Source organism: Oreochromis niloticus, unplaced genomic scaffold (genome assembly GCF_001858045.2).
Source record: "Oreochromis niloticus isolate F11D_XX unplaced genomic scaffold, O_niloticus_UMD_NMBU tig00002015_pilon, whole genome shotgun sequence".
NCBI classification, from domain to species: Eukaryota; Metazoa; Chordata; class Actinopteri; order Cichliformes; family Cichlidae; genus Oreochromis; species Oreochromis niloticus.
The window spans coordinates 266,349-410,527 of record NW_020327533.1 but is presented as its reverse complement, the minus strand read 5'-3'; the positions used below and the strand labels follow the sequence as shown (position 1 = coordinate 410,527).

At 43.5% G+C, this 144,179-nt stretch overlaps 2 protein-coding genes, 2 long non-coding RNA genes and 1 pseudogene across 5 annotated transcripts; 1 reads left to right on the top strand and 4 right to left on the bottom strand.

The window, feature by feature from the left end:
• Nucleotides 1-11,098: 11,098 nt before the first annotated feature.
• On the bottom strand, nt 11,099-11,572 carry LOC112844898 (uncharacterized). Its single transcript, XR_003217654.1, has 2 exons — nt 11,445-11,572; nt 11,099-11,399 (listed from the first exon to the last, which is right to left on the bottom strand). It is a non-coding gene; the product is annotated as an uncharacterized LOC112844898 (long non-coding RNA).
• A 2,569-nt stretch (nt 11,573-14,141) lies between these two features.
• LOC109194577 (E3 ubiquitin-protein ligase TRIM21-like) lies at nt 14,142-17,797 on the bottom strand (annotated as a pseudogene).
• A 1,654-nt stretch (nt 17,798-19,451) lies between these two features.
• Nucleotides 19,452-35,914, bottom strand: LOC100698722 (junctional adhesion molecule-like). 2 transcript variants are annotated; one of them, XM_019354502.2, is made up of 5 exons: nt 35,819-35,914; nt 23,781-24,104; nt 23,010-23,351; nt 20,685-20,769; nt 19,452-20,359 (listed from the first exon to the last, which is right to left on the bottom strand). In XM_019354502.2, exons 2-5 carry the CDS (start codon nt 24,094-24,096, stop codon nt 20,311-20,313), a joined length of 792 nt encoding a protein of 263 aa, XP_019210047.1. In that variant the 5' UTR covers nt 24,097-24,104; nt 35,819-35,914; the 3' UTR covers nt 19,452-20,310. The 2 variants fall into 2 exon arrangements, with proteins under 2 accessions (XP_019210047.1, XP_025760287.1); XM_025904502.1 differs by lacking the exon at nt 35,819-35,914 and adding an exon at nt 35,057-35,548.
• A 32,475-nt stretch (nt 35,915-68,389) lies between these two features.
• Nucleotides 68,390-121,927, top strand: LOC109199175 (NACHT, LRR and PYD domains-containing protein 12-like). The gene is made up of 11 exons (XM_019354505.2): nt 68,390-68,511; nt 68,856-68,957; nt 70,851-70,952; nt 77,391-77,522; nt 81,591-81,832; nt 81,937-83,716; nt 85,898-86,072; nt 88,404-88,570; nt 90,072-90,245; nt 110,375-110,540; nt 121,412-121,927. Exons 1-11 carry the CDS (start codon nt 68,405-68,407, stop codon nt 121,925-121,927), a joined length of 3,663 nt encoding a protein of 1,220 aa, XP_019210050.2. The 5' UTR covers nt 68,390-68,404.
• LOC106097512 (uncharacterized) lies at nt 80,477-81,410 on the bottom strand. The gene is made up of 3 exons (XR_001223733.1): nt 81,254-81,410; nt 80,909-80,973; nt 80,477-80,514 (listed from the first exon to the last, which is right to left on the bottom strand). It is a non-coding gene; the product is annotated as an uncharacterized LOC106097512 (long non-coding RNA).
• Nucleotides 121,928-144,179: the final 22,252 nt, after the last annotated feature.

Sequence of the window (144,179 nt, the reverse complement as noted above, 5' to 3'; positions counted from 1 at the left end):
GCGTTGTTCACGGGCCGCCATCTTGATCCCAGAGGTATGGTAAAGCCATACCTCCCGGCTAACGTCTTTGAGCGTGTCATTCACCCCTTTCTTACTTGCAGATTAGACTACTGCAATTCATTGTATTATGGTCTAGATCAGGCCACCATCCATCGTCTTCAGATGGTTCAAAATGCAGCTGCTCGCCTGCTAACTGGTACCAAACTGAGAGAGCATATAACCCCAGTTTTAGCTTCTTTACACTGGCTTCCTGTCTCCTACAGGATCCAATTTAAAGTTTTACTTTTTGTTTTTAAGTCACTTAATGCCCGAGCCCCTCCTTACCTGTCTGAGGTCCTCTCTGCCTATGCTCCAGGAAAAACCATGAGGTCTAGCTCAAAATTAATGCTGTCCATCCCACAGACTTATCTCAAATCCCTATTAGATCTGCACAAACACTTGAGCAATTTAAATCATTACTAAAGACACATTTTTATGCCCTGGCTTTTAACACACTATGATCCAAGCATTTTGGTCTTATTTGAATTAATTTTAGTTATTGCTTTAACTCCTGTATTGTCCTATTATTGTTTTTTATTGTTATTATTGTATTACATTGTTGTTTTTAATGCCATTTTTATATTGTTAAGCACTTTGTGCAGCATCGGCTGTTTGAAATGTGCTATAAAAATAAATTTGACCTTGACCTTGACCTTGAAATATACCTCAGTGTGAAAATCAACATTTCTTTTCTTTTAATCGCTTTCATTCAAAGAGATCTATTTTTCTAAACTCTGAAGAACAGCCGTCAGTTTGGATGTTTCATTGTTTTTCCATAATGCAGCACACAGAGGGACTTTCTGCTCCAGTTTTCTATATGACATGATCAGGATTCAGAAAACTGTTGTGAGAAAAAGGTCTGAGAGCCGGCGTAAAAATTTTTACAGCTCACTGTGGAAAGACTCAAAGTGTTATTAATTACATGGACTCTACATGGAAAACTACAGGTGAAACTCCAAAAAATTAGAAAATCATGCAAAAGTCTATTTATTTTCAGTAAATTAACTCAAAAGGTGAAACTAAACTCATTACATGCACAGCGAGATATTTCAAGCCTGATTTTGTTATCATTTTGATTATTTTGGTTTACAGCTTAGTGTTAAGGAATATATATATATATATAAAACACCCATCTCGCCCCTGCGGGCGGTTTATCCTTCAAGCTCGGGTCCTCTACCAGAGGCCTGGGAGCTTGAGGGTCCTGCGCAGTATCTTAGCTGTTCCCAGGACTGGGCTCTTCTGGACAGAGATCTCAGATGTTGTTCCCGGGATCTGCTGGAGCCATTCGCCTAGCTTGGGAGTCACCGCACCTAGTGCTCCGATTACCACGGGGACCACCGTTACCTTCACCCTCCACATCCTCTCGAGCTCTTCTCTGAGCCCTTGATATTTCTCCAGCTTCTCGTGTTCCTTCTTCCTGATATTGCTGTCATTCGGAACCGCTACATCGATCACTACGGCCGTCTTCTTCTGTTTGTCTACCACCACTATGTCCGGTTGGTTAGCCACCACCATTTTGTCCGTCTGTATCTGGAAGTCCCACAGGATCTTAGCTCGGTCATTCTCCATCACCCTTGGGGGCATCTCCCATTTTGACCTCGGGACTTCCAGGTTATACTCGGCACAGATGTTCCTGTACACTATGCTGGCCACTTGGTTATGGCGTTCCATGTATGCCTTGCCTGCTAGCATCTTGCACCCTGCTGTTATGTGCTGGATTGTCTCTGGGGCATCTTTACACAGCCTGCACCTGGGGTCTTGCCTGGTGTGATAGACCCCAGCCTCTATGGATCTTGTACTCAGAGCTTGTTCTTGTGCTGCCATGATTAGTGCCTCTGTGCTGTCTTTCAGTCCAGCTTTGTCCAGCCACTGGTAGGATTTCTGGATATCAGCCACCTCCTCTATCTGCCGGTGGTACATACCGTGCAGGGGCCTGTCCTTCCATGATGGTTCCTCGCCTTCCTCCTCTTTCTTGGGTTTCTGCTGCGTACGCCACATCCCCATTGAGTTCCTGATGAAGGCTCTTAGGGTCCTGTTGATCTTGTACAATTCTAGGCATTCCAGTATCCAGCTGTGGGGCATTGAGTCATAGGCCTTCTTGTAATCAATCCAGGCTGTGCACAGGTTGGTCAGTCTGGTCTTGCAGTCTCGGCTGACTGTTCTGTCTACCAGTAGCTGGTGTTTTGCGCCTCTGGTATTCTTGCCAATCCCTTTCTGTGCCCCGCTCATGTATTGACCCATGTGCCTGTTCATCTTAGCCAATATGATGCCTGACAGGAGCTTCCATGTAGTACTGAGGCAGGTTATTGGTCGGTAGTTGGATGGGACCGGTCCCTTCTTGGGGTCCTTGGGGATCAGGACCGTCTGACCTTCGGTTAGCCATTCCGGGTGTCTCTCGTTAACTAGCAGCTGGTTCAGTTGTGCTGCCAGACACTTGTGGAGTGCAGTCAGCTTCTTCAGCCAGTAGGCGTGAACCATGTCGGGCCCTGGTGCTGTCTAACTCTTCATACTGGAGACCCTTTCTTGGATGTCTGCCACTGTGATGGTTACCGGACCCTGTTCAGGGAGGTCGCTATGGTCTGCCCTCAGATCCACTAGCCACTGAGCATTGCCGTTATGGGTTGCGTCCTTCTCCCATATGCTCTTCCAGCATTGCTCCGTCTGCAGCCTTGGTGGTGCTGTTCTCTTATTGTTCCCTTGCCACTGAGAGTACACCTTTGCTGGTTCTGTGGAGAACAGCTGGTTTATTCTCCTGCCTTCTATCTCTCTGGTGTACCTCCTCAAGCGGCTGGCCAAGGCTGTGAGTCTTTGCTTGGCAGTTTCCAAGGCCTCAGGTATGGACAGCTTGCTGTATTTCTTATGCACCTTCTTTGTCGCGCCTTTCTGCAACTCCGTTAGTTGGCTAACCTCCCTTCGTGCTACTTTGATCTTGCCCTCTAGCCTCCTTCTCCATGGAGGGTACTGCCCCTTGTGGCAGTTCAACTTGTAGCCAAGCATCTCACTGATCACTGCTGCCGTATTGTAGATCAGCTTGTTAGTGTCGGTAATCGTGGTTGTAGGTATCGTCCGTAGTGCTGCATTAACATCATCTAGCAGACCTTCTGAGGGTACTTCACGTAATCTTGGTAACCGGCTATGGGGGATCCAGGTTTCAAGCTTGGCCATGATCCTGTCTTTCAGGTCAGTTCCTCTCGCACTCAACGATCCTTCTCCTATCGCACTTGGGGCTATGTACCCAATCTCGGGTGGGGGTGATGATATCTCCCCCCTGACCTGGCGTCCTGACTCCTCCTTGCCGTAGCATTTATGTTGTACCTTGTCAATCTCTAGCTGTGAGAGTAGTCCCTTCTTTCGAATGTTGGAACACTGAGCTACTAGTTGTTTCGCCGTCATTGTGGATGTTGGGTATCGAAGAATCCATAGGTCCCTCATCCTATTCATGTAACCCCTTCCGCCAGGGTTACTTGCGTAGTAGCATTCCAACAAGCCCTGTTTTCGTCTCTTGCCCACCGATGCCTTCTTGTTCCAGTAGCCCACTTGTCGTCAGGGCGTCCTGGTTCCTCAACACCTGACGCGGACCTTGTTGATCCAGGCAACGTCCGAGCCGGCATGCCTTCATATTTATCTGTCTCGCTCATGTCTGCGGTAGGCTTGCTTAGCATAGGGGGTCTAGCCTTAGGACCCTTACTGGATACAGACGCCCCAGGGGGAATCGAACTATATATATATATATATATATATATATATATATATATATATATATATATATATATATATATATATATATATATATATACATGTATATATATTTTTTTCTTAGTGGTTATTTTCTGATTATTTTGTTTTTTCTGATTATTTTGTTTATGTATTTTGTATGTATGTTTATGTATTTTAATAACAGGCCAGCTTTGACTCACAAACCAGTTGCTCAGCCAGAACGGAACTGTGCAGAATCAGGAAGTCTTGTGTAGAGATGCAGAGGCAGTATGTTAAGAACATGAAACAGATGCATACAGAAAAGCGGAACTAAGCAACACACACACACACACACACACACACAGACACCAAGTAAGGGCAGTGGTAAAAAGGTTGTTTTAATCAAAACTGTGTGACGTGTCAGTGCCAAAATAATGGACTATATTATACACATCCGGTTTAATGTTTCAGATCTGCAAGTTGCTTAGCGCTGTGCACATCTCTCTTCCGGAAGATGATTGAATAAAATGATTATAAATACTTTGACCACTCTGAGTCTGCATTTTCTCTGTCCATTAAAGGATGAAAAGAATGGGATTTAATATTAGGAAAACCCCAAATTCAAAATCTCAGAACATTAGAATATTGTGAAAAGGTTCAATATTTTAGGCTCAAAGTGTGACATTATAATCAGCTAATTAATCTAAAACACCTGCAAACAGTTCCTGAGCCTTTATAAGGTCTCTCAGTCTAGTTCAATAGGAATCATAATCATGGGAAGGACTGCTGAGCAGACAGTTGTGCGAAAAACCATCATTGACACTCTCCAAAAGGAGGGAAATTCAGCCTGATTGCTGTGAGTTTAAGACTGCTGAAATAAATGTGTGTGTTCGTTTTCAGCTGGAATGCTGACTTTGGATTATTTCTCACAATGATACATGTACGGCCTGACTGCCAGCTAGTGCTTATTATGGTAACATTAGCAGCCTTAAAAGTCTGTACTCCTGAATGAAATTCAAGTTCATACAAACAAGTATGCAAGTGCAAACTTGCACTTGGTACTAAGAAACAGCTGAGCTGCTACCTGGAATGAGTCAGAACTCCACCTCTGATGTGAGGAGAGGCGAGCAGGGAGATTTAATAATAAGAGGACGTGTTCAAAAGTCTTGGACCCAAACACATAAAGATTAAAAGCATGAAGCAGCAGTTTTAACATCATGTGAACGATGAATGTGAGAAGCAGAGGGCATCTTTACTCCAGCTCGTGATTCAGAAACAACAAAAACACCATAAAACACTTTCAAAATAAAAGTGTCTGAAGCAGATAAAAATATCTCTTTAATGAAGACAAATCTCATGATAGAAGAGCTCCACTAACAACATCTAAATGCAGCTTTTTACTGCCTGTGTACAAAATCATCTTTGCGTCTCACTTCAGACTGGTTTTAACTGCAGCTTGTGTGTGGTGGGGCACACCTTCATGTGTTCACTCCAGAAATAGGCCACTTGACTCCTCAGACAGAGTGTAAGTCAGAGTAAAGTTCACATGTTCACGTGTTCACGTGTGAAGACATGGAACCTTGTTGTAGCTGCAGATGCGAACGCACTGACCACTATGAGCTGAGCTGTGTCACATTTACAGAATCTAGTTCTTGGAATCCTGAGTGAACTTACTCATAACAGCAAGTATACATGTCGTAACTTGCTGCTGGTATTTAGAAAAAACAAATTGAGCTGTTACCTGGAAAGAATCAGGGCTCTATATGAAGGAGGCAGATTTTCACAATAAGAAAAGTCATGCCGGAGGACTTTGATGAATTTTGACCCACATAAGAATGAGATGGACTGAATGCTCTGCTGCTCTTCTACATTAGAATATGGCAGGAAGCTGGAAAGAAGCTCTAATTATTCCAACTGTGAAACCAGGGAAAGACCACAGGTTATAGGGCTGTAGTTCTAACTGCTCATCTAGACAAAGTCATGGAGAGAATGTCAGTGGACAGACTGATGTACAGCAGATAAAATAAGTATTGAACATGTCACCAGTTTTCTAAGTAAATATATTTCTAAAGGTGCTGTATGTGAAATTCTCACCAGGCATCAGAAACAACCCATCTGATTCCCACATGGAAAGAAATTATACCACAGATGTCCATAAATTAAGCTGAATAATAGGAAATCACATAGTAAAAATTGTTGAACACATGAAGAAAGGGAGGCACAAAAAGGCACAGAGTCATGACACCTGCTGAAATCTATCAGTAACTAGAAAACAAGTATGTTTCAGTTCAAACTGATGGAAAATAAAAATGTCTCATTACTAATGTGTCACATCTCATGGTGGGTAGAACCAATGAACTCTCTCAAGGTCTTTACGACCTTATTGTTACAAATCATACTGATGCCATTGGTTAGAGAAGAACTTCTAAACCACTGAAGGTTCAAGTGAGCACTGTTGTGCCCAAATCCAGAAGAGTGAAAAAGATCATTTCAGCATAAACTGACAATGAGCAGGTACTCCCCACAGTATATGACTATGTGATTTTAATAGACAGGATTTAAGAGGAGGGAAAAAAGACACAGAGTCTGGTCTGTTTTTATGTGGGCAGAGTGACCAGCTCATAGTAAATGCAAGTCTAAAGGTGTGTACAGGTAAATGTTTTGATGAAAATACATTGAAAGAAATATTATATAAAAGACCAAACTCAGTCTGATTCCCACATTGTGATCACAAACAGACTAACAAACAGCAGGAGCAGTTGAGTTGATGAAACTGGACACTGGAATATTTCTCTCTTTTCTTCCTGTTTCATTTGTTTTACATTTGCATTTGATTTCCATGTATGTTTTGTGGTCGCCAATTTTGAAGCCATCCTGATAACCAGAGACGGATAGGAAGCAGCAGCAGGAGGAAAAGTGCTGGGGGTGTCCTCTGGTCCCCTAATATATAGGGACCAGTATCCTCGCCCCCTGCTGCTGGGTAACTTTCCCACGCACCCAAACACAGCTGCTGGGGTCAGGTAGCGGCCAAGGTCTTGGCCAAAGGCCAGTCAGGACTCTGACTACCCCGTGCTCTGGCTTATCACAATAGGTCATGACACGATCAAAGGTCACACATTAACCCTAATTATTACATTTATACAGCAAGTGGCACAATCTTATAACATATAATACATAGGTTACATGCTTTCTCATATATAAAAACACTTCAGTTTGGGTTCAAAGTGTGTGTGTGTGTGTGTGTGTGTGTGTGTGTTTGTTTGTTTCAGAGGTGAGGAGGTTCACTCGAGACAGAGATTTCCTGACCAGACTGGCTCCTCCCCTTCAGCTCAATTGTCTGCACCTCCACCCTGACTGAGCTCCACCTGCTTTGTTCTTACTTCATCTGTTCTACGTGTTCATACAAATGAAACTTTATTGTTCCTCCCCCGTCACACGGTATCTCACCTTCACTGACCCTAACGCTGGTGATCAGGGTCAGAGGTCACACGAAGCTCTCTGGGTTTAACCTCACAGGAAAGGGGCGGAGCTGTCATCATCACAAAGGGGCCTATAACAGACAGTAGAACGATGATGAGTGAAACTGGTTAATCTGGTGTTTGTGGCATAGAGCGGGACAATAAAGGTTTGACCTCCACTGTGTGACACGTGTACCTGAACAGGTGTGCTGTGTGACATGTGTGGCTCTGGGTCAGGTGTAACTCCCACAGCCGGCCTGTAGTTGAGGTTCCCTCTGTGTTTGAGTCAGTGAAGTAAAACTAAACACTGTGAATGTGTTTCAGTTTCTTTACAGACGTCAGACGGTGAAAGCTTCAGCCTGACGAGGAAAAAATCAGTCTGCTTTAAATCACACTTACTTTAAAATTCATTTCTCCTCACCTTCATGTGTTTTGTATTATTTAAGATATTATTTATTTAAGATTATGTAAGATGGCGCTGGAGTGACGGCAGCCTTTCCAAGTAGCTCTGCAACACCGCACTTTTTTCTTAACTTTAACTTTTTTTTAGACTAGGCTTTCAACCTTATTTCACTTTCCTCTAGTTACTCTACTTATACCTCTTAGATATAGCGATAGAAGATGGATAATGCACTTTTTAAAACTTCTGGAACCAGCTCCCTCATCTATTCGAGAGTGGAGCTGCTGGCACTAAGAACAAAGGGACAGACCGGCATGCGACACAACATCCCGGCTGAGATAAAGAGGAGCTACAGAGGCTGCAAGGCTGGAGCGAGGAAAGCGGATCACCGGAGGCGATTCAAACCATCAATCCCGACAGTGATAATGGGCAACGTGAACTCGTTACAGAATAAGATTGATGAACTGACTGCTCTGAACAGCCACCGACTATACCGTGAGTGCAGTCTGTTTATCTTCACGGAGACGTGGCTAACCAAGCTAACGCCACAGGCTAACGTAGACCTATGCGGTTTCACATCCGTGAGAGCCGATAGGGACACGCAGGCCAGCGGGAAAAGCAGAGGTGGGGGACTCATTGTCTACGTTAACAACAGATACTACAACCCTGGACACGTCTCCGTTAAAGCTTCGGTATGCCGTCCGGACCTGGAGCTGCTAGCTGTTAGCTTGCGGCCATATTATCTACCTCGGGAGTTCAGTCATGTGATCTGTGTGTGTGTTTACATCCCTCCAAGGGCCGACGCAGCAGCTGCCTGTGAGAAAATACACACAGTCACAGCAAGACTTCAGACACAAAACCCAGAGGCTTTCATTATTATATCTGGAGACTTTAATCATGCCACACTGGATTCTACTCTGGCTGCTTTTCACCAGTTTGTGAATTGTCCCACAAGGAGCAACAGGACAATTGACCTACTGTATGCTAATGTGAGAGATGCATACAGAGCCAACCCCCTCCCCCCACTAGGGAAGTCAGACCACAACCTGGTTTATCTACAGCCACAATACACACCCCTCGTCCAAAGGCAGCCTGTCACAACACGCTCCATCAGAAAATGGACCCCAGAAAAGGAGGATGCTCTGAGAGACTGCTATGACACCACAGACTGGGATGTGCTTCTGAGCCCACATGGTGAGGACATAGAGTGGGCGACACACTGTCTGACAGACTACCTCAACTTTTGTGTGGACACGGTCGCCCCTGCTAAGACGGTACGGTGTTATCCTAATAACAAACCGTGGGTAACACAGGAAGTCAAAGCTGTCCTCAACATGAAGAAGAAGGCTTTCAGGAGCAAAGTGAAGGAGGAGATGAAAGCAGCACAGCGGGAGGTGAAACGCTGCCTGAGAGAAGCAAAGGACACCTACAGGAGGAAGGTGGAGCAGAAGTTGGAGAGGAACAATATGAGGGAGGTCTGGAATGGTGTGAAAACCATCACAGGCCACAACACCAAGAACAGCACAGTGGGGGGGACTGTGGAGAAGGCAAACGAACTCAACAACTTCTTCAACAGGTTTGACCAGCCCACAACCCCCCCACCCTCACCCTCACCCTCACCTTTACTACAGAGCCCTCTCCCCACTCTCCTACCTCCCTCGCTTCCCCCCCTTCCCGACACTATGACATCCCCCTTTTCCAATCCCTCTCTCAGCAGCAAGACATCTTCTTCCCCCCCTTCCTCCCAATCATCTCCCTGTGTCACAGTGGATCAGTTCAGGAGACAACTGAGGAAGCTTCGCCCCAGAAAGGCAGCAGGCCCAGACAAGGTGCGTCCCAGGATGCTAAAGGCGTGTGCTGCTGAACTTGGGGAGCCGCTACAACGAGTCTTCAATCTCAGTCTGCGACTGGGGAGAGTGCCCGCCCTCTGGAAGACATCCTGCATCGCCCCGGTCCCCAAAAAAGAACCGGCCCAATGAGCTGAATGACTTCTGACCGGTGGCACTGACGTCACATCTTATGAAGACTTTAGAGCGGCTCTTCCTCAACCTCCTCCGACCACAGGTACAACATGCCCAGGACCCACTACAGTTCGCATACAAGGCGGGTGTCGGAGTGGAGGATGCCATCCTGTACCTCCTGCATAGAGCTCACTCACACCTGGATGGGGGAAAAGGCACGGTCAGGATCCTGTTTCTTGACTTTTCCAGTGCCTTTAATACCATCCGGCCCTGTCTGCTTCAGGAAAAACTGAACAGGATGGAGGTGGACCCCTGCCTGGTGGCTTGGATCTCCGACTACCTCACTGACAGACCACAGTACGTCAGGCTGAAGGACATCACGTCTGACACTGTGGTCAGCAGCACAGGAGCACCACAGGGAACTGTGCTGTCCCCTCTTCTCTTCACCCTGTACACCTCTGACTTCTGCTACAACTCTGAATTATGCCACATTCAGAAGTTTGCAGATAACACAGCCATCATCGGGTGTATCTGGGATGATCAGGAAGAGGAGTACAGAAGTCTGGTGAGGAACTTCGTCACATGGAGTCACACAAACCACCTGCAACTCAACACCTCAAAGACTAAGGAACTGGTTGTGGACTTCGGGAGGTCCAGAGAAGGTCCAGTGCCAGTTCAGATAGAGGGGGAGGAGGGGGAGGTGGTCAACAAGTACAAGTACCTCGGGCTGTGGGTGGACAATAAACTGGACTGGTCATGCAACACAGAGCACCTGTATAAAAAAGCCCAAAGCCGACTGTACTTCCTCAGGAGGCTGAGGTCTTTTAACATCTGCAGGAAGCTCCTGAGGATGTTTTACCAGTCGGTGGTTGCTGGAGTACTGTTCTATGCTGTGGTGTGCTGGGGGAGCAGCACAGCAAAGAAGGACTCATCCAGGCTGGAGAAACTGATCAGGAAGGCGGGCTCTGTGGTCGGCATGAAGCTGGACACTCTGGTGTCAGTGGCAGAGAAAAGGACACTAAAAAAGCTGCTGGACATTATGGACAATGCTGGGCATCCTCTGCAGACGGCCATAAACAAACAGAAGAGTCTGTTCAGTGACAGGTTGCTTCTCCCAAAGACAAGAACCAACAGACTTAAAAACTCCTTTGTCCCACACGCCATCAAACTGTTTAACTCCTCTCTGGAGGGGAGAGGGAGGGGAGACAGGAGGACAAAGGAGGGGGGAACAACGAAGCTGTAGTGCCTCTTCACTTCACTGTGCAATACCTTCTGTGCAATACTTTTGTTAAATAGTCAACGGTGCAATAGACTTTAATACTTGAAATGTGCAATTCACTTGTATTTTTATTTTTTATTCTTATTTATTCTATTTATCCCCTTCGTATTTTTTTATCTATATATGTCTCTGTATTTATATGTGTATATATAATATTCTCCTCACGCTCTGTAACTTCTGTCGGTGTTGTGCTTTTTTGGAAACTGAATTTCCCAGAGGAACCCACCCGAGCGATTAATAAAGTTCTATCTTATCTTATCTTATCTTATTTGATCTTACACTGAAAGAGTTCATCCATCGACACTTTTTAATCCTGCAACATTTCACCGTGTTAGTTTGTCATAAATTGGACTATTTTAGGTTAAATGATTTCAGTTCATCTTTCCAATAAAGCTGGCAGCTCTGAAACAACTGTTCTCTCTGAGGGTGTTTTGCATGTAAATAAAAGTGAAATAATTAAATGTAAGTTCTGTGAACAGAGCGGTCCAGTGGAGCTACTCAGGGCTCTGTGCTTTCACCACTTTGTTTTCTATGCTAATGAGTGTCAGAGCACGTCAGCATTAGTCCTTTAACACTAGAAGTCCCAGAGAGTAGCCATTTGGCTTTTCTACCTTTAACATGGTCACAGCCACTGATGAATGTGTTCAAATGTGGGTTTTTTAATCCAGGTTTACATCACACTTAAACAGTCTCCATGAAACGGGCCTCTGCCCTCATTCATCCTTCATCCTGGAGATCACTCATCGAAACCAACTAACATAAAGAATATGATGTTTTCAAAGCTAACACGTACAAATGATGGATACGATTACATTTATTGTTATGGATGCGATTAAATTTAGGAGCGATGATTTGTGAAATCCTACATGTTTGTTCTAACATGCTTTCATAATGGTATGAGCTGAAAATAAATAACATAAAGTTAATCGTTTATCTGCTACAAAACATTTTCACCGGTTCAGTTTTTGGTGTCGGGTTTTTTTTCCACATACGGTGGTTGTTGTCATTTGTAGAAATGTTTAGCTTATTTTAGAGTTTAGACATGCAGGAATGTTTAGTTTGTTTTAGAGTTTAGAAATGTGTTAAGATAGAATGTAGAATTATGGTAGAGACACTGACACTGCCCTGGATATAAATAAAGGCCTAACTGTGTCATGAACTTAGGAGTAGATTTTAGGAGACCCTCCCCAGTTGAACTGTGAAAGTAAGACAAAGAGGAGTTAATGCTGAGTGGAAATTCCCCAGAGGATACCTGTGTGGGGGTCTCAACATTTAACTTGATAACTGTGCTCTGGAGGGGAGATGGTATTTATGGCCCCAAGGAAGAGACACACACCCACAGTGTTTTAACTGTTACACCTACATGCACACTCACTCACGTGCACACACATACCAGGTATCCGCACACAGTCATTCACGTGCACTCACATAGGCACATGGGTATGCACACACACAGTCATTCACATGCTCGTGCACATAGACACAGACACAGAGTTTGCAGCATACCATGGGGGGATTTATGATAGGGCTGCTGCTATAAAGCTGGCTGTGACTAACAAAGGGGTGAAGATTTTGCAGAGGGACACCGGCCTCGTCTTCCCGTCTAGAAGTGCATGCTTAAATGAAGATGAATAAAGATGAATAAAGTTTTTGTAAAAATGACTACTGGGTCCGGTGCATTTCTGGAGGCCCGAGGAATAAAAAAGAACCGGGGTAAAACTGATTTCCCAACACATGGAAACAGTGTTTAAAGTGAAACAGGAGGAGAACGGAGGGATGAAACATTGACTTTGTCTTTATCTGTAAGACAATCGGGCCTTGGATGGACGTCGGGCACAGGAGTTCTTAACAGCAGCTCATTGTTCATTCTGATGTTGTTTTTTAAATTATATTTTATATAATATATTGGCCTTTTTCAGCTTTATTTGAAGGGCCACGGGTCAGACTCGAACCTGGGCCTGCCGCTCTCAGCCTCACTCTGAGGAAGCCTACAGTCTCTCACAGTGGAAACTACACCGGGGGACCCGATCCTTGGGGTGGACCAATTTTTGTTATAGCGTGTTTTGTGGTTTAAAAGCCACAGAGATCCGGTGCTTCGAAAAAATGCATTTCAGCTGTGCTGATGCTCCTGACATGTATAAGATTGGGGAAACCTGCATTCAGCTGAAACTGAAAAACACTATGTCCAGATAAACAGAATCAACTTTTGAAAGAAATTTCACATTTGATGAAGGAAGATCAAGTTTTATCAAGGCTAACAAGGAAATAGGTCAAAGGTCAAAATAAGGTAAGGTGATAAAATATAATAGATATATATATAATCAATAAATAAGGTAAAAATATAAGATAAAAGGGTTTTTTTGGTTATAAGGAATAAATAGGTCAAAGGTCAGATTAAACAGGTTAAACAGAAAGGATCGGCAAAAATTAAACAAGGACAAAGAAATAATACATTAAACAAGGAAAGAAATTAAAAGTCTGAGTTAATGAGAAATTAAACGTTTAAATCAGGTTAAGAGTAAAATTTTAAGCCTTTGCTAGTTGAACCAGATAAAATAATCAGAATAAACGATTGGAGGAAAAACAAAGATGTTGTGATCAAAGCTCTTTTAAAATAGTTTGTACAGCATAAAGAAAAACACGTTTCAGTAAATTGTTACCAAAACCACATTGCTGCCAAAACCACAGCAGCCACTGGTAGTGACCTCAAATCATTGTTACTGAAGAAGGAGGAATTCCACCTTAAACAGTAAAGTGTTCTTTAGTACGACATTGATAGAGTTCAGACTGAAAGGGATTGCACAATCGTGTGTGTGTGTGTGTGTGTGTGTGTGTGTGTGTGTGTGTAATGTTGTTGCTGGATCGTTGCCTCAGGGGGAAAGTTGTGTGTGTGTTGAACATGCAGACTAACAGAGACTGCAGCTGTCAGCAGCCACACACACTTTATATTCTTCAAATCAAATCACAGTGAAACATGTTCACTGACAGCTCAGCTTCAGCATCTTCTTCATGCTGTGACTGCAGCCGTTCAACTCTGTTTCTCTTTAACCCAAATCATCACAACATGGAAATATAATCATCAAAATGATGTGACTGGAAGGATGCAGCAGTCTGTGCTCCACCTTTCTCCTCCACACCTGCAGGTGGAGAACATGGATGCATGAATCTCTACAGAGTTCTTTGAATATTATCCGTCTTATCAGTTTTCAGTGAACAAAAATCCTCACAGAGCCAACATAAGCAGTTTGTATCCAACATAACTCAGCTGGACTCTGATGCTCCGTATAACAGCCACACATGAGTCTGGATTCACTCAAAGCATTGAACAAACTTTATTGTAAATGAAGCTTTTGGACATTTATTCTCTGATATTTGCTCTTCAGCTCGAGTCTCCATCAGTGGGAACATTTCCTGATTCAACTTTTCTTCTGTTCAAATCAAACTCCATGAGAATCAAAGTGTGAATCAGAGTCCTGATAATCAGATTCTATAGAAACATGGAGACTGTAGAGGATTTACACTCAATATGTTCAATGTGTTCATTTGTTCCCTTCAAGAAAAATCAATCATTCATCAAATAAAATCAGTCGTTGATCGACTCAGTTTGATTGACAGGACAGATGATCAGAGGTGCAGAGTTTTTACCACCCTGATTCATATAGGGACAGAAGTATGGGTGGAGTTTGTGAGTGAAGGAGCAGCCAGTAAAGGAGTACATCAGAGCTGCAGCACCTACATCATAAAAGGAGACCAGACCCTCCTCATAATCCACAAACACCCCCACCTTCTCAGGACCAGGATGAAGACAGAGGGGGAGTGAGGGGGGAAGCAGCAGCTTTGTACTTATTTCCATTTCTCAGCACTACAGTCCAGAAACCATTCTGAGGACTTGTTCTGATTTCTCCCTTCCTGTTGATCGACTCTGTGGCCACTCCTAAATCCCACTCAGTCTTTCCTTTAACCTGAACCTCAAAGTAAAATCTGCCTGAAGAGAAACTCTGCTCTCCTAAAACACAAACACACGGAGAAAATCTCTCTGGGTTGTCTGGAAGTTTCTTCCTCACATCACTATCATAAACTTGTTTTCCATCATCAGACAGGATGAGAGCAGGATAAGCTGTATCAGGATCCAGAGTCACATCCACCTCATACTGCTGCACCCTCTGCAGCTCAGCCTCAAACAGCTTCTTCTTCATGGGTTTCCAGACTGTCTCCTCCAGCTGAGCCACAGCTCTCACCACAGTCCCCTCATATGATGATGGATGAACTCTGACCTCTGTCCAGTCCTTGGTGGGTGGAGCAGCTTTCAGGGAGGAGAAGCTTTGGAGGAGGTGGAGGTGGTCTTCAGAGCATGAGAGCTGCTCCACCTCAGAGCTTCTCTCCATCAGCTCAGAGATTTCCTGTTCCAGATCTTTGATGAGACCTTCAGCCTGTTTCTCTGTAGCTTCCTGTTTGTCTTCGATCTCCTTCATGAGCTCCTTCAGGCGTCTCTCAACAGACTCCATCAGAGCCATGAAGACCTTGAACACCTTCTGCTTTCTGTCTGTCTGCAGCATCTTTACTCATCTTCACCGACTCTTTGACCTCCTGAATCTTCAGTTGTCCCTTCTGGATCATCTGCTGAATCTCAGCCTCTGTCTTCTCCAGCTCTGCCTTCTTTCCTTCATATTCTTCTCTCAGAGGAACAAACTCGTGGTTCTTGTGGTCTAAAACAGGGCAGAGCATGCAGACACATGTGTGGTCTGTCTTACAGAATAGCTCCAGAAGTTTATCGTGCTTCGTGCACATCCTGCCTTCCAGGTTCTCCACAGCATCAATCAGCTGATGTCTTTTCAGACCTTTCACTGTCAGATGAGGCTCCAGGTGAGTCTGACAGTAGGAGGTCTGACACACCAGGCAGGACTTCAGGGCCTTCAGTCTGATTCCAGTGCAGACGTCACAGGGAACTTCTCCTGGTTTGGCAGCTTGTTGATCTGAGCTGCTGCTGCTGGCTTTCTGCTGAGCTTCACGTCTGAACTGAGCAACCACCTCAGAGATGAAGGTGTTGACCCTCAGCTGAGGTCTGGTGTAGAAAGTCTCTTTACACATGGGACACTGACAGCTCTGATTCAGGTCCCAGTGCTGACTGATGCAGGTTTTGCAGAAGTTGTGTCCACATGATGTAGTGACTGGATCAGTGAACACATCCAGACAGATGGGGCACAGAAACTGATCTTCAGATCGCAGATTGCTGGCAGCAGACATGTCTGCACTCTGAGGGAGAAAGAAAAGAAACACATTTGATTCAAAATTCACTTTAAATTTCATTTTTAAAAAGAGAGAAACAAGCGTCAGTAGTCTGAGGAGCTTGGAAAGAAAAGCGTCTGGACTTCTTTGAGTTTCTTGAAGACGTTTCATCAGAGAAGCTTCTTCAGTTCTCAGAGTAACTGGTGGAGACCCAGCAACACACTCAGACACAAACTGGTTCATCCCAAACACAAACTTAACATCGTAGTGTCTGCTGTACAGTGCAGCGTCCAGATGAACAGAATAACTTTGGGGATGAAGATAAATACAGTCGTTAAAAAGATGTGAAATTGTTTCTCTGTTTTACAGAAGGTCCAAGATTCATCCAGATCATTTGTATACTTGAATAAATCAGTTTGTTGGATATATTCCATCAATTACTGTGAAGTAAACTTCGACCTTGTTGGTGACTAAATCCTTCTTATTGTAAGTCCAGATCAACGAGCCATTAATATTAAACAGTGACTGTTCCAATAGAAGTGACAGTGAGGAGGACAATGAATCATAAACCTCAGAAATGTGTTATTAATTGTTGATCCAGTATATTAATGGCATTTATGAGAACATGTTTATTCAGTGGTGTCTGTATATTTGGTCCATTTGTGCGTCATTAAAAACTGTTTTCTCTCACAGATACTGGAACATCACAGCTCCTCACAAACTCAGGATATGGAAGAAGATGAACTTTTCCAGTCACTCGCTGGGATACATCATTCAGATTATTCTGGATCCTCAGAAAACATTGATTTATTTTGATATTTCATATATTTGTTTGTCCAGATCAAAGATTTATGTTAGTAGAGAAGAAGCCACCATGATAAAGTGTGTGAAAATGAGATCAGTGAATTTTGTTGATCAAAATCACATTTAAGGAGGAATTCTGTCCTCCAGTTTGTTTAAATAAGCTTTGGGATTAAACACCATCATCTATGTTTGTGTCTGATGACATGTTTGATCCAGTTCAGCTTGAATATCACAGCTGATGTGTGAACTCTGACATATTTAAAGCCTCGATTATCAGAATGATTTAAACACATCTGTTTAAATAATGAGATTTATGTTTCCACACAAAGTTATAAAGTGCAGCATCGACTGTTTTCTGAATGATTCAGGAACATCTGTGACTCTTACAGGATACACTAAGTCAGATAATCTCTCTTTGTAAAATGTCTGAATGACTTTTTGAAGTACTGACCAAAATCTGCTGGTTTACAGTATCAAAGGCTTTATATCAATAAAGAATAAACAGGTGTTTTCACGTGTGTAATCCTTATGATCAATCAGATCCAGAATCAGTCTAATAGGAACAGGAAGTGATGAATAACCAGGAAGTGTGGAGTCAGTCTGAAGTCCAGAGCACAGCCTGAGTCCACAGTCCTGAGCAGAGCCACAGTGAGACTGAAGCAGCAGCTCGATGTTCCTACAGTGGATCTGTGGTTACATGAGCAGATTTCTATGGATCCAGTGTGACTGTGATGAGTCAGCATGAAGTGAACAGAGTGAAGATTTGTGTAGAAACAGGAAGTGTGATCAGCTGCACTCACCACTGTTGCTGAGAGAAACCTGATGGACTCCAGTGAATCTTTTAGAGACAAACAGGACTCGACTGCAGCTCTGCTGCTGCTCTCTCACACTTTCACTTCTGCAAAATGATGTTGAACTAGTTGTTTTTCAGGTGTTGCTCCGCCTCTTCCTGCCTCTCCCTTTACAGGAATCAGCCGGTCTGTACTCAGTGACTGTGTGCAGCGGGTGGGAGGAGTGAGGAGTGGTGTGTGGGTAAAGTTCACACAGCTTCAGGTGGACCCTGAAGGAGGTCTCAGACACAGGTGTTAAAAGTACACACAGTCTGTACTGAAGTAGAAGTACTACTGTTAAAATACTCCAAGTACTAATTCAACTTCTTTACTCAAGTAAAAGTAAAAAAGTACTGGCTGTGAAATGTAAGAGAGTAAAAAGAGCTGATTGAAGAACATTTCTAACACATATGTTTATACAAAGCTAACTGAACCATGTGCTACATCAATGTAATAATAAAATAATGTTATTGATTTTATTTCAGTCTAAATTTGAATTCTAATAAATATTCCCAGCTTGAATCAGACAAGTTGAACATGAGCAGAGAAAAAGAGGAAAATCCAAATATTCCTGTGTTCAGTTTTCTCCATTGTACAGACTGACTGTGCCTCTAAACAGGAACATGAGCAGGAAGAGGCTGAAGTGGATTCAGCAGGTGGAGGATGCCCAACATCAGCTGGAAAGATTTACTGTGACATTTGTTTGCTGTTTTTTTTCACCTCGTGCATGAGAACATCACCAAATAAACTCGAGACAGTTTTTAATATTTTATTGTTCAAAAGCAAAAAGACTGATGGACTGTGTTTAAGGTAACCTCACAAATGTTGCAGTGTAGCAATAATCATCATATTCAGTGTTTATTTGCTGGTTTGTTGGTAGCAGCTCCTTAAAGTCTGTCACACATCTGTTTGACCGTCTCCAGTTAATCTGAGCATCAGGCGGCTCAGCTGATCTCTGGTGTGTAGCTGCTGTGCTGCGGTCCCATTCCTCAGTGAAAGTAACAGCAGAACAAAAACTCTGTCGAGCCACATGTTTGAAAAGAAAGCTTTTAAACAGACGAACACACTCAGTAAAGGACAAAGAAATAAGTAAGAAAAAGTTAGAGTAAAGAGTAAAAACAGGAGCAACTGAAACATGCTGCATGCTAGCTGACGCATGAGCACTAGAACTGTTAAACTTAATTGTTATGATTTTAGCACCGAGTTACATGAAATACTGCATCAAAAAGAACACGGCGATCACAGACATGTTTATGCCAACAAACAAACATTAACCCAGAAAAGCCTTTAAAACAACCTGCTGTGGTTTGGAGTAGAGACTCCTGAATTTACCAGGTGCACCTAAAGGCAGCACAATTTAAACCGTAAATAATGATGTAGGCGCGCAAATCCTTTTCAAGCGTCACACCATCAAATGAGCCGGCTTACGTTTGTTGTGCTTCTACACTAAGTTTTACACCAGCGTTTCTTCATTGCTGATTTTTGTTCCACAAACCAAAAGAAAAAAGAATCAACCTTTAATATATTTTCATGTATGTTTCAAGCACTATGACATATCACACACACACATGCTGAGTGTGTCACTGATAAAGCTGTGACACAGCAGCTCACTCAGTCCAGTCCAGGTAACAGACTCACCTGTTAGCAGCAGCTCTGCCCTCAGAGAGCTCAGCTGCTTATTTTAGTCAGCAGGAAAAATGAATATTATGGCCTACAGCCATCTGTCAGGGCCGTTCAAGGACACAAAGTCACACACAGGTTTAAACTGTTAGACTTATGAATATCCACAAAGTTCGATGCACATTTATCTTTAACAGGAGCAAACGGCCTGATCAGATAATATAATAACTCATAAAAGCTCATTTATGTAAATCTCTGCTTGAACCAGTGAAACAGTCACACACTGATCAAACACCATCACTACTTCAGTAATGACAGAGGGCGTAGGCGTGCTCGTGGGACAGTCCTCCTTCCTCCAGCTGTGGAAACCAGATGTGGAAGCAGACTCCCTGAGGTCTGCAGTCCAACACCAGTGTGAGCAGAGAGGACTCAGCTGCTGGGCGGAGCTTATCTTCCTGTTCTCTTTAAATCCAGCATTAAACTCTTCTTATGTTCACTCTTCAGTCTGATCATGTCTAACAAACATCACTGTTCACCTCCTCCTCCCTCTGTGACTCATTCATGTCCACTTTACTCCTTAGTAAGTCTCCACAGCTCCAAACCAGCTCTGCACTCAGAGTCCACGTTTATCTAACGGGTCCTTCCTGCTCAGATTGGAGCAGGAAGGACCCGTGGGTCAGAGGGGGTGTGTCATGATGTTTGTCTGATCTTCTCTGAAGCTCTGATGCTTCCTGACAGTCAGCAGCTTTGACCTTTGACTCAAATGAAGCATTTTCACTCCATCAGAACAGCAGAAACACGCTCGGGGTCATCATCATTATAAACTTCTAATGTTAGACAAACAGCTGCAGAACATCTGGCTGAGGTTAGTTAGCTGTTAGCTGTTAGCAGAGGAAGGCCAAAGCAAAGCTGCACCTTCATCTTCCTCAGGGCTGAATACACAAGAGATACTGTATATACACACAGGCTGCTCTTCATCACCAGCTCCTCCTCCTCCTTAGACTGTTTCTTCAGCAGTCAGACGTTCCTGTTCTTGGTTCATGTTCCTGAGGACACAGAGGACAGTCAGACACTCACATGGGTCCGTGGGTTTGATGCTGGAGTCTATCCCAGCTGTGCCAGCTGATCAATATCCTACAAACAGATTGATCGGTTCTCTGATCTGTGATCGATCAGCTGGGACTAGGATGAGGATCAGAGCCAAGAATTAAACCAGGTTCATACATTCATACCTGCACGGGCAGGTGAGCTCCTGTGATCATGTGACCCTACACATCCTCACTCACTGAGCTCATTTAAAGTGGACCAGCTGCAGTTACCATGGTGACCTCACAGGTAAACACAGACACCACTGTGACCCTGAAAACATACCTCTTTTCCACTTTAATCTCAGATTTTGGTGCCCTCCTCCTCCTGAGACGTGCCAGCATGTCTGCCATGGCTCCCTTTAAGGTTGCTGCAGAGGAGAAAACAGGAGCGAGTCTCACAGCTCATCAACTTATTTCTACATCACACACACAAACCAGGTGACCATGTGCAAGACTCTTTCCTCTCAGCTGTGGTTTAGTTTGAATTTGAATGGTGGAAATACTAAAATCACTAGTGGAACATGAGTGACCGTCCAAGCCTGCATGAACCCAGCAGAGCTGAACACTGACTCTGGTCAGGTCTCCATATTCAGGCTGTTAGATTTATAAAACCGTACAACTCAATCTTAATGAGCAAGATTGAGTGAATCTGATTTCTGTGATTGAATATGTGGATGGAAATCTGGGTTCACAGCCTCTTATTTGTGCCCCTGCACGGTATGTACCACCAGCAGATAGAGGAGGTGGCTGACATCCAGAAATCCTTCCAGTGGCTGGACAAAGCTGGACTGAAAGACAGCACAGAGGCACTAATCATGGCAGCACAAGAACAAGCTCTGAGCACAAGATCCATAGAGGCTGGGGTCTATCACACAGGGCAAGACCCTTTATATTGTACAGTAGATCGTACAATAATAGATACAGAGAAAAACCCAACAATCATATGACCCCCTATGAGCAAGCTCTTTGGCGACAGTGGGAAGGAAAAACTCCCTTTTTACAGGAAGAAACCTCCAGCAGAACCAGGCTCAGGGAGGGGCCTTTCCTTTCCAGTCACCTTTCTCACTCACTATGTGTTAATAGACCTCTCTGCATTGAATCATATCTGTTATTAATCTCTGTCTCTCTTCCACAGCATGTCTTTATCCTGTTTTCCTTCTTTCACCCCAACCGGTCGCAGCAGATGGCCCCGCCCCTCCCTGAGCCTGGTTCTGCCGGAGGTTTCTTCCTGTAAAAAGGGAGTTTTTCCTTCCCATAGTATGATCTTCTGTACAATATGAAGCACCTTAAGCCGCCTGCTGTTGTGATTTCGTGCTATATAAATAAAATTTAATTGAACTGAACAGAAGAGTGCAGTCCTAGGAACAGCAAAGATACTGTGCAGGACCCTCAAGCTCTGAGGCCTCTGGTGGACAATGTCAGGTTTTTGTTTCACTCTCGGTTTATTAATGATTGCGTGTTTATTGAAGATGATTCTGGGTTATGTAGGTGCCTGAGATATTTCAGAGTTTCTCTGGTAAAGGAGCAGGAGAAGGATGGATGCTCATCATATCTCTTTATACATGACATGAGCCGTGTCCAAATTCATGGGCTGCATCCTCCTGAGGACCTGGCCTTCGCGGTCTACGTGGGCCGGGTCCTCAGATGGTCGGGTAGGCCGGAAGTAAACAGCTGTGAAATGGGACGGTCTAGCCTTCTGATTAGCGTCACCGCTGTCTCGGTGGAGTTTAATAAACTCGGGCTTCTGGTCCTTGCTATCTAAAATATAACAGGACACTGACGTAAATTCTCGACCATCTCACACTTCTGTTTAATCAGTTTTCTGTTTGACGTTTATTCAGCTGTGTGAAAACCAAGGAGGAACCCACCCGGGGGATTAATAAAGTTTTATTTTATCTAATCTAATAACTTTAATCTCAGCCAAACCGATTTAGCCATGAACAAATAAAATAAATAATAATAATAATAATAAAATAAAACACTGAAAAAGGCGAAAACAATAAAATTTTTAGGTTGTCTAAGTGACTTATGTATTACGTTTAACCTGAGTAGCGAAATGATCTGAAAATGATGTGCCGGGAGTTGTGCCGTTCTTGGCTCTAGTAACCCTCAAGCTCTCGGCGAGCTATTGAGCTTGTGAGTAACAGACGTCTCCGAAAATGTCGGAACACTTTTGCAAATATGTGATATCTTGATAAACCGAGCAGATATTTGAAGTTTACACAGCTACATTCTCGCCTGAAAATATGTTAAAAGTTTTTTTTGTGACCCAGAAAGAATAATAAGAGTAATTTTAAAATTTAGTAGCTGCCGCCATTGTTGGAAACTGGAATTGACTGAGCCGCGCTATGAATTCTGGGATATGGTGGGCCACGAAGGACACACCCGACCCATCCTTCAAATTCGGGGAAAAAGAGGACGCATTTGTCGGCTGCATTCGGAGGAGTCTACGAATTTGGACAGCCTTCATCACGTCGCTGTGACGTAATCGGTCTACAAATGCGTCCTCAGGAGGATGCAGCCCATGAATTTGAACACCCCCATGATTTATTAGTCTGATTGCATTGTTTAGCAAATACTCACTGAGACCTGTGACTTGTTCACTCACCTCTGACACTGAGAGTCACTACTCTCTGTAGCAGCATGTGTCCATCCTTGTTGTAGACGGTGCAGGTGTAGACCCCACTGTCAGTGAGGTGGAGGTCTTTCAGGGTCAGACTGAGGTCTCCAGTTCTCAGTGGATCTTCATCCATCTCTGCACGACCTCTATAACCCTGGTGCTGTTTGTCTGGCTGGCTTTGGCTTTTCTGAAACACGCAGACTTTGGTGTGTTTGGAGTCTGAGCGTGTCCACTCCACTGTGACGCCCTGACGAAGGTCAGCTGTGGTTTGAAAGGGCAGCAGCACAGACCTCTCCCCTTGTGTCACCTCCAACACGCCCACTTCATTATCTGAAAAGAGACCAGAGCAGAACATGTCAAGTACAGACAGACAGACATCAGTGAGGTTGATCCTCCATCATGTCCTCTGCTGTGTAACCAGCAGCTCTTCATCCTGTTTTCAGTGTTTCTCTGACTTGGAGCTGAACTGCTTTTGTGTTTATGTGTGAGGCTGCACAGCTTTCTGTTGCTTTCTTTACTCTTACACATTTATTCTCAAACAGCTGGAAACAGCTGGACTCACAGCTGAACAATGTCCTGAACACTGTGATATTTCTTCATCTGAACAGTTTTAAATGGATGGAAAAGTGTAACATGTCAGCAGAGTGTGACTTTTTTAATTCACTTTGTTTCTGTGATATCAGGTTATCACAGATCCATCAGCAGATCTTTGATTACACTGATTCATGTTCGATTCACATAAACAGCTGCTACACTCACCTCTGACACTGAGAGTCACCACTTTCTGTAGCAGGATGTCTCTGTATGTGTTGTTGACGGTGCAGGTGTAGACTCCACTGTCAGTGAGGTGGGGGTCTCTAAGGGTCAGACTGAAGTCTCCAGTTGTTAGTGGATATCCATCCATCTCTGCACGATCTCTGCGAGGCTGGTGCTGTGTGCCAAAATTTATAGCTATGCACTTGTAGACTTTCATACTGTTGTGTCTCCACTCCACTGTGGTGCCCTGAGGAAGGTCACGTGGTATTTTGAAGGGCAGCATTACAAACTTTAGCCCTTGTGTAACCACCATCTGCATCCCAACATCTAAAAGCAGAATATCAGAGTACAGACAGACAGACATCAGTGAGGTTGATCCTCCATCATGTCCTCTGCTGTGTAACAAGCAGCTCTTCATTCCTGTTTCTCTGACTTGGAGTTGAACTTCGTGTGTGTTGATGTGTGAGGCTGCACAAACAGCTGTGCAGCTTTTATCTACACACAGCTGGAAACAGCTGGAAACACAGGTTTTTTTCCACACCAACAACCTAGATAAGTATGAGTAAAGGTAAATAATAAATCTTGAATGTTACTGAGCAGCACACAAGACCAACAATGCAGGATAAGCTTTGAGGCAGCAGCCCAGGAAGATAGAGGGCATTTATCAATATGCGTACTTGTGCGTACTTGCGTTCTCGTGTACTCGTGATACGTCATCAGTCGGAGACCAAGTACTGTTCCAATTCGAAGTACGCATCAAGCCAAGAACGCGAAAAAGTCCCGGATGTGTTCTCGATCCGCCCGTTTTATCGAGCATGCATCGGTGTGGACTTGGTACAGCTATATATCCCAGAATGCATTTCGTCCAAAACTCAACAGCGGACTCCCGGCACATCATTTTCAACGCCCCCCCCCCGCTTGCGGTCTTCTCACTACTCAGGTTAAAGAAACCCCAGCAGCTGTCTATAGTATTGAGTGTCCACTAGAATAGAAATAAAAGCGTTCTAACATCTCACCTGCTTGTTTTTATTAAGGTATGTACACGTATGTACATGTACACTATTTTTATTAATAGAGGTTTCACTACTGAGGTTAAAAATGATATATAAGTCACGTAGATCACTTCTAAATGTTAATGTTTGGTTTATTTCAGTGTTTTATTTGTTCCTGAGTAAACCGGTTTGGCTGTGATTAAAGTTAAGCTTCATAACATGTTACTCACAGTTAAATTAGGAGGGGACGGCAGTAAAAACTCCGGACCTGTGACATCATCACGTACGCAGGTGTTCCAATTGTACATATCGCGAGTCCGTGCTTGCATTCTCGGCGGGTACGTACTCCCGTGCGTTCTCGGCGAGTACGTACTCGCGTACTTGGGCATTGATAAACGGCCAGAGTGTGTCTGTGAACACCTGTGTGTGTGAACACATTTGTATTCAAAGGTTTCTCCATGTAACTACCTGATAGTGGGTGTCAGGAGCCATGACAGGGGGTCACCCAGCAGCCATGGAAGCCACAGGAAGCACAGGGGACTGTAGTGATGAGCCCGCGGGCTCTGTTCCCCTGTTTCTTATCAAGTGCAACAGTGATATCATTTACCACTTCTGAACGTCTGTGGATTATTTAGGTTCTCAGTGGTCACAGACAAGTAATATCCGGATTTAGCTTGAACGCGGACATTGCAGACTCGGCTATCCAGCTAACCGGATTAGCATGCTACCGAGCCGACAGAGAAGCCTCCTTATCTGGTAAGAGCCTAGGCGGTGGTTTGTGTGTCAACGTCAACAAACTGTGGTGCACAAACTTGGCTGAAGTGAGTCGCCACTGCTCACCACAGGAGGGATTTTTAATAGTAAAGGTTACCCGTTCTAGTCAAGATGGCGCCTGTGTTTGGCTGTGTCGCTGCCTTCGTCCGTGTGTTTGTTTATTTTATATGCTATGCAAGTGTTTTTGTTACAGTTCTTTCTGGTGTCACCCCCCTTCAGATTTATGATCGTCATGCGTTACTAGCGATCAAATCTGCAATGAATAACTTTCAGAGTCAACGAAACGAGGCTGTTTTCCAGAGGTGTGGACTCGAGTCACATGACTTGGACTCGAGTCAGACTCGAGTCATTAATTTTATGACTTTAGACTTGACTTGAAAAAAGGTTGTAAGACTTGTGACTTGACTTGGACTTTTACACCAGTGACTTGGGACTTGAATTGGACTTGAACCTGTTTACTTGAAAAGACTTGATATTTTACCCAAATCTAAAATTTAACATACATATTATATAAAAAGTGCGGACCATTAATTCACTTTATTCATTCATTCATTCTTACCACACTCCGTATGTATGTGAGCGTGGGCTGTAGCACAGCCAATCAAATTAACCAGATTTGAAAAAAACAAGAACAAAAACGCTCGAGCCAAAAATGCTTCCAAGAGTAATTTCTTTCGGGTACATAAACTACGAAGTAGTCAACAAAAAACGAAATGCAATATTGAAAACATGCAAGAAGAGAATCACAGACGGAGATGGAACAACTTCCAACTTTGTCCGACATTTGAAGTTGCATAAAGAACGGTAGATGGTGCTTTTTTTTTTTTTTTTTTTTTTTTGTTGCTATGATGAGACAGCTGACTTAGCTAACTTCATCTTATTAGCAAATGTTCTTCGGGCTACGTTGATGATACTGTTTGGCTTTAACAGGTATGATATGTTTGTCATGCTATTTTAAATCCGGTCCTGCAAGCGCATCCAAGAATAACATGCAACTTGTTAGCTCAGAATTGTCGGTGAATGGTGAGCAGGGTCCGTTTCAGAAAGTGGGTTCTGTAGCTGTACTCAGTCTCTCTCCGTCTCCTCCCCATCATTAACCCCGTAGATTTAACCCAGTTTAGACTGACATATTTATTTTACCATCACATCACAATTCAAAATCACTGTGTTTAATTTGCAATTAGTGTATGGTCGTGTTTAACTTTTGCATGTCTGAGCCAGGGAAATTTTTTTTTTTGGTTAGAAAATCTGGCCCACCTTAGTGTGTAATTGAGTAGTCCTGCTATACATGGCCTTTTTCTTCTGTCATTTATGTCAATACATCAAATAAAATACTTTGATCTTATATTATTAGCTGTTGTTTATTTGCAAAGGTTATTCTCAACAGGGATGCTAGACAAAAACGGCGTTTTCTACAGACAGCCTAGCATACGCTCTCCACTTGCGAGTGAAAAAAGAAAAAGAAAAAACACCCCTTCCCTATTGGTGTTAGAGTTTACCATGTCAGCCAATCAAAAAAATGATAAGGCAACATGTGACATTTGGTTGTTTAGGGAGAAGGGGAAGTTTTTAGGAGTGACACCCGCGACGGAAAGCGGGCGAGCGAAAGAAAGAGAGAGAGAGTTTTCATATGTGAGACATTAGTGACGTTTAGCGTGTTTGGAGGCTATAGTTAGTTTGTTGTGTAGTTATTGTTTTGTATTGTGTGTCAGTTAGACTGCTGAATTTCATATTTGATCTAAAAAAGCTGTCAAAGGCAGATTCCAGTGTAAACGCTGTCTCCACATAGAAAACTGGACTGTTGCACCTCCTGTTGTCAGACCTGCAGGGTTTAGGCCTGTGGTGTTCTCCTCTGTCTTATACTGAACACAAACTACATTTTTTGGACTGGCACAAATAATTTGTGTGCCTTCTTATTTGATGCAGCACACCTGTAAATAGATTTAAATGGTTATATAAAAAACGCCTGAGGCCTTGGCTGCATTTTTAGGTAAATAGTACCATATAACTTTGTTGTTTGCAAAACTTGTGCATAATTTTTAGAAATGTACAATTTCTATTTGCATTTCAAGTTATGAAAATGATTCGTTAAACATGTAAAAAAATATAACTTTTTTCTACTCGGATTCTGAATTTTTTGTCTGAATTTAGATCAACTGTGCTAATATAGTATACCAAAATGAAAAAAATAACTCAAATTTCAGATATTTGAGGTTGTGCTGTAAATAATGATACCAAACAAGGCAAGAAAAACATATTTTAAAAGTGAAATATAGAAGTAAAATCAAAAGTAGTCAAGAACGGCCAATTATACCCGGGACCCCAGAGGGTTAAAAAAAAGACTTGAAAGGACTTGAAATTCAAAGTTTCGGACTTGGGACTTGACTTGAAAGTTGTCTGTCTTGACTTGCGACTTGACTCTGACTTGCTTGACTTTACTTGAGGCTTGACTTTACTTGAGACTTGACTTGTGACTTGAGGATAAAGACTTGGGACTTACTTGAGACTTGCAAAACAATGACTTGGTCCCACCTCTGCTGTTTTCCTACCGCCGTTAGAGCGCGACGCAGCACCCGGTCTACCTCCACTCTTGCCGGTTAGCTCACTTTTGCTTCAGAGGCCTCGTCGGAGAAAGCGGGGGAAGCGAGCCGGCCTTCACGTCCTGCTCCGTCGTCTCCGGAAAGAGATGGACCTTCGGGGGCTCTATTCCTGGGTTGCTACCGGTGAGATTCGGCTGAAACTTGTCGGAACCGGATCAATCCCCACAACCCACTATGTGTACCACCCAGGCTGTCAACTGAAAGCATGGAAACCCAAGCCTCATCGCGGCAGGAACCCTGTTTTGCTGCGCGGTTTAGCGCATAGCGCGGACTCTTTCCTTGGAAACTGTACCCCTGTCCTGGTGAGTCGCAGCCTTAAATGGATGTTAATTAATGCCCGCTCAATCGCCAACAAGTCTTATATTTTAAATGACTTGTTCTGCTCTGAGAAGCTTGACTTCATGTTTATCTCTGAGACGTGGCAACGTGAGAATGAAGTCTCACATCTTTTAGAGCTTTGTCCCGCTGACTGCTCATTTCTCTGTGCACCTCGGATATCTGGACGAGGAGGTGGAACAGCTGTAATTTTTAAAAAGACTTTTTTAAGCCAGATGATTTCTTCAAGCTGCTACAACTCTTTTGAGATGCTTATGATAAAAATTGGAAGAGAACAGCCCATATACGGCATTTTAATTTATCATCCACCTGGGTCTGCTGCATCTTTTTTGTCAGACCTACAAGACCTTTTAACTTCCACCATTAAAATGGGCAAGGTTATCATTGTTGGCAATTTCAACATTCATGTGGATGACTCAACAAACAGTACCACTAAGGAGTTCCTGAGCATTATGGACTCTTTCAACTTTGTTCAGCATGTAGCAGGGCCTACTCATAGGGCTGGGCACACTTTGGACTTGGTCTTCACCTGTGGTGTTTCCCTTGACCACATGAACTTAAATGAAGTTGTTTTTAGCGACCATAAGTCAGTCTCTTTTACTGTATCTGTTAATTCAGAGTCCCATCCTCAAGGTTCTATTAGGCGCAGGCGCTTTATTGACGACTCTACAATTTCTGAGTTTTCCTCTCTTTATAACTTTAAAAGTTCTTCTAATGAGGTTGAGCTTTTAACTAATTCTTTTAATGAACACTGTCTTGCCATTTTAAATCAGGTTGCTCCTTTCAAAAGCAGTTATTGCTCTCTTAATTCCCGCACACCGTGGTTAAATAATCAGACTCGTGGTCTTCGACGCTCCTATCGAAAAGCAGAGCGTCTGTGGAAGTCCACTGGTCTGACTGTCCATCGTGAGCACTTTAAAGAACTACTTTACCTATATAATGAGTCAGTCAAAGAGGCCAGATCCTCTTACTTCAATAATCTTATAAATCGTCATAAAAGTAATTCAAGAATTCTATTTGATACCATCAACAGTATTGTTTCTCCTCCAACCCAGCATGCTCTGCTGCTTTCTGATGAAAATTGTAATACTTTTCTTAATTACTTTGTAAACAAGGTGATGGACTTGAAATCCAAAATTTCCTCAAGTGCCTCCCCTTATGATGACACCCCTTGCTGTCTTGGATCATTTACCTCCTTTTCTCCAATCACACTAAATGACTTAATTACAGTTTTAGGTAAAATGAAATCCTCTTCATGCTCTGTGGATATATTACCTCACTCTGTCCTGTCTGGGTCTATCACCAGCATTGGTCCCACTTTACTATCCATCATCAACAGTTCACTGAGGCAAGGCTGTGTTCCATCTTATTTTAAACATGCTGTGGTAACTCCTCTGTTAAAAAAACAGAATCTTGATCCTAGCTCTGCTAGTAATTACCGACCTATTTCAAAATTGCCATTTTTTTTTTTTTTTTTTTTTTTTTTTTTATTAAACCTGTCCCGTTTGGTTCTTTTGCCATCAGAATTATTGTCTAAAGGCGAAGAAAGATGCCCAACGGATTTACTTTACCAAATGGACCATCCCAGCCTTGCCGTAATGGTCCATTTGATTCACCTTTTATTGTTTATTTTATTTTGACTTGCTGAATACGGGACAGACTTGACTGGTGGAAAGAAAGGGGAGAAAGAAAGAGGGAAAGAAAAACAGCTGAGAAGAGGGACGGGGGAGAAGGGCAAAAACCAAAAACCAACAGAATAAGCAGACAAAAAATACATATATCGATCACCTGGATCACCTGTTGAGAAAGAAAAAAAGAAAGCAAGCAGAAGAAAACGAGAGTAATAAACAACATCACAATGATATATGGGAATATGACAGTAAATACTAAATATTAAACATTATTGTGCAGCACGTAGGATCGACAGCGCACAGTGTGCTTTGAGGTAGGAGCCAAAAAGGGTGTAGTTTGTGTGTGTGATCACCCGTGTGTACACCTGTGAGCATGAACGCGCTTGTTTTTAAAAGGTTCCTTCATGTAATGATCTGCTAGAGGGTGTGGGGGGCCACTGCCCCATCCTCCAGGGCATGAAGCAGGTATGGAGGAGATCAAAACTCCAGACATCCAGAGGCCCCCAGAACACAAGAGACCAAGGAAGACCAACAGAGGGGCAGCCGCGCCACTATCCCAGAAAGAGCTGAGGAGAGTCCCAGATGAGGGGTCACTCAGCAGCCGCGGAGCAGAAGCCGGGGGGGTTGCAGTGACGTGCCCGTGAGCTCCGCCGGCAGCCAGCTGTGCCTGAGTGACCGAGCCCCGGGCTGAGAGGCCGAGGGCACCCCATCCCCGAAGTGGCCCGAGCGAGCCCCAGGCTCCAGGCCCCGATAAGCAGCCGCCAAGGAGTGAGCCGGTGGGTACCTGGGCGCCCACCCCCGGACACAAAGAACCACCAACGCACCGATGTCTGAGGGCGTCCGCCACCGGCAGGGGAAGTGGTGGGGGGAGATGGGCCTCCAAACCTTGGAGTGCCTGAGATGTCCCCAGAGAGGTGGCGTCTGATACCCAACCTGACATAAAGACACAGACAAACAGGCACACACAGATACAAACATCTATTCCCACCCTCATGCTCTCATATACAATTACTCAACACTCACCCAACGTGGAGACGGACATAAAGAGACGCTGTACACACAATCACACTCCCCAAGCGTACTCTAAGCCCCGGGTCTAGGTACCCTTGCCCCTGGAGGGGGAAACTGCGCCCAGACCCAGGTGATGTTACCCTTTTCCCTGCGGTGGGGAGAAGCAGACTGCCCCGACTCCGCAGCAGCAGGGAGGCCCCACATTCCAGACCCCAATCGGACGGCCAACTCCTCCTCCTAGCCCCCCCGCTCCAGCAGGCCGCAGAGAACGGGGGTGTAGGAAGACTCCAAACCTCCCTCCACCCGCTCTTATGTAGTGTTGATGTATGTGTGTTCTAAGGTGCATTTAAAACCCAGGAGGGCATGGAGCTACCTGCCAGAGCAGCAGGTAAGCGTATAGCCCCTCCTGCTAGCCCTCAATGTCTACGTGTATTTAAAATTGAGAGGTGGGCAACGACGCCAGGGGTGAGGTGTACACCCTGATGGTAATTTGGAATCCGTGTAGCGTGCCCACCCCCAAGATCCTATATGTATGTGTAATGAGAGTGTGAGTAATGTGAATGTCTAAGTTGTGGGATAAAATTGAGGCAGAGGCAGCCAGAAGGGGACAGAGGGGGGGGATGTCTCCTCTGCACCCTGGTGACACACCCCTACCCCAAGGCCCTGCATGTGTGGGTGATTGTGGTGGAGCGGGAAGAGGGAGGCAGCTGGAGATGGGGAGGGAAGGAAGGGAGGGGCAAGTGACCCTCCCTGGGGCCAGCTCCCCGCTGACCCCAGTAGGCACCCCCATACTCTGCAACCCGCCAGGGAAAGGGGGGCCCAGGCCCATCCGGACCGGGGCCCAGTGCAGCAACGCCGCCCAGCCCCACAGAGCCCGGGACAGTCCACCCGACCCCACCACAGAGAAAACTGCACCCACCCCATCATCCACTCATCTTCCAGACTACACAAGACAATAGACGCCCAGGCTGAGATCTTCCTCCACCTCTCCTGTATCTCCCCCTCCTGCAGAGAGAGTTCCTGAAGAGAGGAAATCTCCTGCAGGATTTGACAACCTCCCCCACCAGTTGAAGAGCCCCCCAGGTGGTTCGATGCACAGGCGGCACCCTGCGCCAGGACTGGGCCCCCATACACCCACCCGCCCACAACCCCGGCAACACACCAACCAGGACCCAAGCCCCTGAGGCTTGGCCAGGGCCCCAGCCCAGAGACGGAGCGCCCCCAGAACCTCACGCCCATCCCGGACCCACCCAGGGGCAGCCAGGCTACCAGGTCAGTAACCCACGTCCGTCAGCACAGACCCTCCCCTAGCCCTGCTGCACGCAGCCACGAGGAAACCGTCACCTAAGAGCCAACAGAGCCCCTAATTGGCCATGACCGTTATCCCGGGTTGAGCCCCCCAAGGAAGATGCTCCCGGGGAACCCCCTGATGCCCTAAGCCCGTCCCTACCCCCACACCAATCACAACAGTGAAGGTGGGACCAAACTAAGACCCCCCCACCCCCACTAGGTGATGGAGCTGATCAAAGGAGCCCAGAGCAATTGATCTGATGTGGTGGCAGAGGCTGTATCAAGACTAATGTAATCTAATAGATAATTTCTATATTGGTTAGAATTAAGATTATTTTTATTTTTCCAGTTCATGAGGACTGTTTTCTTGGCTATGCATAGGGCAGTGAAAACCATATGGGCTATATTCTTTTCCGGAGTGACATTATCTAAGCTGCCCAACAAACATACTAAAGGGGAAGTTGGAATGTTACATTTCAGACACTTTGATAAGTCTTCACATATCTCACGCCAAAACTTCTGAACTGGTGGACAGAACCAAAGAGCGTGGATATAATTGTCCGGTGAATTGGTTTGGCAGTGTGAGCAGTTGTTGGTAGACGTAAAGCCCATCTTGAACATCCGATGGCCTGTATAGTGCACTCTATGTAGTATTTTGTATTGAATTAATTGAAGACTGGGATTTCTAATTAGATGAAAGGTTTTTAAGCAAATCTGAGACCAGAAGTTTTGGTCAAAGTTAACTGATAAATCCGCTTCCCATTTTGCAATAGGAAGTGATATTGATTCATCTGTTTTAGAAAGCATTCTGTATATTTTGGATAGTAATTTGGGGGTTTTAAGAGTAAGAAATTGAACCACACTTGGTGGCGTTTGTAGTTCAACTTGACCCGGTTTAAATCTCTTTTTTATTATGGATTTAATTTGTTGATATTCTAAAAATCTTTTCTTGTTGATCCCATATTGTGTAACTAGTCTGTCAAATGAAACTAGTCTGTCAAATGAATTGCCATTTTTAAGTAAATTACTTGAAAAAATTGTTGAAAATCAGTTCAGGTCTCTATTATGTAAACTACACATCCTTGACCCTTTTCAGTCTGGCTTTCAAAAGCAGCACTCTACAGAGACCGCTCTCCTAAGAGTCTATAATGATCTATTAATGACATCTGATGCAGGGAATTGTTCTGTGATCATCTTGCTTGATCTTAGTGCAGCCTTTGACACCATCGATCACAAAATCCTACTTAACAGGCTCAAGGTTTTGGCTGGTATATCTGGCTCTGCCCTAGACTGGTTTTCTTCCTATTTATCAGACAGGACCTTTTCTGTTAGGACTGATAGGTTCACCTCTGACATTGCTGCCCTGACCTGTGGTGTCCCACAGGGTTCAGTTTTAGGTCCATTACTATTTTCTTTTTATATGCTTCCTTTAGCTGGTATCATTCAATCTTTTAGCGACCTGTCTTATCATTTTTATGCTGATGACATTCAGCTCCATATGTCCTTTAAGCCTCATCAGCTGGATAGGCTGTCCACCCTAGTCCAGTGCTTAACCCAGGTTTCTGATTGGCTTTCAAGCAACTACCTTGTTCTAAATACTAACAAAACCGAGACCATGATCATAGCTCCTCCTGAGCTACATTCTAAAATCAGTCAGGTTCTTGCCTCCTTCTGTCCATCTGTCAAGTCAAATATTCGAAATCTTGGAGTAATATTTGACTCTTCTCTGGGCCTCGACTCTCATGTAAAATCTTTGTCTCGTTCCTGTTTCTATCATTTAAGAAACATATCTAAACTGCGACATATGGTCTCTTCAGCTGAACTGCAAAAACTAATTCATGCATTTGTGTCATCACGCCTAGATTATTGTAACTCCCTGTTTACCAGCTTGGATAAATCATCTCTCTCTCGCCTTCAGGCAATACAAAACGCAGCAGCCAGACTATTAACTCGTTCTACCAAACGTGTTCACATCACTCCCATCTTATATTCTTTACATTGGCTCCCAATAGAGTTTAGAATTCGCTTTAAAATTCTTGTTTTAACATACAGAGCACTAAATGGCCCCAGATTATTTATCCAAGCTTCTTATAAAATACACTGCTGCTCGTCATCTTCGCTCACAGACTCAAAGTCTCTTAGTTGTTCCCCGTACACGACTGAAGACAAAAGGGGACAGAGCCTTTCAGTCTGTTGCACCAAGGCTGTGGAACAGTTTACCACTACAGTTACGTCTGCTTGACTCTGTGGATTGTTTTAAAAAACAGTTAAAAACCTTTCTGTTTAAACAAGCCTTTTGTTGATTTACATATTTTATATTTTTTACATTATTTACATTTGATCTTTTATATTGTGTACATTGTCTATCGATTTTATTGTTTATCTTAATATTTATGTACAGCGCTTTGTGATTGTCTATCTGCGAAAAGCGCTTAATAAATAAAGTTTACTTACTTACTTACTTACTTCTACCGAGAGTTTTCCTCGATACTTGTTATAGCAGCGTATCTCCGTACAAAAGCTAATGCTAACATAGCACTAGGAGAGCTATCTCAGGCTATCAACAAGCTCCAGACTGCGCATCCGGAAGCTTTCCTTGTCATAGCTGGCAACATTAACCATGTAAACCTCAAGACAGTCCTCACCAAATTCCACCAACATGTAAACTTTTTCAACAAGAGGGAAGAACTGCCTGAAGTTTCCTCGGTTCCAAAGCCAGACCCTCCTTTGATGGTCTGACAGAAGTGTGTGCATTGGAGCCCATCATCAAGGAGTGTGTTTTCTCTCCTCCAGGCCCCTCTGCTTATATAGCAAGTAAGGATATGCCAGAGGAGGCAAGACATTAAATAATGTATGAAAAGACTGTGTGTGAACTGGCAAGTGATCATGTTTTGCTTGCTGTTCCTATGTTCAAAAAACTGAAAATGCTGATCATGAACCCACCTTAAAACTCAAAAATGACAATATGGATTCAGGTCATGGTCACCCAAACTGTGAAACTTCTCAACTAGAATTCTGTTTACCTCAGAATATCAAGCAGGGTGTTTTTGAAATGTTTAGCACTGTCACCTCCAGTCAGGAGATTGAGGCTGAGCTCAGGGGATCCGATTCTACTGTTAGTGAATAAATGTTATCTCCTCTCAGAGTTACGCTGACATATTTCTGAGTCTGTGAACTCATTACTAGACAAGGTTTTGAGTTGGGATGATAATGTTACCACCAACACACAGCCTCAAATGTCACCTGTCTCAGCTAGAGATTCTAGCACTGTGTTATCTGTACCGTTTCTTCGCACAACCCAGTTAACACTCCTAAGTTACAGTTCACTTCAAGTGTGGTTTCAAGCAAATATGGCAATCCTACACACAACTGTCATGCTATTAAGTTGCCATCAACTAGATGCTTACCTGGATATTTAATGTTTGCCCTGGAACCCAGCCATGAAGGTCTAAGTCATGTTTTTGTGGGCAATGCTGTAGATCTTGTTTGTTGTTTGGCTGAACCAGCCTCTCTGGACTTTAAAGAACTATCACTGAATGGGAATGTCGAGCCTATGTTCAATTCTTCTGGGTTTGAGGAGACTGAACTCACTGCTTTAGAGCCAGTTAAGACTATTTGCATCACTTCTGGATCAAACTAGCTGGCTCCCCTGTCACCCATTTCCAGGTGCCCAGAGACTGTTTGTTTTTGGACGTTTTGCTGTGGGGTTACAGGTCGGGTGGTGTGGCAGTTACTTGTGCCAGCTGGGGGCTCAGGCGAGCTCGCCCAGCATCCTGCTCCAGTGGCCAGCCTTGTCTGGTCCAGCCTTGTCTCCTGCGGCTGCCATGCCACCGCCACGCAGTGCGCCCTGCACACCTGCGTGGCGGTGGTGTGGCAGTTACTTGTGCCAGCTGGGGGCTCAGGCGAGCTCGCCCAGCATCCTGCTCCAGTGGCCAGCCTTGTCTGGTCCAGCCTTGTCTCCTGCGGCTGCCATGCCACCGCCACGCAGTGCGCCCTGCACACCTGCGTCTGCCATCGGCCACTTTCCAGGCCATCAGCTGGACATCTCTGCCATCTTAGTCGGCCCCCTGAACTGCTTCGCCGCCACTCCCTTCCCCACGGTCACCCTCCTGAGCTGCTTCACATCAGAAAAAGCAACACGTCATGTGCATACAGACTGAGTTGATGTTCTACATTCTTAATTACTACAGCCTGTCTAAATGCTGGTTTGATAAAAACTGCAAACAGTAAAGGAGAGAGTGAGCATCCCTGCCTGGTGCCACTCAGGAGACAGAAGTTGGAGAATGTTTGGTCATTTGGCCTCAGACAAGCTGTTGCTTTCTCTCTTGCTGTGAGTTTTTTAGTGGCACCGGAACAGAGAGTGGACAGTGGACTGGTGATTTTTGCCTGAGCAAAGATAGAAAGACAGAGACTAAAACACAACCATTGTGTGTTGGGTCCTTGTTACAATAATCTACGTTTATTTATAAGTCATATCTTGGATTTGGTCTGCTGTTCTGGTGTTACCCCCACTCATTGTTTCCCCAATCTGATCATATGTTTATTTCTTTTAATGTAAATGCAACAGCTTCCAAAACCTGTGACATCACATTTAGAAAAATCAGTAATATTAATCTTCCTGATCTTTCATCTCCCATTTATGACCTTCCATTTATTCACAGCTCCTCATCCCCTGATGAACTCGTTTCTTATTATAATGTCAACGTTCATAACCTTCTTAACATATTTGCTCCACTTAAACACCGAACTTTCTCATTTTCCCATTCAGCACTGTGGTTTACACGTAACATGCACCATATCAAAGCTAAAGGATGCCAACTGGAACGTCTGTTCAAGAAAACTGGAATCATTCTTCTCTCATATGGACTCTGCTGACTTTTGCAACTCTCTTACATCTTTTTTCACTCTTATAATCTCTGACATCCACCAACAACTTACCTCTGTAGGAGCTTCTAACCTTGAAGTAGACTTTCTGTTTCCCTCACTGTCTTTCTGTCATTCATTTTCAAATTTACTCCTACCTGATGTATCAAATCTTATTCAAAAATCTAATTTATCCACTGGTCAGCTCAACCTTCTTCCCACTGTGTTAGTTAAAGCCTGTCTTCCCCCATTGGCTCCTCTCATAACTTGTTAGGGTGCCTGGGTCGTTGACCCAGGGTTTTGAGTTTATTATATTATTGAAATTGATTTTGATATTATTTATCATTTCTAGTCTTTAGTTTCTTTGTTAGATTTCTGTCTTATGGTTTATGTCTCTGTGTCCCCTGTCAGCTGTATCCCCTTGTCAAGTTCGCGTCTCTGTTATGTTTCCTGTTTTACTTTGAAAGTCTGTGTCTCATGTTAATGCGTCTGGTTTTGCTTCCTTTGTCTCGTCAGCCCTGCTTTGTCCCCGCTGTGTAACATAACTAGTATTATCCACTCTTCCATTCACACTGGAATTGTTCCTTCATCTTTGAAAACTCCTTTTGTCATTCCAATTCTCTCAAAGCCTGGGGCAGATCCCAATAACTTTTATAATCTTCGCCCAATATCAAACTTCCCCTTTATTTCAAAAATCCTTGAGAAAGTTGTTGCCTCCCAGCTTCACTCATAGCTCAGTGACCATAATCTCTACAAACAATTTCAGTCTGGTTTCCGCCCCAATCATAGCACAGAAACTGCTCTGTTAAGGATTACTAATGACCTTCTGGTGGCAGCTGATTCTGGTCTTTTAACCATTCTAATCCTTCTTGATTTTAGTGCGGCATTTGATTGCATTTCTCATAATATCCTCCTGAACATTAGCATCCATTTGCATTAGTCATACCCCCCTTGCCTGGTTCACCTCCTATCTCTCAGACCACACTTAGTTTATCCAATTTAAATTCTGCTCTTCAAGTTTCTTTACTGTTTCTGCTGGTGTGCCCCAGGGTTCAGTATTAGGGCCTCTTTTATTCATTATTTACATGCTCCCTCTTGGCCATATATTCCGAAAATATAATATCAGTTTTCATTGTTATGATGATGACATCCAGCTCTACATTTCCTCCAAACCTAGTTCATCACTTCCACTCTCGAACTGTCTTATGGAGATTAGATCATGGTTCTCCTCCAAACTTAACAGTAATAAAACAGAAATTTTACTTTCACAGCCTCCATCTTAACCAGATCTCACAGCCTTTGGCCAGTCCAGTGTTTCTGTTTCAGTCATTTAAACATTGTGATATCCAGATAAGTGAAATACCCTCCACAGAACAGCAGCATGACATGATCTCCCTAATCCGGCAATACAGGAACAGCGACTGTCTCCACTCTTACGGTGTGTTCACACCGAACGCGATAGGCGCGAGCGAAAACGCCCCAAACGCCCCTAATTTGACGCGTGCACATTCGCACCTCAACGCGTGTCCAAGAAAAATCCATCGCGCGTCAAAATTGCATATTTTGACGCGCGTGAACCGGAAATGTGGGAGGGATGTGGGAGGAAGTTGTGCCAGACGGTATCTTTGCTAGATGGCAGCTGTCAAGCTAGCGTTTGAAGAGAGAGTCTCCCTCCTCTATTTACTGTGGAGAGCAGAGCAGCGGCGTTAAGGACGTCCTTGCCGTACCTGGGTCCATCAGGTCCTCCAGAGGCGTGAGCAGTTTGGTGACTTTCACCACTTGCTCGAGGAGCTGCGCCTGGATGACTGCCGATTTCAGCGATATCACCGTCTTTCACTCGCCCAGTTTGAGGACCTGCTGTCCCGCGTCGGTCCCAGAATCGCCCGCCTAGACACCAACTACAGGCGCTCAATCCCACCTGCAGAGCGCCTGTCCATCTGCCTGAGGTTAGTAAAAGTGTTTAAACACTGGATTTTCTGATGCACAGACAACGGCAAAGGAGATGTGTGAAGAAATGAATGTGGAGGCTGAACTCAAACAAAAGCGATTGAGAACCACCAAAAGGCACTTCGGTTATGAGTCTCCAGATGAGCCCATACAAGATGCACTTAAAAAAATGGAAACCACATTTTTTAATGTGGTAGTGGATACAGCCATCTCTTCACTTGATGAGAGATTTCAGAACCTTGGAGAGGTGAATGACAAGTTTGGAGTACTCCTCAATTTCCACAACTTACAAAAAGAAGAGCTGCTACAGCAGTGCCAAACACTGAGTACTACTCTGACCCATGACAGCCAGCCGGACATTAATGGCACAGAACTTGCAATGGAAATGCAGAATTTCCCACCATTGCCATCAAAGAACATGACAAACATGGAACTCTTGACCTTCCTGCATGAGAAGAAGCTGGCAGAAATTTACCCCAACATGTGGGTTGCTCTGAGAATCTTTGCCACTCTTCCTGTTACAGTGGCTGCTGCTGAAAGAAGCTTCTCTAAGCTCAAACTCATTAAAACCTACCTGAGATCTACTATGATGCAAGAACGTCTCAGTGGACTTTCCATCATAAGCATAAATCATGTGGTCTCAAATCAGTTGTCATATGATGATGTTGTAGATGACTTTGCTGCAAGAAAGACTAGGAGAGTAAGGCTGTAGCAGGTGATGTGAGGTTGATGAGGGGGTGGTGTACAGTAATTTGTAAGTCATTCTAGTTAATGCAGTATTAAAAAGCACAACTAGAGAACTCTGTAGGATCCCCTTTTTTGTAATATAGTTGTTAAAGTCATACTGGTTTATTTAATATCTTGTTTTGTGCAGTGCCTTATTTATATTGTATTTTTAATTTATTTTATCCAACTTGTTGACACGTTTTATTGTGTTTATGTATGTAAAATTTATTGTATTTCATATATTCATTTTTTATTTTTTGTATTCATTTATTTATTCATATATTTTTTTATCTTGTTAATTATTCTGATTGTGAATTTGCTTTCTTTAAGTAAAAAAAAAAGGTCAAAGACAAAGCTATTCGGTTTCTTGCGAGTACATACACTACACTGCCGATGTAGGGGGGCGCCACCTAAAATCTTGCCTAGGGCGCCAGATTGGTTAGGGCCGGGCCTGGCTTATTTCATATTGTCTCTGTACTTGTAAATTTCTTTCAAGTTCACAGGCTGTTGTATTTTGGTGGAAGTTCATTTTGGCAATATTTCCAATAACTGGCTGGGTTCAAAAAGAACTTTTTGGCAGGACTCGGATGCTTGTTGTCATCTGTTTACCCCTATGTAATCACTTAAGTTGTTATTAACTGCTGCATGCTAAGCTGCAAGAGTGCACTGAGGACTGAGACAAAATATGGTCTACAAACCAGCATTATATTAGTTTTTATCAGATAGTCCTCCAGTGTGTTTATTTTTTGCTTTAATTCTATTGTGCAGTTATTTGTTACCCTGAAATGCTTTATGCTTAACAACAGCTCACTATTTTGACTTATTTTTGAACTCTTGTGATCAGTATGACTAGATTGTGTGAGTTTCCATACTAAAAGAGCTGTAGTGATAAAATAATTGGCATCAGAGACACTGATTTTTGGCATGTTTTTTTTTTTTTTTTGCCAATCCATATTGACTGTCAGAGAGTAATTTATATTTATCTAAGAATTTGTCTAATCGTTTATTAAACAGGTTTTCTAGGATTTTGGAGAATTGTGGTAGTAAAGAAACAGGCCTGTAATTTGTGAAGTGGCGTCTATCCCCAGTTTTATACAGCGGCACAACTTTAGCTATTTTCATTTTGTTTGGAACTTTTCCAGTCTGAAATGATAAGTTGCAAATATATGTTAGAGGTCCTACAATTCCTTCAATGACCTTCTTGATGATTATCATGTCAATATCATTACAATCAGTAGATGTTTTATATTTACACCTGTGTACAGTGTCAATTATTTCTTTTTCCTCCACTGCTGTGAGGAACATTGAGTTAGGGTTCCTATCAATCAGGTTTTCACTACAGTCTACTGATGGCAGTGACTCAGGAATTTGTTCTGCCAGATTTGGTCCAATATTTACAAAATAATGATTAAAGCTGTTGACCACATCAGCAGTGTTTTCCATAATATTGCCATTGTCAATAAAATATTGAGGATAACTTTGTTGTCCAGAATTATTTTTAATGATACCGTTTAAAACATCCCATATTCCCTTCATATTATGTTTATTGTTGTTCAATGTTTTACTATAATACTCCTTTCTACATACACGTATAATATTGGTCAACTTATTTTTGTATTTTTTATATTTATTTTCAGCATCTTTTGTTCTATGTTTTAGGAATTCCCTATAGAGTGTATTTTTCTTTTTACATGCATTTTGTAAACCCTTAGTGATCCATGGTCTATCTGAATATTTGTGCTTTCTATTGTATTTTATTGTTGGACAGTTTTTATCGTACAATTCCATGAATATTTTTAAAAATATGCCATATGCAATATCAATATCAGTTTCTTTGTACACATTGTCCCAGTCCTGATTTAATAGATCGTTCTTAAGTGCATTCATAGTTTCTTCTGTCCTTACTCGTCTGTATCTCAGTTGTTCTTCATGCTGATTTCTATTATAATTAGTGTTATAAACTGCAAAAACTGGTAGGTGATCACTGATGTCATTAATTAATAATCCGCTCACGATGTTGTTTTCCATATTGTTGGTGAAAATATTGTCAAGTAAGGTGGCACAATGTGGTGTAATTCTGCTAGGCCTGGTTATTTTAGGATGTAAACTCAAACTGTACATAGTGTTTAGGAATTCGTCGGTCATTTTATGCTTTTCGGATTCAACAGGTCAATATTAAAATCACCACAGATGAACATAACTTTTTGATTAGTTTTAGAGAATATTTCTTCTATGAAGTCATTAAATACTTGAATACTAGAGCCAGGTGTTCTATATATACAGCTAATTATTACATTTTTCTCTTTTTCCTTATAAATTTTAATTGTTATACATTCTAATAAATTATCAATCGCAGTTGTCATACTTTCCACCACCTTGTAATTTAGGTTTTTATCCACATACACAGCCACTCCCCCTCCACTTTTGTTCCTTCTATTTACAAAATTCACATCATATCCCTCCAGTCCAAAGTCCAGTCCTTTTTCCGCATTGATCCATGTTTCAGAAATGGCAATAATTCCAAATGGATTTGTCAACTCATTTAGATATTCCTTTATATTGTTGAAGTTGGCATACAGACTTCTTTTTTTTCTTTTTGTTTTTTTTTTCTTTTTGTTTTTTGCCTGTCCCGTTTGGCTCTTTTGCCATCAGAATTATTGTCTAAAGGCAAAGAAAGATGCCCAACGGATTTACTTTACCAAACTGACCATCCCAGCCTTGCCGTAATGGTCCATTTGATTCACCTTTTATTGTTTATTTTATTTTCATTTGCTGAATACGGGACAGACTTTACTGGGGGAAAGAAAGGGGAGAAAGAAAGAGGGAAAGAAAAACAGCTGAGAAGAGGGACGGGGAAAAAGGGCAAAAAACAAAAACCAACAGAGCAAGCAGACAAAAAAATACATATATCGATCACCTGGATCACCTGTTGAAAAAGAAAAAAGAAAACAAGCAGAAGAAAACGAGAGTAATAAACAACATCACAATGATCTATGGGAATATGACAGTAAATACTAAATATTAAACATTATTGTGCAGCACGTGAGATCGACGGCGCACAGTGTGCTTTGAGGTAGGAGCCAAAAAGGGTGTAGTTTGTGTGTGATCACCTGTGTGTACACCTGTGAGCATGGACGTGCTTGTTTTTTTTAAAAGGTTCCTTCATGTAATGATCTGCTAGAGGGTGTGGGGGGCCACTGCCCCGACCTCCAGGGCATGAAGCAGGTATGGAGGAGATCAAAACTCCAGACATCCAGAGGCCCCCAGAACACAAGAGACCAAGGAAGACCAACAGAGGGGCAGCCGCACCACTATCCCAGAAAAAGCTGAGGAGAGCCCCAGATGAGGGGTCACTCAGCAGCCACGGAGCAGAAGCCAGGGGGGTTGCAGTGACGCGCCCGTGGGCTCCGCCGGCAGCCAGCTGTGCCTGAGTGACCGAGCCCTAGGCCGAGAGGCCGAGGGCACTCCACCTCCGAAGTGGCCCGAGCGAGCCCCAGGCTCCAGGCCCCGATAAGCAGCCGCCAAGGAGTGAGCCGGTGTGTACCTGGGCGCCCATCCCTAGACACAAAGAACCACCAACGCACCGATGTCTGAGGGCGTCTGCCACCGGCAGGGGAAGTGGTGGGAGGAGATAGGCCTCCAAACCTTGGAGGGCCTGAGATGTCCCCAGAGAGGTGGCGTCTGATACCCAACCTGACATATAGACACAGACATACAGGCACACACAGATACAAACATCCATTCCCACCCTCATGCTCTCATAAGCAATTACTCCACACTCAACCAACGTGGAGACAGACATAGAGAGACACTGTACACACAATCACTCTCCCCAAGCGTACTCTAAGAACCGGATCTAGGTACCCTTGCCCCTGGAGGAGGAAACTGCACCCAGACCCAGGTGGTGTTACCTTTTTCCCTGAGGTGGGGAGAAGCAGACCGCCCCGACTCCCAACCCCAGTCGGACGGCCAACTCCTCCTCCTCCTGCCCCCCCCCCGCTCCAACAGGCCGCAGAGAACGGGGTGTGAGAAGACTCCAAACCTTCCTCCACCCGCTCATATGTAGTGTTGGTGTATGTTTGTTCTAAGGTGCATTTAAAACCCAGGAGGGCATGGAGCTACCTGCCAGAGAGCAGCAGGTAAGCGCATAGCCCCTCCTGCTAGCCCTCAATGTCTACGTGTAGTTAAAATTGAGAGGTGGGCAACGACGCCAGGGGTGAGGTGTACACCCTGATGGTGATTTGGATTCCATATAGCGTGCCCACCCCCAAGATCCTATATGTATGTGTAATGAGAGTGTGAGTAATGTGAATGTCTAAGTTGTGGGATAAAATTGAGGTAGAGGCAGCCAGAACGGGACAGAGGGGGGGGGATGCCTCCTCTGCACCCTGGTGACACACCCCCACCCCAAGGCCCTGCATGTGTGGGTGATTGTGGTGGAGCGGGAAGAGGGAGGCAGCTGGAGATGGGGAGGGAAGGAAGGGAGGGGCAAGTGACCCCTCCCTGGGGCCAGCTCCCCCACTGACCCAGTAGGCACCCCCATACTCCACAACCCGCCAGGGAAAGGGGGCCCAGGCACATCCGGACCGGGGCCCAGTGCAGCAGCGCAGCCCGGCCCCACAGAGCCCGGGACAGTCCACCTGACCCCACCACAGAGAAAACTGCACCCACCCCATCATCCACTCATCTTCCAGACTACACAAGACAATAGACGCCCAGGCTGAGATCTTCCTCCACCTCTCCTGTATCTCCCCCTCCTGCAGAGAGTTCCTGAAGAGAGGAAAGCTCCTGCGAGGTGTAACAACCTCCCCCACCAGTTGAAGAGCCCCCCAGGTGGCTCGATGCACAGGCGGCACCCTGCGCCAGAGCCGGGCCCCCATACAGACTTCTGCTATTAAAATGGATTATTGATCATTTATTTTCCATGTTGATGGTGTGTTTAAACTGTTCATCAGTGAAGTAGCAGCAGTTATTGATGATGTTGTAGAAGAAATTATTTTCCAGGTCTATATCCTTTTCTAAGTCTAGAACATTATGGTCTGTGTATCGAAATGTTCTCAGTTCCAGATTATCATAAACAGAATTCCAATGAGTTATATTGATATTGTTGCCGGATGCAGATGAAGTTCTTTTAGACTGTGCCATGTGTTGTGTTGTGTGTCACGTCACGTGTGTATTCATACCTCCAGTGTAAGTTGAACCTCAGTATTTGTCCAGCTCCTCCATATTTCTGATGACCAACACTTTGGCTTGTTCCGGTGTTCCATTTAGTTTAATGAATACTTTACAGTTGGTGGTCCATGTATTTTGAATTTTTCCCTGTTTCTTCAAGTAACGTGCTTTCCTGGCGATGTCCGCATTTCTTTTTGTCAGATGTTCATTCATGAAGACATCGGATCCTTTCAGTTTCTTTCCTTTAACAGTGCTGTTTTGTGTTTTCTGTTAGCAAATCTCACAATGATGGCTGGTTTGTCACTGTCATTTTTTCGGGGTAGAGGATGGCAAGCCTCAATGTTGTTATAATCCACTTCCACACCTTTGGACCGTAGAAAGGTAACCACTTGAAGCTCCGTGGAGTTGACATCTTCCTCTCCTGGCCCTCCTACATTGTCAGCGGCGACCGCCCGGGCGTATGACCGGGGTCTGATGCGAAGCCCCATGATGATGACATCGTTTATCCGGGTGTACTGCTCCAAATCCGCCACTCTTTTCTCTCTTTTCTCACCTTTCAAAGTTATGTTGGTATTAAATATACCTCATAGTTAAAGTTATAAATATGCACTTCTTTTCAGCACCTCTGCAGTCTCTTTGTTGACTTAAATGTTGCTTTTCACATTGTACTATTCAGTGCATTCATCAGCAAGAGAAAAAAAGTGTGTTTTCATTATATGTATTTTTTTTCCTGTTCACCACATTTCCTGACAGCTCTTGTGATCCACACCATTTTGCTGTCATTATTGAGGATGGCTTGGATATTTTTGTTAATATGTACAATCTGATTGTTAGATAAACTGATTGCATTCTATACAACTACATTTAAATTACATGTTGGTTTTTTCTTTTTTTTCTCTCTTCCAGACAAAATGATATGCCGGTGCACTTTCACTGCCCTGTCTGTAACATGACAATCATACAGCGTGGGGATATGGCAAGTCAATTATTGTCATGTCAGCGTTTAGGACTGCTCCCCACTGAACTCTCCGTGGAGCCTCGTCTCCCTCTCGATGTCTTGTCTCCACCATCTAAACCATTTTCTGAATCTTTGGTAGAACATTCATGTGCTCTACCCTCTGTGCTAAATGAAACTGTGGCTTGTGGAAAGTCCATGAAAATGAAACGCCCTCACTGTGGTCTTAGTCTTCTTACAAAAAAAACTTCAAGGCTCACACGATGAGGAGGCATTCAAACAGATCAATAGATGTTTGCCTGGCTTGTCATCTGCAGTGTTTTTGTGTAGAGGAAATTCTTCCTCTTTGTTTTTCAGTTTGCAGAGGACATGGAGCTCGTTTTAAATGTGATGACAAGCAGGACTACAGGTCAATGCGATGTTTGACATTTAATGGACAGATGAAGGCCCTGCTGTTTGTTTGTGTTTTTTATGTGTTGTTATTTTTTTTCAGTGTACAGAATTCCAGTTAAACTTATTATAAAATGTTGTTCACTTGTTTCCATACTAATAGTAAAAAATTTAAGTGTAAATGTAACAGCATTGTTTATACTTGTAACTTCAAAGTAAAAAGCTTATTGTTGATATTAACATTAATGTTTTACCCCGTAAATAATATTTTTTATACATTTTACGCATTAACCCTCTGGGCTCTATCCTGGCCATTTGTGGCCACTTCACTTCTTTTTTTTTTTTTTTGGACCACTACACTGCAGTGGATCAAAAGAATGACACAGGTTTGATCTTAAGGATCTAATAGTTGTGTGTTTGTGCATGACATTGCAACGCAAATATGTATTTGCAAGATAGACTGGAATAAATTATGACGCATCAAATATTACACAGGCTGCAGTGAATTCTTGTTGATACAGGTTATTGAGCTTTGAGGTTCCCAGTCAAACTTATCTTTGAAGCACATGCTAAAAACACTTTTACTCTTGTACATTTCATATATAGCCAAAGTATTAACTCTCAAAAAAAAATTCAAAGCTGCAGCTGCAGCACATACAGCAACAAACACTTAGTAAATGTGTCCTGGAGTTTATGCAGGTGCAAAAAGTGCTACTGCTGTAAGTAAGCCTAACAGCTTCCAGATCACTTATATTTCTGGAAAGATGGTAAGAAGGGCATCACTGCTCATCTCTACAATCTCCCAGATCTTGGAATACAATGCCTTTGTCCCATGAAAACCACTTCACAGTAGTAGCAGTCCACTAAAACCTACAAATGAAGAGTGATCCTGGAAGAAACAGGGCGCACACTAGTGACCTCAACAATTGCAAGACAGCCTTGTCCCCGATGCTTATATGAAAAAAAATACGAAGTTTTATGAAACCATTAGGACTTTATCACTGTTTTATCTGAAAAGTTACTGGTAATATATATTCTAACTGGCATCTAAAGTGTAGAAAACAGAATGTAGATAAAATTTTGGTTTTGCTGAAAAGGACTGGTGCTAATTTAAAGTGTCGGTTTAAAGTCGGTAAAAGTAGATAAACGTTTTAATAAATATACATTTTACAGCATTTTGTGAACATACACAAAAGCGGCCATTTTTGGCAACGGACAAGCTGAGAGAGTTTTATATTTTTTGCTTTCCTTGAACAAAAATAATAGTGCACAATAATCAATGTTGATGTTAATCAATTAGATGTCCCAGACTCTACTATTAATAATACAGTGGTCCCTCGTTTATCGCAGGAGTTACGTTCTAAAAATACCCCGCGGTAGGTGAAATCTGCGAAGTAGCCAACTTTAATTTTTACAGTTATTGTAGCTGTTTTAAGACTGTAAAACCCCTCACTATATGCTTTATACACTTTCCTCAGACAGGCATGAACATTTTCACACTTTTTTCTTTTGTTTAAACACTCTTAAAGTTCAAACCTTCGTAGAAACACAAGTCCATTATAAAATGAAACCGTGCAAAACGTTTCGTCGGCATTGTTGTGTTTGTCGGGGAGAAAACTTACAAACATACAGTAAAGCACTTCAGAGTCACACAGCTAGCGATCGAAGATTTATATAAATTCGACAAACTAAACTCATTCTGTACTGTACAGCAGCGGTCCCCAACCTTTTTTGCACCACGGACCATTTTAATGTCAGAAAATATTTTCACGGACCGGCCTTTAAGATGTCGCGGATAAATACAACAAAATAAATTGATACAGACAAAGAAAAAACTGTGGTATTTAGGTAAATATAATAATAAACGCGAATTCACTGTGTGATTGTGTAACTTTATTAGCAGCATACTCCTGAAACCAACAACACTGAGAGCAACGTCCTCCTCTCTGCTTCTTAATGCTCTGGTCGCTATGGTAACGCGTAAATAGTTCTTTCAAAATAAGACAGACGACTACAACATGGGAAAAGACCCAGGGAACCCGACTTAACGATTAAAAACCCTGAAAACCATACACTTCACACCCGAGCCTCAACTCTCGCGGCCCGATACCAAACGAGCCCGGGTGTTGGGGACCGCTGCTGTGCAGAAGACACGGCACTAGATTGATTGACAATGGTCTACAGCAATCAGAACGCACAAAACAATGTGCTGTTAAGAAAAAAAAAAATCAGCAAAACAGCGAGTCCGCGAAAGGTGCTGATAAATAAATTTGATTCTAAGTGGGTTTTTTTTTAACAATCTGGGTTAAAAACACTTAGAATCAAATTTATTTATCAGCAGCATCAATAGTAACAAAAATTCAATTTAGTTTTCGCTGTCAAAGTCGATTTAACTGAAGTTACGTGTTTCCAGTTAGTGTGGAGGTCACGTGTTTCCGGTTAGTGTGGAGGTCTCAATATGGCGCTCCCCAGTGGCTGCAGCCAGGTGCTCTTGTTTTTCACTGGTGAGGTACTACGGCAAGTCTGCTGGTACAAAAAACACACACCCAAATTATCATGCCTGCCTTAAAGGGGCAGCACACTGCAACTTATGGACACCTTCAGTCATTCTCTGTCCCACTTTTAACCCACGAGTTTGGCATATGTCATCTCTTTTAATGCGACATTTCCTGGTGATAAATAAAGGAACAGAAGCCTTTCATGTGTTTTTATTTAGGCTTAGATGTTTGACGGCTCGTAGCGATGTGAAATAAGAACGCCCCAAAAATATGTTAAACAGACATTAACTGTTATGGTCCTGGTCTCTCACCCAGTGTTTATGTGTTTTGTGGGTTAATTAATATTCTTTGATTTAGTGTTAATCATGGTTCTGTTTCCTTGCCTCCCCTTGTGTACAGTGGCGGTTTTTGATACGAGCGAAAATGAGCCGCTGCTCAGGGTGGCATCGTGGTGGGGGCGGTGCCATGGGCATTGGCAATAAAGTTGCTTGCACCCATGCTGCCCCAACATCATGCCAGTGCATTTTTGTGATTGCACTGCCACCGATCGGTTTTCTATTGCCTATTTACGGGGGGTAAAAGCACCCTCATTTGCACAGTGCATCCTGCTGCTTGCTGCACATGGATTGGGAGGGGGGTGTTCTCTGGCTGGCTGGAGCAGCATCTAATAACCAACTCGCAAAATAAGAATAAATAAAAATAAATCAACAAACACAAAAAAGACCGTGCCCCGACTGGTCGACCGGCCGGTGTGTGTATATATGTGTGCGTGTGTCTCTCCTCTCGCTCTGTCTTTCCCCTCCGGCTCCGCTGTTGTGTGTACGGAGGTAACCTAGCAACAGGGGACCTCCGACCCGGAAGTGCTGTCGCCTGGAGCTGCTGCACCTGCAATCAATTCACCAGCTGCTGCCAATCATCTACCATCTTGCGCAGGGCTATTTAATGGTGTGGCTGAGCGACAGACAGTGCTGGAGTATTGCACTAAGCCTGGTAGTGTTACGAGCCGCTTGGGTTCTCTCAGTGTTGGTTGCTCAACGTATTCATCTCTGCTGTCATTTGTGTGCACCTAGGAATTGGGACGGAGGATTCACTGGCACAAGGAAGCACTCGGAGGAGGAGAGTGCTTCCCTCACTACCACTCATGGGAAGAAGGACGCACTAACTATCATTATTGCACATTTTGAACTGTTGTCAACCTTGCTTCACTGTAAATAAACGCACTGTCTTTATTCTGAGCTCTGCGCCTGAGTCCACTCAGTAAACCACCTTGACAAAAACTGAAGACATCATGATATAGACTAGTAATTTACACTGATGTGTTTTCTAAATTCTATTACACACATATAAGTGAAAAGTGAGCGCGAGGGCCCTCGGTGCACCTGGAGTCCCAGAAAGAAAAAAAAAAAACCCTAAACAAACCGAATCTTTGCACTAAGGTGTAGGTCTGTTGGGTTATGTTGTGGTGATTCTCAGGTTGGGATGGGTGATGATACTGGAGTGTAAAATTAAAACCAATGGAAGATGGACAAGAAAAGGTCAAAGGTCATCGGCTCTCAGTTTAGAAAAAAGAGAAAAGAAGAGGAGAAACAAGTAAAAGATAAATGTAAGCAGATGTGACTTCGGATAATGGGAATTATTACATATCCTGAAACAGGATAACATTCATTAGTAGGGATTAAGAAAACTGCTGTTTACCTTTGTTAGCCACATGGCTGTGATAGTAAACATTAGATAGACACTGATGTGGCTTATTGAGTCTTTTGGACTGTTGTCAGCACAATATTAATTAGAAGAAAAGCTGTATTGTTGATTTGTCTCCTATTCTCAGTGTATGATGAATTATAATGGCTGTTTGTTAGCCAATGCTATCTATCTGTGTGTATGTGTATGTATGTGTGTACACACACACGCACACACACACACACACATACAGGTGAAACTGGAAAAATTAGAATATCGTGCAAAAGTTCATTTATTTCACTAATTCAAATTAAAAGGTCAAACTAATATGGTCAAACCAAGATGGCGGCGCGTGAACAACGCGAGGCTCAGTGTCTCTCCAGAATCTGCTATTTAGCGGTTTTTTATCTACTTTTAACCGGATTATTCATCCAGAATTGCTGTGCGTTGCTGACCTACAGCAGACAAGAGATTCTGGACATCTGGACTCATAACTCCAACAGTTTTATCGCCGATCTCCGACTCATCCCAGAGATCTCCAGAACACCGGAGGCTGCCCACTCTCCCCGGCCGGGCGGAAGTGCACGCAGACGGCGCCGAGAACGTAAACAAAGGCGAGGTAGGCGCGGAGGGCTACGGGCTAAGCTAAAGCTAACACCACATCGGCTGCCTTTACCCAGTATTTTCCTCGCCAATGTCCGATCTCTGGCAAACAAAATGGATGAGATACGGCTCTCCATCACTAACAACAGACGGATTATGGACTCAAATGTCATGTTTTTCACCGAAACACGGTTGAACAACAGCTGCCCGGACAATGCTATCGAGTTAGCAGGACGCCACACACACCGAGCCGACAGGCTAGCAGATGACTCCGGCAAGACCAGAGGTGGAGGTTTGTGCATTTATATTAACAATGCTTGGTGCATGAACTCCACTACTACTGAGAGTCACTGCTCACCTAATGCGGAGTTTTTAATGGTCAAATGCAGACCTTATTATCTCCCCAGAGAACTCACTTCAATCATACTCACTGCAGTATATATCCCCCCCAACGCTAATGCTAGGTTGGCCATGAAAGAACTTTCTGCAGCCATTAACAAACACCAGAATAAACACCCCGAGGCTGCTTTTATTGTTGCTGGCGACTTCAACCACACCAACTTAAAGACAGTCCTCCCCAGATTCCACCAGCATGTCTCCTGCCACACCAGAGGAGACAAGACTTTAGACCATGTTTATTCCAACTTGGCTGGAGCCTACAAAGCCACACCCCTCCCCCACATTGGACAATCGGACCATCTCTCCCTGTTCCTCACACCTAGGTATTCACCACTCATCCAACGTGTGAAACCTGCTGTGAGGACAATTAAAGTGTGGCCAGAGGGGACAGACGCAGTGCTCCAGGACAGATTTAAAAACACAGACTGGAATATGTTCACCCACACAGACCTGGACCAGTACGCCTCATCTGTACTGGATTACATCTCCGAAACCACAGACAGTGTCACCACCCAGAAACGGATCACCATGTACCCCAACCAGAAGCCTTGGATGAACTGGGATGTTCGTCTCCTCCTGAAGGCCCGCAACACTGCTTTTAGGTCAGGAGATGCACACGCCTACAGTACAGCCAGGGCTAATCTAAAGAAGGGCATCAAAAAAGCCAAACACCATTACAAAAAGAAGGTAGAAGAACACTTCTCCAACTCCAACCCCCGACGCATGTGGCAAGGACTCCAGACCATTACAGACTACAGGACCACCAAACCCTCCCCCACACCCTCTGATGCCTCCTTCCTCAACGAGCTCAACAACTTTTATGCTCGTTTTGAGCGAGGGAACCCCACAACCACAACCAAAACAGATATGACGCCAGACCACCAACCTCTGACTCTCTCCCCCACCGATGTAGGAGCGGTGCTGAGCAGGATCAATGTCCACAAGGCTGCAGGTCCTGATGGTATCCCCGGTCGTGTTCTCAGAGCGTGTTCTGGGGAGCTTGCAGGAGTGCTGACAGACATATTCAACCTGTCCTTGGCCCACGCTGTGGTACCGGTCTGCTTCAAATCCACCTCCATCGTCCCGATACCCAAAAACTCCAACCCATCTAGCCTCAATGACTACCGCCCAGTAGCCCTCACCCCCATCATCACTAAGTGCTTAGAGCAGCTGGTCTTAGCACACTTCAAATCCTGTCTCCCCCCCACCCTGGACCCCCACCAATTTGCATACCGCCAGAACAGGAGCACAGAGGATGCAGTCTCCATCGCACTGCACTCTGTCCTCTCACACCTGGACAACAACAACACCTACGCCAGAATGCTGTTTATAGACTTCAGTTCAGCATTCAACACAATCCACCCCTCACAACTCATCAGGAAACTGACAGACCTGGGCATCAGTTCCCTCATCTGCAAATGGTTACTGGACTTCCTGACCAACCGCCCCCAACATGTCCGACTGGATAACCGCTGCTCATCAACAATCACAATGAACACCGGTGTACCACAGGGCTGTGTGATGAGCCCTTTCCTCTACTCCCTCTTCACCCACGACTGCAAACCTGCTGATGGTTCCAACACCATCATTAAGTTTGCAGATGACACCACGGTGATTGGCCTCATCAGTGACAACGACGAGGCCGCCTACAGGGAGGAGGTGGATCGTCTGGCTGAGTGGTGCGACACAAACAACCTGCTGCTTAACACCGAGAAGACTAAGGAGCTCATCGTGGACTACAGGAGGAATGCTGACCCACATCCACCCATCCACATTAAGGGGATGGCTGTGGAGCGTGTGAGCAGCTTCAAGTTCCTGGGAGTCCACATCTCCGAGGATCTCACCTGGACGACCAACTGCTCCAAGCTGGTCAAGAAGGCTCACCAGCGCCTCTTCTTCTTGAGGACTCTGAGGAAGAACCACCTGTCCTCAGACATCCTGGGGAACTTCTATCGCTGCACCATCGAGAGCATCCTGACCAACTGTATAACAGTCTGGTACGGGAACTGCTCTGCCTCGGACCGGAAGGCGTTGCAGAGGGTCGTGAAAACTGCCCAGCGCATCGCCGGAGCACCACTTCCTGCCATAAAGGACATCTACAGGAAGCGGTGTCTGAAAAGGGCTGGGAAAATCATCAGAGACCCCAGTCACCCATCACATGGACTCTTCACCCTCCTGCCCTCTGGGAGGCGCTACAGGAGCCTCCGGACTAAGACCACCAGGCACCGGAACAGCTTCTTCCCCACAGCTGTCAGACTCCTGAACTCTGCCTCCTGACATCTGACCCACGTTAAACTCATGGACTGAACATACACACAACCACTAGCACTTTACCACTACTGTATAGTTCTGTGTAGATAATCATTCTGTACATACGATAATTTTTAATCCTACAACTGTTTATAACTTACATAGTTCACATTTCTGTATAACTGTATATCTCAGATTTCTGTATAGTTTTTATTTCATATTTATATCCTGTTCATAGCCTGTACATAGCTTGTACTCACTACAGCCTGTACATACTTAGTTATAGAATATTCATAACATACTTCACACTGTGTACATTATAACAAACCATAATAGACCCATTTCTGTAATATACTTACACATCTCTATTATTGCTAATTTATATTGTAATATATCTGTATCACGACTAAAGCACTTTCTGGATGGATGCAAACTGCATTTCGTTGCCCTGTACCTGTGACATGTGCAATGACAATAAAGTTGAATTCTATTCTATTCTATTCTATTCTATATGATATTGACTCATTAGATTTAAAGTAAGATATTTCAAGCCTTTATTTGTTATAATTTTGATGATTATGGCTTACAGCTTATGAAAACCGCAGTTTCAAAATTTCTGATGTAGCTAATGTATATATGGAGGGTTCACCCAGGGCATCAAACAGGCTAGGACCGCCCCTGCCTGTGTACATGTCCCATGTTTCGTCAGTCTGTGTCTTTGTGTGTGTTTCCTGTTTTATTCTGACAGTGTTGTGTCTCTAAAGGATTTTGTTAAGTTGTGCGTTCTCCCTGTCTTGTTGTACCTGATTAGTTCCAGCTGTTGTTTAACTGAATTTCCCGGAGGAACCAACTCGAGGGATTAATAAAGTTCTCTCTCTCTGTTTCCCCTCTTTAGCCTCGTTACAAACTCTACAACTAACAAGTGGATTTTCCTGTTTTAGCTTTTAAATAAACTCATTGCTGCAGCAAAGAGCAGCACAACAGTGAGACAGATTTTTAGCTTCAGTGTTCTTATTCTCCACTAAGTCATTGCTTCTGTCACTAATTAGCTAACATAAACTAATCTATGTCTATTAGCAACCAACCAACTCAAACAGTTCATGTTAGTAACAGCTCACCTCTCTGCAGCAGACACAGGCTGGGATTTAAAATGAATGGGTTCATATTTAGAACGATCGCTGTTTAAGGACACACAGCTGGGTTCAGGTTCAGGTCCAGCAGATCTCCCATGGATCCTATCAGAGAAGAAAATTTTGTTTTGAGAATGAGCAGAAGGAAACTCCAAACAGTTCACTCCAAATTAGATAAACTGACACCAAATAGTTCATCTTACTAACAGCTCACCTCTCTGCAGCAGACACTTTAAAATCAAAGATGGCATCTTTAGACGCGTCACTCTGTAAGGACACAGAGCTGGGTGGAGGTCCAGGTGGGTTCCTGTGAATAATGATGGAGCAGTGATGTGAGTGCTGAGCTGTGACATGGAGAAGAGTCATGGACAGTTAGAGATGGTCATCTCACCTCTGAGCTTTGGTCTGGCTCTCATGTTCCCCACACAGAGTGCTTTTAGAGGGAGGGACTCCCTCCTCTCTGTCCTCACACTGATCCATGCTGCTCAATTCAGCTCACACACACTTTCTACCTTCACCTGCAGAGGAAACACAAATCATTCATGTGCACATCAACTGAGAGCTGCAGAGGTCGTGTCTGATGTGTTGGACTAACATCCATCTGAGACACAGCTTTCATCAGTTCACTACAAAAAGTGTCACAGAGCCGAGTTCAGCCTCCAAATCCTCCATTACTGTAGTCCTACAAAGCAGCAGGTCAAACATGGCTGCAGAGAGCAGCTTTATGTCAGTAACAATGTCCAGGACAGTTAATACTCTGACTACTAGCAGCATTTAGTTCTCCAGCAGTTCTCTGGCAGGGATAGCTCAGTAGGTAGAGTGGTGGCTCCATAATCGGAAGGTTGGGGGGTTTGAATCCACTGAACAGCTACCCTGAGGTACCCCTGAGCAAGGTACCGGCCCTTATATACTGCTCCCCGGGCGCCCAAAGGCTGCCCACTGCTTCAATGAGTGAACGGGTTAAATGCAGAGAAGAATTTCGCCAACATGTAACATTCATGTTGATGCAGATTTCAGGTCCACATCAGCTCTGCTGAATAATCTCAAGCTTCTCTGACATCAGGAATCAAACGTTGTCATGGACACACCTCCATGTTTCTGTTTCTCTTCATGTTTTTCCCTTAATTCTCCTCTTCAGTAGGCTAGGTAGATGCTGAAGTACCATGACTGCAACTTATGGACACCTGCAGTCATTCACTGTCCCACTTTTAACCCGCAAGTTTGGCACATGTCATCTCTTTTAAGGGGATCAATAAAGTGTCCCACAGCGTGTGCCCAGCTTTACAGAGAGTTCATCCTCTAACTGCTAGCAGCATTTAGTTACTCAGCACATATTTAATCCTTATTATCTGCTCCTCTCACCTCTGTTTACCTCTGACAACAAGAAGATTTAACCAACAGTTTATTAGTTTTGGTGAAATTATGAACAGGCACCAGTGCGGTCACCTATACTGTCCTTTCAAGAGTCTTTACTTGTCACATGCACAGTTATACAAGTACAATACGCAGTGAAATGTATCCTGACGCGCTCCTCGACTGTGCACAAAGAGACAGAACATTATATACATGAAGTGAATATATACAGGAGGACATTATGAGCAGTTAGTAGCATTTAGCTTCAGTGCTGAAGCAGCAGGACCAGTTCATCTGGAAAAAACAGGCATTCATTGGCTCTTAAAACATTGGTGGCTTCACCAAGCACCAAAGTCTTTTGGACTGTCACTTGATATCAGTGCTGTTATTCAACTTATTGACTGTTTTACAGGAAAATTTATTTAAAATGTTAAAGAGCTAAAGCATGACGTCACAGATGAAGCAAACAATCAGTCCTGAGTTCTTCATTCCTTTGTTTTTAGGCAGCAGCAGTGAAACCTTAAGAAAACAAAGTGTAAATGTTGATGAAGTTTCAACTTTGCCAGCACGTCTCCTCTGCCTGCAAACGATGGAGAGAGATGTTAGTGAAGTTTAGACCTTTGACCCACAGGAAGCTTTTTGTGTTTGTGTTGGATTGAAACATTTGTGAGTCCTCAGAGGTTACACACAAACTAATGCACACATTATAAATCTTAGTTTACACTGATGGATCATGTTGTTCCCATTCGTAGCATTTTGGAGGCAAATTTCCCTCCATACATTTCACTGGTTACAGTTTGTTGTCCTATTAAACAATCTGCAGGTCTGAGCATTTAAAGAGTGTCAGAGTGAAAAACGTCACTGAGTGGAAACAGAATCCAACATGAATGAACAGCAGAGCTGACTGACTGATGAATGACTGCAGTAATGATGTGTTTGATTACGTTTGAGCTGATGTTTAAAATAAATTGATAAATAATCTGGTTTGATTGGTTTGTTTTTCTAACCAGGACAGGAGAGAGAGGAGGAGGAGAGACCAGAGGAGATGAAGAGTGCAGCAGGTGAGCGTCTGACAGTTTAAAGGAGCCATTATGGCTCAATAGAAGCTCTGAAGTCACACTGTCAACATGTCAGCACACAAGCTCACACATGACTGCTTCATCAACATGGAGCTCTGAGTGTTTATTAAAGGATCATTGTGTGAAAGAGGCTCTAACACAGCTGACTGCAGCCTTTAGCTGTGAGCACACAGTGTCTCACATTTACATTCACTTTACTGTCAAATACACTCAATAACTTTAAACAGCTGCTGTGGTTCCAGGGCTGAGCCCCCAGTGGTTCAGGGTCCAGTGTTTCCCCTGATCAGGTCTAAAATATCTGCCTGCAGGGCCCAGCTACAGGATCATGTTCAGCTATAAATAGACTACATGTTTTACAGGGACTGTCAGCACTAAAGGAGAAGAGGACAAACTAAACAGGACACAAACACACACACAGTTTGTTTATGAAGAATTCAGTCAGACTGTTTGATTCCAGCTGATCAATAATCTATAATCATGTGGATTTGTCTTCAAACACCAGAGTGATCAAAGTTTGTCCTGAAATAATAGCTGGTCCAAACATCACAAGAACAAACAGTCAAACTGTTAAAGGAGGAAACAAAGCACACTTACAGTTTCTTCACACAGGAACAACAAGCTCCACCGTCTCCACCTGTCAGCTGCTCCAGCTGCTGCTCTTCTCCTGGACCTCAGACAGCAGGTGGTGCAGTCTCAGTGAACAGATGTTCTCTTCAAACTGGTGAAATATGAACATCAGCGCGTCACAGCGGGACACTAAACATAGCTCTGAGCTGTTTAGGAGGACTCGGTGGTGTGGCGTTCAAAGACCGGTGACGCTAACATTGATGCGTTCAGGAACTTAGAGGTGTTCAGTAAATGTCGCTGTTGTTCTTCTTCACTTGTCTGTGATGTCAGCATTAAAACTGAAGCTCACACTTCCTGTTACCTGCTCTCAGAGTGAGGATAGTGCAAGTGTGTCACAGTGGGACAGTTCACCCACGTGAGCCTGTGTCACACTCATGAATATTATACATCTACACTCTGCTGCAGCCTACAGCTCACTGATGAGAGACAGCGGACTTTAAACACACATCCAGAAATAATATTAGCACTGAGAGCAGAGCTGAAAGCATCCGTCCAATCGTTGATGGCTGCCTGAAGGAGGCTACAAAGAGGAGAGCTCATTGGCTGTGAGCTGTTTGTGACACTTCAGCATCTGCACCAGTTTCCCTGCTCGTTTCAAACATCTCACTGGCATCAAATTTCAAACGTGTGTTTAAAAACAGGAAAGTTTCCAGTTTCAGAGTTTGTGAAAGTCCACACAGAGGTGGAGCCCACAGGTGGATCTGCCAGAGCCAGACTGACTGTGGAAACACATCCCTGTAAGTATGTGACAGGTTAGAGGAGAGTCTGTACCAGCGTGGAGTCACTGTGGGTGATGAAGAGCATGTGTGCACACACTGTTCAAACACAGCTACAGTGGGAAGGAGAAAACTACAAACATGGTGGTCCTGGATGTTCCCCACAGTGTGAGTAATTAGACTCTACCAACACGTCATGTGATCACTGTGATGATGTCATCTCCTCACAGCTCAAACGTGGCCTCCTGGTGAGTCGTGTTGAACCAAAGGAAGATCCTGTTCTGGTGTCCTTAGAGGAGGTCAGAGACGTCCACAGTGGGGACACCAGATGATGATCTTTGGTACAAACTGTGTCTGCGATTGTTTCTGTCTCGTCCAGTTATCAAAGGACACACCATCAACCACAGAGATCATCCAGGAGCTCCCAGTGGACGACCTGAAGCCAGCTGTGGTCCAGATCTATGACGACTACCAACCAGGTCCAAGTCTAACTAAGCTTTACTCCAACAGCTCACTGACACACTTCAGAGGATCCATCAGACTGAACAGTTCATACAAGCTGATGTTTCCATCAGTGGGACTCAGAGAAATGACACTTTCATAAATCTGGTTTTAGTCACTTTGAGTGCAAACAGGAAACAAACTGCATCATTTGTGCTTCTTGCACCAGGATCCTCCTCGTCTCTCCGACAGCAAGAAGTTCAGCTCTGCTCTCATGAAGCAGCAGGAAGATGTGAGGCTCAGAGTGAGGACTGAGTACAGACTGATGGCACACACCCAGCCTTTTGCCACTGCATGCACAGCTGTGAGTCATGTGACACTCGTGTTGATCACACAGCTGTGAGTCATGTGACACTCGTGCACTCGTGTTGATCACACCTCTCATTGCAGATAAGTGAACTCTCCCAGGGGCAACGATCACACACAGTGGTGTGAAAAAGTCTTTTCACTCAGTCATTTCTGACTGTTTTGATCACACAAATGTTCATGTTAGACAAAGATAACACAAGTAAATAAATGATGATGTCATTGATTAAGGCGCAAAGGTGATCCCAACCTACCTGAGCTGTGTGCAAAAATAACTGCCCCTCTGCTTCAATCATGAATGAACTGTGATGAAGCACATTTGTTTCTAAAGCTGAGTTCAGTTTGACAAACACACTCAGCCTGATTACTAGAAGACCTGTTGGATCAACAGACTCATCAACAAGGAGAAAACCACTGCAGACCAAGAAGAACACAAAGGATGGTCTCACACTGTCCAACAACATGTTGATGATCCCGTTTGGGAAAGACTCTGTGGACTGATGAGACAAAAGCTTTCTGACAGCTTTGAGTCCTGTTACATCTGAAACTAACACAGCATCAATGAAAAGGAGCCTCATAGCAACAGTCACATATGGTGGTGGTAGTGTGATGGTCCCATGTGATGCATCATGGCAGCAACAATACAACAACAAATACACACATGTGACAAATGTACAATAACAGATCATTAAGTGTCACGGCGCCGTGCACATTAGTATATTTGACTTAAGCTTAATAATCAGAATAATGCTCTGATCTCTTCAAATAAATGAAATCATACCTTTCTACTAAAACTGTTTCTGTTGGTCTCCACCTTTTCCTGAACCAGACCCTGCAGGATCCACCTGAGTGTCCCAGTCCTGGACCCTGTTTGTAACCAGGAGGATCCCAGGCCTGATTATTGTTGATGGATTATAAATATTCTTGTTTTATTCTCATTAAATAAATATGTGTATAAATATGTGAAGTCATGTTTCAGTCCTGGACGCTGATGCTTGTTTGAAAGGACACAGATGGACCTTGTTTCCTTCTTTCCTTCCTTTTTGTGTCCTCTGTGCTTCATCTGCTGCTCTTCACTCTGTTACTTTGGACTGATTTCACTCACACTTTGTTTCCATGGTTTCTTTGTGTCACGCTGACAGCACGTGAACAACACGACATGTTTGATCTCAAAGAAGGAGCAGCATCCTCTCTCCAACCTGTTTCTCCATCTTCTACAACACCTGATTCATTCCAGTTTCTCTGCTTTGATTCATGTCAACATGAAGCCTGAGCGTCTGTGATGAACACACTATCAGCATCACTGACATGTTTCATCATTTAAAAACACTTCCTGTCACTGTGGTGGTTACAGTGACATCATGCAGTTTGTGTTTTGACCTCCAGAGGGCGACAAATCAGCACAGACAGAGAGCTCCATTCAAACTTTGCTGCCATCAGTAATAATTCTTCAAATATAATCATCAGTGTTTGAGCAGTTATGATATCAGGGACAATCTAGACATGTGTGACAATACTGAACATGTCACATGACACACCTTAAACATCATGTGATCCACTCTCAGTGTTGTGACTTCCATCCACAAATAAAGCTGCTGCCGGCTGAGTTGGTTTGAGCTGTGACTCGTCTACAATAAGCAAAACTGAGCCCCACTTGTGTTTGTGTATTTATTTCAAAACAAAAACAAACTTTTCGCTTTCATGCAAAACAAATACCGCATCTATGAACTTTTATCATTTGAGAACGGGACTGAAAGGTGACGTCAAATGACGTGCAAAAAGCCACTCACCCAACGTCTCCTTTGAGAATGCCATCATGGGGTACATAACATGTGACCACACCCCCATGCAATCACCTGAGGTGCAGGAAAATCTAAAGACCTGCACCACCATAACAAACAAAACATAAACATTCACTTTGGCTCTTCCACTCAGTCTGCACTTTCATTCATGACTTCAACAGGTTGAAATGAGCTTTGAAGAAACATCAGTTTAGTGCTGAAATATTCAAACGCTGCAGGAAGAAGAAGAACAAAGTGATGACAGATGTTTGTGCTTCAAACTGGAAAACCAGCAGAAATAAATCACAGCCTGCCAGAGGTTTAGGAGTTTCTGAGGTGCACCTGAACGCAGCACAGTGTTTCAATGCCCCTGATTGTCCTCAAACGCCGCATTAGGCTGTAAGTTTCCTTTCACTTCGCTTGCTGTTGGTGTGTGACGAAACTGTAAGTTTGCTTTGTTTCCCCCTTTAACAGTTTGTAGGAACTTTACTGTTTGTTCAGCTCATGTTTGATTTCTTCACACAACAAACTGTGTGTTTGTATTAAAGTCAGTGTGTAATGTTTTCCTGGCTAACATCAGCTGTGTGCAGCTTAGTTCCAGCACAAATCTGCCGCTCCATAGTTCACGGTAACGGACTCACAGCTGGACCAACGAGGCCGAGTGTGTCCGCCACTTTGAGCTACGTTCCTGTTTGTGTACTTATAGTTTGTACTTTGTGAGTTCACTCAGAGTCCACAGAGGACGTTGCGTACGTAATGACGTCATAGCCCTTTACCTCCTTTACTGTCACTGTGATTGACACACGATTTACACACCAGACACCTGCAGAGCTCTGATGCTAAGCTACCCACACAGGATGCTAACGCTAAGAGCTCTTAAAGAGTTAAAAAGCTGCTTTTAGTTTGTGATCAGAGTCCAGGGCTGTGTCCCAATTCAGGGTCTGCACGCTTGAAGTACGCGCACTACGCGTACTACGTACGGTGCGTGCTATAAGTATGAGAAGTGCGGAAGTGAGAGGCTTGTGAAATGGGACGGTCTAGCCTTCGTCGTGCTGCTCAGGTTACCTAGCAACCATGATACTAACCGTGAGAAATGTTTCATACAGCTTTGTGTGACAGAAATGAAGGAGAAAAAATGTTTTGTTATTCATTCATTTTTGTCATGACATCACTTTGATTAGTTGAGACCACAGGACTGTAAAACATGATAGTTGGGCTTCATTTCTGTACTGAAGTCATTTTAAGATTACTTAGTAAATAACAATCAGCTTATGTTGTTCATGAGACTAAAATCATCTCACATAATATGGCCAATATTATAGTATTGTGACATGCAGAGGAATATTTACAAACAAGCTCACAGAGAGAGATTGAGCTTGTTATTCAACCCCAAGCTGGTAGGGGGAGCTTTTTAGTAAAACACTTGCTGGTGCTACAATGTGCCTCAAGATTCAACAACAGCACAACAGAAGTCACTCATGGTACAGCACTCTCTCTACAAAACAACAACTGTCAGTGACTCTGCACCACAGCGTAAACACAACATTCAAGATAACAGTTAAAAGTAACGTAACCATAAACAATAAAACAAGAACATCTAAACAGCAGCACATGTCCCAAGGCATGATGGGAGAGAACTAGCTGTTCCCCCAACACGCCACAGTATTGTCAGATCTTAAATCTTCACTCAAAGACAAGTATCTTTGACAGTGTATATATAGATGTATTATGCATAAGAGACAAATATTGTTCGTTCAGTATGTTGGCATTATTACATTTGGCTCAATGCTTACATATATGTGTAAAAAGCAAATGTACGAGCTGTGATAACTGTTTCTGATAGAATGAAGATCAGACTGATATATGAAATATTCCTTTATTGGGTGAGAAAATCAGACCATGTCATAACTGCTTTAAGTCATAAAGAATAGATATCAGAGCCTTAAACAGGCTGACTTCTGCTAAATGGGTCAAACTGGGCAGAAAGTCTACAAACACATAACATCCTTATAGAATATGATGTAACACTATAGATCAACTTAGCTCAGAATATATAAAGCATATAAACAATTACAGCAATATGATGCAACAAACACAGCAGTGCTACTAATCCAAAATACTCAAAGCTTCATAGAACTGAAACAAACATTTATTTTTAGCTCCATTCTGCTGCTGATACATACTTTAGGTTTCTGAATATTAAACTTGTTGCTGCCTTTCATAGTGTGTAACTTGAAGGCCCTGAGTACTTTCTCCCACACTGAAAACACTGGGATGATAACATTATTTGAACATTACCTAATAAGACTGATTCAGGACAGACAATTAGTTATGTTAAACTTTCCTAGCAGTCCTTCACAAACAGGGAACAGTCTGTCTATTCTCTCCATCTGTCAGCTGCTGCTGGCTCTTCCTCCTCCTCTTCCTCACACACTGCTGAGTTTGTCCTGGTGGATCATCAGGGGTGCAAAGCCTCACAGATGATGTGCAGCAGTGGGTCCCTCAGTCTGTCCTCACTCTGCACACTTGCAGTTGTCACACATGGAAATCAAATGTGTGATAAGCTGCAGGATTCAAACACAAGTGTAACTTATAAATACATGTTCATACTTTTATTCCACAATCAGAGAGAAAGAAACAGAGAGAGAGTGCAGGACAGACAGACAGGTGACAGTCTCAGGTGTACACACTGCTACAAAACAGCACAGAGAAGGAGGATTTAGTGTTTGTGTTATTACGAGTGCTAAACAAGAAGAGTTCCCAGATGGTCCAGTGGACACATGTGTGACTCCTGAGATTAAAGCATCTTTCTTTCAGCTTAACGAGTGAACCGTCAGCTCGTTCAAACACACGTTAAAGTCCGTTTGGCTCGACACCACCGAACAGAGGCAGCAATATAACATAGCTGACATTAACAGTGCAGTGAATCCTGCTTGTGCCGTCATATTCAGGACTGCAAACCGAGCAGCATCACTGACTTTCAGCTTGTTGTGTTTGTGGATATATGACTGACTTTAATTATCCACAAAATCATCACATTCTCTGTAAGATTAAGGTCGACTATATATATATTTAGAAGTAGAGGCTTTAAAACCAAGCTGATGCTGAAAGTACAAACATCACTAATGTCACATAACTGTGCCGACATGTGGCCAACAGTAATGTTTTAACCTTGGAGGGTCCTTAAAATGACATCCACCTTTTATCCTAAGGACAAAAAATGTCCTAAAGTGCTATAAAAATTTTATATATTAATATTTTTTTTCCACTTTAAATGAGTCAGTCTTTTAAAACTACTTCTGCCTAAAATATTCATATCAAGTATTAATTATGTTTTCGGTGTTTTGACCCTTTAAATCCCAGTTTCTTTACATGACCGCACTGTTTTTTGACCGAAAAAACCCCCAAAACGGAATAAGCCCCGTGGCTGCTGGGATGTAGCGCAGTGTCTCGGTACTTGTGGGGGACCATACTATCTTCCCGTTTTTCGTAGTCCATCCCGCTGCTTCGTCGTGCATCTCCCCTTCGCTCTCATCTCCAGAAGACTATTTCGAAGAGGACTCCAGCTGATCAGTGTGCACGGACGAATCCTTCGTGTCATCCCCGGAATCGTCGGCGGGTGACGAGGAGCCATCCCTGGCGGTGACGAGGAGCGATCATCGGCGGGTGACGAGGAGAGATCCTCGCTGTCAGAGCGCATTAGGATATCCACTTCCTCGGTGTTGTAATAGCGTGCCATCGGCTTATTCCTATAACCTATGCTGCAGTGCACCTGCATAAACAAGCTGAGCTTGAAGCAAAAATAAAGTGTAATTTGTTTTTTGTTCTTGCTTTTATATTAGATTTGTTTGTATTTCAGTGTGGACTTCACAGAGAAAAGACTTCATACGTTAGACAGACACATTTTTTCTTTTTTTTTAATGCAAAAAGACCTTCTTTTTTTTTTTTTAAAGCATACCTTCTATTATCCAGCATTGAAAGTCACTCATAAGCCATTGCAGAAAGGGCGGAAAAGTGCTGCACGATTTAAATGTGATCAAATGGCCCCACCTGCTGGCCAAATAAAAAAAATAAAAATTTAAGCCCCCTACTCCCCAGAAAAAAACACTTAAGTCCAGAATTACATTTGTTTATGTTATTATAAATTTGGGATGAAAAATAGCATTTATAATGGTTTTCAATGGGACACTTTTTGTCCATAGGCATAAAGGTGGATGCATTTCTGTAGCTTAGCCATTTTAGGCTAATTTAATGAACTTAGACTGCAATTTAAAAAAAACAAAAAACAAAAACAAAATTGTTTGAGAAATTTGGCTATATTCCACTCAACACAGTGAAGATGGTTTAAAATTAAACAATGCAAAGGACACAAAATGTCCCTAGGACCCTCCAAATTATTAAACATTCGCACATAAATAAGTGACATCATATTCAGTACTTACTTTTGACAGTTCACTCTTCGGCCGCTCCCTTCTGCCGTATTTTGCGGGAAAATTATCCACACCCACCACCGCGCTTTGAATTGTGGGATATATGGGACCACGAAGCGTGCACCGGACCACGCTTGATATTTGGGGAAATCGATGGCGCATTTGGAGTACACTTTGGATTGGGACAGCCGTCGTCACGTGGCGGTGACGTAATCGCACTCAAAATGCGTACTCGAAGCGTGCGGACGCTAAATTGGGACACAGCCTTAATATGCGTACTTGTGTGTACTTGCATTCTCGTGGACTCAAGTACACGTGTGATACGTCATCAGTCACAGACCAAATACTGCTCCGATTCAAAGTCCGCATCAGGCCACGCACGCTAAAAAGAGTCCGTCAGTGGAGTTCAGGCTCACTTTGTTAAACTCTGACGTTTGAGCCACTTCCTATTCTCAGTCCCGTTGTGACCGAGGTTTCTGTTGCTCTGATATTGATTATAAACAGGCTGTAGGCAGAAACATCAGGTGTGTTCTGAAAATCCCTTAATTAAAAAGAAAATAAACAAAATTGTGTCCGTTAAGGGCCGCACGTTTTTTGGATAACGACTTGCTAATGTCAAGTTTTGAGCCAATGAGCGTGTGGAGTCAAATTAAGCCCCGCCCCTATCATGACTTTTTTTTTAACTAAAATGGCGACAGAGGAAAACTGTAATCTGTCAATAATATTGAGCCAGGAAGTAGTTTACTGTCACAGAGTAGAGGCTGTACTCAGTTTTTATTAGTTTTATACATCATTTATTCAACAGTCTATAAATAAAAGTAGAAAAGTATAGAAGCGTAGAGCTGCCACCCAGGCAAAAGAAAAGTACAGTAGAGCTATATCACGTTATAACGTGAAAAGTTTATTGTTCTAACAATATACTTTTCATGTTTGAACAACATAAAATCACCTTATCACAATATACATAATTATCAAGTTATAACAAAAAAAACTTTCACGTTATTACAATATAAATATTATACTGTACAAACAAAGAAGGTAAAATAACACAGTCATAGATATAGTTGTAAATCAGGCCATTTCTGTATCAGGCCACACACACACATATCAGCAGTCACTTTCAATCTTGAAACTAGAAAATTTTCACTTGTTCCACTAACAGAGTTTTTCACTTATTTCAAGCAGACATATCTTGTATTAAGTAAAAGATCAGCCACTGTCTTAAAACAAGTTCATATATCTCACTGAAATGTTTCTCTTTAGCTGACTGTGTCTTATTTTAAGTGTAATGAGATAATTTTGAGTAGAAATAAGACAAATATGTGTGGAGGAAGAGTCACTCCTGCTTTGTTTGATTATTCCTCTAAATCTTCTCCTGGTTCTCTTTAGCTCCTCATCAGAGGCGGAAGAAAGCAGCTCGAGCTCAGGAAGGAGCTGGAGGTGAAGAAACCTGAGGCTGAGACAGCCAGTGAGTCACATCAGCTGAAACCACGAGGTTCTTCCACTGCTGGTGTTCAGGTTCTGTTGGTGCTCTCTTCTTTCTGCTGGAGACAGTTTTGACATAGAAAACATGTGGTCTTACAGGCTTAGCGTGACACAGTCTGTCAGAAGCCTACAGACCAAAGAGAGAGTCCTGTGCTGCTCACAAGCAGCAGTTTAGTTTAATGAGCTCACTTCCTGCTTTGATCCTTAGCTCCTCTCCAAAAGTTTGAGCCTCTAAAATAACTGGTCAGGGCCAAAGTGCCAACATTAGAAACCCGTCAGTGTGATGCTTCCAGTACAAGTTCATATATCTCAGTGAAACGTTACGAGGTTCTTCCACTGCTGGTGTTCAGGTTGTGTTCTTCTTGGTGCTGGAGACAGTGTAGGAAACATGTGGTCTTACAGGCTTAACGTGACACAGTCTGTCAGCAGCCTACAGACGGTGTGTCGGGGTCTCAGGATCAGAGTTTACCAGAGAGAGAGTCCTGTGCTGCTCACAAAAAGCACTTTGGTTTAATGAGGTCACTTCCTGCAGTGACCCTCAGCTTCTCTCCAAAGGAGCCGTAACATGTGGGCTCCTCACCGTGATGATGATGATCCCAGTCTGAGCTCCTTCATCGACCTGATCATGTAGCTATGACAACGTTTGTCTAAAGAGCACAAAGAGCTGATAAACACATGAAGTGTAGGAAACGTCAGTCGCACTCTGAGGATGATTGTCAGCACGCTGGCAGCTTACCAACCTGTGATTGGTCCTCCTGATGACCAGCAGGGTCATGTGACCGCTTTGCCTCAAGTTTCTCCCACTGTGTTTGGTGACCTGTCACCCAATGCCACACTGGTTAATGTGACCGTACGGGGTCACTGCTGTGTGTGTGTTTCTGTGTGTGTGTGTGTGTGTGTGTGTGTGTGTGTCTGTGTGTGTGTGTGTGTGTGGTTCAAACCCTGTGAATAATGTGATGTTTTGGTGTTTTTCTAAAGACTCTGAGCCTCTAAAATGACTGTTTAGAGCCAAAGCTCCAACATTCAGTCGGTGTGATGCTTCCAGTACAACAGCACTGTGTGTGTTTACCTCTCAGACTAACTCCACCCTGACATCCAGAAGATGGAGGAAGAGGACGGAGTAGCTGCAGCATCCAGCTGTGTGTCTGTGGGGAGTGACTGGTTTACACAAACACCTCCACGTTACAGTCATGGACCTGCAGCAGTAATGTAAGAACACGACTGACTTTATTAGTCATTTCAAACATAACCATGACAGAATCATTGATCTGTGATTGGTTCAAACTGTTTGATCTGAGTTTGATTTCTTGTTGTTTTCTTGCTGAGATCTCTGTAAGTTTAAGTGAAGTCAGTGCAGCAAAGAGAGAAGAGCTGAGAACAAACTGACTTCATTCACATCACAGACAGAAAAAGGACCAACGGATGTTAAACTGGATGATTACTGGCTGACATGTCAGTGTTATGAGGCAGCCACAATATAATATCACAAAGTGATCAGCTGATCATATGGCTGTCAGAGAGAACTGATCAGTTATTTATGTTTGTGTTTGCAGAGGTCAGAGGTCACGGTCTCCAGTATCCAGCTGTGTGTCTATGAGGAGTGACTGGTCCAGAGAAAGACCTCCAGACTTTAGTCATGAACCTGCACCAACAATGTAAGAGAGCTGCTGACTCACAGAGTTCAAAGGTTGTTTGCATTTGGGAGCCAGTTCAGCTCACCTGGTTGAGCAGGTGACCACATATCACAGGTTTGATTCCAACCATGGGCCTCTTGCTGTGTGTCCTCCCTCACTGTCTCTGTCCACTGTCCTGTGTGAAAGGTCCTCGCTGTCCTTTCAGACAAAGGCAAAAGAGGATGTTTAAAAGTCTGTTCTGAACTGAGATCAGAACATTTTGCTCAGTTTCTTGCTTTTATGTAAAAACTGTTTTTTTCCAAACAAATCTTAGATCAGTCCACAATCACAATTATGGTTCTTCTACAATAACGTTAGAGTGTCTTATGAAGCCACACTTTTGTGTCTAAATTTTTTACCTTTGTGCTGTGCAGCAGGGCAATATGGCACAAAATTCATATCTCACTATTTTTTTAAGCCATAAAGTAAGAACAAAAAGAGAGTTCTTAGTCCAAGCTGTGTCCCAGATGTCACACAGGCACTTTTATTAACATACAGCATACATGTACATGAAAAATTACTAATACTCCATGAATGAAATAAAACAATGTTGTTGCATAACAAAAAGCTCACAGTTGTACAGTCAAAATGTAAACAAAAAAAAAACCCCAAACAAGCTTCATTATTTGTCACATGCAGTATAATACACAGTACAATGTGTAGTGAAATGTTCTTGTGGCCACACCATTCCAGGGCTTTTTGGGTTAGCATGAGGGGTCTAGCCAGGACCCTTACTGGGTGGGAATCGAACTTGCGACTCCTCCTCCAAAGACGTGTAGTCTTACCACTTCACTATCCTGCTCTTCCTTTTTAAATTTTTTTTATTAAACTAAAAGATGTTGAGCATTAGAACAAAGACAGATTTCACAGCTGCTCTGTTCCCAAGTTCTACTGCATGACTGACAGCCTGGAGTTTGAAATCCTCTTTGCAATAGTGTCTCTTACAGGTGCCATTTGTGGTCCTTATACACACACAATATGGTAATATTGCGGTAGTATTACTCTGCGAGGCTCCTGACTATGGTAGCCGTAATGCTCCAACAATCCATCAAGCGGTGCGGCTTCGTAGCTTACCGAAGTCGTACTAAAATATTTGTGACAGATTGCTGTGACAGAGCGCCATGTACCACATAAAATCGGTTCGCGGTCAGTAAGCACAACCAGAATTCATACATACGGCGCGCTGTTGATTTTTGAGAAAATGAAAGGATTTTAAGAGCACCCTATAGTGCGGAAAATACAGTACACGAGTTTTGTAAGGTGGTATGTTTCAGGGCAGGAGGCTGGGAGACTTCACGGTCTGGGATACAGCATAGTTTCACACACTCTTCATTCTGCACTTTATGGCGCTGTTGTAAATGGTGATAATACTAGTAGTGCTCCAACCTTTAGTCGGGACACTTTCCCAACTTTCTCTGCAGAACACATTATTCTGCTGCTCAGCTGACACTTTGAATCTGAACCATCTCCAAACAATAGTAATAATAATAATAATAAACTCCAGATGTTTTCTTTTTTACTGACCAGCTCCTCTTTGATAGCTGCCGTGTCCATCTCGTGCTGCTTGCAGGTGAAGCGATGGGGGGAGGAGGGGGAGTTGTGTTCAGTGAAGCAGAGAGGCAGAGTGACGTTGCAAAGAGACAAAAGTGGACGAAAGAGAGGCAAACTAGCAGCTACACAAGTATAATTATAACATAACATAGACTATATCCATATAAACCACATTGTCACATCTTATATCTCGTATAAAAATATATCGATATATTTTAAAAAACTCGACATATTGCCCAGTTGTATTATGCAGCACCTGTGGCTTTCATGATAAAATTTGTCAGTAATTGATATGATATGAATGAAACATGTTTGTGTTTGCAGAGGTCAGAGGTCACAGTCTCCAGTATCCAGCTGTGTGTCTATGAGGAGTGACTGGTCCAGAGAAAGACCTCCAGACTTCAGTCATGAACCTGCAGCAGCAATGTAAGAGAGCTGCTGACTCATTTATGGTTGTGTTTTTAAATCTGAGACCACTTTACAATCTCTGTATTTATACAATAATATGATTTAAATCTTTATCATATGTTCACAGAAGTCCTAAAAGTAGAGAAAGAGAAGGAGAAAGCAAATGATAGAAGAATAGTAGACTTGTTCAATGTGTTTTTTTTTAAATAAATGATCCTGTATAAAACCTACTTTTACATTTATATTTGAGTTTTATCTTTATGAGAACATGTTTGTGGAAGTGTGTCTGTGTGTGATCAAAGGAGGATACTCAGGTGTTACGTCCTGGTCCAGGGTGACAGGACCACAACATAAGGGTTAAAAGGAAGTTGATTCTGGTGCGCCTGACTGTTTTTCTTAGGCACACCAGCACCAAAGTTAGGCGCACCCAAATTTTTCAACCGCATCACTTAACACCGTAGTTTAACTGTAGTACACATTTTTTAAAATTGCTGTCCATACAGACAATATTGATTTGTAAATGATTAACTAACAATCTTGTCAACACAAAGTTCTTTATTTGGAGCACCGTTCTACAAGAAAGATAAGTTACTGAAAAAGTGTTTGTGCTTAAAGTGCTTTGGCACTCTTTGGTAATATTGTAGCCAATGTTAAACTTAATTCTCATCTTGGCCTCCTCTGACGACCTGTTTGCTGCTGCCTGCCGCTGAAAGGCAGTGGGGAGAGGAGACAGTTGGGCAGTGCATTTATTGCAGCATATAATGTATCGATTCGATTAAATTTTGCCTCAGACAATCAGAAATATTATAATTCTGATCATTTATCAGTACTGACACTGTGAGACTTCATCAGAGGTGTGAGCATCACAGCAGATGTCTTTGGCTACGTCCACACGTACACGGGTATTTTTGAAAATGCAGATTTTTCTATGCGTTTGCACCTTTCGTCCAACCGTAAACGGCGTTTTCGGTCACTGAAAACTGAGATTTTTAAAAACGCCTGCCAGGGTGGATATTTTCGAAAACTCAGTTTTTGCATTTACGTGTGGACGAGGAAAATGGAGAAAACGCAGCGCCAAAGGTGTGCGCCTTTTTTCACGTCACACTGTCCGACACGTTATTGTTTTGGTGAAATGAATTTCTACAATGGCGGACTTAGACAAAATGCTGTTACTGTTAATTTTACTCTTGGCAGTGTTTAAATACTTACATATACACACAGTTACTGTCCCTACACACAGTTCTGCTTCTATGCACCATCTTTGTTTACTCTTTCCCACCCAGGCTTCTAGACTTCTGATTGGCCAACATTTCTCCACGGTTAGGAATATATCGCCACTTGTTGCTTTGGCATGTTGATAGCAGCGTTTTCCTTAGTTTTTGCATTTACATGTGGACAGTTTTCAAAAATACCCGTGTACATGTGGACGTAGCCTTTGTGTCAAAGTAACTGAGAATATAACACAGAAAGACATTCATGACGACATTTATCAAATGTGAAGCGTAGTTTGGATCTTCTTTTGCTGCTGGTTCAGTGAATTTTGGTTGGAGAGAGACAAAACCTGTTCGCTCGCTCTGCGGTAGAGTATCACTTCCTGTTCCTGCTCAAACACAGTGGTGTTTCTGAGTAGCTTATCTGCTTAGCAATTTAATTAAAAACTTTTAAATACATTCTTTTTTCATAGTATAATCTTCACGTGCTTCATCTGAATCACCCTTTCTGTGTGCTCACTACATAATTTATAGCCAAAGTATTCACTCACTGTCTCTTTACTGTTTCGCTAGCTTAGCTTAGCTCGTAGCCGACTCGTTAGCACCATGGCTACTTCACCTGTCCCTCCTGCACTTTCCTGCTCATTGTGTCAGATGTTTAGTTACTCCTCAGCCTCCTTTAGCAGTAATGATACCTGTAACAAATGTAGCATATTTGCAGCTCTGGAGGCCAGGATTACTGAATTGGAGACTCGGCTTCGCACCCTTCATTCACCCGTAGCTAGCCAGGCCCCTGTAGCTGGTGCAGCCGAAGATAGCGTAGGCCCCGCTAGCTGTTTCCCGGCAGATCCCAAGCAGCTGGGGAAAGAGGGCGGCTGGGTGACGGTGAGGAGGAAGCATAGTCTTAAACAGAAGCCCCAGGTACACCACCAACCTGTTCATGTGTCTAACCGTTTTTCCCCACTTGGCGACACACCCGCCGGGGGTCAAACTCTGGTAATTGGTGATTCTGTTCTGAGACATGTGAAGCTAGAGACACCGGCAACCATAGTCAATTGTCTTCCAGGGGCCAGAGCAGGCGACACTGAAGGAAATTTAAAACTGCTGGCTAAGGGTAAATGTAAATACAGTAAAATCATAATTCACGTCGGCAGTAATGACACCCGGTTACGCCAATCGGAGGTCACTAAAATCAATATTGAATCGGTGTGTAACTTTGCCAAAACAATGTCGGACTCTGTAGTTTTCTCTGGTCCCCTCCCCAAACAGACCAGGAGTGACATGTTTAGCCGCATGTTCTCCTTAAATTGCTGGCTGTCTGAGTGGTGTCCCAGAAACGATGTGGGCTTCATAATTGGCAAACCTTCTGGAGGAAACCTGGTCTTGTTAGGAGAGACGGCATCCATCCCACTTTGGATGGAGCAGCTCTCATTTCTAGAAATATGGACAAATTTATTAAACCCCCCAAAATATGACTATCCAGAGTTGGGACCAGGAAGCAGAGTTGCAGTCTTACACGCCTCTCTGCAGCTTCTCTCCTCCTGCTACCCCCCCAAAAACCCATCTCCGTAGAGACTGTGTCAGCTCCCAAACAGACAAAAAACAAACCAAAACCCAGCAATAAACAACTTAAACATAAAAAATCACAAAGAAAGAACAATACAGTATCCACATCTGAACCAAAGAGTAAAACAGTGAAATGTGGATTATTAAATATTAGGTCTCTCTCCTCCAAGTCTCTGTTAGTACATGACTTAATAATTGATCAACAAATCGATTTACTCTGCCTTACAGAAACCTGGTTGCAGCAGGATGAGTATGTTAGTTTAAATGAATCAACACCCCCGAGTCATTCTAACTACCAGAAACCTCGAAGCACAGGCCGAGGGGGCGGTGTGGCAGCAATTTTTCACACCAGCCTATTAATTAACGAAAGACCAAGACAGACTTTTAATTCATTTGAAAGCCTGATGCTTTCAAATGCTTGCCTGATGCTCGATATCAAGCCACTCACCTCTCTCTGCACTTTCAAATGTACACAAAGGACTACAGAAATATCTGGACCACAGCCAATCAGAGAGGTCCCGCCCGAGACTATCTCTGATTGGTCTAAACCACGATATGGGCATAATATGTCTCTGTTGTTGACCACACGGAGATTTTCAGAGTTGCCGAGACTTTTTTTGTTCTTTTTTTACTCAAACAGCTGGTTGCACTGATGCAACCAGGGATTTTTTTTAATCGCACCATTTGAAAAAATTATTTCGCATTTGCAACCAAATTGGTCGCACTCTAGAGCCCTGCAGGTGATTTCTAAAACCTGCAGGACACGGCCCTAGAGGCCTGGAGTTGCCCACCCCTGCTCTAAAGTGACACACAAAGGTTGTGAGGCCAAGGATGGGTCTGCTGCTCCTGTCAGTTGCTTCCTCGGTACAACTGTTGGAGAGGGTTTTTAAAACAGGCACTTGATGATGGACCTTAAAGACAGAGGACACACACAGAACAAACCCAGCCACCGTGATGTAAAATATGGCCAGGGCCGTGACATGAGGATGATGTTCATCAGGCTGCAACATGTTCTAGCCTCTGAGGTCAGAGCTTCACTGAACAGTGACAGGTTAGGGTTAAAAGGACGTAAGACAAGAATGTCTGAGTTTGTTCATCCTTAAATCAGGCAAACTGGGTTTTTCTGTTCCAAAAAGAGACTTCGATCCAACTCTGTTTACTGGTTTTCTTCAACAAACTCTGAGTTTGTGTGTGACTCCTCCCTCCTGCTGCACCTGAACCAGCTGACTGACGCTCCGAGTCATTTCCTCATTCATAAAGTCAAAGCTGTCAAAGCTCAGAGGAGAGACTTCATCTGCAGACGTTTGTTTATACAAAATTAAATCCAGTTAAACATTAGTGTGCATTTATTTTACATTTCATTCACTCGGTGTGTGAGGGCAGAGACAGCAATTACATCAGATATAATCAGCTCAGAATAAAATCTAGCTGTCAGACAGTTAGCATCTCTGAAAGATTAGCGGTGTTCAAATTCATGGGCTGCATCCTCCTGAGGCCGCATTTGTAGACCAATTACGTCACAGCGACGCGCCGAAGGCTGTCCCAATTCGTAGACTCCTCCGAATGCAGCCGACAAATGCGTCCTCCTTTTCCCCGAATTTGAAGGATGGGTTGGGTGTATCCTTTGTGGCCCACCATATCCCAGAATTCATAGCGTGGCCCAGCCAATTCCAGTTTCCAACAATGGCGGCAGCTAGTTAGTTTTAATATTACTCTCACTACTCTTTCTGGGTCACAAAATAAACTTTTAACATATTTTCAGGCGAGAATGTAGCTGTGTAAACTTCAGATATTTGCTCGGTTTATCAAGATATTGCATATTTGCAAAAGTGCTCTGACGTTTTCGGAGACGTCTGTTACCCACCAGCTCGAGAGCTAGCCGGGGGGTTCAATAGGGATTCGAGCCGGCGAGAACAGCGGACCCCTGGCTTCATCATTTTCAGATCACCGCGGTCTTTCGCTACTCAGGTTAAACATGATATATAAGACATTCAGATAACTTCAAAATGTTATTGTTTAGCTTTTTTCAGTGTTTCAGAAGGTTGGTAGTTTAGTCCGTCTGCTCCAGTCTGAATGCCAAATATCCTTGGGCAAGATACTAACCCTATGTTGGTCTCCCAAGCATTCATCGGTGTGTGAGTGTTAAATAGAAAAAGTGCTCGTGCGTCTGTTTAAAGTCCTCTGAGTAAGAACCAGTCTATTTACGCTAGACCAGTGGTTCTCAAACTGTTCACAGTGAGTACCGCTTCATAAAATATATGGCTCTGGAAGTACCACAGTACTATAGGCCTATTTAACACCACATACAGTTTACATGAGACAGTTTTATTTCTTATATGAATGTTAATTATTTTAACTGTTATAAACAGGATGTGAGCAGTGATAATAACATTAAAACATTCACAGCAGGTGGGATATCCAATCTTTATGTGTGTTTAAAAAAAAAAAAGAGAAAAAAATGGATCTCCATCTATTTAATCTGAACAAGACCCTAAAAACAGTCAGTGATCACTGTTGGCCCCTCTCGGTTTTTATTACTGCTGTTCATTTTAAAGCTCAGTTATTAAATCTTATGATGTAACTACAGCCCAGCGCATGCAGCAGTATATGAATGACTAACCTCGTATTGTGGATGGATTATCTCAGTTATTCTCCTGACTGAAGTTTGGTCCATATAGCATCCAGCCATGTGATTGCATTTGTCCCTAACCATCGGGAACCCTCACATTAACTTTTATAGAGTGGAAAAGCAGAGCGGGCCGAGAAACTCCCCTCTCTCTCGGGCCTGGGTGATGGTACCGCTCTCAAGCTCACAGAGAGCATGCTGTCCTTGCTAGGAACGGATGACTGCTTCGTCTTCACTCACCTCTTCCTCCGACAGTTGCCTTCTCCAGTGCGAGCTGGCCTCGCCAACTCCCGGCTGCTGGCCTTGGAGGATTACCACTCACTAACAGAAGAAGCAAATCGCATTATCCTGGCTACCAGGAGCTTCAGCATCCAGGCGAGAGTTCCCAACTCACCGCGCCTCTACCGATTCTTCCGGGGACCCGGCTCATCGATGGTGGCTGGGATTGCGGCACGGCGGCATCGTGGAAAAGGGCAGTGTTTTTACCATCAGTGTTTTGGCGCCACAGCACAGCGCTGTGTGCTGCCTTGCCGTTTTAAGGCCCAGGGAAACGAGGCCGCCAGCACTCTGTAGTGGCCGCGACTGCTGACAATAAGGAAAGGCTGCTCTTCATAGAGGACTCACGCTCGGGGAAAAGTTTTCTGGTTGACTCCGGCTCCCAGAAGAGTCTCGGGAACTCTCGTGTCGTCTTTGCATACCTCCACAATGGCATATTATTTAATAAAAAAAAAACCCCCACTAAAAACCCACTGCATACCACTAGAGAGAGCCAAAGTACCACCAGTGGTACGCATGCCACAGTTTGAGAAAGACTGCTGTAGAATATTTAAACAAAGCTCATCTGTTTGAAGCTTTACAGACAGAACACACTAAACAGTAATCAATTTATTGGTGTAATCAGACACACTGATGGAAAAGTGTGTGTCAGTTGGATCTTGGAGATGATGTGAATGTTTGAGTGAACATGAGGCTGAAATGAATGCAGGACTGAACTATTTGAGTTGTGTTTTAGTGAATGATGTGATATGAATAGAAACATGTTTGTGTTTGTAGAGGTCAGAGGTCACAGTCTCCAGTGTACAGCTGTGTTTCTGTGAGGAGTGACTGGTCCAAGCCCAGACCTCCAGACTTCAGTAATGAACCTGCACCAACAATGTTCTTCAGTCATGGACCTCAGCTGACCATGTAAGAGAGCTGCTGACTCACAGAGTTCAAAGGTTGTTTAAATGAATGCATTTGGGAGCCAGTTCAGCTCACCTGATTGAGCAGGTGACCATATATCACAAGGTTGGGGTTGATTCCAACCATGGGCCTTTTGCTGTGTGTCCTCCGTCACTGTCTCTGTCCTCTTTCCTGTCTGAAAAGTCCTCGCTGTCCTCTCAGAAAAAGGCAAAAGAGTATGTTTAAAAGTTTATTCTGCAACTAAGATCAGAACATTTTCCTCAGTTTCCTGCTTTTCAGGGCTGTTTTAACAGTGTTCAGAAAAGGGCTGTCATGATGGTAGACTTTGAAACTTGAGAAAGATACCCAGGAAAGGACTTGATAACCTTTCCGATACCCTCCATCCATTCTCTTCCTCTTATCAGGTTTGCTCGGGAGCTGGAGCCTATCCCAGAAAGGCTCAGGAGTCCACATAGGTGGTGTCCAAGTTCATGGGCTGCATCCTCCTGAGGCCGCATTTGTAGACCGATTAGGTCACACCGACGCGCCTGAGGCTTTCCAAATTCGTAGACTCCTCCGAATGCAGCCGACAAATGCGTCCTCCTTTTCCCCAAATTTGAAGGATGGGTTGTGTGTGTCCTTCGTGGCCCACCATATCCCAGAATTCATAGCGCGGCCCAGCCGCGCTATGAAACAATGGCGGCCGCTACTAAGTTTTAATATTACTCTTATTACTCTTTCTGGGTCACAAAATAAACTTTTAACTTATTTTCAGGTGAGAATGTAGCTGTGTAAATTTCAAATATGTGATTGGTTTATCAAGACATCGCATATTTGCAAAAGTGCTCTGATGTTTTCGGAGACGTATGTTATCCACCAGCTGGCTAGCTAGCCAGGAGCTCGAGGGTCACTAGAGCCGCCGAGAACGGCGGCACATCATTTTCAGATCACCGCGGACTTTCGCTACTCAGGTTAAATGTAATATATAAGTCACTTAGACAACCTAAAACTGTAATTGTTTGGCTTTTTTCAGTGTTTTATTTGTTCGTGAGTAAATCGATTTGGCTGAGATTAAAGTTATTAGATTAGATTCGATAAAATAAAACTATTAATCCCCCAGGTGGGTTCCTCCTTGGTTTTCATACAGCTGAATAAACATCAAGCAGAAAACTGATTAAACAGAAGTATGAGATGGTCGAGAATTTACTCCAGTGTCCTGTTATATTTTAGATAGCAAGGAACAGATGGCTGAGTTTATTAAACTCCACCGAGACAGCGGTCGCAAAACTGAAGGCTAGACCGTCCAATTTCACAGCAGTTTTCTTTCGGCCTACCCGACCTTCTGAGGACCCGGCCCACGTAGACCGCGAAGGCCGGGTCCTCAGGAGGATGCAGCCCATGAATTTGGACACCCCTATAGAGTAGAGATGGACCGATCTGATATTACGTATCGGTATCGGTCCGATACTGACCTAAATTACTGGATCGGATATCGGAGAGAAATAAAAAATATAATCCGATCCATTAAATATCAAAAAAGCACCTCACAAAACTTGCAACACGTCATAACTCGGCTCATAACCGTAGCACTTCGGAGCAGTGTGCTCACGTGATAGACCAGCTGTGTGTATTTGTAGCCTCGCTACCAAACCAGCATTTCATCTCCGAGGAAGTTATCCCAGAGAGAAGTAAAGCAAGTGTGTAAGTTCATCTCTGAATGTTTGTAAAGCGTTCCCATGTTAAGCTTAACAACCGATATATGGAGCGACTGCCTCTCTCTCTCCCTCTCCTGCTGCTACTTCAATCGTGAAACTGCTTAATGATCAGCTGATCGGCTTTTCTGTCGCGAGTCCGTCTCTCTTCTTTGTTTTTGGCCCACTTTGCACCAGAAAGAGGAAACCAGCTTCTGAACAACAGCAGCACGTTTAAGCTTGATAAGCTGTTGTTAGAATATATTTAATCTTACTTTCTACACCAGGATCCTTTTCTAAGTAGCTGACGGCTGGTAACTGTGCAGGGGCGGATCTAGCAAAGTGTAGCCAGGGGGGCCGATAGGGCATGAACAGGGAAAAGGGGCACAAAGACATACTTTTCTTTCTTATTCTCATTTAAAATATCTAGCTTTTAATAAATAATTATCTGAATCTTACACCCAAAGTTTTAATCTGATGTAAAATGTATAGAAGTCCATTACTGTATATAGTAACTGTTAAGTCTAATATACCCTAGTAAGCTATAGTACTTTGTCCTTTGGGAAGGTACCATCTGTGCAGTCTGCAATTCTGTTGAAGAAAGATGTTGAATCTATATAATTATTCTTGAAAAATAATTTATTTCTGTGCATGTTTTTTTTTCACCCTGCATCAAATTAAAGTTGATTACATCGATTAAGCATCATGAGGTGGAGGGTGGGGGGTGGTTCCCTATTTTCTTTTGCTGGGAGTTTTTGCTATTAGTTAGGTTGTTTAATATTTCTGCTAAGTACTCTTTAAAATACCAGAATAGGGAGGATGGAGCAGGTTTAAATTTATTAGATTGATCAGTGTTGCTGAACTATGAAATATTTTGGGCGCAGTGTATTTTTTACATAAAGGTATAACAGAATAGCTTTAGTGTTGTTGTTTATTTATTGATTAAAAAACACACTATATCGGATTCATATCGGTATCGGCAGATATCCCAATTTATGATATCGGTATCGGACATAAAAAAGTGGTATCGTGCCATCTCTCCTATAGAGTTGGTGATGCAGGTTACACAGTCTATATGTAATTGATGCCAGACTTTTCTCAGCTACAGTCAGAAACTTTAAAAGAAACATGACCGTTTTTGGACACAAATAACTGTTATCTATCAAAACAATATAGACAGTCAGGACTGAAGTTGTGTGTCGCTGAGTGTAGCTGTTGCTGTTCTGTGAGTCTATCGTGCAAGTGGTGTGATATCCCCATGTAGAAAGGACGGCACTGCAATGCTGGACTTGCCCTTACTCTGGGCTCCCTCTTTATTCTGGCAACTGGTACAAAGAAAACAGTACACAGTCGTCATTAACGGTGTGCAAAGCAACTGCAACATTCAGTTCACCAGCTTGGGAGTATTTTCCTTTTTTTTTTTCCAAACATAACACTTAACAAATGACTAAGATGTATTTATACAACACAACATCAACAAAGTCTTTCTTTTAAAAGTTCTAGCTGAAACCAAACCTGTGATCGTATAGTAGCAGTATTATTTATTTATTTTTCTCCTTGTGGTAAATGAGTGATAAGAGACATTATATCTCCTTTTCCCTAACCAATGACAACAATAACATATATAAACAGCTTTTCTATAGTAAAACAATCATCATTGTTCATCATTTTTTTCCTATACAACAGCATCAACTAAAACATATACTTAACAGCGCCTACCTGGTACAAAGAAAACAGCACACAGTCGTCATTAACAGTGTGCAAAGCAACTGCAACATTCAGTTCTGTTAAAAAGAATTAGAACAATTACAATCACACAGAGAAACATTAGAGCTGAGTGCAAGTCAAAAAGCACCCGACTAGCTAACGAGTATTAGCTTAGCATGCTAACTAAAAATGCTACTCGAGAATAAAGTTACTACCCATGCATCAAAATGCCTGTAACTTTCAGGATACATGCTAGTACTGCTTACAATCAAAATACATGTTGACAATTACCACTATAAGAATGTTTTCATTAATACACATACAAAATTGACAACAGTATCGCTCACAAACACCTACCACCAGCTTGGGAGTATTTTCCTTTGCTGAGGCATGCGCTGTGCAGCAATTTGGAACCTTAACAGTTGCAGTTGCGGTATTTGTCCACCAGGTGGCTCCAACTATTCACAAAGCACATCAATTTTGAGGAAATTCATTAAGCTATTTTCTAACTCTGTTACATGAGCTCATACATTATCATTTTATTATTAGTCATAGTTACAAGCTGCTACCTTATTGATAACATAACAGTAATGTGGCTATAAACTAAAGACCAGAATGTCTGCACAGTGTCATCAAATCTGGATGTTTGTCACTAACAGTAAATGATGTTAGTGATAAAGAAATGTGTTCACAGAGGGAGGAAGAGGAAGAGGAGTGGTGTTTGTGAGGAGGAGCAGCTCTCCTGCTGTGCTTTGTGTCAGGACGTCCTGAAGGATCCAGTCTCTACCAGCTGTGGACACTGGTTCTGCAGACAGTGCATCTCCTCATACTGGGACCAGTCTGCTTCATCAGGAGACTCGTCCTGTCCCCAGTGTGGAGAAAGATCCAGAAGCAGAGCTGGACTGCAGACAGCCAGTCAGAGCAGCTGTGTACAAAGTAAGACTGAACATCTGTCTGCTGATGGACTCATTTCTGAAAACTGGACTTCTTGTTGTTGTTCAGACATTGAAGAGTTTTCTTTCTGTTTTTCTTTCTTTCAGCAGATGTTGGTCTGCAGGAGGTTTTAGATGAACATAAGATCAGTCTGAGGAGGAGATGTGAACGTGTGACTGAAGGAAGTGATGAAACAGGAAGTAGAACCCTCCTCAACAGGATCTACACTGAGCTCTACATCACAGAGGGACAGAGTGAAGGGGTTCATACCCAACATGAGGTGAGGCAGCTGGAGACAGCTTCCAAGATGGACGCCCTCCATGACGCTCCAATCAGGTGCCAGGACATCTTTAAAGCCTTCCCTGACCAACAGAGACCCATCAGAGTGGTTCTGACCAACGGCGTGGCTGGTGTTGGAAAAACCTTCTCAGTGCAGAAGTTCACTCTGGACTGGGCAGAGGGCTTGGAGAACCAACATGTCAGTGTGGTGGTTCTGCTTTCATTCAGGGAGCTGAACCTGATCAGAGATGAGCAGTACAGTCTTCTGGAGCTGCTCCATGTTTTCCATCCAACATTACAGAAGGTCACAGCAGAGAAGCTGGCTGTCTCTCAGCTTTTGTTCATCTTTGACGGCCTGGATGAAAGCAGACTTTCATTGGATTTCACCAACAGGAAGCTGCTGTCTGATGTCACACAGAAGTCATCAGTCAGCCAGCTGCTGACAAACCTCATCCAGGGGAATCTGCTTCCCTCGGCTCTCGTCTGGATAACTTCCCGACCCGCAGCAGCCAATCAGATCCCTCCTACATGTGTTGACAGGATAACAGAAGTACGAGGCTTCACTGACGCCCAGAAGGAGGAGTACTTCAGGAGGAGATTCAGTGATGAAGAGCTGTCCAGCAGAATCATCTCCCACATGAAGACATCCAGGAGCCTCCACATCATGTGTAGTATCCCAGTCTTCTGCTGGATCACTGCTACAGTTCTGGAGCACATGTTGACTACAGAGCAGAGAGGAGAGCTGCCCAAGACCCTGACTGACATGTACTCACACTTCCTGCTGGTTCAGACAAAGAGGAAGAAGAACAAGTACCATGAGGGACATGAGACAAGTCCACAGGAGCTGATGGAGGCTGACAGGGAAGTTCTTCTGAAGCTGGGGAGGCTGGCGTTTAAACATCTGGAGAAAGGAAACATCATGTTCTACCAAGAAGACCTGGAGCAGTGTGGTCTGGATGTGACAGAGGCCTCGGTGTACTCAGGAGTTTGTACAGAGATCTTCAAAAGAGAGTGTGTGATCTTCCAGAAACCAGTCTACTGCTTTGTTCATCTGAGCATTCAGGAGTTTCTGGCTGCAGTCTACATGTTCCACTATCTCACCAACAGGAAGACAAAGGTGCTGAAGAAAAAATATAAAGAGTCCTCTTTGGATGTGTTTCTCAAGAGAGTCATGTCTAAATCCCTCCAGAGTGAAAATGGCCGCCTGGACCTGTTTGTTCGCTTCCTTCATGGCCTCTGTCTGGAGTCCAACCAGAGACTCTTAGTAGGTCTGCTGGGTCAGACAGAGAACGGTCCAGGAACCATCCAGAGGGTCATCAACAACCTGAAGGAGATGAACAGTGATGAAATCTCTCCTGACAGAAGCATCAACATCTTCCACTGTCTGATGGAGATGAACGACCTCTCATTATTTCAGGAGATCCAAGAGTTCCTGAAGTCAGAGAACAGATCAGAGAAGGAACTCTCTGAGATCCAGTGCTCAGCTCTGGCCTTCATGCTGCAGATGTCAGAGGAGGTTCTGGATGAGTTGGACCTGCAGAAGTACAACACATCAGAGCGGGGACGACAGAGACTGATTCCAGCTGTGAGGAACTGCAGAAAGGCTGGGTGAGTCCAGATGTGATCATTAACATCATTGATCAGTGTAGGTTAGTAGTTTAATTTTGAAAATCAAATCAGATTGTAACCACACAGTGTTTGTGTCCGTACGCTGCAACCTTCCACACCATCCTTTATTGTACAGACTCAGCAGCAGCTCCATGGATCCCAAATCCAAGCGTGGAGAACAGATTTGAAGTGTGTCACATCCATGCAGTCACAGCTGTTTCCACCATGTTTCCACTGATATTAATCCTGTTCAATGACACGTTTCATATCAGTGAATATGTTCTTTAGGACGTCCACTGACATGTTTAAGTGTCCTGCTGGAAATCACTCAAATCATCCATGAAATCCATGAAAAATCCTTTTAGTGTTTCTAACTTCACCCTCTGTCCTCTCTCTCTCTCCATCCTCCTCACTGCTTCTTTCACTGATAATCACACAAACATCGTATTCAGCTACAAAATAACACAATAATATCATCTGATGATCATTATTATAAGAGCAGGATCCATATTTGATATCAGAGTAACACACTGCTTGGTTATGTGCAGTCATCATCAGTGACTGTGGGTCAAACAGAAGCTCTCTGATTGTGTGACCTTGGTCACCTGTCCACTCTCACCTGTTTGTGTTTGCTCTCTCTTTGCTGTCTCCATCCTCTCTCTCCTTTCTCTCCCTCTCTGTCTTTGTACCGTCACTCAGGTCCAATGGAAACAGTGACATTTACAAACCAATCAAAGACAAACTGATCCATGTCAGGTTATAACAATATTCAAAGTGAACACAGGCTGCTGCTGGACACAGACAGGTAACATCATTTTGACTTGCTGTCACCTGGATCTGGACTCATAAACACTGAAGCCCTGAACAGGAATACAAATCATTTTCTGCCAACTAGCGACACACCAGCAGATAATGGCTCAGAAAGCTAAAATGAGCCAATCATTTCTGTGTTTAGTTCCCCTGAAATCAGATCTGATATCAGCAGCTCTGAGTTCATTCATCATTATTGTCCAGTGATGAGATTTCTGCTCCGTTTGGTAACAGCTGTTGCGAAAAGCAGTTTCACCCCGGTTCGTATATTCGTCAGGCCTCCAGAAAGAACACCGGGACTCAGTAGTCAATTAACAATACCTTTATTAATACACACTTATTGATTATACCTTCTAGAAGGGAGATGTACAGAACCCCGGACTTTCTCTGCAGATCTCAACCCCTTTGTCTGTTACATGCAGTTTTGTATAAGTGACCCCCCTTCTAATCCCTCTACGAGGTGCCATAAAACTAAGTGCTATGTTTACCTACTTTTACTTGTGTGTGTGCGAGCACGTGAATGCCTACATGTGCACGTTCCCGCGTGTCTATGTGAGTGCTCGTGAGTGACTGTGTGTGCATACCTGATATATGCGTGCACGTGAGTGAGTGTGCATATAGGTGTGGGAGTATATCAGTTAAACCACTGTGGGTATGTGTCTCTTCCTAGGGGCCATAAATACCATCTCCCCTCCAGACCACAGTTATCCAGTTACAAATCTACTTCTAAGCTCACGACACAATCAGGCCTTTATTATATTGAGGGCAGTGTCAGTGTCTCTACAATAATTCTACATTCTATCTTAACACATTTCTAAACTCTAAAGCAAACTAAACATTCCTACATGTCTAAACTCTAAAATAAGCTAAACATCCCTACACAGTCAGCAGGTTTTTCCTGCGTGTGGACGTGAACAGTCGTACCTGACAGCAGCAGGTAGCAAACAGAGATCATCTTTCCAGCTGGAACTCTTCACTGAGCTGAACTCATTCAAAATGTTCTGGAGTCAGATTCAAGACAGGAAACAGTCCAAATGTGTGTCTTCACTCTGACTCTGGATCAGATCTCAGTGACAGACTGTGGACATTATGGAAGCCTAAATGTGACACCATCTTCCTCCTTCATCTGCAGATTAAAGCCAAACAAAGATTCTCATTAAAAGTCTGCAGGTCTGAGAGAGACTCAATCGTTGTGTCAAACACAGTAAGAGGAGCTGAAGCACAGATGTGAAGAGCAGATGTTCATCAGATTATGACCTCACTCTGTTTTGTCTTCATATACATTCAGTCTGTGTTTATAATGCAGATTTTCTGCTTTTATAATTATAATAAAAAATGTGTATACACATTTTATATTTTCTATAATCACAGACTGACTCATTGTCGACTCTCAGAGTCTCACTGTGAAGTTGTGGCCTCAGCTTTGAAGTCCAACCCCTCCCATCTGACAGAGCTGGACATGAGTGAGAACAACCTGCAGAATTCAGCAGTGAAGCTTCTGTGTGCTGGACTGGAGAGTCCAAACTGTCGACTGGAGACTCTGAGGTGAGTTCACTGACTGCAGCTGTTGTTGTTTTTCTGTATTTCAGATCTTTAATGTTTGAAACTTTCTTTAGTTCCTAAATGTTCAGGATGTGTCTGAAGACAAATGTGAAGAAGTTTGAGTGCTTTCAGAAATGACTTGAGCAGGGTTCATTTAAAGGCTGACAGAAGTGGAGTGGTGACGGGGAGATGTTTGACAGGACAGTTTTTCAGCCTCCACAGGTTCATGTTGTGTTTAGAGTTTCTTATGTGAAATGAGAAATGACGCAGCCAGAGCTTTTTCATGAGTGGAAATCCACTGTGACTGTGAGTTGCTGCTTCAGCCTCCAGATTAGCCAGCAGCTCATCCTGCTCAACATTTTCTCACCAACTTTAATAGAAGTGTGATGTTTTCAGCTGGAGTGATGGTCAGGGTGGCCTCCCTCTCCTCTTCTTCTCCTCTTCCTCTTTCATTTGTAAAGTCAGTTCTGCTGCTTTCATTCATTTGGAAGTCCTGTAGCTGAGTTTGGGAGAGACTAACAGCCTGGGCAGCAGAGGGGAGAAAAAACGGCTGTAACACCACAACTTTACTCTATTCTACCTGTCACATCATTTTATCAGAAAACATATATATGCTCATGGTTTTACTATGTTTGGCTTGAAGAGCTAAAATGTAAGAAGATCAAATGTTGCTCTTTATTATTGTGTTGGTTTAGTTTCCTGTCTCTTGGATGGAGCCCAGCTGTGCGTGGCCCCTGGGCCTGTGGTCAGAGTGTGTGTTGGATAATCTGGCCCAGGATGAGGCCAAACTGACATGGGATTAAATGTCTGTCACATATTTGAGCCTAATTTAGAACATCATCCATAAATGTTATCCTGCTGATCAAAGTCCAACACTGAGTTTGTAAAAACATGTTTGTCAATCATTTTGTTTGGTTTGTGAGGAAAATGATTCAATAACTTGCTGCTAATACACAACATTTCATCATATTTCCTCATAACCCTCTTTTGTCTGACCATTTGAATCACATGTGAATTTTCAATAAAGGATCCACAGAGTTTGGTGAAAATAATGACAGTAGATGTTTGTGTGAAAGTGCTGGAAGCAAATTTGTGTGTGATGTTCTTTCAGTGTTGCACTTTGTAGACGCTCCCTGAGCACTGGTCTCACAGCCAGCTGCACATAGAGGCCGTTTCTCAATTCTCAAGTACGCGAGTACGTACTCTCGTTCTCGGCGAGTACGGACTCGCCGAGAACGCGAGCACGGACTCGTGATTTGTACAATCGGAACACCAGCGTACGTGATGATGTCACAGGTCCGGAGTTTTTACTGCCGTCCCCTCTTAATTTAACTGTGAGTAACATGTTATGAAGCTTAACTTTAATCACAGCCAAACCGGTTTACTCAGGAACAAATAAAACACTGAAATAAACCAAACATTAACATTTGGAAGTGATCTAAGTGACTTATATATCATTGTTAACCTCAGTAGTGAAACCTCTATTAATAAAAATAGTGTACATGTACATACGTGTACATACGTGTACATACCTTAATAAAAACAAGCAGGTGAGATGTTAGAACGCTTTTATTTTTATTTTAGTGGACACACAATATGATAGACAGCTGCTGGGGTTTCTTTAACCTGAGTAGTGAAAAGACCGCGAGCGGGGGGGGGTTGAAAATGATGTGCCGGGAGTCCGCTGTTCTGGACGAAATGCATTCTGGGATATTTAGCTTTACCAAGTCCACACCGATGCATGCTCGATGAAACGGGCGGAGCGAGAACACATCCGGGACTTTTTCGCGTTCTCGGCTTGATGCGTACTTCGAATTGGAACAGTACTTGGTCTCCGACTGATGACGTATCACGAGTACACGAGAACGCAAGTACGCACAAGTACGCATATTGAGAAACGCCCAGAGACCAGTGTTGTTAGTCCAGGTCAGAAGATGACTTGCTGGAATGAAAATGAGCTTGTAGTTTGTCTGCTTTAATAATGGGACTGGAAAAATGTGTTGGACTTCAAATATGTCCATTTCTTTCACACTTCACCTTTAAAGGTGAAGCCATGTGGTTCCTGGAATGAAAAACACAACTTTTTCAAGGTTTTTTTTTTTTCATGTTTTTATGATTAATGTACGACTTTAATGTGAAACATTCAGAGTTTTTTCTCTTGTTGTGTTTTTTTGAAGCTGCTTCCTGTTGGCTTCAGCTGTTTGGAGCTTCCATTTTCTAAACTTCTACATTCTGAACCTTCTTCAGCTCTGAACAGATTATGAAACACTGAATGATTTCAAGCTCACACTTTGTCTAATAAACTTACATCTTTCATTCTTTATACAGATTGAAGCGCTGTGATTTGTCAGAGATCAGCTGTGATTATCTGGCAGCAGCACTGAAGTCCAACCCCTCCCATCTGAGAGAGCTGGACCTGAGCTCCAACAAGCTGCAGGATTCAGGAGTGAAGCAGTTGTGTGGTTTCCTGGAGAGTCCAGGATGTGGACTTGAAACTCTGAGGTCAGTCAGCATGTTTTAGTTGTGCTGAGATGAATATGATGTGAAAGTTGTGCTGACACTAAACTGCAGACATCAGGCTGATATTATACTGATCCACACTGAGGATCTTCATGGTACAGTCTGTTTTCTTCTTCTCTGGTTTAGTCCATTGACTGTAGCAGAACAATGTTCACATTTCAAACCTTCAAAGAAGAAGAAAAATCCACCACTGGATAATTCAATGTGAAACTCTAAAACTCTTCATTCCACCTTAAAGTCTGTCTGACACTGAAATCCAAAACAAAATGGCCGTTTGCTTTACATACATCATCCAAAACACAGTCCAACATTCAAATCTCCTCCACTGCCAGCATGAATGATGGGAAAAGAGAAGGAGGAACACTCTGACATTCAGGGTTCGAATGAGTTTCATAAAGCAGACTGTGAAGATCAAAGCTGCATTAGAAGCTTACATGAATGAATGAGTGGACATAAGTGGTATAGGATCAACGGGGACTTCATGACACTCCCCTAGGACTTAAATCTGGGACTCTCCACCACCCTATAACTGAAGAAGCTTCTCGAATGAGAGGTGAAATGTCTTCAAACAACTTAAAGAAGTCCAGACGCTTCTCTTTCCAAGCTCCTTAGACTACAATGACCTGGATTACTGAGAACCTTCACAAACACCTCATCAGTGTGACTCTCAGAGCTACCAGCCCTTTCCTAAAATCACAAAGATCTTAATTGAAATCAATGATATCAAAGCTGGAATCAAATGAGTCCAAGTCTTCTGCTGATTCAGCATCACGTTCATCTTTGGTCCTTGTTCTGCATCCCCACCATGGACTTCATTGCTTTCCAAGCCAGCCTTGAGTGTCCTTTATTCAGCTCATCCTCTGCTTTACTTTTAGACGTGATTTTAGCTGCTTTATCTCTCTTTGAACAAGTTTATGTGCCTCAATCTTTTTCTTCTCTCCCTCATAACAAGACAGCTTCTTCTGACTGTGAACAACTAAAATAAAAAAAAACTGAACTAAACAAAACATTTGAAAAATCTATAAAACTATTACGTGATCATCAGTACTCACTTTGTTCAATACTGAATACGTTGCAGCAGAAATTGTCCACATTTCTGAAATGTTTCTGGGTGCAACTGTTACCAAAGTGCAATTTAGACCTGGCCTGTGGTTGTTATCTAAGTGATAATTATCTATTCTTCTAAACCGAATACAAAATAAAGAAATGACAAATTTTGTTGATACCAAAAGCACACTGAACAATTCATTGTTCTTTTAATGCTGTTCTCTCTTCACTTCCTCTCCTCTCAGAGGAGAGGAAGTGAACTGATGCAGAGCAACATATGGAGAGAATCAGAGTCCTCTGATTCTCTCCATATGTTGCTCTGCATCAGTGTTCAGTTTCCTGACAAAAACAAGATGAAACAATGCTAAATATAATAGTATCTCATTACACTTCAACATAAATGTCTTTTTTTAATGGTTTATCTGTTATTTTTCAGACTGAATCACTGTGACCTGTCAGAAAGAAGCTGTGAAGCTCTGTCCTCAGGTCTCAGCTCTCAGACCTTTAATCTGAGAGAGCTGGACCTGAGTAACATTAACCTGAAGGATTCAGGCGTGAAGCTTCTGTCTGACGGACTGAAGAATCCACACTGTAAACTGGAAACTCTCAGGTGAGATCAAGCATTTATTTTTTCATCAACTGACAGAATTAGCAAATTAATAATAAGGCAGTCGTCTAATGACAGGAGATGTGGAGATCTTCTAAAGTGCAATATACTCTTATGTTGAAAAGTTCTAAAAGAGGAAATAGTTCCTGGGGAGCTACTTCCTCTTTTGTTATTGTCTAAGTAGAAACTTGATGGTGAAAATAGTGATGAGTTTGCAGAAGTGAATCCACAGCACACAACACAATTGTCACTTGCCTAGCAGGTTATGTTCAGAGTTTGTGTTTAAAATCGACTGACGTGCCTCATGATTCTCACTGATTCTTTTATTTACAAAAAGTCACAAAAAAGTCACAGTAGTCACACTGTATGTGTCTCATTGTCACTGGAGTTTAGGCTCCATGCATCAGCTGGTGCTGCAGAAAAAGTAGAAATGTTTCTGTTTGGTTCTAATCTGCTGCCTTTATCTCTGACAAAGATGGAACTGCAGCTAATCGTGCTCATGTAGCCAGTTAGTATAAACCCAAGTCACCGTCAGACACAGCAGACATTTAGTGATAATCTCACTGTATGTGGTCTTTTAGCACCTCTTTTAGTGCCTCCTAGTGGTGAACTTGTGGAGTGGTGTTAGTCTGGGTGATGAGTGTAACTGTTGAGTGAGAGAGACAGAGGCTGTGTCCCAATCCAGGGACCGCACGCTTTGTAGTACCCGCCGTAAGTAGACTACGTACGGCGGGTACTACGAAGTACGAGAAGTGCGGAAGTGAGAGGCTTGTGAAATGGGACGGTCTGGCCTTCGTCGCGCTGCTCAGGTTGCCCAGCAACCATGATACTAACCGCGAGAAACGTTTCATACAGCTTTGTTTGACAGAAATGAAGGAGAAAAAATGTTTTGTTGGTCATTCATTTTTTTTTTTATGACATCACTTTGATTCGTTGAGTATCTGAGGCTGAGACCACAGGACTGTAAAATATGATTGTTGGGCTTCATTTCTGTACTGAAGTCATTTTAAGATTAGTTAGTAAATAACAATTAGTTAATGTTGTTCATGAGACTAAAATCATCTCACTGTGGTAATGTAAATATAATATGGCCAATATCATAGTTATTATATTAACCATTATTAGTTATTACAGCAGTGAACTTGAACTCTTTGTCAAATGAGCTTCGGTAAAGATTCAAGTTGCAGTTATTTATATGTCCTATCATATCCTATCTAAATCTTCACTCAAAGACAAGTATCTTTGACAGTGTATATACAGATGTATTATATATAAGAGACAAATATTGTTTGTTTAATATGTTGGCATTACTAAATTTGGCTCAATGCTTACATATATGTGTAAAAAGGAAAATGTACGAGCTGTGATAACTGTTTCTGATAGAATGAAGATCAGACTGATATATGAAATATTCCTTTATTGGGTGAGAAAATCAGACCATGTCATAACTGCTTTAAGTCATACAGAATAGATATCAGAGCCTTAAACAGGCTGACTTCTGCTAAATGGGTCAAACTGGGCAGAAAGTCTACAAACACATAACATCCTTATAGAATATGATGTAACACTATAGATCAACTTACCTCAGAATATATAAAGCATATAAACAATTACAGCAATATGATGCAACAAACACAGCAGTACTACTAATCCAAAATACTCAAAGCTTCATAGAACTGAAACAAACATTTATTTTTAGCTCCATTCTGCTGCTGATACATACTTTAGGTTTCTGAACATTAAACTTGTTGCTGCCTTTCATAGTGTGTAACTTGAAGGCCCTGAGTACTTTCTCCCACACTGAAAACACTGGGATGATAACATTATTTGAACATTACCTAATGAGACTGATTCAGGACAGACAATTAGTTATGTTAAACTTTCCTAGCAGTCCTTCACAAACAGGGAACAGTCTGTCTATTCTCTCCATCTGTCAGCTGCTGCTGGCTCTTCCTCCTCCTCTTCTTCACACACTGCTGAGTTTGTCCTGGTGGATCATCAGGGGTGCAGACAGGTGACAGTCTCAGGTGTACACACTGCTACAAAACAGCACAAGAGAAGGAGGATTTAGTGTTTGTGTTATTACGAGTGCTAAACAAGAAGAGTTCCCAGATGGTCCAGTGGACACATGTGTGACTGCTGTGATTAAAGCATCTTTCTTTCAGCTTAACGAGTGAACCGTCAGCTCGTTCAAACACACGTTAAAGTCCGTTTGGCTCGACACCACCGAACAGAGGCAGCAATATAACATAGCTAACATTAACAGTGCAGTGAATCCTGCTTGTGCCGTCATATTCAGGACTGCAAACCGAGCAGCATCACTGACTTTCAGCTTGTTGTGTTTGTGGATATACGACTGACTTTAATTATCTATAAAATCATCACATTCTCTGTAAGATTAAGGTCGACTATTGAACGCTATATATTTTAAAGTAAAGGCTCTAAAACCAAGTTAGTACAAACATCACTAATGTCACATAACTTTGCCGACATGTGGCTAACAGTAATGTTTTAATGTTCTTCATTATTAAACATTCGCACATAAATAAGTGACATAATATCCAGTACTTACTTTTGAAAGTTTACTCTTCGCCCGCCCGCTTCAGGCATCCGCCGTTTCTTTCCGAACAAAATATCCACACCCACCACCACGCTATGAATTGTGGGATATATGGAACCACAAAGTCTACACCGGACTGTCGCTATCGATCCGTACCCGATCGGTACCACGCATGCACAAATATTACGTCACTTTCTCTCTTTGCCAACATTGCGACAGTTAATGCATTTGAATGACATGGTTAGCGCCCAGTTAGCTCCTAGCATTTGTCGTAGCATTTGTTAATGCAAATGGAATGAAACTTCCCAAAGGTGTATATTTTTTTCAGATTTTTAATTTTTTTTTAATTTTCAACATCAGCTCCTTAATAATGTCAGTAATATACACTATACATCAAATTGTTACTCTTGACCATTTTCATGGCCATTTTGGGCCAATCGAAACCCATTATAACCACCTTTGTTGATTCCTTGTTATTCCTTCATGATTAGTAAAGTATTCTGATTCTGACTGACAGTACTAAATCATGCAATTTAGGTAAAATTATTTTCATTCTAAACTCAACACATGAAAATTATAGTTTTTAATGTTTTTTTTTTTTTTTTTTTTTTTACCAGATTACATCATTTACCCATTTTTGGCCAAACAAGCAATTTCATGTAAAATTCCTAGTTTCTAGTAGCGGCCTTTCTTGGCTTACCACACTCCAATGGACCAAAAGAATGACACAATTTTGATATAGGTTTGATCTTAAGGATCTAATAGTTTGTGTTTGTGAATGACATTGCAGCACAAACAATTATTTGCAAGAATAAATAATGGAATAAATAATGACACATCAAATATTATATAGGCTGCAGTGAGTTTCTGTCGATGCAGGCTATTGAGCTTTGAGGTTCCCAGTCAAGCTTAGCTTTGAAGCACATGTTAAAAGCACTTTTACTCTTGTATTTTTCATAAAAAGATACCATACCAAAATATTAACTCAACAAAAAAAACAGCAACAACAAAAAAAACCTAATCACAGGACATTTGGCAGAGTTCAAACCTGCAGCTGCAGCTGCAGCTGCAGCGCAAACAACAACAAACAATGTTTGTAAACGTGTCCTGGAGTTTATGCAGGTGCAGACAGTGCTACTGCTGAAAGCAAGCCTAACAGCTTCCAGATCATTTATTCTGGCAATATGGCAAGGTCATCACTCCTTCAAGCACTGTCTATATGATCTGGTCAAAGAACAAGGATAGCAAGCAGTCCTCTGCCCTTGAAGAAAAGACATTTCATCAAGGGATTGGGGTTGGGGGGCATGGAGGTGGAGGCCAAGCAGCTGATGGAAAAGAACGTAGTAACATTTTCTGAGACCGAGGAGCCGGTGACTGAGTGGATCCCTCATGAAAGGAAAACCATGTGGGTCCCACTACTGAAGAGAGACTGCTCTACAATCCAGTACCCACTGCTATCAAACCAGGGCTCACCCTGTATGCCGTTCCCTTCATGAGCAGCCTGAGATCTACTTTTGACTTTTTTAAAACAAAGGAGATCTTTTACCTGCTGTGCACCCTTACAAACCTGCACGAGAGGCAAAGGTGTGAGGATTGAAGGATTATAGATGAAGTGGAGATGTGAGCCTAAACCAGAACAAAGCAATACAATTCAACATTATGCACTCCATACTGTACATAAATACCACTGTCCTGCACATACCAACCTCTGTATATTTTACATATCTTATTTTATTGTTTACTTATTTCATTTGTAAAACATGTATATACACACTATATACACACTCACACACACACACATAGAAAAACATATTTAGTACACACGTTCAGTAATGTATACACCTTATATATTGTACATATATTTATTACTTTTTAGATTAGCCATTTTTATATTTTGCTTGTTTTACGTTATTGTATTTTTGCACAACTCTGTTGCTTGTGAAGCTCGCACACAAGAATTTCACTCACATGTACTGTACCAGTGTACCTGCACATGTGACGTGACAATAAAAGTGATTTGATTTGATTTGATTTGATTTACATAGCATGTTGGAATGTTGTTACATAACACTGGAAGTTCTCAGGAAGAAAAAGGGCAAGGGGTTCAGACTCCAACGGACAGAGGAGCTCCAAGGACAGCGTCTTTACTTCAGTCACCTTGGCAGAGGAACTCCTCAGATGAAAACTGGCACAGGGGAAACAACCCAGAGCTTCCTCCCCAGCTCCTCCAGTTGCAACAGAGGAAGATTTTGTTGTCTGTCTTTGGCTTCACCAAAACTACCTCGGCAATATCCCGCATGCCAAAGCAACGGATGAATGTGCTTCCTGAAGCACAGAACCAACACCTTTGATCAACAGCAAGTGAAGATTTATAAATGTGTTTTATTGTGTTCAGAATTTTTTTGGAAGGAATCTCAGGAGAAAGATCTGTCATTTCAAAAAAGGACTTAATTTGCTTTGGCTAATTTTGTTTTGTAATTTTGTTGAAATTACAAGTTTCCACAGCACTGTGGACCTCTATGTGAACCAGCAGCATGTTTCACAAAAAGGATGACCCTCAAGCGGGCTGTACAACATTATATAGTGAGACAAAAACATAGATTATAGCAGCTATCTTCCTCCCGCACGGACGTGGCAGTCTTGGTGCCTGCTCTGAAGCATCCTCGTATCTCCGTGCCCTTTTCTGGTGTCTGCTCGCTCGTCTGTAAGAGACAGAAAAGGAAAAAACTCCTCTGCCTAGCCTTGATAATGTAATGCTATTATCCATTGTTCTTCTAGTAATTCAAAGTTGGTTTAGAATATCATGTTCGGAACTCTCTGACCCAGAGATTTATTGTAAGCATAATCTGTGTGTAAGTGTGTTTGCAATTACCCCTCTGCGCTCTAAGTCATTTCCTACAATATATCAGTCCGGACAGTCATGCCGAACGAAGCTTCTGACCTTCAAAAGGCTGAGTGCCAACTCGAATGAGCACATTTGCAGTAAATGTTAACAGTTTTCAGAACAGGAACCAGCAGCACTATTTTTCTGTTATCAGTTAGCAGCACAAATGCTCATCAGCTCATTTACTGTGCAGGGACTTTGAGTGTGTGAAGTGTGTTTGCAATAGATTTCCCTTTGGAGAATCTCAGTCAGAAACAAGACAAAGAAAAACACTTTCAGTCGTTGCTGGACTGTGTTTAATGTGGCCCACAACCTTTCTGCATTTGGCCAGGACATTGTCAAACTCACTGTTCTGCGGAGTGAATCGATGTCTCATTCACTCTTGGCATACACCTTGATGTCATCCATGTACAGGAGGTGGCTGACAACTGCTCCATTCCGTCTAGACTTGTCCCACAAGCTGATCCAACGTAGTCTGCCCAAGCCTCCCACCACTGTTTGTTTGGGTGGTTTGTTTGCTGCCATCAACAGCCTGTAATGCATCGAAGTGATAATTCAGACTTGAAGTAATCCCATGATAAGAAAACTCAAATTTGCAGTGCTCCTAAATAACTTTAGTTGTATCAACACAGGTTAACTTGCCCTAATAATTAGACTTTGGTGACAAACTGATGTGATCTCCATGTTTCCTTTGTTGGACTGTGGGCGAGTGTCAGAACTGAATGTACTGAGTAACATGTAGAGTTTAAATATGTCTCAGTTCCAGTTCAGTTTTAGAGCTCTAAAGTGCAGCTATCATGTTAGGAATATGTTAGGAATAGACAGTAACACTGAGGTCAAATCTTTATTTTACCACTCGCTGCATTCTTGATGTTCATGAATTCAGCAGGTTCATGATTGTCTGCAGCATTAATCTCATATTTCCATCTAAAGTGTTGAATTTGACTGTTTGATGTTCTTTATGATCTCGAGCACCAGTCAGAATGTGACCCCATAAACGACTTCCCTAAACCTGCTGGTCTGGAAGTCCAGCAGTCCATCTAAACAAAAGGCACTTAGTCTAAAACAGACAGAGATAGACAGATGTTTATCCTACCACAAAACAATAGGAGAATGTACGACCTCTCCCATGCTCCCAGGATGTGGATGTGAATGCCAGAACACTCTGGAATGCACACAAAAGTCTTTGCAGACCCCTAAGGATCAAACCTCTACCAACACGACATTCATTATAAAACTCTAAGCACATATGAGTAGATATTTCTAAGCATAATATAAATCTAACTGTATCTTTGTGTTGAAGGGAGTTCTTCCTTCCCACCATCACCAAGTGCTGCTCACAGTGGATTGTCTGATGGTTGGGGCTTTCTCTCTAATATCGGAGGCTGTTACCTTACACTGTTAAACAGCTTGAGGTGACTGTTGTAGTCTGTTTGGAATTTTCACTTTTTTTTTTCCAATATTTTATTTTCATTTTTTCAGCATAGAAAACCCCATCAACCAACAAGTACAGCTCAAGCGCTGAGATAATAGGACAAGAAATAGCACAATAATAATAATCAATAGAGAAAGACAAAAAAAAAAGAAAGAAAACATTAAAATTAGAAACTACCAGCATCCATAATGAATCAAATGTCATGAATATGTAATAAACAGGGAAATTGCAGTGCCATGGTACATGTTTATACAACGTGAGCTTTCTCAAGGTGAGTACAAAATGGAGTCCAGGATTTTGAGAAAACATTTGCTGCAGGTGTTTGCAGGTATCAAACTTTTTCCAGTTGAATGACTGATAACATGTCATTGAGCCAGACACTGAAGGAGGGAGGAACAGCGGACTTCCATTCCTTTAGAATAAGTCATTTCGCAATCATCATTCCGAGATCGATTGGCCCCCGCACAGTCGCAGGGACAGTTCTGGAACGTACACAGCCAAAAACTGCAATTTCTGGATTGGGTGAGATGGAAATCCCATAAGCTTTAGAGTACCAATCAAATATTTTGGACCAGAAATTGGTCAATGAGGGGCAATGCCAGAAAGCGTGAGCCAATGTGCTCTCTGATGTTTTACATCTGTCACATATAGGGGGTGTTGAAGGATAAATTTTATGTAGCCGAACCTTAGAGTAATGTAGCCGATGGACATTTTTAAATTGTATTAATTGATGTCTGCTGTTAACAGAGCAGGAATGAATTTTTGATAGGCATTTGTCCCACATTGATTCTGATATATCCATGCCCAACTCCTCCCTCCAAGCGTCTCTTATTCTCGTAGTCTGCACTTCAATGCTGTCATCAAACAAATATACAATTGTAGAAATCAAATGTTTGGAGTAAGGAGGGCTCAGGAGCACCTTAAAAAGGTTATGTTCATGTGGAACATCTTGGTAATTCTTCATATTGGATTGCATAAAATGCCTGATTTGTAGGTAACGGTAAAAATGTGAATGCGGTAAATTGAACTTTTGCTTAACCTGATTAAATGATGCAAATTTTCCATCTATATAAAGATCTTTGAATTTGATTAAGCCCTTCTCCTTCCAAACATAGTAGGATTTATCATCCCAAGGAGGCAAAAAGGCATGGTTATCACATATTGGTGCCTGCACAGAGGAGTTTGGCAGTTCAAAAAAACCTCTAATTTGGTTTAAAATCTGCACAGATTGTTTCGGAACAAACCCCAGTTTCTTAAGACTCTCAGCCCTCCCTACTTTTGAGAAAAGCAGGGCCTCTAGAGAGGAGTCCCTTACAATGTCAACCTCCATTTTAACCCAAAGGGGGATGTTGGAATCACCAAGATCTGGGGATGTCTGGTGCCAGAAGGTCAAGGTTCTTAGATTTGCAGCCCAGTAATAATGTTTAAATATTGGTAAACCCAGACCCCCCTCCAATTTGGATTTTTGTAGATGTAGTTTTGAAATCCTGGGAGTCTTGTTGTTCCATATGTAAGAAGTAATAATTGAGTCCAACTCCTTAAAGAAAGAGGAAGTGAGATAAATAGGAAGATTTTGGCAAAGATACAGAAATCTAGGAAGAGAGACCATTTTTATGGAATTTATACGACCGACCATAGATAGGGGAAGAATTTTCCATGATTCGATGTTATGCTTTAATGTTGATAAGAATTCAGCCAAGTTCAAGCTAAAAATTAATTTGGGATCTTTAAGAACAGTTAATCCAAGGTATGTGAGATGGTCGTTAACTATTTTGAATGGAACAACAAAGAAAACTTGGCAAACAGGCTTTAGATAAAGGCACAAGTTCACTTTTAACCCAGTTAATTGTATATCCTGAAATTTTGCCAAATGAGGTGACCAAATTAAGCAGGGATGGTACAGATTCTTCTGCATTACGCAGGCATAATAGTACATCGTCTGCATACAAACTAATAACAGTTTCAACCCCTCCGACCAAGAGCCCTTGTATTTTTGGATGTGCTCTTATCTTAATCGCAAGGGGCTCTAATGCCAGAGCAAATAGAGCAGGGGACAGGGGTCAGCCCTGTTGAACAGAGCGCTGCAAAGGAAATGGCGCCGACCTCTCTCCATTTGTGAGAACTGAACAGATTGGATTTGCGTATTTGCGTAATGACTCAAACATATAAAACCACTCAACCTTATCAAAGGCTTTGTGTGCATCAAGAGCTAAACTTGCTGCTCCTCCCGAACTACCATGGTCAGAATAGATGGTGTTGAGAAGACGTCTAACATTGAAAAAAGAAAGTCTGCCAGGGATAAATCCCGTTTGATCGGGGTGAATAATGGAGGTCAAGTACTTGTTCAGTCTAGTTGCTAAAATTTTGGTTATCACCTTTCGATCAAAATTTTGATGAGCCATTGGCCTGAAGTTAGCAGGATCAGAGTCGTCTCTGCCTTTCTTCAAGATTAACGAAATATTTGCTTCGTACAGAGTTTGGGGTAGTACGCCCCTGTTTTTAGAATCACGCATCATCCTAAGCAAGAATGGAGCAAGACCATCACAAAATTTCTTATAAAATTCTATGCCAAAACCGTCAGGGCCTGAAGCCTTCCCAGACGCAAATGACTTAATAGCAGCTACCACTTCTTGCAATGTAAAGTCCGAGTCAAGTTGATCTCTGGCTGCTTCATTTAGCCTAGGCAGACTGAGAGAATCAAAAAAGTCATTTAAAGCAGACTGTGTTACATTCAACTGGGAAGAGTACAACTCCTGATAGAACTCTCTGAAGCGCGTATTAATTTCTATAGCATTTGTCAGAAAAGCACCTGATTTGGATCTTATTTTGTGAATTGCTCTCGAAGCTTGTGTTCCTTTCAGTTGTTGCGCTAGCAATTTACTGGGTTTGTCTCCTATCTCAAAATGTTTATGTTTCAGCTTCAGTAGTAGATTGGTAACCTGGTCACTCATAATTGCATTGTATTCGTATTTGAGTTTTAATATGTCTCTGTAATCCTCAGGTGATTTAGAATTTTGGTAAGCCCTTTCTAGACGAGGAATGGCACTATTAGTTTCAGAAAGTCGCTTCATCTTCTCCTTTTTGAGGCCTGAGCTCTAGGAAATAATTTCGCCACGCATTACAACTTTTAATGTTTCCCACAGTGTTGAATCAGAGACCTCTCCGTTGTCATTTGAGTCAAGAAAATCCTTGAGTTTGGGTGTAAAATATTTAATAAACTTTTCGTCACTGAGAAGGGTTGAATTGAAACGCCAGGAGTAGTTCTCTTTAGGCAGACTAAGACTCAATGATATAGACGTGGGACTGTGATCCGAAATCAAAATATTATGATATCTGGAATTTGAAATTCGTGAAATAAGGAATCAGAATCAGAAAGGGTTTTATTGCCAAATGTTGAGCAGGTTTACAACATTAGGAAATTGCTGCGGTACTTAGTGCAAACATACTGTCATATAACGCTTAAATAGACATAAAAATGAGAATTATAAGTGCTAAGTAGATAGATATATACATGAGTGCAGGTGGTGATCAGTGCCAAACATGGAATGATGCAGTGAACACAGCGTAGGGTCATGTGTTAGTGGTGGGAACAGTCATATGGTTATTGTTCATGAGTCCAACAGCAGAGGGGAAGAAACTGTTCTTATGGCGAGAGGTTCTGGTGCGAATGGACCGGAGCCTCCTGCCTGAGGGGAGCAGGTCAAACAGACTGTGTCCAGGGTGAGAAGGGTCAGCTGTGATCCGAGCTGCACGCCCCAGTGTCCTGGAGGTGTACATGTCCTGCAGAGATGGGAGTCTGCAGCCAATCACCTTCTCAGCAGAGCGCACAATACGCTGCAGTCTCTGCTTGCAGTGTAGAATTGCATCATCGTCCGTGTTGGCAGGTTGAATTTCTTCAGCTGCCTCAGGAAGTACATCCTCTGCTGGGCTTTCTTTATGACGGAGGTGATGGTGGGCTCCCACTTCAGGTCCTGGGTGATGGTGGTACCCAGGAAGCGGAATGAGTCCACAGAGGTGATGAGGGTGTCAGTCAGGATGATGGGGGGGAGTGGGGCTGTGTGCTTCCTGAAGTCCACAATAATCTCCACTGTCTTCTGGGCATTCAGCACCAGGTTGTTGTGGCTGCACCAGGACACCAGACGTTCAACCTCCCTCCTGTAGGCAGACTCATACCTGTCGGAGATGAGTCCAATAACGGTGGTGTCATCTACAAACTTGATTAGCTTGACAGACTGGTGGGTGGAGGTTCAGCAGTTGGTGTACAGGGAGAAGAGCAGAGGAGAAAGAACACAGCCCTGAGGGGAGCTGGTGCTGATGGTCCGGGAGTCCGAGACATTCTTTCCCAGCCTCACATGCTGCTTCCTGTCCATCAGGAAGTCAGTGATCCACTGGCAGATGGGATCAGGCACATTCACCTGGGAAAGCTTGCTTTGGAGATGGTCTGGAAGGATGGTGTTGAAGGCAGAGCTGAAGTCCACAAACAGGATCCTGGCGTAGGTTTCTGGGGAGTCCAGATGCTGCAGGATGAAGGGTAGCGCCATGTTGATAGCGTCGTCTACAGACCTGTTGGCTCTGTATGCAAACTGCAGGGGGTCCAGGAGGGGGGCCGTGAGGGTCTTAAGGTAGGAGAGAACCAGGCGCTCAAATGACTTCATGACCACAGATGTCAGAGCCACAGGTCTGTAGTCATTTAGTCCAGTGATCCTAGGTTTCTTGGGGACAGGGATTATGGTACACTGTAAAATCTAATTAGTTCCCAGAACTCAAAAAAATTATGGAAACTCGTTGCCTCAAAAAAATTGAGTAAAGCTTAGCTAAAAATGACTAAGTTAGGACAACTTATTTACTTTGAGTACTCTGTACAAGCTCATTTGTTAACAGAACTCAAAAAAATTGGATCAAGTTTACGTAAGATGACCAAGTTAGGGCAACTTACTCATTTTGAGTACACTGTACAGCCTTGTTAGTTCCCAGAACTCGTTGTCTCAAAAAAACTAAGTAAAGCTTACTTAAGATGACTGTTAGGACAACTTATACATTTGCAAGTCTGCAGTATTAACAATAACTTGATATTTCTGACTGTACAATACTAATTGTTTACCTACTGACAAACATGTTAAGTTCAACTAAATGAAAAAACAATTTGTGGTAACCTGAATATGATTAAAAATAATTAACAACACTTTTTGTAATGATGTTAAAATGAGCCCAACTTTTGTTTTCAAACACAACAAAGTATAACAGCCAACATACTGGACACTGTTCTGCTGAACAACAAACAATTATATTGCCATCACTGTTATAATCTTACAATGAAACAAAGTCTCAGATGTAATTATTCTGAAAATAAGTTTAGGTCTACCACAAGTTTGTTTTGTACTTACATTACTTATATAATCAAAATAAAATATTTGTTGTTCTGTCACAAGTGCAGTCTCTAATTTAAACAACACATTTGTTTTGCATTCCAACACATGAGCTGGAATGTTGTAATATTTAAAGGATGCTTGTTTCCAGTCCAGGCATTACTGCCTGAATGACTGTCATGGATCGAGGTGATCCAAATGTAGGTGCAGAAGAAAGTCTTTAACTTCCCTTAGGTACAGTGGCAGTGGATGTGGGTTGAAGATGCAATGAGCTTGAACCTGCAGGCGACCATCTTCACTGACCACACCATCTGTGATGGAGGACTCATCTCTCCTGTTGTCCTGCAAGCAAACAATAATATTTTTTGGAACATGAACTTAATTGGTTTCTTAAAACATTTTTTTTCTGCATTTGGTATAGAACAGACTCCAATTTAGACAATCTCAGGCTCCCTCCCCACCGGAGAGGTGACATTCAATGTCCCAATTGTCAGTCTGGATAGCCCTGACCACCACCCGACACACAATAATGTCATGAAAGCATCATTTTAAAAAGGGCTATGCAAACATGACCAATAACTTTCATTCTAATGATGTGCAAAATGATTTGGGCACAAAACAGATTTTGCTGTTAGAAAACTTGCAGACTTCACTATATACAGTGTAGACCCTCTAAACTAAGTTTGGGGGATGTGATCTTTCAAGAAATGCAGACCAAACTGTTGTTGTTTGTTTACTTACACAGCATGTCTTGTAGAATTAACTGTGGTCACCAGCAACAGCATAGTGCAGTCATATCTCAAGTCTAATAACAGAAGACAGGAAAAGATCAGTAAAGAAACAACTTCCCCAAACCAAAGCACAAACAAAACAATAAGTAAAACAGGCTGATCTAAAGTATGATTAAAGTTCAGCCTGATTAATATAAATGTCACTGACAGTTGCTAATATATTGGAAAACCAAAACACTTACTGATGTCTTTCTGTCAAACAGCAGGAGTGCTGGTCCCGAGCCTCAAAGACAGTAAGAAGCAAGGAGAGGGAGAAAAAACAGAACATTTTTCAGAAACTGATTTGATCCTTAATGGTTGTGCAATCATTGTAACATAGAGTTTGCTTATGTTGTTAAATAAAGGCTAGATTTGACATTAATAGATGCCACAGATGTTCTAAAGCTGCCACAAAGCATGAAAAAAAAAATAGACGTCTCCGAAAACGTCGGAGCATTTTTGCAAATATGTGATGTCTTGATAAATCAAGCAGATATTTGAAATTTACACAGCTACATTCTCGCCTGAAAATATTGTGGCGAGCTCAGGAAACGGAGGAGACAGAGGTTTCTTTTGGTCTTGCTACCCGCCGTGTTAGCCAGGGAGCACAGCCGTTTATTAAAACGTTTCAGAGGAACACTGGCGCGAGCCCACTGCTCAGCGCGGCAACAACACAACAACAACAAAAGGCGCTCTCTCACCGGAAACACCCCGTCGCAGAGAGAGCGTCACCTGTAACCATGACAACAGACAACAAACAGAACTGTGAAACATAACATAAATGTCCATAACATCCCCGAACAGCCCTGGGCCGCTACATAGCCCCCACCTAAGGGGTCAGTCGTCCCCGACAACCCCATTACCCCACACAAAGTCCTGCAACTGTCCATGTGTCTTCCTTCGGCGCGCAGGCCGATCTCGACCAGCAGGGGAAGAGTCACTTGGATGAGAACCTGGGGTGCCACCAGCATCCCCTGCCCCGGCGGCTGCTGGAGCGGGCGGCCAGTACGGTGAGAGCCTGTCCTGGTGCAACACCGCCACGCGTCCTGGACCTGGCATGCGGATCCGGTACACCACTTCTGTTAGCTGCCCCACGACCTCCGCCGGCCCTTGCCAGTGACCGCACAGCCTGGGGGACACCCCTCTCTTGCGAACCGGGCAGTACACCCAAACCTTGTCGCCAGGCACGAAAGCTCCCCCTCAGCACCTGGTGTCGCAGGCTCTTTTCTGTCGTACTCCGGCACTGACCTGGGCCTGGCGCTGCTCCCTCAGCCTCCTGTAGCCGTCTCTGGCCACCAACACGTGCCGGTTCTCTGCCTCGGGGACGGGGAAAGGCTCTAGGACGTCTCCTCCCACTCTCTCCATCGGGGCCCCCACCCGATGCTGCTGTAGGGGGACAGTGAAGCATTGAGTGGAGCCCTTCCGTGCCGTACAGGTGTCACAGCAGTGCACATGAAGTTCCACATCCCGTCGACAACCAGGCCAGTAGAACCGTCCCCTGAGACGGCGGAGAGTTTTAGCATTTCCATAGTGGCTGGCCCCCACCGAGCCGTGGACGAGCTCGAGCACCTGCGACCGCAGCGTCCGAGGCACCAACAGCTGCAGGAGATCTCTGCCCTGCCCGGTGGCCCGCCATCTCCGGTACAGGAGGCCGTCGTGGGTCTCCAGGGTGTTGTACTGGGAGTAGTAGGCCTTCACTTCGGGCCCCTGTCCTGACACCCCTGTCCAGCCTGGGCGTCGTGCTGCCTCCAGCCAGGCCCCCACCTGAACCAATGTCGCATCAGCCTCCTGCTCCTGCTTCAGCTGCTGCATGGTCAACGAGAGCCACCCCCCTCCGCCGGCTGTGGCCCGAGCAGTAGCCACGCCCCGTGCCTCCTGGGCCCGCTCTCCCTGCCATTTCGAGAGGGCAGCTGGCGTGGGCGCAGACAGATGGGTTGAGCAGAGTCTGTGTCGGTGGTGTGCTGAACCAGCCGAGTCTGCCTGCAGTCTCCGGTTCCCTGCTTTTGACCGCACTGGAGGGCCAGAGTCTCTGTACCAACAGTGATAGCCAGCTTCGCGGTGTCAACGCAGGCCCCCCAGCGGGTCAGCAGATCAAGGCCGATGATGCACTGTTCTTGGATGTCAGCAAGCCAGAAGTCGTGCACCAGCTCCAGATCCTTCACTCGGATCCGCAACGGTTTCTTCCCCCGCATGTCAGTTCTCTCCCCCGTCACTGTCATCAGCTGGGTGTCGGTGGGTGACCAACCCATCACAAGCGGCCCGGATGTTCCAGGAAACACACCAGGTCGTATTAGGGAAATGGTGGACCCCGTGTCCACCAGGGCTTGGCAGGGCTGGTCCTCAACACAGCAGCTTAGGTAGAGTCCCTTGAGGTGCCCAACTAGGCCCGCCACCGTGCATCGTTCTTGGAGGGGGGCAGGAAGCTGGAGCGGTTGTCCCCTCACTACACCGCTCCCACCCTGTTTCCCTGTGGCTTCGTGGTTCTGGCCGTCGGGGCAGGTGCTGGGCAGTCACGCGCCACATGGCCAGGCTCATCGCACCTGTAACAGCGGTCGGTGGGACGACGACGACGCCTCCGAGGCACCGAGGGCTGCAGCTGGCATATCTCCGCGACCGCCCCCTCCCGTCGCAGTCTGCGGCTCTGATTTGAGGGTAGCTTGGGGGGCGCACATGCTGGTTAGGTGGCGAGGTGAGCACCAGCTCGGCCCTCTCAGCCTCAAGGAGCGCCTCACGGAGAGTTTGAGGCATGGCTAGGCGGACGTGTTGGCGTAGTCGCTCTGGAAAAAGTCCACGCAGGAAAGCATGCAGGCTAAGCTCCTCACGGGCTGCTGCGGGGAACTCTGGGTAGCCACGACGAGCATACAGCAACACATCCGCTGCAAAGGTGCCCAGGCTCTCCCCCGGCCTACGGCTCCGGTTGGTCAGCTGCTCCCTGCTCTGCTCAGTGGAGTGCCGCTGCCCGAATCGCCTCTCGAGTGCTATGGTGAGGGCCTGGAGCTCATGCTGCTCTGACGCGGCTAGGTCATGGAGTACCTGCAGTGCATCTCCTTCCAATGCTAGCGCTAGCTGTGTAGCAGCCTCTTCGTCGCTCCAGCTATTATGTCTCGCGGCTAGCCGTACTTGTGAGAGGTAGGGCTCTAGCGGGGTTAGCCCGTTATATTTCGGTACCTTAGCTGGTGTTGCAGGCGTCACTGCTCGCTGTCGGGGGCCCGGTGTGTCGGCCGACGGAGGCAGCCCATGAAGCATCGCCCTAGCGTCGGTCGCGGCGGGCCGCCGCCGCTGTGCGCTCGCGCCATCGGGACCCGTCGGGGCACTTACATGGCCGCTAGCTTCCTCTCTCTTCAATCGCCGGCTTCCCAAGCAGCGAATACTCTCCTCGACGGCTTGCTCCAGCCTCTGAGTGTCTCTCTCCATTCCGGCGAGGGTGAGCTATCCCACTTCTGACACCAATGTGGCGAGCTCAGGAAACGGAGGAGACAGAGGTTTCTTTTGGTCTTGCTACCCGCCGTGTTAGCCAGGGAGCACAGCCGTTTATTAAAACGTTTCAGAGGAACACTGGCGCGAGCCCACTGCTCAGCGCGGCAACAACACAACAACAACAAAAGGCGCTCTCTCACCGGAAACACCCCGTCGCAGAGAGAGCGTCACCTGTAACCATGACAACAGACAACAAACAGAACTGTGAAACATAACATAAATGTCCATAACATCCCCGAACAGCCCTGGGCCGCTACAATATCTTAAAAGTTTATTTTGTGACCCAGAAAAAGTAATAAGTTTTTCAGCGGCGCTCCTCCGCCATTGCCGCGCTTACAAGTACGCACAGGCTCCGACAACCGTGGCCGACAAATGCGATCCTCCTTTTCCCCAGACTACCCTTTCTGGGTCACAAAATAACCTTTTAAGATATTTTCAGGCGACAATGTAGCTATGTAATGCTCAAATATCTACTTAATTTATCAAAATATCACATATTTGCAAAAGTGCTTCCACGTTTTCGGAGAGCTCTGTTATCCACCCCCCACCCCCACACCTACCCCACCCCTAACGGCTACACCTCCCGAAGAATTTTGTCTGGGCTCTTATCTCACTTATTTATTTCAAACAATCAACAGAAAATTTCACCACATAGTTTTATGTAAGGTTTGTAAGGCTGTGGTGTTAATTTTTAAGTAACACGAGCCCAGCGGCAGCAGCAACGCTAGGCTAACACTAACTAGCTAGCAAGATTTTAAACCTGGTGCTAAACTAAGAGGAGCCACAAAATCAGTTTGAATAAGAGTAAACATTTACTCACCAAGTCAGTGTATCAGGTAAAGATCCACAGCAATGACAACAATAATATCTTGAGCTGACGCTTCTCCGGGTTTGCTCAACATATTCCATAAAAAATGCACCGTGAACATGCGGACTGATCCGAGAGGGAGGAGGACGGTAGTCACGTGGCATTTTCAAAACATCTTTCATCCTTCCGCACTGAGAAGCAAAACTTCCAGCTTACTTAGTTTTTCTAAGTTAAGACAACTCAAATAAATGGAGTTTATCAGCGTTTTTGCATAAAAAGTACTGGTAACTTATTTAAATTGAGTTCTAATAACAAATTGATAAAAATTGAGTTCAGCCTATTTAATATTTTTAATTAAACACAATATTACATTTTACAGTGTAGAGGACTTGAAGCAGGCAGGCACATGACATGCCTGCAGTGAGGAGTTGAAAATGCCAGAAAACACTGGGGCCAACTCATTTGCACAGTGTCTGAGGGTGGCAGGAGACACACCGTCTGGGCCAGGAGCTTTTCGAGCATTCAGACTCTAGGCTTGAACTGACCAAAAAATAATCAATTCGACTGTAGGATTTGTGGACGCCAGAGTAAAAAGAGTAATCTTTATCAGTGGGATGTTGAAGTCTCCAAATGTCTACTAAATTTCTAGCTTTAGAAAGATTATTCAGAAGCCGCACAGAGGCAATCTCTGGGGGAGGACGCGATGACAGCCGGTCAAGGTAAGGGTCTAAATAGCAGTTCCAATCTCCTGCTATTACTATATTTGAGTCAGTATCATCCGGTAGCAAGTCAAACACCTTTCTGAAAAACATAGGCTCATCTGTGTTTGGACCGTAAACATTTAGTAGGGTTAATGGGAGTGAAGCTATCGTGCCTGAAACCATTATGTATTGTCCCTGAGGATCACTGATTACAGATTTAAGTTGAAATGGGACATGTTTCTTAAATAGTATGGCTACCCCCCTGGCATGTGATGTAAAGGGTGACTGATATATTTGAGATATCCAGTTACATTTTAAAACATGCTGCATTGTAGATTTTATGTGGGTTTCTTGCAGAAAAATTACATCTGCACAAAGAGATTTCAAATGTTTAAATACTTTACCCCTTTTGACAACTGAGCCAAGCCCTCTAACATTCCATGATACAAGCTGCAAATCCCTGTTTCCCATTTGTATACTAGCCTGTGACCTGGCCATTATAGTGGGGAAAAATGAAAAAAAGAAAAATGATAAGGTGTGACATTGTTCACTCAAAATGACCGAAAGTCATAAACTGGCAGTAATGAAGCTAGTGCACCTGAGCTGTAGAACAAGAACAAATCAAAACATAACCCACCCCTTCCCCAAAAAACGCTTCCCCCGGAACCTGATGCATAACATCCCCTCTTCACTTCAAAGGGAGCTGCCGGGCAAATGGCTTATCTTCACACCCACCACTCAGAATAAAGACATAAAAGTGCTGTGTATTACCACCACCATGTAATAGAAAAAGCAAACATCATTCACTGAGAAAATGTTACACCAGTAAGGATGTCTCATCTAAAGTTGTTGGTATAATGTTGTACTTGAAAGTCCAAAGCCAGTTCTCAGCATGGTGTCTTTTAAAGTTAGAAGTCTTAATATTGCTCAGGCATTTCTGCAGTCAGAACCACTACAGTTACCTTACACTGAGACCTTAATTTCTCATAGTCGACCCGTGTCCTTTGATGCAATGTGCCGCCTCATCTGCGTCGTTGAAGATTGACGGTGCTTGTCCGTCACGCCAGTATACATAGAGCCTTGCCGGGTAACGTAGTGTGTGCTTGATTCCATCACTGCGCAGGGTTTGCATCACACCATTAAAAGCGCGAGGCTGGTTCATCACTTCGCTGGTGTAGTCTGGAAATATCATCACCTTGTTTCCTTTATACTCGCAGCGTTTTTGCATCCTGCAGCGACGCAGGATCAGCTCCTTCTCCTGAAAATGATGAATGCGGGCCAGGATAGTGCGTGGTTTAGCGCCAGCAGTTAGTTTCGCTTGTAGCGAGCCGTGTGCACGATCGACTTTTATCGGATGTGGAAAGTGCTCCTTTCCCAGCAACTCCAGGATAAGCCTGGAAACAAAGTCAGTGGGCATACCTTTTTCCTCGTCCTCGGGTATGCCGACAATTTTGATATTGTGTCTGCGGGAGCGGGCCTCTAAGTCCTGGAGTTTGGTTTTAAGTTGGTTGACGTGCTGAGTCAGGTCCGAACATTTGGCTTCTAGCGCCCCTATGTGCTCGTCCAAGGCACACATCGCTTGTTCTTGACTTTCCATGTGGTTTTTCATCTCTTTCTGCTCCGAAAGGAGCGACTGAAATCTAGCCTCAAAATTATCAAACCGCTCATCAATCTTCCCCATTATAGACGTGGCCATCTCCTGACACATCTCCTTGCATAGGGTGTAGGTTCTGTCTTCGTGGGGGCCAGCCTCTGGTTCGGTAGGGCTACTAGTGCTAGCATTAGCCCCGCTAGCGGTGTTGCTAACATAGCCCTCGATGGTTTTATTCTTTCTTGGAGGGTTCGTTTTCGGTCTCATTGCGCAAAAATGGACAGCGTAGATCAGCCTGGAAATATTCACCTGCAGAAAATATCCGCCTGTGTAAGAATTTATGGTGGTGTTCAGTAAAAATCTGAGTTTTGGTGGAGAGCTCCGAAAAACACGTCTACATCCTACTGCTGCTCACTAGCGCCCCCCTGGAATTTTCACTTTTAAATAAAGTTACATTAAATGGATGTAAATGGATAGATTTCATTGTGAAAAAGAGAAAATGGTCGTTAAAAGATTGATTGTTGTTTTGTGTGTGTGCAGTCTGTCAGGCTGTCTGATCACAGAGGAAGGCTGTACTTCTCTGGCCTCAGCCCTGAGCTCCAACCCCTCCCATCTGAGAGAGCTGGACCTGAGCTACAATCATCCAGGAGACTCAGGAATGAAGCTGCTGTCGGCTGGACTGAAGGATCCAGGCTGGAGACTGGACACTCTCAGGTATGGAGAGAATGACTGATAGAGGAGGAAGAGCTGGAAACATTTCCTGTGTCCTTCACTCACTTCCTGTTTGTTTCCTACAGATGAGACATGAACAGTCACACATGCAGGAATATATTCAGGGACAGACACACTAGTCTAGCTGGATAGTACATAGATATTTATGTAGAGGGTCTCCAAGGAGTCTGTTTGCAGGAACATTAATGATAACTGATAAGTCATGTTGAGAGTTTCATTAAAAGTAGACCTACAGTTAGGTCCATAAATATTTGGACAGAGACAACATTTTGTAACTTTAGATACACTTTATTAGGTCACAGGTGTCCATGAGATAGTGGCCACTGTGTACCTAATAAAGTGTCAGCCATGTGTATGTTTCCCATGCTGTATGTCCACAGTCACATTGACAGTCAGTGACACTGGCAGAAGGATGAAACAAGGCTGTGAATCATTTCAGTCTGTGTGTGCGACAAAGACGTAGACAGGAGCAGCTAACATTTGGAAATGGAAGCTTAAATACTGGAAACTCTAGATTCACAGCTGAATTCACAATAAATTTGTTCTCAAGTGCACATTTAGCAGCTAATGCTAATACTGTTTTCCTTTGCTTTCTACAATTTGAGCAGCTATTGCTAAGTAGGCCACTTTGCTCTGCTAAGGATTTGTGTGACCATGATGGAAACTCTGATAAGCTAATGCTGCTAAGCTAATGCTGTTCATGGGCCCTGTGAGAATCAATATTTCATTCTCATTCTGTTGTTTAAGAACAATGTTAACGTCTCACATCATTATAACACAAGAGAAAAGGGTATTAGCATTAGCTATTAGTGCTTATTCGCCTCAAATTACCTTTAGCTGCTAATGGGAGCCTACTTAGCATTAACCCCTTACTAATATAATGTTAATTTACGTCAAATTAGCATTAGCTGCTCATATTGTTATAAGGAAAGAGAAAACAGTATTAGCATTAGCTGCTAATAATTATTCACCCCTAATTAGAATAAGCCGCTAAAAGCGGCCTTAGCATTAGCTGCCAATTCCTCTTCACCTAAAATTAGCATTAGCTGCTAATTTCAGTCTACTTAGCATTAACTCCTCACTAATATAATGCTAATTCACAGCACCATTAGCTGCTAGCATCAGCCTGCCTAGCACTAGCTGCAAACATTGTTAAAAGGGAAGGGAAAAGTGTTAGCATTATTGGGTAAGGCTAACTCGCATCAAATTAGCATTAGCCAATAACAGCAGCCTTCTTAGCATTAGCTGCTGTCATTCTTACAAAGCAAATAGTATGAGCATTAGCTGTTAATGCTTTTTCATCTAAAATTAGAATTAGCCACTAATGGCGTATTGTTTAAAAGTAAAAAAAAAACATTGTTAGCATAATCAAAGGAGTTTGCAAAGAAAAGCGTCTGGACTTCTTTAAGTTGCTTGAAGACGTTTCACCTCTCATCCGAGAAGCTTCTTCAGTTCTAAAGTCAAATGGCCGAGAGTCCCAGATTTAAACCCAGTGGGAGTATCCCCCCCAATGAGGGACAAAGGACCCCCTGGTGATCCTCTAATCACATGCGCCAAGGTGTGAAAGCGGGTGTGGGACCTAATCAGCCAGGGTTTCGGGTGAGCCCATTGTGAAACCTGGCCCCACCTTGTCATGTGAATTCCTGAGGTCAGATGGCCCAGGATGTGAGTGGGCGTTAAGGCGTCTGGGGAGGGAACTCAAAACTGGATTATAGATGGCAGACAGTTGGTGTCGTAAACCACCGCCTCTGTTCAAAGATGGTCGCTCACAGTGGACATAGATGGCCTTTTTCACTCCTCTTTCAAACCATCTGTCCTCTCTGTCCAATATGTGAACATTGGCATCCTCAAAAGAGTGACCTTTATCCTTAAGATGCAGATGGACTGCTGAGTCTTGTCCTGTGGAGGTGGCTCTTCTATGTTGTGCCATGCGCTTGTGAAGTGGCTGTTTGGTCTCTGCAATGTAGAGGTCTGGGCATTCCTCGCTGCACTGTACAGCATACACCACGTTGTTCAGTCTGTGTTTTGGAGTTTTGTCTTTCGGGTGAACCAGTTTCTGTCTGAGTGTGTTGCTGGGTCTGAAGTACACTGGGATGTCGTGCTTGGAGAAAACTCTCCTGAGTTTCTCTGATACACCGGCTACATAGGGGATGACAATGTTGTTGCGTCTGTCTTTCTTATCCTCCCTCGCTGGTGCACAGAAGACACCAGCGAGGGAGGATAAGAAAGACAGACGCAACAACATTGTCATCCCCTATGTAGCCGGTGTATCAGAGAAACTCAGGAGAGTTTTCTCCAAGCACGACATCCCAGTGTACTTCAGACCCAGCAACACACTCAGACAGAAACTGGTTCACCCGAAAGACAAAACTCCAAAACACAGACTGAACAACGTGGTGTATGCTGTACAGTGCAGCGAGGAATGCCCAGACCTCTACATTGCAGAGACCAAACAGCCACTTCACAAGCGCATGGCACAACATAGAAGAGCCACCTCCACAGGACAAGACTCAGCAGTCCATCTGCATCTTAAGGATAAAGGTCACTCTTTTGAGGATGCCAATGTTCACATATTGGACAGAGAGGACAGATGGTTTGAAAGAGGAGTGAAAGAGGCCATCTATGTCCACTGTGAGCGACCATCTTTGAACAGAGGCGGTGGTTTACGACACCAACTGTCTGCCATCTATAATCCAGTTTTGAGTTCCCTCCCCAGACGCCTTAACGCCCACTCACTTCCTGGGCCATCTGACCTCAGGAATTCACATGACAAGGTGGGGCCAGGTTTCACAATGGGCTCACCCGAAACCCTGGCTGATTAGGTCCCACACCCACTTTCACACCTTGGCGCATGTGATTAGAGGATCACCAGGGGGTCCTTTGTCCCTCATTGGGGGGGATACTCCCACTGGGTTTAAATCTGGGACTCTCGGCCATTTGACTTTAGAACTGAAGAAGCTTCTCGGATGAGAGGTGAAACGTCTTCAAGCAACTTAAAGAAGTCCAGACGCTTTTCTTTGCAAACTCCTTTGACTACGATGACCTGGATGACTGAGAACCTTCACAGACACATTGTTAGCATAAGCGGATAATGCTAATTCACCTCAAATTAGTATTAGCTAATAACGGCAACCCGCTTAGCATTAGCTGGTCACATTGTTATAAGGCAATAAAATATGGTATTAGCATTAGCTACCAATTCCTATTCACCTAAAATTAGCATTAGCTACTAATAGTAGCCTATTTAGCATAAACTTCTTAATGCTAAATGAAGTTTATTAATGCTAAATAGGCTTAACTGAAATGAAAGTAGTGTTAGCATTAGCTGCTGATATTGTTAAAAAGTAATAAAAAGTAAGATAAAACATTGCTAGCAGTAGCGGATAATGCTAACACACATCAAATTAGCATTACCTAATAATGGCAGCCTTCTTAGCATTAGCTGCTCATATTGTTATATTGCAAGGGAAAAGTAAATTAGCATTAGCTAATAATGGCTACGTACCTAGCATTAGCTACTGATTTTGATATAAAGCAAGAAAATATGGTAGTAGCATTAGCTTCTAATGCTTTTTCATCTAAAATTAGAATTAGCCAGTAATGGCGTCCTATTTCAAATCAAATCAAATAAAATTCAAATTTTATTTGTCACATACAGTCATACACAGTACGATATGCAGTGAAATGCCTTATACAACTGCTCGTGACCTAAAGAAAAAAGAAAAGGCTATGAATAAAATAGGAAATAAATCCATCCTCATCCGCTTTATCCGAGATCGGGTCGCGGGGGCAGCAGCCTAAGCAGAGAAGCCCAGACCTCCCTCTCCCCAGCCACCTCCTCCAGCTCATCCGGGGGAACACCAAGGCGTTCCCAGGCCAGCCGAGAGATATAATCTCTCCAGCGCGTCCTGGGTCTGCCCCGGGGCCTCCTCCCGGTGGGACATGCCCGGAACACCTCACCCAGGAGGCGCCCAGGGGGCATCCTTGTCAGATGCCCGAACCACCTCAACTGGCTCCTTTCGATGTGGAGGAGCAGCGGCTCTACTCTGAGCCCCTCCCGGATGGCCGAACTTCTCACCCTATCTCTAAGGGAGAGGCCAGCCACCCTTCGGAGGAAGCTCATTTCCGCTGCTTGTATCCGCGATCTCGTTCTTTCGGTCACTACCCACAGCTCGTGGCCATAGGTGAGGGTCGGGACGTAGATCGACCGGTAAATTGAGAGCTTCGTTTTTACACTCAGCTCCCTCTTCACCACGACGGACCGGTGCAGCGTCCGCATCACTGCAGCCGCAGCACCAATCCGTCTGTCGATCTCCGGCTCCCTTCTCCCATCACTCGCGAACAAGACCCCGAGATACTTAAACTCCTCCACTTGGGGCAGGAACTCATCCCCGACCCGGAGTGGGCACTCCACCCTTTTCCGGCTGAGAACCATGGCCTCAGATTTGGAGGTGCTGATCCTCATTCCCGCTGCTTCACACTCGGCTGCGAACCGTTCCAGTGCGAGCTGGAGGCCCTCACCCGATGAAGCCAACAGAACCACATCATCCGCAAAAAGCAGAGATGAGATTCTGAGGCCACCGAAGTGAAAGCCCTCCGCCACTTGGCTGCGCCTAGAAATCCTGTCCATAAAAATTATGAACAGAATCGGTGATAAAGGGCAGCCCTGGCGGAGCCCATCACCCACCGGAAACGAGTCCGACTTATTGCCGGCAATGCGAACCAAACTCTTACAACGGTTGTATAGGGATCGAATGGCCCGTAGCAATGGGCCAGACACCCCATACTCCCGCAACACCTCCCACAGGACACCCCGAGGGACACGGTCGAATGCCTTCTCCAAGTCCACAAAACACATGTAGACTGGTTGGGCAAACTCCCATGCACCCTCAAGTATCCTTGAGAGGATAAAGAGCTGGTCCAGTGTTCCGCGACCAGGACGAAAACCGCATTGTTCCTCCTGTATCCGAGGTTCGACTAACGGACGAACTCTCCTTTCCAGCACCCTGGCATAGACTTTCCCAGGGAGGCTGAGGAGTGTGATCCCCCTGTAGTTGGAACACACCCTCCGGTCTCCCTTCTTAAAGATGGGGACCACCACCCCGGTCTGCCAGTCCAGGGGTACTGCCCCTGATCTCCACGCAACATTGTAGAGGCGTGTCAACCAGGACAGTCCTACAACGTCCAGAGCCTTCAGGAACTCGGGGCGGACCTCATCAACACCAGGGGCTCTGCCACCGAGGAGTTGTTTAACTGCCTCAGTGACCTCGACCCCAGAAATTGGCGGGTCATTCCCCTCATCCCCAGACTCTGCTTCCTCCTCGGAAGACGTGTCCATAAGAGCACGTGGCACCAGGATGCTCTAGGCCGCAGGTCGATGATCGATTTTGTAATCGTATCACCAGACCTGCGACCATATGTTCTGGACACTCGGGTAAAGAGAGGGGCTGAGCTGTCAACTGATCACCACCTGGTGGTGAGTTGGATCAGGTGGTGGGGGAGGACGCTGGACAGACCCGGTGCACCTAAACGCGTAGTGAGGGTGTGCTGGGAACGTCTAGCAGAGGCCCCAGTCCGCGAGATCTTCAACGCACACCTCCGGCAGAGCTTCAACAACATTCCGAGGGAGACTGGGGAGATTGAGTCCGAATGGACCATGTTCAGCGTCTCCATTGCCGAAGCTGCTGCATTGAGCTGCGGCCGCAAGGTGGTTGGTGCCTGCCGTGGTGGTAATCCCCGAACCAAATGGTGGATACCAGAGGTGAAGGGAGCCACCAGGCTGAAGAAGGAGTCCTATCGGGCTTGGTTAGCCTGTGAGACTCCAGAGGCAGCTGACAGGTATCGACAGGCCAAGTGGAATGCGGCTCGGGCAGTGGCTGAAGCAAAAACTCGGGTGTGGGAGGAGTTCGGAGAGGCCATGGAAAAAGACTTTCGGACTGCCTCGAAGAGATTCTGGCAAACCGTCAGGCGTCTCAGGAGGGGAAAGCGGTGCTCTACCTCCACTGTGTATAGTGCTGGCGGTGCGCTGCTGACGTCGACTGAGAAAATTGTCAGACGGTGGAAGGAATACTTCGAGGACCTCCTTAATCCCACTGACACGTCTAGGAAATAAATATGAAAATTAAAAAGGGTGAATTTAACTAGGAAGGAATAAAATAGAATATATCTGAATTAAAGTTGAAAATAGAATATCTGTACAACAAAATACACAATACAATACAAATTAGAATGAAGGGTAAATTTAACTGCGAAAGAATAAGATAAAATATACATGAATTAAAGTTGAAAATAAAGTAACTGTATAACAAAATGCACAGTATGGAAATAATAAGAATGTATGAAGAAATATAATATAAATATATATACACAATAGCAGCAGCTGTACAAATATTAAATGGAAATGAAGAAATATAAGAAATATAATGTCCAGTGTTGTGCAAACCACATTGTGAGTGTCTTGTGCAGTGCAAATATGCTTAAAGTGATTAAGTGTAAGCAAAGTCCAGACTGTCCAGTGTGTGTGTAAGAACCATATGTGTGGGTCCGTTCTATGTGGTGGTGTGGTTGAGAGACCGTATCGCCTGCGGGAAGAAGCTCCTCCTCAGTCTCTCTGTGTTGGTCTTCAGGGAGCGGAATCGCTTCCCTGACCTCAACAGAGAGAACAGTCCATTGTTGGGATGGCTGAGGTCCTTCACGATCTTCCTGGACTTGGTCCAGCACCGCCTGCTGTAGATTGAGTGCAGGTCAGGGAGCTCGGAGCGGATGGTGCGCTCAGCTGACCGCACAACCCTCTGTGGAGCTCGTCTGTCCTGCATGGTGCTGTTCCCGAACCAGGTTGAGATGTTTCCCATCAGGATGCTCTCTATGGTGCACGAGTAAAAGTTCCTGAGCACCTTGGAGGGCAGTTGGAAGTCTCTCAAGCGTCTGAGGTGATAGAGACGCTGTCGGTCCTTTTTCACCACGGTGCTGATGTGACAGGACCATGACAGGTCCTGCGTGATGTGAACTCCGAGGTATTTGAAGCTGTCCACTCTCTCCACTGGGCACTCGCTGATGACGGGGGTCTGGTAGTTCCTCTCCTGCTTAGTGCTGAAGTCCACTATCAACTCCTTTGTTTTGCTGACGTTTAGAAGGAGGTTGTTCCTCTGGCACCAGGTCTCCAAATTCCTAACCTCCTTCAAGTAGGCCGTCTCGTTGTTGTCAGAGATCAGGCCCACCACGACGGTGTCGTCAGCAAACTTGATGATGGTGGTGGAGCTGGTAGTTGCCACACAGTCATATGTGTACAAAGAGTACAGCAGGGGGCTCAGAACACACCCCTGGGGGGCTCCAGTGCTGAGAGTGGTGGAGGCTGAGACATGTCCGCCCATCCTTACTGCCTGTGGTCTGCCAGTTAGGAAGTTGGAGATCCACTGACACATAGATGAGCTGAGTCCCAGGTGCTCCAGTTTGATGGTGAGTGTGGAGGGAATTATGGTATTAAATGCAGAGCTGTAGTCAATGAAGAGCATTTTAACATAATTCCCCCTTCTAGTGTCCAAGTGAGTGAGTGATGTGTGGAGGAGATGAGAGATGGCATCGTCTGTGGAACGATTTGGACGGTAAGCGAACTGTAGTGGGTCCAGTGTGTCTGGTAGTGAAGAAATGATGAAGTCTCTGACCAGGCGTTCAAAGCACTTCATCACTACTGAGGTGAGGGCTACAGGGCGATAGTCATTGAGAGAAGCAGGGTGTGGTTTCTTCGGGACAGGAACAATGATGGACTCCTTGAAGCATGTGGGGATCACCAACTGAGATAAAGAGATGTTGAATATCTCAGTGAACACAGGAGCTAGCTGGTATGCGCAGTCCCTAAGGATACGACCTGGGATGCCGTCTGGTCCTGCTGCTTTCCTGGTGTTCACTCTCTTGAAGGCTCTCCTCACGTCATGCTCGGAGATGACGAGCACGTTTCCGGTGTTGGCAGTGTCTTCCTGTCTGCAGCCGCTAGCGCTAGCATCGTTGGAGTCCTTAGCTGCAGCCTCGAAGCGAGCATAGAAAGTGTTCAGCTCGTCTGCCAGAGTCACGTCTATTTAACATTAACTCTTCACATCGCAGGGGAAAAGTTAAAATTGAATAAAAAATGTGTTCACATTAGCTACTCGTATTGTTAAAAAGTAAGAAAAAACATTGTTAGCATAAGCAGATAATGCTAATTCACATCAAATTAGCATTAGCTGCTAGCATCAGCCTACCTAGCACTAGCTGCAAACATTGTTAAAAGGGAAGGGAAAAGTGTTAGCATTATCGGGTAATGCTAACTTGCATCAAATTAGCATTAGCTAATAACAGCAGCCTTCTTAGCATTAGCTGCTCACATTGTTATAATGCAAGGGAAAAGAGTTAGTATTAACGGATGATGCTAAGTCGCGTCAAATTAGCATTAGCTAGTAATGGCGGCCTACTTAGCATAAGTCCTCACATCGTTATAATGCAAAGGAAAATAGTTAGCAGTATTCACATCAAATTGGCAATAGTTATTAACAGTTACACACATCACATTGTTAAAATTGAAGGAAAAATAGTATAAGAATTAGCTAATCCTATTGTTAAAATGTAAGAAAAAAACATTGTTAGCATTAGCGGATAAATTACCATTAGCTAATAACGGCAACCTACTTAGCATTAGATGCTCACATTTCCAGAAATCAAGAGAATATGGTATTAGCATTAGTTGCCAATGCTTATTCACCTAAAATTAGCATTAGCCACTAATGGAAGCCTATTTAGCATAAACTTCTTAATGCTAAATGAAGTTAATTAATGCTAAATAGGCTTAAGTGAAATGAAAGTAGTGTTAGCATTAGCTGCTGATATTGTTAAAAAGTAATAAAAAGTAAGATAAAACATTGCTAGCAGTAGCGGATAATGTTAACACACATCAAATTATCATTACTAACAATGGCATCCTTCTTAGCATTAGCTGCTCACATTGTTATAATGCAAGGGAAAAGAGTTAGCATTAACGGATGATGCTTATTCATGTCAAATTAGAAAATATGGTATTAGCATTAGCTGCTAATTCCTATTCACCTAAAATTAGCTTTAGCTGCTAATGGCAGTCTACTTAGCATTAAATCCTCACATCGCAAGGGAAAAGTTAAAATTGAATGAAAAATACTGTTCACATTAGCTACTCATATTGTTAAAAAGTAAGAAAAAACATTGTGAGCATAAGCGGATAATGCTAATTCACCTCAAATTAGCATTAGCTGCTAGCATCCGCCTACCTAGCATTAGCTGCTCACATTGTTAAAAGGGAAGAGAAAACGATATTAGCATTAGCTAGTGTAATTATTCACCCTTAATTAGAATTAGACGCTAATGGCAGCATACTTAGCATTGACTCCTCACATCGTGATAATGCAAATGATGCTAACTTGCATTAAATTAGCATTAGCTAATAACAGCAGTGTATTTAGCAGTAGCTGCTCACATTGTTATAAAGCAAAGGAAAACGATATGAGCATTAGGTTCTAATGCGTATTTGCCTTAAAATTAGCATCAAATTAGCATTAGTCAATAACGGCAGCCTATTTAGCATTAGCAGATAATGCTTACTTTGGCCCACTGGAAAAGTGCAGAACTCTGTTTGCTAAAGATTTAGGAGTGTTTCTCGATAGCTCTTTCTCATTTGAGAAACAAATAAATTCTGCTTTTAAAACCAGCTGTAAGGTTTATATCGTTGATTGTCATTTATGCTTAGAAATATTTACTCATATATGCTTAGAGTTTTATAATCGATTGCATAATGATAGAGGTTTGATCCTTAGTATTCTGTAAAGACTCTGTGTGCCTTCCAGAGTGCTCTGGCACACACACACACACACACACATACCTGCACTATGCACAGACTGGTACTCTTTGTTCATACCTGTGTAAGACGTCATATGTTAATGAACTTATGCATATTCATGTAACCTCAATAAAGAGCAGTGTTACGAGGGAGCAGACGAGAGCGACTGAGGTCAAGCGAAGGAACGGCGCTGTCACAGTTCTCTCCCTCATGAATTGTCTGGTTCCAGCGGTGGCTCTGTGCTAGACGACCCATCACCAGCTTTTTCCAGCTTTTTCCACTGGTTACCAGTACGTCGTAGAATCCACTTCCAGATCTTGTTGTTTGTCTTTAAATCTCTGAATGGATTGGCTCCATCTTATCTCTCTTTAACAAAAATAATCCAAGTCGAGCCCTCAGGTCTGCAGATAAGCAGCTTCTGACCAGAACTAGCCGTAAAAACAGAGGTGAGCTTTATCGATCGCTGCAGCCAAACTCTGGAACAGTCGCCCTTCACATCAGGTCGTCACCAACACTCGACATTTTTAAAACCCGGTTGGAAACACATTTGTACTCTGTAGCTTTCAATTCTGACGAGTCTTTATAGTAATTACTGTGTATGTTTCCTATTTTATCTCTACTCTGTGCAGCACTTTGGCTCAACCTGTTTTTAAATGTGCTGATAAATAAATGTAGATTTCTTTGAATAAAACAGTGGAGCCGAGCTTTGAGCACAGTGTGTAACAGTGTGTGTATGAGAGCCATGTAATGTCCATGTGTGCATGCTGACTGTGCTGTTCTGACCCCTCCTCCTTTCAGGGTGGAGCCTGCTGGAGTCCGATGGTTGAGACCAGGTCTGAGGAAGTGTAAGTGTGTTTTTAATGGGATTCATGAAAACAAAGCAGCACATATTCAACCATCTTCATCATGTCAGGAGTCTTCATCAAAGTGTCAATCAATGAACAGATGATGGATCAATAACTGCAGGTGGATTGTGTTTGTTCTCTCCATCAGATTCCTGTCAACTCACAATCGACACAAACACAGTGAACACAGACCTCCAACTGTCTGACAACAACAGGAAGGTGACACATGTGGAGGAGGTTCAGTCATATCCTGATCATCCAGACAGATTTGATGTTTGTTATCAGCTGCTGTGTAGAAATGGTCTGACTGGTCGCTGTTACTGGGAGGTCGAGTGGAGAGGAAACGTTTATATATCAGCGAGTTACAGAAGAATCAGAAGGAAAGGAGGCAGTGATCACTGTGTGGTTGGATGGAATGATCAGTCCTGGAGTCTATGGTGCTATAATGGTGCTCCTCAGTCTGTCTGGCACAATAAGAGAGAGACATCCCTCTCCTCCTCCTCCTCCTCCTCTGTCTCTAACAGAGTAGCAGTGTATGTGGACTGTCCTGCTGGCACTCTGTCCTTCTACAGAGTCTCCTCTGACACTCTGATCCACCTCCACACCTTCAACACCACATTCACTCAAACTCTTTATCCTGGGTTTGCAGTCGGTCCTGGTTCCTCAGTGTCCCTGTGCTGAGTGGAGTGTAAACAGTGGCGTGTCCAGCGGGGTGGCCTGGGGGGCACAGGCCACCCCCCAACCAGACTGGCCACCCCAGGTGCCACCCCGAAGCTAAAACAATAAAATTCAATGAAACATCAAATGTACGATTATGTTTTCACAGTGAAGCTCAGATATCCGAGTGTAAGTGAATGCAGCATGGGCTTCTGTACTATGAGCATCACGTTAGCAAAAGTAGGAGAGCCAAGCACGAAAGACGGTACCGCAGAAAACAATTTTTCGGCGAAGATTAACAGGTTAACATTGCTGGACTGGCCATTGGGCATACCGGGCATTTGCCCGGTGGGCTGATGACTTTTTTTTTCTTTTTTTTTGTAACGGCATGAACAATGAAAGGTGGTGGATTGGCCAGATGCTGGCCGATGTGTAAAAATAACTCAGTTGTTTGGTGGTGGCTATGGCGGAGCTTCCACAGAGGCCAGCAGGTGGATGAGGGAAGGGGAGGCAGGAGGAGGAGAGACCGAGGCGGCCGCCAGTCCGAGTGTCAGGTGAACTGAACTTCAGGTAAGAAGTTATGACCTGCAGTCTATCTGGGTCAGATATAAACCAAGTTTAGGTGGAGTTTATTTTCGTTGTGCTGACTTTTTACAGTCAGTTACAATAACTCGTACTGTGTACTAGCTAGCATGACGGAGTTTCTATACAGCTGGGTGGGTGCTATGATATTACTGATAGTGAACTTTATTTTATTCATAAGGTTAGTTAGTAGAGTTGGCAACGGCTCCTTAAAAAATGGAATGGTCCCTCATTCAGAGAAAATATTACGCGTTTCTATGGCGTTATTTTTGTGCCACTATTCTGAGCGCACGTAAAGAAAAATTGCAGGTGCAAGTGTTGCATTTTGAGGAGAAATTTATTTTGAGCGAAGAAAAGCTAAATTTGAGTGAACAAAACTCATTGCTGCGTGCAAAAAATGTATTTCAGTGTTTGCTATTATCCATACACACACACAATAGCAGGCCCTCTCGCTCAGTTTTTGCATTTGCGCTTGCTCGCAATGTGCTGCTCGCGCACTCAACTCTTTCTGTACACCGTTATATTTGTGCCACAAAACCGGCCAATCACAGACTTGGATGAAAAAAAATCTGATTGGCTGTTTTCGTCTCCAATCAGCTCGAAATAACGAAATGCAATATCCCAGAATCCATTTCGTCCAAAACTCAAACGAGGCAGTGGCGCCCGGAGGAACACAGAGTGGCGGAGTTTGAAATATTGCTCTTTCTGGGTCACAAAATAAACTTTTAAGATATTTTCATGCGAGAATGGTGCCGTGTAAACTTTAAATATCTGCTCGATTTATCAAGACATCACATATTTGCGTAAGTGCTCTAATGTTTTCGGAGATGCCCGTTACCCACCAGCTGACCGCATAGCTGGACTGGCCATTGGGCATACCGGGCATTTGCCCGGTGGGCCGATGGTGATTTTTCATTTTTATGTTTGTTTGTTTGTTTTTGTGACGGTAGAAACAATGAAATGTGGTGGATTAGCCAATTGGTCATGATCAACTCTGGGCTGGACCAATTACAATACATCCGTATTGAGGGGAAAAGGAACGCTATTCGTCCCAGACTTCAGCTACAATGAAAAAAAGACACAAAGCTGGAGTTATTCTGTCTTTACGCTGTCAGCTGCCTGTTCTTCTCTCATTCTCTCCCCTCCCTCTCCTGTTGCTACTTCAGTTATGAAACTGATCAATGATCAGCTGATCGTCTCTCTTGTTTGTTTATCGCCCACTTTGCGCCGGAAAGAGGAAACCAGCTGATGACGTGCTAAACAACAGCAGCACGTTCAAGCTTGATCAGCTGTTGTTAGAATTAATTTAATATTACTTTCTAGTATCAACTGATGTTTGCTGGAGCCACAGCTGTAAAAGCTGCTGGTCATGATATCGGTTTGGATATGTGGTGAGAGGAAAACATGAAGGTGATACAAATCATACATATATACCAACAAGACAGTGTATAAAGGCTTTATATTTTTCCTATAATACCTGGTGGTGTAGTGGACGATTTTTTTGTCAGTTCAGCCTTATATATTAGGTTTAACCCGAGTCACCACCCGATCAGCTGGTGGGTAACAGGCATCTCCGAAAACATTAGAGCACTTATGCAAATATGTGATGTCTTGATAAATCGAGCAGATATTTGAAGTTTACACGGCACCATTCTCGCATGAAAATATCTGAAAAGTTTATTTTGTGACCCAGGAAGAGTAACATTTCAAACTCCGCCACTCTGTGTTCCTCCGCCACTGCCTCGTTTGAGTTTTGGACGAAATGGATTCTGGGATATTGCATTTCGTCATTTCAAGCTGATTGGAGACGAAAACAGCCAATCAGATTTTTTTGCATCCAAGTCTGTGACTGGCTGGTTTTGTGGCACAAATGTAACAGAAAGAGTTGAGCGCGCACGGGCAGAAATGTTGAGAGCGCGAGCAACACATTGCGAGCAAGTGCAAATGCAAAAACTGAGCGAGAGGGCCTGCTATTGTGTGTGTGTGTGGATAATAGCAAACACTGAAATACATTTTTTGCACGCAGCAATGAATTTTGTTCACTCAAATTTAGCTTTTCTACGCTCAAAATAAATTTCTCCTCAAAATGCAACACTTGCACCTGCAAACTTTTTTTTACGTGCGCTCAGAATAGTGGCACAAAAATAACGCCATACGTTTCGTGTTGAGCTGAGAAGGAACACAGTTTGTCCCGTACTTTAGCTAGAATGAAAAAAAAGACACAAAGCTGGAGTTATTCTGTCTTTAGGCCTCAGCTGCCTCTTCTTCTCTCATTCTCTCCCCTCCCTCTCCTGTTGCTACTTCAATCATGAAACTGATCAATGATCAGCTGATCGGCTTTTCTCTCTTGTTTGTTTATCGCCCACTTTGCGCCAGAAAGAGAAAACCAGCGGATGTCGCGCTAAACAACAGCAGCACGTTTAAGCTTGATCAGCTGTTGTTAGAATTTATTTAATATTCATTTCTAGTATCAGCTGATGTTTGCTGGAGCCACAGCTGTATAGCTGCTGGTCATGATATCGGTTTGGTTATCTGGTGAGAGGGAAACATGAAGATGAAACCAGGAGATGTCCTTACTGAATCATCAGAGCTGAACAGGTGAAGGAGAAACAGGTTTACCTTTTAGGTGACATGAATGAGTTGAAGTTATGAACTGTTTCTGAGAGACAAATAACACCAGGATCCTTTTCTATGTAGCTGACAGCTGGTAACTGTGCAGGGGCGGGTCTAGCAAAGTTTTGCCAGGGGGCCAGGTAGGGCATTAACAGGGAAAGGGGGGCACAAAAAATACGTTTCTTTCTTATTCTCATTTAAAATATCTAGCTTTTATTAAATAATTATCTGAATCTTGCGAACAAAGTTTTTATCTGACGTAAAATGTATAGAAATCATACATATACCAACAAGACAGTGTACATCACTGTCACAACAGCGTCTGTTTTCATTCAAAGGCTTTATGGCTTTAATACCTGGTGGGCCGGTCTCTGGTCAAAATGCCCAATTTTTTGTCCCAGTCCAGCCCTGCAGGTTAATACTGGCAGTGTCACCATGCCAGCTGACTGTATTTCATCATCAGCCAGTGTTGTTCTTTATACATCAGTATTACCAAAGTTTACCATAAGGCAGCATAGAAAGTATTTACTTGCTTTCAGGTTTTATTCAAATGTTAGTCTTTTCAGTTGTTTCCCCACTTTTTTCCTGTTTCAAAATCAAACACCAGTTTGTGAGAAGATTATCTTCTTTTTTTAATAGACAGATAAAGTTTTGCATTGGCATTGGCTAATTTGCCAATTGTATGCTAAAAATGTTCGTATTTTAATATTCAAAATGTTTTTGCCCAAAACATATGTGCATTATATGTCAGTAAAAATACTATGCAAATATTGCTGTCCTTGAATGCTGAGTAAACACTGACAAAGCACTGATTGTATCTCTTGTACTTCATCAACGCAGTATCTAAAAACTTTGCACCATAGTGGTTAAAACCTCATTCCACTTAGAGTTAAAAGCACATTCGGTTATTAGGTTTATAGGGTTATTGAATGATGGTTAACGGTTGGTAGAATTTTTTTTTTAACATTATCTGCCAATTACATCTGCCACCCTTCTCCAAATCTGTGCCCCTACCTGCCCCCCCCCCCCCCCCCCCAACAAAAATTTTCTAGACACGCCACTGAGTGTAAAGAGTGTCTCCTGTTAGAGAAACACTCTGACTGTTGAACAGATAGTTCAGTCTGTACATGTCTGTCTCTTTCACTCACAAACACGTTTTCACATTCATGGATTCAATCAGTTGATGTTTGAAACTCTTCTAAATGATTCCTTGTAAACTTCTTCCTCTTCAGTCACAAACAAACAGGAAGTGATGTCACATGTGTTCCTGTCCACACAGCAGAATGAGTCTATTGCTGACAGTGATGTACAAACAGAGTGAGCATTTCTGAGGCCAAAATAAACTGAGTAGTTCACTGAATGAACACTGTGAGCTCAGTTCCTTCATCATTAGTATGGATTATATATGTATATGTATTATATTAGTATCATATATATCAGGTGCTGCTGGTTTCAGTCATTGTGCAAATGTGCTGTTTGTAAGGTTGTAAAGCTGCAGTCAGCTGAGACTGAAGAAGTCACCTGATCAGTGAGCAAACGTTTCTGAAAACGTCCAGATGAACAGAATCAACCTTTTGGGATCAGCCAGCAATGCAGCATCATTGTTGTTCAGGTTCAGAGGTTTGCAGGAATGAACTGATGACCAGAAACAGCTGCAGAGTCCAATCAAATACCAGCTGGAGTTCAGCTGCATTTGAAGAAGTCAAAGAAAAGTAAGGATGGCAAAGGGCGATGTTTTCTTCCAAAGAACTGAAAACATGGTCGACGCCTCATTAGAAGAATAATCTGCACATTTGTGAGGAACTCTAACCAAGAAAGCAACGTCACACAGATCCAACAGACAGTTTCCATGACTGGAAGTGTTCAGTGTAAAAATGCTACATTGCATTATTGCATCCTCTCACCACAGGAGGTGCTGTTGGCACCACTGATTGCTGATCAGCTGTTCTCTGATGATCTGATTGATCCTGTGAATAACGGGACTCACTGAACTCTGTGACACAGTGAAGATTACAGAGTTTAACATCTGACTGACGTCACACAGACAGAAGGATGAACCAGTGAGGCACAGAACACAGTTACTGGAGATACTGGATCAGCTCCATGTGAACCTCTGATGGAGAAGCTGCTGACCCAGAGAAACATCAGGACATGACAGGCAGCTGCACTGATCTAACAACATGTAGCAGAGCTGATCTATGTTAGAGGATCTATGACAGCAGCTGAAAGTCCAACACTGGATACCAGCTGAGCCTGTGCTGAGTGTTACAGGAAAAGAAACACTGACACTGGTAGACACAGTGATGCTGACTGGGGCACAGAGCTGAATGATGCAGCATCAGGACACTGTTTCAGTCTGACTGACAGAGAAACCTGTAGCTGCATCTACATGTGAGGCAGAGGCCACACAAGCAGCTTTCTATGTTTCACAGTGACTGAGATCTTCAGTGGGGGTGGACATGCTCCTGTACAGACCTCTGAGGAGAACCAAGGTGCAGTCAAAGAGTCCAGTCTGTCCTGTTGGGATTCAGAAGTTAAGGAGAGATATACAGGAGGAATTCCAAAATAATGACCACTGATCCAGCCGGGTGAAGTTAGACGAAGATTTAATGAATACACACGAGCGGAGAGATCTAACCCTGTTCGCAGACAGCATTGATCTCTGCCCAACAACGACACAGCATTAGTTTTATGCATCGAGGTATTTCAGTGACGCCCTCTCTACGTCAGTACATGCATCAGTTTCAAAACCACAAATGTTCTATTTGACAACTTGTGACACAATTAAAAGAACAATCGCCTCCATCTTCTCCGCAGGTGGTTTCCTGCAAGCCGCCTTAGCTCTGGAACATCCTGCACCTGCTTCTTCATCAAACAATCACGTACACCCAGAAATACAGTCATAGCAAACATGCTTAAACTCTCACCTACAAAATAAACCCCCTGCCTGTATGTGCGTGTGTGTGTGTGTATGTTGTTCTTTTGATGCAGAGTTACATTATAAATATAAAGAGTTATTTCAGAGTCTCATCAGTTTTCCTGCATGTCTTTATTGAACACATCAGCAGGGCTGAAGCTCTCATGTTAAACACACACTGATCTATGGACACGTTCATGTGTTTCTAACAGAACCAGGCTGTTATCAGCTGCACTAACATGATGTCACACACACTGAATGTAACAGTGACATCATCACACAATCAGCTGTGATTGTTTCACTGTCATCAAACTAGTCAACAGGAAGTAGAATCAATAGAAACCAATCATTGACTGACAGCATGTCTGATTGAAATCAGTGCAGATTATGTATGAAGTCTAACTGCACACAGTAACTGTGTTACAATAAGGACTTAACAGCGCCCTCTGCTGGAGTGTTTCAGTACTGCGTTAACTAGAATACACCACCTCCTCCTCCTCCTCACACCACCTGCTACAGCTCTACTCTTCTATGACTACAGTCATCCACAGCACTGATGTGAGGTCACATGGTTCATATGTAAGGAGCACAGAGACGTGCTAGCAGCTGACCTCAGGTCAGTTTAATGACTGTGAGCAGCAGCTGTGTTCTTGTCACTGTGACAGGGAGACACTCTCAGACACAGCGCTCATGTCAGCTTGTTCTCATGCAGGAGGATCAGGAGCTCCATGTTTGTCTTCATGTTTGAATCATGATGTGTTTGTGCCATCAGAGTCTGTCATGAGTACTCAGGGTTTCACAGCAGCTCTTCTGGATGCTGACGAGGACTCCAACCTCATGTTTCACCTCTCTGAGCTTCTGATGTCTGTGAACACTCGTGTTTCTTCTCTGGGCTCATCTGGACAAAAACACCTTTCTGTGTTTGGCTCCAGCCTCATTCTGACTGACAGGAAGTGTGTTATCCATGAGCTTCTTTGTTTCCTGCTGTGTTTCCTGTCTGTGGACAAACACGAGTGTTTCAGCTGAGGACTTGGTTCCTTCCACCTGTCCATACAGGACATCACGCTGTCTTTTCTCTTTAAATGCAGCTCCAGGTCCTTCCACGTGCTGCTCTGTATTTGTGCAGTTTGTAGTGTGTCCTGGGAAACGTAGCACACATGGTGTTCTTCTGGTGTTTCCTCCTTTCACTGAGTGTGAAACACTGACGCTGTGCTGTTGTTCACAGAGCTGATTCTAGCTGCAGCTGGACTCTGTCATCTAACTGAATGTGTTGGTGCTGATCACGGGGCTCTGAGGGGGGAGCAGCAGGAGGACTCTGGATACTGACGTCAGTGTATCTGTGGAAGCTCACACAGCGTCTCTGTCATTCAATATTGTGCTATATATTGTATCTATGCAAAGATGAACAGACTGTGTGTTCACTGGTCTCTGTGCTGCTGACTGCTTTGCTGCAGCTCTGATGTCATCATCACTCCCTCCTCCACCCTCAGCAGTCCCAGCATGCTGCTGTGGTGCACCCTACCCTCACTCTACACCTGAGCCATAGACCACACCCTCCACCTCAATATACACCACAGTTTTCTCTGCTATGGAAATGAGATCAGGAGGAAATCATTATTATTATTATTTAATAAACGCTCACATTAATGTGGGCTTATTTGTTTCATATTAGAAACATTAGTTGAGTGTTTTTAGTATAAAATGGTGAAAGTCCCTCTTTTTGCTCCTCCCCTCACCTGTGGATGGACGGTGCTGTTACCGTGGTGACAGCTTGGATGTGTTTCAGTCCTGCCTGGTTATCACTGCAGGAATCTTTCACATTTATTACAGGTAATAACTCTGATTTTTCTGTGTATTATGAACTAAATGTATCCTGATACACACAGAGATGGATGAGCAGAGGTCACATGATGAAAGAACAAACATGGAGTCTTTGATTTATTTAGATATTTATTGATGAATGCAAACAAACCCTGACACTGAACCATTGTCCAGCAGAACAAACCTGATCACATGACCTGCTGACCCAAACAGTGAAAAGCTCCATGGCAACAACAACAAACAGCCTCACATATGTTAACAGAGGCTGTTAGAAGCACAGAGTCTTTACAGTCGTTCTCCTGTTTGTACACAGATCTCTGCACATCTTCATCACAGTTACTCACAGACGTGCAGAGTGTGTGGATATCAAAGCTAAGTTTCCACCATGTTTGTAGTCTGTACTGGGACTCATGGAGCATCTCTCTATGAGCACTCAGTGCTTTAAACAGTGAGTCCCAGTTTAACCAGCAGCCTTCACACCACACATCACACAGACATGGAAACTTCAAACCCTCAGACTGAAGTCACTGGCAGTCTCTGGCACCAGCGACTGCGCTAACAAACATACAGCAAACAGTGAAGGTTTGGTAGACAAAGCTGGTTGGGTAATACCAAGTATGTGGCGAAGGAGGCGGGGTTACATTACTAGATGATTAAACATGAAACTATTTTGCTGATAATAATTGAAACGATTAAAGAAAATCATCAAGCTATTTATGCAAGATGATTTATATTTTTATAAACTGGAATGATTACATTATATTGGCTGGATCTGATTATTGGGGGGTCATGGCCCCCGTAACCCCCCTGGAAATTACGCGCCTGGTCCTGAGGTCAAATCCACCATCTTTGTTTCAGTGCTTCATGTTCTCCCGTGTTTGTGTGCGTCCTCTCCGGTACTCCGGCTTCCTCCCACAGTCCAAACACATGCAGTTAGTGGGGTCAGGTTAACTGTGAGTGGTTGTGTCTCTGTGTTATTCCACCTTAATCAATGACTTCCTGTTAGCATTAAGTGCTTCTGTAGGACTGATGTCATTTTCTTTTTTTTTTCTTTTTTTTTTTTTTAAACCTGTCCCGTTTGGTTCTTTTGCCATCAGAATTATTGTCTAAAGGCAAAGAAAGATGCCCAACGGATTTACTTTACCAAACTGACCATCCCAGCCTTGCCGTAATGGTCCATTTGATTCACCTTTTATTGTTTATTTTATTTTCACTTGCTGAATACGGGACAGACTTGACTGGTGGAAAGAAAGGGGAGAAAGAAAGAGGGAAAGAAGAAAAAAACAAAAACCTGAGAAGAGGGACGGGGAAAAAGGGTAAAAAAAAAAAAAAAAAAACAACAAAAATACATATATCGATCACCTGGATCACCTGTTGAGAAAGAAAAAAGAAAGCAAGTAGAAGAAAATGAGAGTAATAAACAAGATCACAATGATCTATGGGAATATGACAGTAAATACTAAATATTAAACATTATTGTGCAGCACGTGAGATTGACGGCGCACAGTGTGCTTTGAGGTAGGAGCCAAAAAGGGTGTAGTTTGTGTGTGTGATCACCCGTGTGTACACCTGTGAGTATGAACGCGCTTGTTTTTAAAAGGTTCCTTCATGTAATGATCTGCTAGAGGGTGTGGGGGGCCACTGCCCCGACCTCCAGGGCATGAAGCAGGTATGGAGGAGATCAAAACTCCAGACATCCAGAGGCCCCCAGAACACAAGAGACCAAGGAAGACCAACAGAGGGGCAGCCGCGCCACTATCCCAGAAAGAGCTGAGGAGAGTCCCAGATGAGGGGTCACTCAGCAGCCGCGGAGCAGAAGCCAGGGGGGGTTGCAGTGACGTGCCCGTGAGCTCCGCCGGCAGCCAGCTGTGCCTGAGTGACCGAGCCCCGGGCCGAGAGGCCGAGGGCACCCCATCCCCGAAGTGGCCCGAGCGTGCCCCAGGCTCCATGCCCTGATAAGCAGCTGCCAAGGAGTGAGCCGGTGGGTACCTGGGCGCCCACCCCCGGACACAAAGAACCACCAACGCACCGATGTCTGAGGGCATCTGCCACCGGCAGGGGAAGTGGTGGGGGGAGATGGGCCTCCAAACCTTGGAGGGCCTGAGATGTCCCCAGAGAGGTGGGGTCTGATACCCAACCTGACATATAGACGCAGACATACAGGCACACACAGATACAAACATCCATTCCCACCCTCATGCTCTCATATGCAATTACTCAACACTCACCCAACGTAGAGACAGACATAAAGAGACACTGTACACACAATCACACTCCCCAAGCGTACTCTAAGAACCGGGTCTAGGTACCCTTGCCCCTGGAGGGGGTAACTGCACCCAGACCCAGGTGGTGTTACCCTTTTCCCTGCGGTGGGGAGAAGCAGACCGCCCCGACTCCGCAGCAGCAGGGAGGCCCCACATTCCAGACCCCAGTCAGACGGCCAACTCCTCCTCCTAGCCCCCCCGCTCCAGCAGGCCGCAGAGAACGGGGGTGTAGGAAGACTCCAAACCTCCCTCCACCCGCTCATATGTAGTGTTGATGTATGTGTGTTCTAAGGTGCATTTAAAACCCAGGAGGGCATGGAGCTACCTGCCAATGCAGCAGGTAAGCGTATAGCCCCTCCTGCTAGCCCTCAATGTCTACGTGTATTTAAAATTGAGAGGTGGGCAACGACGCCAGGGGTGAAGTGTACACCCTGATGGTAATTTGGAATCCGTGTAGCGTGCCCACCCCCAAGATCCTATATGTATGTGTAATGAGAGTGTGAGTAATGTGAATGTCTAAGTTGTGGGATAAAATTGAGGCAGAGGCAGCCAGAAGGGGACAGAGGGGGGGATGTCTCCCCTGCACCCTGGTGACACACCCCTACCCCAAGGCCCTGCATGTGTGGGTGATTGTGGTGGAACGGGAAGAGGGAGGCAGCTGGAGATGGGGAGGGAAGGAAGGGAGGGGCAAGTGACACCTCCCTGGGGCCAGCTCCCCCGCTGACCCCAGTAGGCACCCCCATACTCTGCAACCCGCCAGCGAAAGGGGGGCCCAGGCCCATCCGGACCGGGGCCCAGTGCAGCAGCGCCGCCCGGCCCCACAGAGCCCGGGACAGTCCACCTGACCCCACCACAGAGAAAACTGCACCCACCCCATCATCCACTCATCTTCCTGTGGGAATAAAGGATATGCTTTGGGGAAAATAGTGAACATTTTATGAGTAGAAAATGTGGGATTTCTTTTAGAATAAGTTGTTATAATGTAGGCTTTAGAAACAGAAATTAAATAGATTTACACATTGCATTCTGTGCCTTTAACGGAGTTGTGGCTCAGAGAGTCGTCTCTTGAGGGTCACAAACTTTTGGTTAGCGTTATGATTAGCCAATTTACTGTGAGAATGACCTGAGTTATTGAAGGATTGCACACGCTTACAGACATATAGAGTTCATCCACACAGGACAGTATTGGTTTGAGGCCTAGGGCCTGAAATTCATTTAGCTTTTAACTGAATTTGAGCTGGCCCTGTAACAAGTGACAGACAAGAGGAACTGAATAGGAGTTTGGTTGTGACTAAACTGTGTGACATGTAAAATATTGGGATAACACATGCAGCTCTAAATTAGTCTTATTACATAAAATGCAGGTACAGAATAACAAATGCTTGTTGAAGTGACCAAGTTTTTGTTTAAAAACAGAAGCAAAGGGAAAAAGCTTATATATTTTGGTTAAGTCTGATAAAGTATAAATTAGAATGTATCATAACATTAAGAGCAGCAAAAATGAAATAAAATGGTATACCAAAACAGGTTATAACACAGGAAATGTGAGTTTTAAAATGAAGTTAGTGTCAACACACAGAAGTTGTTCTTAGGGAGCTTTTAGCTATGATGAAATTTATCTAGGAGCAATTAACTAGGTGCTTACACTTAGTGATTAAAGTGGTTGTTTTTTCTTTGATCCTTTAGTAGAATAAGCAGTTTTCTTGTGATAGGTGACTTTAGATGAGAGGCCCTTGCAGCAGCGACAGTTTGTGCACAGGATGTTGATAATCAGATAAGGAGCAACAGGAAGCACATGCAGAGACGTGCTTCCTTTGATCCTCTTAAAGGCAGTGCTTTTAAGAGTTTTACAAATGCTGAGTACGGTTGAATGAGATATAAAAATAAAAGTCAAAAACCAAATACGAAATTAGGTTCATGTTTTGAGTAATATTAGGTTGAATCAGGTTTGAATAAAGAGAGCAATTGAGGGACATAAGGTAGGAAAGCCGTAGTAGGGAGAAAGCTGTTTTGTTTCCTTTGCAGGCGGCCTGATTTCCACTAGAGAGGGACCCAGAACAGGGACAGACCACTGGAGATTCACAAGTGTAAGGGGTTTCTCACCGGGTATGAGTGGGTTCAGGGGTGAGGGAGGAGTGCTGATTGAGCTCTGCTTGCACTCTTATTCTCTCCTGCCCCCGATCAACTTTAGGCTCGCTGATACTTTGGTGTGACTAACCTTAAGCATGAGTGTTCTCAAGTGGGAGCGGGCCTTTTATTATTAAGACCACCTAGATGACATGAGTTTGTCTGGTTCGCTAAGTCACAGAATGCCGAGAGAGGGTCAGAGTGGGAAAAGTGATCCTAATGTACATGACGTCAGGGGTGGACAGGGAAGCAGCTGAATGGGCCAAGGAGTGACCCAACATAATGTATGGCGACCTCTGGTGTGCCAGAGGTCGAGAGAGGGGATTGAGAGGAGTAGGAATGTTTTACTACTATTATTTGCTGCTATTTTTATAATCATCATTACCATTTCATGTTAATAGTGATGTTGCATTCAGATGCATTCAGATGTTCAAATATATGGGTATTATATTAGTCTTTATTACAAGTCCAAGAAGAACCACTTTAAACTGTGGAGTTGAATCTATAATTTTAAATGTTTTTAATGCTTCTATAATCTCAGTGTTTCTGTGTAGAGGGCAGAGACAGGAAACACGTCTGCAGGGCATGCTTTTGCAGAAGTGAAACTGAAAGCAGACTCTGAATGCAAGTACTGTGAGTAGGATATGAAACTTTTAGTAGAGGCTTTTGATTAAAACATTTATTCAGTAGATTACATATATAGTTCCAGTTAGGTTATTATATGTAAGGATGAGCCTCTGTTCTGGTGAAAGGTCAGAAGTGTAACGGGTGAGATGAGAGAGCATTTAAGGGCGAGACACACATACAGACACATATAGTGAGAGAGGTCACGACACGTACGCAGTACACAGCATGCACGCGCCCTCGCACGTGCACGCACACACAAATTAGATAGACTCATTTAGTAGGCAAGAGTTGAAATACGTTTTGCTTATGGCTGCAAAGTCGAGGCGTACGTGTTAGTCTGTTCCAGGAAGTGCACCAGATGTCCCAGAAGATAAGCGACAGCGAAGGCGGGCTGAGAGGAAGCACCTGGCGTCGACCCGAAGAAGATGTTTGTTTTAGACTATGTTAAGAGTCATTGTGGTTTTGGAGTGACGTATGCTTTGTTTAAATCTGCCTAGCAACAGAAAAGGGGGCAGTACTATCTTAACCCTATAAAACCGTTGTCTGAATATGGTAAAGCAGTTCAACACTGATTGGGTTGTTGGACTCACACATGTGTTCATTAAAATGCCGTCTAATTGCACACGCCTGGATCTGTGCTTATTTATGGATTCCTCTCTCAACATTTTTGAACCTTAACACTACACAAGACAATAGACGCCCAGGCTGAGATCTTCCTCCACCTCTCCTGTATCTCCCCCTCCTGCATAGATAGTTCCTGAAGAGAGGAAAGCTCCTGCAGGATGTGACAACCTCCCCCACCAGTTGAAGAGCCCCCCAGGTGGTTCGATGCACAGGCGGCACCCCGCGCCAGCACTGGGCCCCCATACACCCACCCGCCCACAACCCCGGCAACACACCAACCAGGACCCAAGCCCCTGAGGCTTGGCCAGGGCCCCAGCCCAGAGACGGAGCGCCCCCAGAACCTCACGCCCATCCCGGACCCACCCAGGGGCAGCCAGGCTACCAGGTCAGTAACCCACGTCCGTCAGCACAGACCCTCCCCTAGCCCTGCTGCACGCAGCCACGGGGAAACCGTCACCCAAGAGCCAACAGAGCCCCTAATTGGCCATGACCGCTACCCCGGGTTGAGCCCCCCAAGGAAGATGCTCCCGGGGAACCCCCCGATGCCCTAAGCCTGTCCCTACCCCCACACCAATCACAACAGTGAAGGTGGGACCAAACTAAGACCCCCCACCCCCACTAGGTGATGGAGCTGATCAAAGGAGCCCAGAGCAATTGATCTGATGTGGTGGCAGAGGCTGTATCAAGACTAATGTGATCTAATAGATAATTTCTATATTGGTTAGAATTCAGATTATTTTTATTTTTCCAGTTCATGAGGACTGTTTTCTTGGCTATGCATAGGGCAGTGAAAACCATATGGGCTAGATTCTTTTCCGGAGCGACATTTTCTAAGCTGCCCAACAAACACACTAAAGGGGAAGTTGGAATGTTACATTTCAGACACTTTGATAAGTCTTCACATATCTCGCGCCAAAACTTCTGAACTGGTGGACAGAACCAAAGAGCGTGGATATAATTGTCCGGTGAATTGGTTTGGCAGTGTGAGCAGTTGTTGGTAGACGTAAAGCCCATCTTGAACATCCGATGACCTGTATAGTGCACTCTATGTAATATTTTGTATTGAATTAATTGAAGACTGGGATTTCTAATTAGATGAAAGGTTTTTGAGCAAATCTGAGACCAGAAGTTTTGGTCTAAGTTAACTGATAGATCCGCTTCCCATTTTGCAATAGGAAGTGATATTGATTCATCTGTTTTAGAAAGCATTCTGTATATTTTGGATAGTAATTTGGGGGTTTTAAGAGTAAGAAATTGAACCACACTTGGTGGTGTTTGTAGTTCAACTTGACCCGGTTTAAATCTCTTTTTTACTATGGATTTAATTTGTTGATATTCTAAAAATCTTTTCTTGTTGATCCCATATTGTGTAACTAGTCTGTCAAATGAAATAAATTCTGTTCCTTCTAGTCAATTTTAGAAACTCCCACCATGCTGTCAGAGAAGAGCTGATGCTGACGCTTTTGAAGCATTCATGTCGTTGGATGTTTGAGCTGATAAATGGTAGGTCTGAAATCTCTAGATTATTGCAAAGTGCTTGTTCTACATCTAGCCAAGGTTCATCCAAGAGGGTATGTTTTAGCCATCCTGAGATAAATTGAAGCCTGTTGGCTAAGAAGTAGTGCTGAAAGTTAGGTAGTTCTAATCCTCCTTTATCCTTGGTCTTTTGTAGTGTTTTTAAGCTTATACGTGGGGGCTTATTTTTCCAAAGAAATCTGGACATATATGAATCTAGAGATCTGAACCAATCTTGTGGCGGTTTAGTTGGGATCATTGAGAATAAATAATTTATTTTTGGTAAGACCATCATTTTTATAGCGGCAACCCTTCCCATGAGTGACATGGGTAGACATTTCCACCTAGTCAGATCACCTTCTACTTTCTTTAAAAGTGGGATATGGTTTAATTTAGTTAGATCTGCAAGCTTGGTAGAAACATTAATACCTAAATATTTTATATTTCCCGATTGCAGTGGTGTAGAAGAAGAATTATGGAAGGAGCAATTAATCGGAAGGACTGTAGATTTTGACCAGTTAATTGAGTAATCTGATATTCTTGCAAAAGAGTTTATCAATTCAATCCCCCCAGAGATGTTGGTTTGAGAATTTTGGAGAAAGAGTAATACATCATCCGCATAAAGGCTGGTTTTATGTTCCAGGTTCTTGCATTTTATGCCCTTAATTACTGAATTCTGTCTAATTGCTGCTGCTAGTGGCTCAATAAAAATTGCAAACAGTGAAGGGGAGAGTGGCCATCCCTGCCTGGTGCCCCTCAGGAGACAGAAGCTGGAGGATGTCTGGTCATTTGTTCTGACACAAGCTGTTGGGGAATTGTATAATATTTTTAACCAGTTGATGAAAGAAGATCCAAAACCAAATTTGTGTAAAGTTGCAAACAGAAATTTCCAGTTAACTCTGTCAAACGCTTTTTCTGCATCTAAAGAAAATATTGTAGTTTCAATGTTTTTACTGTATGAGTAGTCTATCAAATTAAGTAATCTACGTGTATTTGTTGATGAGTGCCTACCTTTTATGAAACCAGTTTGGTCAGGATGAATTAAGAGGGGGGTTATTTTCTCTAGTCTCTTTGAGAGAGCTTTGCAGATTATTTTGAGGTCTACATTTATAAGGGATATTGGACGATAGCTTGAGGGATATACAGGGTCTTTTTCTGGTTTTAGCAGGAGATTAATGTTTGCAGAATTCATATTTGATGGAAGTCTGCCCTTTTCTTTGATTTCCAACAATGTTCTGTAAAAAACTGGTGCTAGAATCGTCCAGAATTCTTTGTAGAATTCTGCAGGAAAGCCGTCTGGACCTGGAGCCTTATTATTGGGCATACTTATCAGGGCTTCCTGGAGTTCACCTGATGTCAGTGGTGAATCCAGTGCCATTGCTTGAGAGTCTAATAATTTTGGGAGAGTTATGTTGTCCAAAAACTGATCAATATCCTTTTTAGATGGGTTTATTTGTGGTGAATACAATCTTTTATAGAAATCCCTGAAAATGTTGTTTATTTGTTTCGGGTCATATATTGTGTTCCCAGATGAATCTTGAACAGCACATATAGTTGTTTTTTCTTTATTGATTTTTAGCTGGTTTGCTAGAAATTGACCGGATTTATTACTATGTTCATAATTTTGTAAGCGTAGTCTTTGTACTAAGAATTTTTTTTTTTTTTTTTTTTTTTATCAATTATCTCATTTAATTTTAGTTTTGTTTTGCGTATTTTGTTCAATGTTTCCTGATCTTGGTGGGACGCGTAGTCTTCTTCTAGTGATTTGATGGTTTTTTCCAATTCCTGAATATTTTTGTTTTCTTTTATCTTTTTATGTGATGAGAAAGAAATTATTTTACCTCTCATCACAGCTTTCCCTGCTTCCCATAAAACAGAAGCTGATGTTCCGGGAGTGTCATTAAAGTCTAAATATGAAGTCCACTCTTTTTTTAAATATTTAATAAAGTCTTCATCTTTAAGCAGTGATGTATCAAATCTCCAGTTTGTACTTGGCGTAGTATTATTCTTGTGCATTAGTGTTAAAGATACAGGAGCATGATCGCTGACAGCTATAGGGTGAATCTCAGTGTCTGAAATGTCACTCAGCAGTGAGCTGCTGACCAAAAAATAATCCAGACGAGAGTAGGAGCGATGAACATGTGAGAAAAAAGTATATTCCTTGCTGGTGGGGTGAAGGGAGCGCCATGCATCGCAAAGACCAAAGTCGCTCATATACTGTTTGATTATATTTGTGGACTGCCAATTACGCTGAGTTCCTGCTGTATTGAGCCTATCCATTTCTTCATTTAGTCCAAGGTTGAGGTCGCCTCCAAGAACAAGTGTGCCATCTAAGTGTTCAGAGAGTGCACTGAAAAAACTGTGAAGAATGAGGGATCATCAACATTTGGACCATATACACTTACAATACATAGCTTTTTATCAAGTATAGATAGTTTAATGATTAAGAATCTGCCCTCTGGATCTATAACTGTATCGAGTACTGTGAAATTAATATTTTTATGTATTAAAATCGCTACTCCCCTTTGTCTAGAATTATAACAAGCTGAGAACACATTAGGAAACTCAGGTGTTTTAAGTTCATTCGAACCTCTAAGAGGTCTGTGGGTCTCTTGTAAAAGGACAACATCTGCCTGTAGTTTTTTGAGTTGGTTAAATATTTTTAACCTCTTTTCTCTGGAGCCAGCTCCATTTACATTCCATGTAACGAATCTCAGTGCACCCATAGATGTCTGTGTATAACTAGGGGTGTATGCTGTGTGTGTCGCTTAGACAGGTGGAGAGAATACATCACTTGTTCATAAATAAAGAGACGGAGAGAGAGAAGGAATATGTGGCGAGATGCTCCCTGAGTCTGACTATGTGTGTGCATATTTACTAAGATGAGTACACTTGGCTTAAGTGTGTGTATCCTATACGACTGTGTGCGCTGTCTGACTGATGTAAATGTGCTGCCGTTGAGCGCATGACTGTGCGTGATCGTGCTGTGCGTATGTGTCGAAATAAAGGATGTTGTTTGTGGATGAGTGTGGAAGCAGGTGATCGAAGCAGTGAAATAAAGAAAAAAGAAAGAAACCAAGGACAAGTGTGAGCAGCATAAAACAAGAGGGGGAAAAGGAGAGAAGAAAAAACAGGAAGAGAGAAAAAAAAAAAAGAAAACCCGGAAACATTCCAATCAAACCATTGACGGAGAGTGACGGTGTTAGTACTGCTATGATATCACACCTAAGATGCGATTTGATACTGGTAAGTGTTAAAATCTTCCAGTTCTTTTAATCTTTGGGCTGAAGGAAGGACAATACTCGGTGTATAAATGCTCAATCAACAATATTTTATTTCCATATAATTCAACACTTAAGAGCATAAGAACCATCATGATGGGGAGAGATGCCTGCAGAGGGTCACAGCAAGTCTCAAAATGGTGACGGGTTAGTCAGCCTTTTATAGTCTCTAGCAGCCCCCTCCTAGTCATAAAACCCTAAACATTCACATTCTTTCTCTCACACGGCGCCTATGTTATGACCTCGGCTCCCTGTCTTTCTGCTCTCTGTAAAGGTGGGGGTATGGAATGTAGTCTGTTTCTCCCATTTATCAGTACAAGGCCCTCTGCACCCAACATTCTCTTCATGATTCAGCAGTATGAAATGTCAAGAAACAGTGTAACACATTCAACAGTGTCGAATAATACAGGTCAATCAAATAGATCTAATGATTTTCACACTCTTTTAAGTCAGAAGTATAATGCAAACTAAAACTACATACTGATCACACACTCTATATTAAGGGTATAATATGATCTACAGCAGTATTATAATTCAAGTACTTTGATTACATATATAAGGTAACATATGATAACGGAATAATCTCACAATTCCCCCTTTTGATCTCTTAAAAAGAGATCACTTATAACATACACTCCAGTATTACAAGGTCCAGCTCTTCTTGGTCCTGAGGCCCTCTGTCCCCCTTTAACGGGTCGACCATATGTGAAATGACCTCTGTGTTTGCACAGTTCAGATACAAGAAAAATTAGATTTACAACAATAACAGCAGTTACAGATGACACTCCCATCACTCCCCAATTCTCCCACAGCTTTATTTTGGTGCTCCAGTTTCCCACGCCCATTTTTGGTGCCACCTTATACCTTTCAAATGTACTCAGACTAGAACCTCTGTCTAAGGAGTTTTTAACCTTTATTTTATTGCTGCAGCTACCAGTATCTTCCAGTTGGGTGATTCTCGGCTTCTTGCTTCGACCTCCGGGGTTAGACCACCCTTTAGTCGTTGCACAGATCAGGGGAGTATTCTGCCCCGATTTTAAACAAAGATCTGTGTATTTTGGGGTCACCGCCGTGTCCCCCTTTTTGCCAAGAGCCTCTCGAAACTCGTTGGTCTGGTGTTCCTAGATTTTCGCCAACCCCTTCATGGTTATTGCTGTGTTTATGGGATCCATCTTCTCAAGGAGCCCAAACGCCATGACACTTGACCCCAGTTGCTGTCTCGGTAGTCCCTACATCTGTCTCTGCTGTGAAGGGTCCTCGTATCTCCGTGACCTCGTCTGCTGTCTGTTCCCCTCTCTGTAAGAGACAGAAAACCAAAACACCTCTCTCCCCAGGGACTTATTCTAATCATAATTTATGTGTGTGTAAGCGTGTTGGCATTTAGCCCTCTGCACTCAAAGTCAATACCTACAATTTATCAGTCCGGACAATCACGCCGAACGAAGCTTATGACCTTCAAAAGACTGAGTGTCAACTCATTATGAGCACATTTGCAATGTGTTTATGAAAGTGGTGATAACCACCAGTGGCGTGCACAGACATTTTGGGGGGCAAGTGCTCCAGGGGGAAAAAAGGGCACTTTTTGCACATGTGGAAAACCTTTTCTTTTTATAATAAAAAAATCGCACAGGTTAAATGCAATTTGACTTTTATTTCAAAACATTCTCTAAAAATCAAAAATCACACCACAAAAAGATAAAATCTGTATCCAACTCTAAACTATATACATACATATTCTCAAGTGTCCATTAAATGGAGTGTACTGCTCTAAAGAAGCATCCTTCTTGGTGCCATGTCTTTGTAGATGTTGATGACCTCGTTGTAATTGATCTCCACATCTTTCTCAATGGCCAACAATGACTTCAGTTTGAAAACTTTGTATTTATTCACAGATTTCCGTGAGATCATCCTAAAATTTGTAACGAAAAATGGGCTCAAAAGAGCCCTCTGCCTAACGGCATGTAGCCTATAGCATAACGTGATATTTTCAATAGTGTATGCAAAAAGGTCGGAATTGATGGAGAGTGGGGTTGCCTAAATGGTTTAGGTTACATTTTAAATGTGTCGTTTTTTTGTTTATCCATATGGATGGATGGAGGGGGCAAGCTGGCAAAGTTTGTCATGTGCAGTTTCTGACAGGCTACTTCACAACAAAACAATTGCAGGTTGGTCTTAGAGGGCAAACAGAATAATTTCACTCGATTCATGGGTTACCTGACTGGTTGGGAAGGGAAAGAGCTGCCGTGTTGTCCGCCGTGGCTCCCAGTCGCTATAGTTAGCCTACTATGCCTACTCCAAGTAGTCCTATGTCATGCCGCTGCTACACGCCTCACAACAAATGAACTGCAAGCGTGTTCACGTGACACGGTGACAGTGAAAAAGCGACAGGGTTCGGGTGTCTTTGAAGAAGGGGCACAAATCAAGCCATTATTTTCACACCTTTTTAAATCGCGCAGCTTTAAAAAAAAAAAAATCACATCTTTCAAAAGGGCACTTTTTTGGACTGAGGGCAAAAGGGCAAGTGCTTCAGCACCACCTCGTCTCTATCTGTGCACGCCAGTGATAACCACTTAGTTTAGTCAAGAAATCAAAAACAAAAACAAATTAACCATTTTTTTATTCTAACACATTATAAGCTTACCATACCTAAATTATTAACCACACAAATAAAGTCATAAAAATTTTTTATATAACCATTGTTTGATGTTCAAACTCAACTTCCACTCCCCCCTTTTTGACACACTCCCATGTGTCAATTCATCGGAGCTAGAAAATTAAAAGAAGGTTAGTGACATCATATCTCAGAACTCAAAATTAGCAACCAACGGGTTAAATCTGCAGTTCCACACTCTCATGTGAAGCTACAGTCTCCTCCTCCAGTCTCTCTTATCCTCCTGCTCCTGCAAGAACAAAACAAAACAAAGCAAAGCATCCACCCTTCTCTTGCCGGCTGGGTGAATTGTTTGTCAGCATTTACTAATCCTAAAGTTCGTGCAGTCTTTGTCTCAGTATCAAGTCAGTCAAAACTTTTAGTCCGTCCATCACAGTCCAGTCACATGCATTCATTCACACCCATTCATACCAGATGTTGCTGATAATGGAGTCTCACGCGCGACCTATTCGAGCATCCATCACCAGCAAGATGACGTCATCATTTTAAAGGAAAACAATTCCTTGTTTTTTGGACTGGATTGACTCGCTGCAATCCTTTTAGACTCAGGACTTCTCATGTGATCAGTGTCCCCTATAAGTGAATTTCTCTCAAGCCAATTACAATCATGGAGAAACACACTTTGCAACTGTTTACAGTAATAATATTTTATAGCGCTTTACATTTCAATCTTTCAGGCCTGGTTTAAAGAGCTGATTGTTAAATCATGAACTCACAAAATATCACCATCGGTGGATCACACCTCTCAGATGTTCTTATCTCAGTGCACTGTAACAAAAACAAACACAAACGTAACCAACAAAATACTAATAAAAATAACACAAACTAGGGCCCGTTGCAGACATGTCCAAACATAAAACCATCCCTCTCTCGCTTAGAGAAAGTGCACAAGCCAAAGCTCACTGATAAAATCAAGCTAGCGCTAAGCAAAACCCAAAAATCAACCAGAAATTCACAGGAGCGTTTTGCTTCCTGCCGGGACAATATTGTGTGGGAATGAGAACCTCAGGTACCATAGCACCTTGTGTTCCTCCTTGAATTAAATCTCAATCACAGAAAATGCCGTACTCCAACCTAAAACTTCATCATTTTCACTCTGTGCCACTGTTCCTCACCAGGCTGTGTGAAGCACAGCAAAGAATTCAGTCAAGGCCTTGAGCCATAAACAGACATCACGCACAGACATTGTTTTCATAACCAAACTGTTTCAGACCTTACCCCTTAAATCTACATA

Excerpts from the sequence above, each read along its gene's own strand:
- LOC100698722 (XM_025904502.1), bottom strand. The coding sequence starts at position 35,165 with ATGCACACACTTCTGTCAGACCATCAAAGGAGGGTCTGGCTTTGGAAC. Across the intron at positions 24,105-35,056 it reads TTACATGTTGGTGGAATTTG|ATGTTGGGATGCAGATGGTG; the intron begins GTGAGGACTGTC and ends TTCTGCTTTTAG. Across the intron at positions 20,360-20,684 it reads GAGATTAAAGTGGAAAAGAG|GAACATGAACCAAGAACAGG; the intron begins GTATGTTTTCAG and ends CTGTGTCCTCAG.
- LOC109199175 (XM_019354505.2), top strand. The coding sequence starts at position 68,405 with ATGGAGGAAGAGGACGGAGTAGCTGCAGCATCCAGCTGTGTGTCTGTG. Across the intron at positions 77,523-81,590 it reads CATGGACCTCAGCTGACCAT|AGGGAGGAAGAGGAAGAGGA; the intron begins GTAAGAGAGCTG and ends ATGTGTTCACAG. Across the intron at positions 88,571-90,071 it reads TGTGGACTTGAAACTCTGAG|ACTGAATCACTGTGACCTGT; the intron begins GTCAGTCAGCAT and ends GTTATTTTTCAG.